The sequence below is a fragment of the Prionailurus viverrinus genome, chromosome A2 (genome assembly GCF_022837055.1).
Source record: "Prionailurus viverrinus isolate Anna chromosome A2, UM_Priviv_1.0, whole genome shotgun sequence".
NCBI classification, from domain to species: Eukaryota; Metazoa; Chordata; class Mammalia; order Carnivora; family Felidae; genus Prionailurus; species Prionailurus viverrinus.
Window position 1 is genome coordinate 869,885 of NC_062562.1, and position 142,859 is coordinate 1,012,743.

Consider the following 142,859-nt stretch of genomic DNA (forward strand, 5'->3'; position numbering starts at 1 on the left):
AACTTAAATGTTAGATCTGTATCCAACCCCAGTAAACCCAACAGCTCACTCTACCCTCTCCCCATGGAAGACAAAATCTTGCCTGTGAGAAGCCTGGGGTACAAACTGTCTTACTTTCAATAAAAAATTCAGTCCAGTAGGAAAATTCTAACAGATCAGAATTCATGCTGTTCCATATGCATTTTTTTCTTCTAAGGAAGCCAGGTCACCAGTGCTGTTATTAAAATAGTTCTTCCTCGGGGCGCCTGAGTGGCGCAGTCGGTTAAGCGTCCGACTTCAGCCAGGTCACGATCTCGCGGTCCGTGAGTTCGAGCCCCGCGTCAGGCTCTGGGCTGATGGCTCGGAGCCTGGAGCCTGTTTCCGATTCTGTGTCTCCCTCTCTCTCTGCCCCTCCCCCGTTCATGCTCTGTCTCTCTCTGTCCCAAAAATAAATAAAAACGTTAAAAAAAAATTTAAAAAATAGTTCTTCCTCAGAGGAGGTAGGGAAGCATCATTTGTATTGGAAAATGAGCTCAGGAAAGAAAAGCATTTAAGACTGAGGCATAGCTCTTGCTCTCTCTCTCAAAATCAAATAAACCTAAAAAAATAAAATATATTAACTTTATACCAAATTGTCAAACTCTATTTTTTCTAATAATTATCTGTAGAATTTTTTGTGTGTTTTCAATGTAAATCATCATATCACCTGCAAATAATACTTTTAATTTCTTCTTTTAAAGAACTTATGCCTGGGGGGTGCCTGGGTGGCTCAGTTGGTTGAGCGCCTGACTCTTGATTTCAGCTCAGGTCATAATCCCAGGGTCGTGGGATCGAGCCCTGAGTCAGGCTCCATCGTGAGCATGGAGCCTGCTTAAAATCCTCTTTCTCCCTCAGCCCTTCTTTCCCCATGCACGCATGCTCTCTCTTGGAGATAAAATTAAAAATTAAAAAAGAAGAGCTGTTCCTGTAATTTATTTTTCTTATTACATTATCCAGGGCTTTCAATGCCCCATTAGATAGAAGTAATTATAGCGAACATCATGGTATTATTCTTTATTTTATTTTATTGAAATATAATAGGCATGTAACATTGTATTTGTCTCGAGCGGGCGACATAATGATTTTATATATGTAGATATTGCGAAATCACTACAATAAGTCTAGTTAACATCCATCCCCATACTTAGAGTGGAGATTACTTTAAGTTTCTTCCAGCGAAGCACCCCTCACTATCTCACAGGGGAGTGTGTGCTGTCCCTTTGTTTGGGGCTGCGAACGGTACAGACTGTGGAATCTTTCACCTCTTCAGCCATCATGTCCACCACCAGGTTCCTCCGAGTCCAGCCACTTCACTGTCGTTCCCTTCGCACCTGGCAGACTTTCAGCGGCTTCCCTCAGCAGCCAGCGGGAGAAAGGAAGAAGGTTGAGGCCCAGGAAACCACCTGCAGCTCCTCCTGGGCACCCGCCGGAAGCGGCTGTGAGGCCCAGGGGGCGGGGACTTCTGCCGTTTCCGGCCCCGCCCGCGCGTCTCTTCCGGGAAACCGGCAGGCGCCACTTCCACCACAGGAGGGAGGTTTGGCCAGCACTGGGACACTCGGCAAAGGTCGGAACTGTCAGCTGCCTCTGGGAACAGCTGGTCTGCAGGGGGTGCTGTGCCTGTTGGGGGAAACCCGAGGGGCAGATCAAAGCCTTGGAGGGCCGTCTTTCTTCGAGCTGAGTTTCCTGCGGGTGTGCCCCAGAAAGTGAGTGACCGGGCGCACGGAGGGGCGGACCCCGCAGACCTGGCCTGGAGCCTGGGGATGATTTGGGAGCCAAAGAGCCTGTGGTTCCGGGTGTGGACTGCGCATGTGCGGCCCTGAGTCTAGTAGCGCTGTGACTGCGCATGTGCATGTCTGTGATGGAGGGTTGAAGGGGCGAGAAGGTGGAGTGCGCCTGGCCACGTGCTGCTGAGCTGCCGGTGCTGCAGAGCCGGCTTCTCCCGCGAGGGGTGTGGGCCACCGTCTCGGCTTTCACTGCCCGTTTTCTACTCCCTCTCACCTCGCTGCAACGTGGTGCTGCTCCAGGGAAATATTTACAGGATGGAGACAGATGCGGATCCCTTAGTGAACTCTTTCAGCCAAAAGTACAGAACTGGGTTTGGGGTGGGGTTTTGAAAGCAGGGGATTCCTGCCCTCGAGGGCCCCGCTTGACAAAACTAGGTCCGCCCTTGTTTCGAACCAATAGTTCTTTCAGAACTCAGATTCCCAGGACCCTGTAGAGCAAATGCCCTGTCCCTTCTGATGTGGGGCCGTGGAGTGGACAGTTAAGAAATAATTCTCGAGGGGGGCGCCTGGGTGGCGCAGTCGGTTAAGCGTCCGACTTCAGCCAGGTCACGATCTTGCGGTCCGTGAGTTCGAGCCCCGCGTCGGGCTCTGTGCTGACTGCTCAGAGCCTGGAGCCTGTTTCCGATTCTGTGTCTCCCTCTCTCTCTGCCCCTCCCCCGTTCATGGTCTGTCTCTCTCTCTCCCAAAAAAAAAAAAAAAAAAAAAAAAAAAAAAACCACAAAAAAACAAAAAAACAAAAAAAAAACGTTGAAAAAAAAAGAAATAATTCTCAAGACCTTTTTGGTGCAAAAAGGTGCTTTTATTATGGCACAGGGACCCGTGGGCAGGAAGAGCTCCGCTGGGATTGTGAGGAGTGACTGATGATATACTTTTTAGTTAGTGGAGGTTAGGGATGGCCTAAGTGCCCGAGGAATTCGGAAGCAAGCCTTCCAGGACCTTGAGGGGCTAGCTGCTGTTGAGGTTATCTACTGTCGTCTCATAAAACATCAGTCGTGAGATACTTCCGATGTATCAGTGAGCCATATGTTTGAATGATGATTGTTAACGCATATCTGGGGGGCAGCTTATGATTATCAGAGTGACGTCACACTAACCAGAGCAAAGCTGTAGTGGCAAAACATTAAAAGGATTCCTTGAGGGAGCTGCAGGAGTGTGACAATCGGTATGCCTCATGAATCCTGCCTGGAGACAACTAGCTGAACAGCAGCAAAATCCGGCCGTTGCTCCTTTTTCTCCCATCCCCTTCCCTCTGGCATCCGGGAGCTAAGGGCAGGCATGTGCCAGGAGGGTGTCACCTAATTTCTGAGTGGATTCCAAGAAAGGCGTGATGGCTCAAGACTCCCTCTTATCTGTATCTGCCATTCTCTGTAACATCATTGAGGAGGTGGAGAGAGTTGTTTTGTTTACCTAAAAATCAAGGTGCTGGTATGGGTTTCTGTTGTTGGCTCAGGCATATGCGAAACAGTAAAATGCAGTCTTTTGCGTGTAGTTCTGTGAGTTTTCAGCAATGTATACAGTGGCACCAATATCATAATACAGACTAATATCTCACTCCCAAATAATCACTAGCGCTGCCCATTTGTAGTCAAGCCCTTCCCCATCCTTACACTCTGATCTGTTCTACATTCTAAAACCATACCTTTTGGGGCGCCTGGGTGGCTCAGTCGGTTGAGCGTCCGACTTTCGGCTCAGGTCATGATCTCACAGTTCGTGGGTTCGAGCCCCGCATCAGGCTCTGTGCTGACCTCTTGCTCAGAGCCTGGAGCCTGCTTCAGATTCTGTGTCTCCCTCTCTCTGTGCCCCTCCCCTGCTCACGCTTTGTCTCACTCTGTTTCTCAGAAATAAATAAAATGTAAAAACAAATTTAAAAAAATAAATAATAAAACCATACCTTTTTTTTTTTTAACGTTTATTTATTTTTGAGACAGAGAGAGACAGAGCATGAATGGGGGAGGGTCAGAGAGAGAGGGAGACACAGAATCTGAAACAGGCTCCAGGCTCTGAGCGGTCAGCACAGAGCCCGACGCGGGGCTTGAACTCACAGACCGCGAGATCATGACCTGAGCCGAAGTCGGCTGCTTAACTGACTGAGCCACCCAGGCGCCCCAACCATACCTTTATTGAAAAAGCCATGTAATGAACTCAGACATCGTAGCATTTTGAGTCAGATGTATTTGATGTCATATTTGTAAAACTGAGCAATTGTACTTGCCTTTCAGTGGTGGTCTGAGTTTTGGATTTCTACTGTGCCTAGTATAGGTCATAGAACACATAAAATCTTCAAAACTGAGATTTCATTGATTATAAGTTACATGAGCTGATGTCAAACCATGCTCCCTGTGCTCAATTTTCTTCTTTGGAGTTTGGTTGAGAGGGGGGAGGGGGATCAAATAAGGTAACGATGGTCAAATTACGTTGAAATATCTGCACTATTACAAAATATTGATGTTGGGAAAAGTAGACACAGATGTTACTTCATTTGCTGTTTAATTAAGCAAAGAGGTACTGCATTTTTTCTTTGCCCTAACATACTGGAGGACTAATATATGGAAGTATCTGTGAAAAACTTTATGCGACATTAAAACAAAATTTTCCACCTCTTTCTTTTTTTAATGTTTATTTATTAGCGTTTATTCATTTTTTTTGAAATTTATTGTCAAATTGGTTTCCATACAAACGTTTATTCGTTTTTGAGAGACAGAGAGAGACAGAGTGTGATCAGGGGAGGGGCAGAGAGAGAGGGAGACAAGGAATCTGATGCGGGCTCCAGGCTCCGAGCTGTCAGCACAGAACCCAACGTGGGACTCGAACTCATGAACTGCAAGATCATGACCTGTGCCAAAGTTGGAGGCTTAACTGACTGAGTCACTCAGGTGCCCCTTAATGTTTATTTATTTAGAGAGAGAGTGTGATCAGGGGAAGGGCGGGGTGGGGGAGAGAGAATCCCATCCAGGCTCTGTGCTGTCAGTGCAGAGCCCGATGCGGAGCTTGATCCCACTGAGCAGATCCGGGACTCCATCCCATGAACCTTGAGATCGGGCCTGAACTGAAACCAAGAGTCAGATACTTAACTGACTGAGCCACCCAGGCAACCCTCTATTTCTTTCCGTACAAGGGCATTAAAATTTTCCATGTTTGAGAATGCTAAATATATATTCTTTCATACTAAGTTGGAAAATACTCAAAAAGACACACTATGTTTGCAGCTCACCTTCATTTTTCCTACAAAAAATCCCCTCACCATCCACAGTTCTTCTTGTTGCACCTAAAGGATCACCAAAGCTTGCATAGATATCATAAGAAAGGGCATATGCTGGGGTAAGACTGTGCAGGTGATCTTACCCCTTTTCCAACTAGGGATGACTCTATGATTTCCAGGATACAAGTTCTGTTATGTAGACTGTAATCGCTTCAAAAGGATTATGATTCTTTACAGTTCTTTCAGGAGGATTATCAATAGCCACATTCTGTAGCCCGGATACATGTGGACTCTGGTGACAGAAAGTCTTTCCAACTTATAAATATATCACATGACCTAAACCTAAATGGTTTTAACCATTGCAAAAATAAAGCTGAACTATGAGTCGGGTTTTATGTTTATAGAGAATCATTACTCTGTCAACTCCATGAATGCAGGACTGTGTATCACACACACTATTTACAAACACCCTGGAGCAGTTCCTTTAATAGTGTCTACATAAGACACACTAGAAGATGGAAATACACATTAATGAACAACATCCTCACTCACTGATACCCTTGCTCTCAAAAGAAAAAATAGACTACACCCTTTTGCTTTCCCTGGTATCTCCCTTGTCCTGGATTGTTCTTTCCGCCAAGACCCACATTTCCACCTTTTATGCCAATTGCTTCTTTGTACATAAAATTCTTTACCTGCAAGGCAAAACAAGAGTGTTCTGTAGCCATGGCGTTACACAGGATAATAATAGAATTGTGCAAATCACAAAAGTAATGAAATATCCCTAGTCTGGCTAATAAAACTGACTTCTCCTTCTTTACAAGGTAATTTTAGCCCTATTCTCTTTTTTCTGCCTTCTAGATAAGACTACTGGAATTCTAAATCGTACAATTACACTCATTTCCTGTATCAAAATTCCCCAAGAGCATTCTCAGACTTGATGATTCACTTGAAGGACCAAACATGTTGCAGAACCTCGCCGATATCGACGATCTCAGTTTCTTCATGCTACGATCATCCATTACATGGATGGCGTCCTATTAGCTTTACTCGAACGACACGATTCACACGCACTCTTTTTAGCAGCTCAAGCAACCCGCTTAGAGTATGGCCTCGTTCTGGCTCGAGCATGAGGACCTTCACTTAACTGCCCTTTGTTTGCAGACTCATCTTTTTGCGACTCCGGCCATACTCCCTTCAACACAAACAGGATTCGGAAGAACCATTATACCATGGTTTATGGCAAAAAGGATAGACTGAAATAAGCAAAGGGAAATAGCACATAGGGTGAAGTCTGGGAGAAATCAATGCGGATCTCCAGTTGACCTCCCTCACCAGTCACATACACGGCACTCCCAGCAGTGATGTGTGACACCACGTGTGAAGTGTTGACAGTTAGAGCTCACCTAAGCCTTCTTCTCCAGGGGGGCAGTCATGGAGCCATGCAACATCCACATAACTGAGCTTAGCTACCCAGCCTCCAGCTCCCTTCCTCAGAGGTCAAACTTGTAACAGCCTCGTCTGTGGCCTTATGCACACAAAAGCAAGCACTCACCATAAGTCACACTGTTAGCATAAACTACCCAGTGAAACTGATACGGTGTGGTCCAAGGACGCAGACATACAGAACACTTATTGGTCAGAATATTTCAAGGACTCAAAATTTATCTCCCAGGAGCTGGTCAAGGACCAGTGCTTTCTTCAAGAAGTGCAGAATTTGAGCAACCGAAGCCTACTGAATTAACATCCTACTGTACTCTTCTTGACCATATCCAACCCAGTAAAAAACCGGCTCCTTTGATGCCTCCCCCAGATCACCCGAAATAAATCCAGTTCCTGTAGGTCCTTTCTATGCAGTTTCTGAGATGTTCCAGTCTTCCTCATGCTGACCAGTCACCCCATCGTAGGAAGTCCACAAATCTAATTTTGTTCAACTGCATGTGTATTTCTCATGTGTTCTGGCTGGCGGGTATTGACTTGGCCAATGTATAAGTGTGTATCCTTACAAGTGGATAAGCAGTTAAAAAAATTTTTTTTAATGTTTATTTATTTCTGAGACAGAGAGAGACAGAGCATGCGTGGGGGAGGGGCAGAGAGAGAGAGGGAGACACAGAACCTGAAGCAGGTTCCAGGCTCTGAGCTGTCAGCACAGAGCCTGATGTTGGGCTCGAACTCACAAACTGTGAGATCATGACCTGAGGCGAAGTTGGTCCCTCAACCAACGGAGCCACCCAGGCACCCCTGGATAAGCAGTTTTAAAGGGGAAACTGCTGGGGCGCCTGGGTGGCTCCGTCGGTTGAGCATCCGATTTGGGCTCAGGTCATGATCTTGTGGTCGGTGAGTTCAAGCCCCCCGTCAGGCTCTGCGCTAACAGCTCAGAGCCTGTTTCAGATTCTGTGTCTCTCTGTCTCCCTCTGTCTCTCTGTCTCTCTCCCTCTCTGTCAAAAATAAATAAATATAAAAAATTTAAAAAAATAATAAAGGGGAAACTGCTTAACATTATAAGAATAAGAAAATTCACATTAAATTCTGAGGCCAAAACATATGTTCAAAAAGACAAAATTACAGTATTGTTTTGATAATCCATAATCGCATTGGAATATTTTATTTTATTTAAAAAATTTTTATTGTTTTATTATTTTTGAGAGAGAGAGAGACTGAGAGCAGGCAGGGAAGGGGCAGAGAGAGAGGGAGACACAGAATCAGAAGCAGGCTCCAGGCTTTGAGCTTTCAGGACAGAGCCCGATGCGGGGCTTGAACTCACAGACTATGAGATCATGACCTGAGCTGTAGTCGGCCGCCCAACCGACTGAGCCACCCAGGCGCCCCTGTATTGGAATATTTTAACATATCCTTTCAGTACATGAAAAATAAAGTTAAGTTTTAAGTATACAGAAAATATGAAACCAGTTTTTCTAGGATTTTTCCAAAAATTATGTACCAAAAAATTGTTTGACAAAACACAAATTCAGGAGAGGGCGGGGATGGGGAAAAACAGGAAAAGAAAAAGCACAAATTAGTTTGCAAACATAAAAATTGTAATAATTGAACACATATTAAGTTTATCATTTAGAGATTGCATTCATCTCTAACAGAAAACTCCCACAATCTGCTTCATGTATTTACAAGGTACCTATTTCTCATGTAGAATTGTCCAGAAACAAAAAGTACGGGGTAAATGCAACAACTCAATAGAGCAACTGGGAAAAAAAAAAGTCCTGTGTGTTTTCTGACCTAATTGTAAATTTCAGAAGTTCCTGTGGAGTCAGGTACACAGGGCCACTGGACATATTATAGGAAGATGTTTAGTACACAAATTCAACCTAACATAAATATGGTAAAATCAGAGAAATGAGGGAGTGTCAGAAAAGATCACCAACTAAAAGAGCACAAATCAGTGGCCTGGGTGGATGTGTGGGAGCTCACAGGAAAATCTAAATGGTGGATATGTGAGAATGGAAGTCGATCCATCACGGGAGAGCTATGGGAGATGCCTGAATGGCACCAACTCTGATGGAATGAAGCCAAATAACTGATGTTTGGTTTACAGACACTCTTGATCAATGGGCCCAGAAGGCAGGAGACTCTGTTGGGACTTGGTGTCCGCTGGGGCGTCTGGGTGGCTCAGTCAGTTAAGTGACTTCAGCTCAGGTCATGATCTCACGTTTTGTGGGTTTGAGCCCCACGTCGGGCTCTGTGCTGACAGCTTGGAGCCTGGAGCCTGCTTCGGATTCTGTGTCTCCCTCTTTCTCTGCCTCTCCCCTGCTCGTGCTCTGTCTCTCTGTCTCTCTCTCTCTCAAAAATAAACCTGAAAGAAAGAAAGAAAGAAAGAAAGAAAGAAAGAAAGAAAGAAGAAAAGATATCTATGACTTACAGAAATGTGATAAATATTCCTTTGTGAACAATGTGAAGCATTTAACTTTTCTCTCTACCTGAACCCTCCGGAATTCAGAAAAATCTCAGTGAGTATTCCTTCTTTGTGGAAATTATGATTGTTTGCATAAGTTCAATGAGAATCTGTTCTCCTTGTAACAAGACACCATTGGACACATTGGTTATTTCACCAAAGATTTGACAGGAATGTCGGATTTGAGACAGACCTGCAAAGACCCAGAACTAACCAGACAGCTTGAAGGAATTAAGGTGGACTTTGTGGAGCCAATCAACCCCCCTGGAAATACTGGCCCAATGCCTGGCTGACAGAGTTCCCAGCAGCCTTCCCAGGTGAGTAAAGGATATCGCTTCCTGGCAGGTGCAGGAACCTCAGGATATTTGGGGGACCTCAAAAAGAGGGATACACCCAAATCTACAGGTATTTGGCTTGGCTTCTGGCCTAGAGAGGCTTCTAAAAGTTCAATCTAGGTTCCTCATAAAAAGTTCCAGCAAAGTATATTTTAAAAGATGTGTATGATCAATCGCTACTCTTGCTGAGCTTATGTAAATAATTAAAGCAAATTGATTAAAGTTGGACGTGTTTTTCAAATGCGTTAGTCTTGATTTGGCTACCTTTGATAAAAACGAGGGTGATTATATGGGGCGCCTGGGTGGCTCAGTCGGTTAGACTTCCGACTTCAGCTCAGGTCATGATCTCACGGCTTGTGAGTTCGAGCCCTGCATCGGGCTCTGTGCTGACATCTCAGAGCCTGGAGCTGGCTTCGGATTCTGTGTCTCCTCTCTCTGCGCCTCCCCTGCTCACGTTCTCTCTCTCTCTCTCTCTCTCTGCTAAAAATGAATAAATGTTTACTTTTTTTTTAACATTTATTTATTTTTGAGACAGAGAGAGACAGAGCACGAGCAGGGGAGGGGCAGAGAGAGAGGGAGACACAGAATGTGAAGCAGGTTCCAGGCTCCCAGCTGTCAGCACAGAGCGCGACGCGGGGCTCGAACTCACAGACCACGAGATCATGACCTGAGCCGAAGTCGGATGCTCAACCGACTGAGCCACCCAAGCGCCCCATGAATAAATGTTTTAAAAAAATGAGGGTGATTATAGAGGAAATGTGTTTCCATAACATGTCTTTGTAAGTATTAGACTTTAAGCATTGAGACTCAAGAAAATTGAATTACTATTTTGCCAAAAGTGTTTCTCAGAATGAGAATTGCCCCAAAACAATAGGGTTAAGCCTCTTTGAGTTACTATGCGGAAAGGCTTTTCTCACTGTGACTCGATCAGTAGAGGAAAACTATTATGCTCTGTGAAGTTATTCACTTCAGGTTAATTCATAACTTTGTAAATGAACAAGCAGGCCATCTCCTCCCTAAACCTGATCTGACAGTTACCAGCAACCTACCCCATATAAATGCAGGAGACATGCTTTATTTAAAGTATTGGAAGTCCCTTTTTTTTTTTTCTTAATGTTTTTTTAATTTTTTATTTTATTTTATTTTTTTATTTTTGAGACAGAGAGAGACAGAGCATGAGCAGGGAAGGGGCAGAGAGAGAGGGAGACACAGAAATGGAAGCAGGCTCCAGGCTCTGAGCCATCAGCACAGAGCCCGATGCGGGGCTCGAACTCACAGACCGTGAGATCATGACCTGAGCTGCAGTCGGACGCTCAACCGACTGAGCCACCCAGGTGCCCCTTGGAAGTCCTTTAAATGGGAAGTCCTGCCTGGGGGGCTCAGTTGTTGAGGGTCCTGATGAGGGAAACCAAGCCAAGAAAAATGTGGTTTAAATGAAATTCCCATCGGTAGATGTCAGAGGCCTGCAGGGTGTAACGCTCCCCAACACGTTGATAGCTGCCCTAATGCCTCAGTGTTTATACTTCCTTAAAAACTAAAAGCAACCTTATCTTGACAATAGCTAAATCTTCAGGGTCCTGTGAGACCCTGCTTTCAGCATCCAGAAATTCCTTGGTGACTTACAACCCCCGCCCTCCACAAATTTGAAAGTATATAATCAGTCACCCCTCACAACCCCAGTGCAGCTCTTTCTGCCCACGGGTCCTAGTCCCTGTGCTTTACTAAAACCACCCTTAGCACCAAAGACATCTCAAGAATTCTTTCTGGGTCGTTTGTTCATGAACCCCACTCCAGATTTCATCAGTAGATTTTATCTACTAAGCTCACTCCTGTCTTTCAGCTCAGGTCATGCTCCCAGGGTCGTGGGACCAAGCCCTGTGTAGGGCTCTGTGCTGAGTCTGGAGCCTGCTTGGGATTCTCTCTCTCCCTCTGCCCCTCTCCCCAGCTCTCTTTCTCTCTCTCTAAAATATAAGTCAATAAAACGTAGCTTCTTTCGCTGTGCAAAAGCTTTAAAAAAAAAAAAAAAGATTGGGAGTCTAATACAGCAGGAGATTTACTTCCAAAATGGAAGGGCCCCTCCTGGGTCACATCATGTGCTGTGACATTCCTCATGGGCTCATATATCAAGGATTAGACCAGTACGTCCCTCACAGGCATCCAGTGTGCCTGCTAACATGCCTTTTTATTCCTGTGAACTTGTGGAAGATCCATGGCACCAAGATGCCTTCACTGCCGTAAGTTCAAGCTGACAGATGGTCCTGTCTGCGGAAGGAGACTCCCATATGTTATCAACTCTAGCCACAGCTGCCCCTGCCTTTGGTAAGTCCTACACATACGTGCCCACCTGACCAACGTTGACCCATAGGTAGGGACCTCGCTGCCCCCCTATTTAGCCGAGAAGTTACCGAACGCCTTCCGCTTTTAGCAACCTTATAGATTGAAGGGTCAACACTGTTTAGAGGGGAGTGGTGAGGAAAGCAAAGGCAAGAGAAATGTAGATAAAATTAAGTGTCCTTACAACGTGCAGCCCATTGACAGATACTTGAGACAGGCAGAATAGGACATTCCTCCGGGAACTGACAGCTGCCTTATGGTTAATGCTTTGCGAGAGGCAAAAGGCAGCCTTAGCTTGACATGAGCCAGACCTCCAAGATCCTGTCAGTCTTCTTTAACATGTGAAAACGCCTTCGGAAACTTCCTTTATCTCTACCCTCCCCTCCACCAAGATATGTGGTGGCAACCATCCTTGAAACATAGGCCCCCGGATGCACATCTGAAGGGTCTCGGGATTAATGTTTTACTAGACAGTAGTCAGTAATCTTCTCTTACGAGCAGCTAGCCCCTCAAGGTCCTGGAAGCCTTGCTTCCAAATTCCTTTGAGACTTCTGCTATTCCTAACCCCAACTAACCAAAAAGTATGTAACCAGTCGCTGCTCACAATCCCAGCGCAGCTCTTTTCGACCACGGGTCCTGCCCCCTGTGCTTCAGTAAAAACACCTTTTTGCGGTGAAAATGTCTCAAGAATTCTTTCCTGACTTTTTGCTCTCAGACCCCACATCACATCAGTTTAATACTTACGGCTCTTTTCATAAGATTTCTCTGGTGTTTTTCATTCAGTTCAATATTAACTGGGGTGAGATGTACAGAGAGTCATGAGTCCCTCTGCGAAAGTAGCCACCAGGGCGTATTTGATCCTTATCAGAACAAGGCAGACTATAGGTCAGCCTTCTGGTGAACATTTTTCTGATTCTGTCCTTCATCATTTTCTCCCTGACCAATCTTCGGTCCTTAAATCTTTAAGGTTGTTGAAAGGTGAAGTGCTCACCTTCTGTAACTTCTTCAAACTGACAGGTGGCGAGAGGAAGAGGAAGGAGGGAGGAGGGGAGGGAAAAGGGGGGGGAGGGGAGGGAGTGGGTGGGGGGAGGTGTTCCTACCTATGGACTGAAATTGGTCACTATGTGTCCCAACAAGTCACTATTACAGAAAGCCATTGCTGTAGAGTCCAGATTAGACACAGTAATAAGGATCAAGGAGTCAGGAACTGCGATTGTGAATCTCGACCATAGGAGAAAACACAGAGAAAGAGACAACATATTAGGATTGACATTATGATAAAAATAGGAAGTGTGATAAGAAGATGCTTTGGTGGGGGACCATAATCCACCCCGTCCAGGAATGTAACCAATGGTTAACAGACTATGTAGGGTCCTTAAGAGCACCCATTGAATTATTTATGTCACTATCCTGTTACATTTTTGTTATAATCTGGAGTGCAAATGCAACGTTCTGCTGAAAAATGCCCCATGTTCCTCCTTGTGTTCTGTTAAGACATCTACTGTCTTTCTATTTTATAGAATTGCTTTACGCGTTCGGGTGATGTTAGTGTTTAATAGGGTTGTGCTATTTTGAGGGTCATTTAAGGCCTTAATTGTGTATTTATCAAGGGCCCCCGTGAGCCATACGACCTCTTCCAGACCTCCTGATGAAAGAAACATTGGTGTCAGATGGTCATACCTTTGGAACAGGGAGCTTGTCCATCGTTGTTATGAGCCCATCTGTGGCTTGGCATATTCAGTTAAAATTCTGATAGTTTGATGATGATAAGACAAAGGCCTCTTAGGACCTGCAGAGTCCCAAGTAACATTTACCACGGGCCAGAAAGAAACATTCTTTTCAGGGATAGAAATATTCCTCTATGTGCTGGTGTTGGGGTGATGTATTATACTGGCTATGTATTGATACAAATAATGCTAATCTGTACCCTGTAATGGAGAAACCCACCAGGCTCAGCATCACGTTGTGCACATTGTAAAAAAAAAGAGTTGGCATCTAGGTACCGTGTGTACATCTGCTAAAACTTTGGATACTTTAGCAGAGTCATCTGGGATAAATACACAACATTTAGTCTCAACGTTAGCATGATAGCTTTTTTCTTTGACTCGCAGCCAGGATTAGGTTTTGGAGGGCCACTTTTTGAATCTGTGGGCGACTGCAGGTTGGGCCTGGTTAAAGGTGGCCACCGTATGCTTGGCTAAAGCTTCTACTTGTAATGTTACATCACAGAGGCAGCTCCCAGAACAAATAGGGCTAAAACAATTAAGAAGCCCCCTCTGCCCGATGTCTGGTCTTAACAATATCCTAATTACAAGGAATCATTGGCAAGTGGGAGATGAGTTGTCCCAGGAGATAAGGGCGTCCCCAAGTGTATTGTCCAATCCAGTCATAAGGAGAGTGGGGCCATCCATTAACTCCATAAGTCCATAGTTAATCCCCATGGAGTGGTTTACGCTCTGACTTTTAAGGAGCGGTTTTGACATCCCAGCCGCATAGAATTGATCGAGGTGAGAGCTGAGTTATATAGTTGTTGGGGAGTTCATCCCATTGTCCAGTTGGTTAAATAATCATATGCCTTTGGGTCCTTTTATTATCCCCACAGAGTAACAAGCAGGAAGATTGCGTACATATGAACAAGTATGGCAGTCCCTCTGAAGTTCGCCTCAAGTTGTGTAGCTTAGGCAAATGTTTAAAGACAATTGAAAACTAGAATCTAACATCCGGAAGGATGTGTTGTTGAAAAATAATTTTTCTGTCACAATTCACCCTTATTCCCAGGGATAGCCAAATCAAAACGAATTCGTTTATGAAACAAGTCCAGTTTTAACAAACTTGACCTAATTACTTACAAAAGCTCAGCAAGAATAGTGATTGTTCATATAGATCCTTTATTTTTTGTCTTGTTTTTTTAAATGTTTATCTATTTTTTTTTAATTTAAATTCAAGTTAGTTAGCCTGCAGTGTAGACTTGGCTTCAGGAGTAGGACCCAGTGATTCAGCTCTTACATATGACGCCCAGTGCTCATCCCAAATGAACCCTCCTTAATGCCCCTTACCCATTTAGCCCATCCCCCACACTCCTCCCTCCAGCAACCTCAGTTTGTTCTCTGTATTTAAGAGTCTCTTATGGTTTTCCTCTCTCCCTGTTTTTATCTTATTTTTTCTTCCCTTCCCCTCTGTTCAGCTGTTGTGTTTCTCAAATTCCACATATGAGTGAAATCATATGATCTCTGTCTTTCTCTGATTTATTTTGCTTAGCCTAATGCCGTTCAGTTCCATCCACGTTGTTGCAAATGGCAAGATTTCATTCTTCTTCATCGCTGAGTAGTATTCCAGTGTGTGTGTGTGTGTGTGTGTGTGTGTGCGCACCCACACACCACGTCTTCTTTGTCCATTTATCAGTCAATGGATGTTTGGGCTGTTTCCATAGTTTGGCTACTGTTGATATCTATTTGAGAGAGAGAGAGAGAGAGAGAGAGAGAGAGAGCACAGCAGGGGAGGGGCAGAGAGAGAGACAGAGGATCCAAAGCAGTCTCTTTGCTGACCGCAGAGAGCCAGACGTGGGGCTCAAACTCACAAACTCACAAACTGAGAACAGATTCTTACTGAACTTATGCAAGTAATTATAATTGCCATGAAAGCAAAAATACTCGCTGAGTTTCTGAATTCTGGATGGTTCCGGGAGGGAGAAAAGCGAAATGATTCAGTATGTTCAAAAAGGGATATTTTATCATTTCCCTCATTTTATTGGGTCCTAGGTCATTTGTTTTTGTTCTGTTTGAATGCTGCTTTTTCTGTTAATTCTGGAAATTCTTATTCAGCTTGGTTTTATGATTTTAAAGATAGCAAAACCTAAGTTTGTCAACTTTTTATGAATATCGTTGACGATGAAACACGTTTTGTGAGGATTTCAGAACAAGAACTAACATGATTTACCAAAGAAAAGAAAACGGGGCAAAACAACCCACCAACTCAGAAATGGCCATGGTCAAAGATCTGATAGGAGAGCTCATTATAATGCCAATGTCAAGGAAAATCTGGTTATTTCCATGACACACGATATCTCAATAATTCAAGTAATGAGTTTCCACCAGGACATAGTAAAACTTGAGGAATTTCATATGTTTTCTAGAATAGTTACAGCATCTGCCCATTCAGTACGACATAAGGCTTATCACTGGCTTGACAGGGCTTTCCAATTAGCATACAAAATAGACAAGACTAATTAACTTTCCCATTTAAATCTTGGAAAGTTTGTTAGAAACCTCAGGAAATTTTATTTTCTAATTTTTTAAATGTTCTTTTATTTTTGAAGGAAAGAGACACAGAGTGTGAGGGAGGGAGGGGCAGACGGAGAGGGAGACACAGAATCCGAGGCAGGCTCCAGGCTCTGAGCTGTCAGCACAGAGCCCCAGGTAGGGCTGGAACCCACGAACCACGAGATCATGACCTGAGCTGAAGTCAGACGCTTAACCGACGGAGCCACTCAGCCGCCCCAGAAACCTCAGAAAATTTTAAGGCACAAGCCTGAAATAGGGTTCCATATCATAATAAATTTAATATTTATGTTTAACCAAGGTGGCAGTAGGGTTCTGCAGGAAGCCATATAATTGTTGGCAAAACTTAGCTGCTTTAACATTGAGAAGTTTTTAACTTTGTTAAGTAATCAAACACCTGATAAAGACAAAACTTAGAAGCTTTCGTTTTCTGGGCAGATAGAAGAGAAAAAAAAAAATAACAACCTTTGTTTGTACTTTCTTATCAAGAGTGGACCAACAATCCAAGAAAACTTTGTCGTTTTAACAGAGAGAAAAGCTGAATTTCAATTTTATACCAGTATACTTTTATTTTTTTTAATTAAAAATTTTTTTGAGGGGGGGCCACCTGGCTGGCTCAGTCGGTTAACTGTCCATCTTTGGCTCAGGTCATGATCTCACGGTCCATGGGTTCGAGCCCCGCATCGGCCTTGTGCTGACAGCTTGGAGCCTGTTTCGGATTCTGTGTCTCCCTCTCTCTCTCTGCCCCTCACTCATGCTCTGTTTCTCTCTGCCTCTTAAAAATAAATAAACATTATTTTTAATGTGAGTGTGAGGAGAGGAGAGGCAGAGAGAGAGGGGAGACACAGAATCCGAAACAGGCTCCAGGCTCTGAGCTGTCAGCACAGAGCGCGACCTGGGGCTCAAACCCACACACTAGGAGATCATGACTTGACCAAAGTCAGCCGCTTAACTGACTGAGCCGCCCAGGCGCCCCTAACTCTCTGGTTTTTCTAGGTCACGGTGCCTTCCGTTCTCAGGAAGTAGGCCCCAAGTCATGTTCTTGTCTAGCCTGACCACAATCCACATCCTGGATGAGCTCGGGACAGAGCCCCTTGAAAACCTGTCACCTCCTGCTCTACCCTGCCCAGGATCCACCCCTTCCCCCACCCTCCACGGTGGACACAGCTACAACCTTCTCATGCCCTACAAAACCCTTAAAAGGCCCAGCCTGCCAGGAACCAGGGCCGACATTTCTCTAGATGTCTGGTCCCTCTCCTCCCTTGGAGACAGAATCAGCTCCATCCCGCTTGTGGCTCTGCTCTCTCTGCACATCCTCACTGCCTGTGTCACCGGCCAACCCCACACGGCTAGCATGGCCTTCTATGTTTCAAAGTCCTTTAGGACCACGTTCAGACAGTGATCTCAAATAAATTTCTTTCCAGTGTGAAATGTCCACTTGAAATTTTTTTTTAATGTTTATTTTTGAGAGAGAGAGAGAGAGACAGCAAGGGAGGGTCAGAGAGAGAGGGAGACACAGAATCCAAAGCAGGCTCCAGGCTCTGAGCGGTCAGCACAGAGCCCGACATGGGGCTCGAACCCATGAAGCGGTGAGATCATGACCTGAGCCGAAGTCGGACGCTCAGCTGACTGAGCCACCTAGGTACCCTGTAAAATTTTTTAAGTACATGTCATATCTGTGGTTGTTTGAAGAGTTCCGGCTTCTGGGCCTGGGTTCTGTTAAAAATAAGACCACAAGTCCAAAATGGAATCACTTGCTAAGCTCCTTGTCACCAGACCAAGAGTTAACTTAACTGCAGTTTCGGCCTCTCCCAGAAATGGAATCTTAAACCAGTCAATCAGGAACGACCTGGTCAGCACTAGTGAGGTCGCCGGGCTGCTAGACCCCTGCCCTCCCGGAAGGAAAGGTGACCTCCCACCATCCGTCCACTTTTTGTCTAATAGAACTTCCTGTCCCCACTCCTCCTGCCTGTGAGCCTTTCATTTTGTGCAGCTCCTCCGAGCTCCCTTGTATCCGCGAGATGGCATGCTGCCCGATTCATGAATCATTGAATAAAGCCAACAAAGATCTTTAAAATGAATTCAGTTGAGTTTTGCTTTTTAAACAGTTCCAACTTCCCGTGAGCACCAAGCTCTCAGGAAGCTGTGGGTTTCCTGATTTAAAGTGCACGTATGTCCAAAAAAACAAAAAACAGAAAACAAAAACTTGGATGTGTCATAAGGACGAACTTGACTTAAGTAGGAACAAAATGAGCCCAGAAGTCTGCAAAGGTCTCGAATCAGACAGAAAGGGGCTTTTCTTTTCCAGGTAGGAAGGGGAAAGTGCACTGATGGGGACAGACCGGAGGACAGCAGGACCAGCGGGGTGGGGACAGGGCAGGGCGCCCTGTGGTCAACTTGTTCTCAGGAGAAACAGACCAGGAGCTGGTTCTCAGTCCCGGTGTTTGCTCAGTCCTGGGGGTGGCCCAAACTTTGGGGCCTGAATGGAGAGAACCTGACAACCAAGGGGCAAGAAATGAGATGTGGGGAACCCTTGGTCAAACCCCAGACGCTGCGGAGGGCAGGGCTGGGCCTCAGGGTGTCCAAGGTCACATGTCAAAACAGCTGGGTCACTGTTGAGTGTCTTTGTTCCTAGAGGAAGGACACAGAGCCACCAGGACCTCGTCCCCAGGCTGACCCCCAACCCCTGAAGTCTCCAGACCCTCCTGTCCCGTCCATGCCTGTCCCCTCTTGTCCCAGCTCTGGACAAGGGGCGCTCCGCAGGGACACTGAGTCAGGACTTCTGGTCCAGGAGGGGAATGTAAGTGGTTTCTGCCTCTGCGTCCTCGGCAGCAGGGTCCGGTTGCAGGAAGGCGGCCGGGCAGGGGAGGCTGGGGCCAGAACCCGAGTTCACGTGGGCTCAGCCATGTGCCTATCACGCAGGACCCACGAAGCACTCTCCAGTCAAGTTGGCCAGGCATGGAGAGCCAGGAGCCCTGACCAAACCCAGTGCCAGTGCTGGGGCGCTGCCCAGTGGGCAGATGTGGGGGCACCTTCCGAAGCTCTGTTGGGTCACAGGTCCTGGGAGGGGAGTGCAGATCGTTCAGGGTGTGGGGAGCTATAGCATCATCCAAGGGGAGGTCTCCTAGCCTCGTGGACGTGGCTCTGTGCACCTGTCCTTGGGGCCCCAGGTGTCGCCACCATGTTACCCTCAACTGGTAGGACCAGGGAGACTGGGAGGGGCTGGTTCCCACTTGAGCGGGCTGGACATGGCCACAGCCTGGGTCTCCCAGGACTGTAGGGGTCCCCACCACAGTTTATGCCCCTGGCTGTGGGCTGGGGTCCCGGTATCCTGTCCATCCCCTCTTTCCACAGGGGTCTGCACTCCAGTCCTTGGCCGGGTGGCATCTGAGGGAGGACCAAGGGCAGCAGGCACTGCCGGGAGAGGCTTGGGGGAGCCGTGGAAAGACCTGCCATAACTGAGGCTGGAGGGAAGGGAGGGAGACTCAGGAGACAGACCAATGTAAAGCCCTTTTGGTCTGAGGCTGACCCTTAACCGAAAAGTCATCAGGTCATAAGAAGAGTCACATGATCTGACTCATGAGAAACCACAAGACCCTGCTCCCTCCAGCAGTAAAAGCCACAAAGGCTGGACATGCTGAAAATTGCCCGCTGTGGGTAGTTCCACAACCTTAAGACAAAGGAAAAACTCACCTCAATGATGAACCCAGAGTTAACGAGTAAGTCCTTTTCTGTACGGTTAGCTAATTAAAATAAAATGAAATAAAACAAACTTATAAAACCTTTGGTTAGAGGCAAGGGAGGGTTGTCTTCTGGGTCATCTGGGAGGAGAGGCCATCATTGTGTGAAGGATCTCCTTTCTTACTTCTATCCTTAGTGAATCTTTGTCCCTTTCCTTAAATGGCTTGCCCTTGAATTTCTTGTGCATAAGCCAAGATCCCTCTCAGGGTCTTGCTGCTCTGCCATCATAACTGAACCCACGACCTTTTCGCCACTGGCAGCAAAGCTGATCACGGAGTCTTGGATCATGCAGCCAGGACCCCTGTTTTTAAGAGCCAAGCTGCCCGATAGGAAGCTGGCTCAAGTCTGTCTCCCACAACTGACAGTAGAGTCAATCTTTGTGCATCAAAGGACACTATCAAGGGAGTGAAAAGACACCCGCAAAAATGGGAGAACATTTTTACATCACTTATGCGATAAGACTTTATTAACTGGAATACACAGACGGCCCTTATATCTGCAACACAGAGCGTGAAAAAACCTGGTTAAAAGTGAGCAAAACCTTGAACAGCCATTTCTCTCAAGATGACGCACAAATGTCTAATAGACACATGAAACGATCCTCCCATCAGGACGATGCGAGTCAGAACCACGATGAGATGCCACTTCCCACTCACGAGGATGGCTAGGAGCCAGAATCCAGAAAGAAGCGGCGGCCAGGATGTGGAGAAAGCGGAACCCTGTGCTTGGCTGGTGGGAGTGTCAGGGCAGCTGACGTGGAAAACGTTTGGTGGTTCCTCAAGAAGTGAAACACAGAACGGCAGTGTGACCCAAGTGTTCCAGGCCTACGTAAACGGAAACAGACACTCAGATGTGTGCACACGAATGCCAGGTGCAAAACTGTGCAGGCCCCGCAAAAGAGGGAAACACCCCAAGTGTCCCCCAGTGCGTGGATGGATAAACAGGGTGCGGCATAGACACAGGACGGACGGTGATTCAGCCCCAGAGAGGAATGAAGGACAGACACATCATGCACGTGAACGTATGGTGACAGTGTTATACCACGTGGAAGACACCAGCCACACCAGGCCACGTGGTGTGAGTCACTTACATTAAATAGGCAGAGTGGGCAAATCCGCAGAGACACGAAGTATTTCAACAGTGCCCAGGAGGCATGATTTCCTGGCTATTGTGGCCTTTAAATTTGTTTAGGAAAATGGAGATATAAGTCGCATACCATGGGACTCACACATGTTTATTTATTTTGAGAGAGGGAGCAGGGGTAGGGGCAGGGAGAGATGGGGACAGATCTGAAACGGACAATATACTGACAGCAGTAAGCCCAATACTGGGCTCCAACTCACTAACCAGGAGCTCGTGACCTGAGCTGAAGTCCTTGGCTCAAGCGACTGAGTTGCCCAGGTGCTCCTGTGCTCACACGTTTAAGAGTAAAACTCTCTTCTTCTCTTCCCTCCCCTCCCCTCCCCTCCCCTCCCCTTGCCTGTTCCCAGAGCTGTCCCACATCAACATTCCACATCCACAGGGACTGATTACAAACTGGATCTGCCGTGACTTTCCTTGCAGAATATAGCGCACACCTGAGTATTGTAACGTGTCACGCCTGTGGCTGTGCCCAGCTGGGCACACAGGTAATGAAGCCACGTCCCCCTGGGGCTGAGGACCCAGGGCTTGTTTGGTCGACTTGAGGCCAGAGAGGTAGGGGTGGGGCCGGAGGGCGGGGCCTTGCGGTGTCCAAGGGTCAGGTCAAAATCTCGGGGGAACGTGGCTTCCTTACGGTGACGTCACCGGTCAGTGAGCAGTTCCACAACGCAGGGGACAGGTGCACCGTTATGCCGTATGGGCCACGGACTGAAGGGTCACCGGGCCCTTCTATTCTGTCACATCCGGATCCGACGCCGCGTAAGGGAGGCTCCGCGGGGAAACTGAGTCAGATCCTCAGACAGAAGGAGGAGGAAGGAGACAGGCGGCTCAGTCCGCCCGGAGCGCGTTCTACTGAGAGCCCACCTCGGGCCGGGGGATCGGACACGTGTGTACCGCCAGCCTGTCACTCAGGGGCAGGGGGCGGGCCTGGGAGGGGGAGGAAAGCAGCCGCAGGACCAATATCCAATCAGATTCGGGGAGAGTTATCTTCGGAACCCATCCAATCAGGTCGCAGGGACTGAAGGATCGCCCAATCAGGGCCCGGGACCTGTACACCACCCAATCAGGCCCGAGCGAGAGCCCGGTGGGTGTGGCTCTCCGCCGGGGCGGCTGGCGCAGTCGGATCCTGCGCTGCCACGGTCGTGGGGGTGCGCGGCATAGGAGGTCACCCCGAGGGCGCGGAGCGGGGACCCCGAGATGGTGAGTGCGCGGGCCGGAGGGGCGGATGGGACCAGCCGGAACTAGGTGGAAGCGGCCGCGGCGGGGTGTCCCCGTCCCCAGGGGTCCGCACCTGGGTCCTGGGCGGATGGAACTGGGAAGGGAGGCTGGGGGAGGGCAGGGGGGAGGCCTGGGATTCGGGGAGCGTGTGCGACGACCTGACTAAGCAGGAGTTTGCTCCTCGGTGGGGGACAGTAGAGACGGTCCGGGTGAGTTGTCTCGTAAAGGAAACTATTTGCAGCCATAAGGAGGCCGCAGGGAATAGCTTCCGAAGCCGCGACTCCCCAGCAGGGAAGAGGGTTTTTCTTTTATGGAGGGTGAGGATGAATATTCAGAAAGGGGAGCTTTGTCGGGGGCGGTCTAGGCGGGCGTGAGGTTGCTCGGGCCGAGCTGGAAGACGTGCCCAGAAAGCACGCGTGCAGTGTGACGGTCACGGAGCCAGAGCTGCTCCCGGGGGCTGAGACTTGGACGTTGGAATCCAGCGGAGGTAAGTGTGGGACGTGGGGCCGGGGCTGAGCGCGCGCTGAGGGAGCAGGTGCACGCGCATGGGGTCCTGGGCTGCGATCTCGGGTAAGAAATGCAGGGTTTTCTCACTTTGGAAACCGCGCGGAGAGTTCCACGGGTTTGGCTGTTTCCTGGCCTGGTGCAGACACCCGCTGTTCCCTTCAAGTCGTAAATGGCTGAGATTGGTTTTCTGTTTTTCCATTTCTTTGTGATTCTGACCCGGACCAGGAAGTTCTGCAAGGGGTGTACTGGGCAATTAGAGCCGGAGAGGCGTAGATCACGGAATGGAGCTGGGGTCCTAAAACGATTGCTTTTCTGGGCACCCCCTAAACCCGCTGAGCTTCCAGGGGGACCCACGGTGGACCTGTCACCCAACCAACCTGAGTTCTCTGCTTGGTGAGTCAGAAACTGCTCCACACTGAGCAGTCCCAGGAAGAAAACTTTATTAGCAGCAGATACAGAGATCAGTAGATCACAGGAAATAACTTCCAAAGCCCTGACTCCCCGGAGGGAGGGTGGATGGGCTCTTCTGGTTTAGGGCTGGATGGATATTTCCATGGGGAAGCCTCCTTGTCCTGTGTGGGGTGGGAGGAGGGGTGATGGAGGTGGGCCTTAGGGCCGCAGGCCTGTCTCCAGGAAGTAAGTCATGTACAGGAGGCTGTGCTCCTCCCCCAGTGGAGACTTCAGTGTGATAATGAGGTAAAGGTAATTGGTGGTCATTCCAGAGGTCCCTCCAGGTCCCTCTGCACAGACAGGAATCCTGGGGCTTCTCAAACTGGTTGGGGAGGTTGGGGCTCTGGAGGTCTGGTGAGGGCAGTCGATCTGCGATCTGCTCCAGGGGCAGGTTCCTGTCATTTGCCTGAGTTAAAGAGGACAGCTGGAAAGGACAGCTTAGGGAAACGTGGGGCAAAGGTCTATGAGTACAACCACATGGGCTTGGGGTCTAGCTGGTGACAGACCTGAGAGATGACCTCAAATCTGCACCTGGCTGAGGACAGTTTATTACAATCGGTTCCAACAGGGACCTGCTCCCATCTCAGGGACCCTCCAGTGAAACAGAACCCGGCTTGGCTGTTCTGCGAGAGGGGGATGGGCAGGAAGGCCCAGTGTCAGGATCTGGCCCCTGTGGTGGAGGAAGGCCTCATTGGCTCACGTCCCCAGGGCCTTGTTCCTCAGCTCAGTGGATGCTCAGCGTGTGGGCCACCTGCAGTTCAGGGGCCTGTGGGGAGCACAGCGGCCTGGGCAAAGTTTGGGTAGGAAAGGGGAGGTCATGGACAGTTGGTCAAACCAGTGTCAAAAGAAAAATCCAAGTTGAGTAAGGAGAGTCCTGTACTGAGAAGAATGACTGCAAAGAAGGGGGAGGGGACTGTTGCATTAGTGGTGGGGGCTGTGCAGGGAGGCAGGGGGCTGTTGCACTAGGGACACGGGCTGTCCAGGGGGGCGGGGAGGGGCTATTGCATTAGGTGCAGGGGCTGAGAACAGAGTGGGGGGCAGTTGCATTAGGGGCAGGGGCTGTGCAGGGGGAAGGGAAGGCTGTTGCGTTAGGATCAGGGGCCATGCAGGGCATGGGGGGGCTGTTGCACTAGGGGCGGGGGCTGTGCAGGGGTGTAGGAGGACTGTTGCATTAGGGGCAGGGGCTGTGCAGGGGGAAGGGGGAGCAGTTGCATTAGGGGCAGAGGGGCAGGGGAGGCTGTCGCATTAGGGGCAGGGGACGTGCAGGGGAGCGGGGGAGGCAGTTGCATTAGGGGCAGGGGCTGTGCAGGGGGGAGGAGGACTATAGTATCAGGGGCAGGGGCCATGCAGGGGATCGGGGGGCAGTTGCATTTGGGGCAGGGGTTACATCGACACTGTGAGCCTAAGACCTGCGAGTGTCTCAAGAGTCGTGTAGAAGCGAGGAGAGGAGGAAAGAAACCAGGCATGAGCAGGTGTGGTGCTGACGTTGGGGTTCCCTGAGGCCAGCCTGACCCCTGTCCCCCAGGAGGGGCTGTGTGTGGCTCAGGCTGAGAGCAAGCCCACGTTCAGGGGTCTGGAGGAAGGAGAGAAGCCAAAGCAAAGCGGGACCAGCCAGCATTTTGTGCCCCCTGGTCACGGGGACAAGCAGCTGAGCTGATCGCGGATGAGGCACGAAGTGTGGGTGTGGGGGGTCTGCGCGTGGCCCTGTCGTGGGTGAGCCAGGGGGACTTCCTGTCAGTCTTCTCTCTCTCTCTTTTTATATTTATTTTATTTATTTTGAGGCAGAGGGTGTGAGCAGGGGGAGGGGCGGAGAGACAGGGACAGAGAATCCCAAGCAGGCTCTGAACCCTCAGCTCAGAGCCCGATGTGGGGCTCGAACCCACGAACCATGACGTCACCACCCTAACCAAAATCAAGACTCACATGATTTAACACTTAACCAACTGAACCACCCAGGAGCACAGGGCTCAGGTAGGCGTCTGCAGGTCACCTGTCACCTGTGAGCAGCGCTGTCCCTGTCCAGCTCAGCACGGATGGCTCTGTCCTCCGCCAGCCACGCGTTGAGCAGGTGTAAAATGCCCGAGTTCTTTCTGCCTCCTTTCTTCCCCTTCAGGGCAGAGGGTGGTAAGTGTGTCAGGTCGTTCCTGTCCCTGCTGACCCGGGTTACTGGGGGCTTTATCCAGAGAGCGTCCCCTGGGGAAAAGTGTCTCAGGACAGAACTGTCCTTCTCCATGAGGGTTGGGGGGGGGGTGTCTGCAGGGGGCTCCACACCTTCATGCCAGGTGGGTGGAGTCATGGATCAGGGGATTCATCCCAGGCACCTGGGTTGCTCAGTTGGTTGAGCAGCTGACTTCCCCTCAGGTCGTGATCTCCGGGTTTGTGAGGTCAAGGCCAGGCTTCACATCCAGCTCAATTCTGTCAGACTGTCAGTGGAGAATCCCTTTTCTCTCCCCCTCTCTCTGCCCCTTCCCTGCTTGTGCTGTCCCAAAAATATAAAAAAAAAAAAAAAAGATTCATCCAAATGCTAGCGACGGTTCCATGCAGGGTCCAGGGTTGTAAAACTGTGATCCTGATCTGTCTCACATATTGCATATTAGTTTTATGTTAGTAGGAAACGCGGGTGCAGAGTCTGAACCACACATCAGTGCTGGGTCCTGTCCCTTCTGGCTTCCTGTTTTCTAGTTCGCGGGTGTGACATGGGGTCTCCTGGACGTCGCACGTTGGTTTATCTGATTCCTCCAGGGCTGAGCCTTTCTCACGTGTGGGTTTCCTCTTCCGTGGAAGCATTTCCAGCGTGTTGTCTCCTGTATCTCACGGGTCTGCTTCCTGATGATCTGTTTCCTTCACGTCCTGGGGACATTTGTCTGTTTCATTTCTACGTGTTGTGTTTTGTCCAGGTCAGGGTGTGTCACTTCTCTGTGCTGTCTGCGTGGATGGACCCTTCACGTTGTTAGTAGACTTGTCCTTCCCTGTCTCTTCCTGTGTAGACGACCGTCTTTTGTTCTGTGGGAAAACTCCTCCATCGCTCAGGTCTAATCACACGTGCTGGAACTTTTCTGTCCGTGTGTTCCTCTTGTTTCCAGTTAAATCCACCAGACTCGGTTATTGTCCGTGAATCTGATGATCCCTTTTACCCCTTAGATAACCATCCTTCCCTGGCCCCATGTGTCCAAGTGTCCCCATCTCTGCTGATGCCCTGTGGCACCCGCTGAGCGTGTACCCACTTGCTAGAGTCAGGGGCGCCTGTCTCTGCATTTCTTTGTCAATCAGGCTGTTCATCCGTCTGTCTGTTACTGCCTCGTGTTCTAGTTACTGGTAAGTTGTAAGTTGAAACTGTCACTGACTTTACCCCCAACACTGAGTTTGTTCCGGAACAGCAGGGAATTAGTTCTGAACGTGTAAGATACACAGGACCACAGGCAGTTACTAGAACAGAGGAGAGGGACGCTCTCCTAGAGAGGCCAGGAGGGGCCGGGATGCGGAAGAACCTAGAGCTGGAAGCACAGGGGCTCCCCACTGGCAGGGCGGGGGTGGGGCGGCGGCGTCCCAGCTGAGGCAGGCTGGGCTTGCAGGGCGCTGGGCTTGCGGCTGGGGCCCCCGGGGAGGACGGGGCAGGACGCGAGGGCGCCCCCTGCCGGCCCCCCACTCCGTCCCTAAGGAGCTTTCCGTGTGCGAATCTCTCCATGTCCTCCGTTTGACCTCCGTGTTTCCTCAGAAGCATCTGGGAGTGAGAGGCGGGTTTGCTGTATTTAGTGGATTTGTCCCTCAGCGCCAGGAAGGACGTCTCCCGCTTGGCGTGTCTCGTGTTGGAGGGAACGAGCAGAGCCGTGGAGACCAGTCGAGGCCACACCTGAGTGACAGGGACGGTTCGGAGGGAGATGCCGTCAGACACTTGTCATCTAGGCCGTGTGCATCAGCAGCGTCAGCCTTGCAGAGCGTGTACTTGCATGAATCACACGATTCCCCGGCAATAAAATGCGAAAGAAAAGTAACATAACCCTATGGATTGTTCTAATCCGGGACCCCGGGTCTGAAGGCAGCCCACCGAAATGTTTGTTGGCACTTATGCCAGCCCCGGGGAGAAAGTTCTCCCTGTGGAGGCAGACCCGGAGTCCCGTTTGCCTCCTGGAAGTCCCCTCCCCGCCTGGGCCACCGTGAGGGCAGATGGTGGATCCCACGGACCCAGAGGGAGAGAACGAACCCAGGGCATGTGGGAGGAGACAGTGCCGGGGGGGGGGGGGGGGGTGGACACAAAGCTTAGTGGTGAAGTTTCTGAAAAAGTAGCAAAACTTGAAAGATGTTTTAAAAAGTGTTCTCAAAAGTGCAGTTTGGAACCACGTGTTACCCAGAAATGCAGCCTGTAAGGTTGTGAATGGAGAGACCATGAATTTGGGTAATAGGACAGCATCAGTTAATAGTTCGGATGAGGAAAGACTTTTGTGAATTTAGAGCCTTCTAACACGTGAGAAAAGGCAAGTGACCGGTTCATTTGTCTCGGGATCCTGATGAGGCCTTTCCTGAAAGACCAGAACCCCACGAAGAGAGTTCCATGAAGCAGAGAAGAAGCAACAGTGAGAAAAAGGGCCCCAAGCCAGGGCCGGACGTCTCGGGAAGGCTGTGGCACAGATGTCGTCTGCTGCCGTTCGGGAAACCTTTCCCGTCACGTCACCATGTGGTGTGCAGGGCAGTCAGGGTTTGCCGTGTGTCTACACGTGCCACATGCATCCAGGGTCTGTGCCCTGGAGTGCGGTGACCCAGGGGCTGGCGGGCAGATGGTGACGGGGGGCCTTTCCAGGGAGGCCGGAGAGAACCAGGAGGGGTCTCGTCAGTAGACGAAATCTCCGGAGTTGGAAGGTGGGAGGCCTCAGGGTCTTCCTCCCCCAGGAGGGCACTGTGAACGTGGCCCTCCCACGGCATGGTTATTTTGATAAGAAGCTATTAATTTTTTCCAATACTAACGTATACACCTTTTTGTCACCGAGAGTCAAAGGAGCGAGGGCCAGTGCCTTGGCCGTGCTGTGATTTCTCGGGGTGGGAGTCGGGGGGTGGGGGGGCTCTGGAAGGGGGTGTGAGATGGAAAAGGACCAACCCCAGTGCTTTTGGACACGGTGTTTGGGACACAGGGTGTCCCTTGAGTAGCAGTAGTGCCTTCAGTGAGCCCACCTGAGCCCGAGGATCCTAGGTGTTACGCAGAGCGAAGGTTTAAGACGGGCCGAACAGAACAGCACCTGGCTGGTAAACTGGGCTCCCGGATCCCTGTGAGGTTTGCGAGGTGTTCCCCAGGTGGGGACGCCCTTTGCTCAGAGCACTGCAGCCACAGGACAGGCCCTGGGCTGTCGACAGGAGAAGGCTTCCACCAGTGAGATAACCTATGAACCGTGACTAACACATACTCCTATTCAGAGAGAGGGGGCTGCGTGAAATCCATTCACGCAAACGGGTTTCCCTGGGTTGTAACCGGACAGGTGGGACCAGCGAGGTTGTCACATTTTTTTTGTGGCTTCAGTCCTTCTCCACGAGTACTTCTCGAACACTCTCCTGTTGTTGGAGGCCGCCGCTCTACTGTGTGTTCAGTGGTGAGTAGTGAATATTGTAGAATCGCTCCTAGGGCCAGACTGTTCTTTGGCCCAAACCGGAGTTCTCCCCTTTTTTTGAAGTAACAGTTAGACTTCTAATAAAGTGTTTCCATTTCTGGGGCGCCTTTTGGGGACACCTCTGGTCAGTTTTGCGAAATTATTTTTTAGGAGAACGTCCCTTTGAAGTAGAACAGAAGTTTGCCTATTGGTTTCCTTGAGCTGGCTTCCATGTTTTGCGTTGAAGACATGTCAGAGATCAAGAGGGAACTTGGGGCAGAGCCCCTGTGGTCCTTAGGGCCGAGATGTTGGCAATGAGGAGGGGTTGGGAAGGGCTGGGAGGAGGGCTCCCACACCTGGAGCATTCAGGCTGCTGATAACCTTCTCTCACATGTCCCGCCTGTTTGCAATCGTAGTGCGAACTGTAGGTGTTTGGTTTTTAGGAGGCTTCAGATGCCGTAGGTGAGAATTAAGAATTTTGGCTGTCTTTCCTCCATGTGGGGTGTGAGTCCGCTTGTTTGCCAAAATAACTAAAATGCAGTGGACGTGGAGTCCCATTCCATCTTGGGCCTTTTAAGTAAAAAGCAGGATCCCAGTTCAGCCCATTAAATGCTGCCTGGGTAGATTTCACGTGTGAAGAAAGACCTGAAGTTATGTTGAAGACAAGCTGGAGTCTGTTACAACAGCCACGTACAGGTTGATCAGGCTCTTGTGTGGAAATCTAGATTTTGTTTTAACTCACAATCTTAGGAAAAGCTACTGTAATTGCTCGGTGGGGATTTCCAGTGAGTGTCATAAGCATCTTTCCAGAAGTGGGCATCTGTGTCTCGCGGGTTAGTTTCATCCCATGTGTGGCCTGGGCCTCAGCAACACGCATGTGGACTAATTGATCTAAATCTGGGACACCCTGTTGGTGTGTCCCAGTTGAATAGCTGTGTTGTGTTCTTCAGCGAGCTTATGGGGGTTCTAGGCATTTCTGGAAACTTCTGCCTTAGTCCAGGGAACATGAGAAATGTGGGGTTTTAGATCTTGAGAAGCCTTCCCTTTAAAGAGGCCTGGTTAACAGGCTGAGGTAAGGAGGGATCATGGGCAGGTTCAGAAGAAAAGGGGAGGTTCAGAGCTTGTTGAGGAAAGTGGTTGGAGGCAGGTCCCGGGTGTAGAGTAGCCGCTGGGTGTCTGCAGCAGTGAAGTTGGGGTGGGAGAAAAAGACACTTCGGAAGCCATTTGTCGTATTTCAGTTGTTTGCCTCCGTTCATTTGAAATAGTCTTTTGCAAAGAGGTACACTTAGATCCTGAAAATATTTGCAAGTCTTGAGGTACCGAATAAAATCTGTATCACACTCAATGTTCTGAAGTCATGACTTCCTAATTTAATTTTCAATAAAACAAGTTTGGGGAGATCGAAAGTTCCCCATAAAGGCCATTGTAATTTTAAATGACATTTGGTTCAGTTGTTCATTTTTTAGAAATGCACATGAGGACGCACCATGGCTTTTTAAACGTAAGACCGGTCAGGGTCCCGGGTGGGAGCCCCCCCTCCCTGCGCTTTGATTGGAATGCCCGAGGTTGCGACCCCCCCCACAAGAGACCACCAGAGTCATAAGCCAAAGCCAAGCGGCAAGGGTCGTTTACTGCAGGTTCGAACCTGGACCTCCGCTCACTCGTTGCCGGTGACGCTAAGAGGCCCCGAGTGAGGTTTTTACAGCCTTTTTATAGACAGGTACGAACAAGTTAGGGGGAAGTTAGGGATTCTTCGCGGTCACCCCAAGCAGTTGTACAGAAGCAGAACAAGCTGCTTAAGCAAGCGGGTTGAAGCTAAGGTTGTTTTTCACAGACCAGGATGACTAGGCAAACAGTTTGCCCAGGTCTCTCGTTTCTCCCCTTTCTCAAGTACCTGAGGAACCAAGGGGAAGGGGAAAATATGTTAAGCAAGCAGGTTTACAGAAGCGAGACATGCCGGTTAGTTCACGTATAGTCACTTATTCTATTACATACCAGACCACATTTAGGAAGTTGCGCAACTTACTCTATTACATAGCGGGTTACATTCAGGAAAGGTTTCACAATGCTCGTAGCAAACGGCAAGCAAAACAGACTTCTCAGCAATTGTATTTCTTATCAACGATCCATAATAAGCAGAAAAGAGAAGTTAGCTTTAAACTAAGGCAGGGCTGTCATTTGGATTTAAAGCTGTTCTTTTCATGATGTCTGGAATCCATTTCAGGGTGGTTTTCTCTAGACCAGAATAAAATGTATAAACACTAGTCTCTACAGGAGTAGCCTCTTTACAGAAGAAATCAGACCAAGGGCTAGCACATTTCCAACAGGTACGGTTCTAAGAGGTACAGTCCAGTTCTGAAAAGTAGTCGGAACAAGAGCCAAATGAGCTCTCTCAGAAAGGACAAGCCCCTAAGACAGGTCCCCAATAAACCCCGGAGAGCACAGACACAGGACAGCGCAGACCCGGGGAGCGGGGCTCTGATCCTGGCACAAAACTTACCCTCCACTTCAGGGTCCGCGAGAAAGCAGTGCAGTGGGCTCTGTGGGACTTTGCTCGCCAGCCCGGAGTGGTTGGGGTCTTTTGTGGGTCCACCAGTGATCAAGTAACTGTTAACCTTAAAACCAGATATTTTTCCAGGAAAAAAAAATGGGTTTATCTGGGACTAGCAGAGAATTGTAATCTGGGACACATATGCCACAGCAAAACCACAGGCAAATCTGGAGGAAAAAAGGGGAGGACTATAGGGAGGGCTACTGTTTTCTAGAGGAGAGGGGGCATTGGGAGGAGCTGTGCAAACAAGAAGTCCCTTGGAGCAAACTGGGGGGGGGGGGTTCTACGTTCAGGGGCTTCTCATTGGCTGGGCTATGACCATCTCTCATTGGGTGATCCATGACTGCCTCTCATTGGCTGGGCTGCTACTATCCTGCATTGGCAGGGCTGTGCCCGTCTCTCATTGGTTGGGTTGTGGCTCTCACTGGCTGAGCCCTGGCTCTCTCTCATTGGCTGGGCTGCTGGGCTGTGACCGTCTCTCATTGGCTGGGCTGTTGCCACCCCAGGAAATCATCTTCCTTCCTCCTGCATGAGCAGTGATGCGTTACGGGTGTGCAGGTGCGTCTCTCCGTCTTGTGTCTGCCCTTGGCCCTGAGCGGCAGTTTCGGGAGCTTCCCCTGTGGACTCCTGACTGCACTTCAGTCGTGTCGCCTTTACTCAGCCTGGAAGAGGTGCCCGGCTTCTGGATGGTTTTCATCGCTGGCGATCGGGAGTCGTGCCGCGGGGAGCAGAGCGCGAGCGCACGCGTGTGTGTGATGGCGCTCGTCCTCCCGGGTCTGGGGCAGGTGGATACGAGGAGCGGACCTGCCGTGTGGGGTGGGAACGCCACGTTGCTCATGTTGGGGGTCCACCAGACTCTTCCAAAGCGGCCTCCCCCGCTTACATCCGCAGCAGGATAAATGAAGGAGAATGCGCCCTGCTCACGTCCTCGCCGGCGCTTCCTGGGGCGTCTTTATAGCCAGTGTGGTGGGTGCGAAGGGGCCTCTGCTGGTAGTTCGAGGTGCGTGTCCCGCGTGACGAATGTCTAGCATCTTTTCATCGACCCGCTGACCATTTGCATATGTTCTTTGGAGAAGTGTCTGGGTGCGCAAATGTTAGGCGTGGACTTTTCCCCGCCGCCCCTTTTCGGGATGAGGAAGTTCCCTTCTGTTCCTAGTTGGCTGAGTATTTTTGTCAAGACAGGGTGGTGGGTTCAAGGAGATACCTTTTCTGTGTGTAAGTGATCATGGGGTTTTTGTTTCTCTTCTGTTCATGAAGTTTATGACTGCTATTTTGCTTGGTGAGCCAACCATTTTATTCCCAGATAAATCCCACTTGGTCACGTTGTAGAATCCATTTTATATATGACTGGTTTTGGTATCACCATAAACTGGCCTCATAGAGTAGGTTGGAAGTGTCTGTGCACAATTAAATTTTGTGGATGGATTCCAGATGATTGGTGACATCGAGCATCATTTCATGTGCTTTTTGGCCATTTGTGTATCTTCCTGGGGAAATGTGTACTCGCATTCTTTGTCTGTTATTTGGTTGTATTATTTGTCTTTATACTTTTTTATTGTTGTTACATGAGTTTTTAAAAACCTGTTTAGATCACAAACCTCGTATCAGCTGTGTGACTAGCAAACCCATGTTGCAGCCCCAGACGAAGGGGTGTTGCCTTTGTTGTAGCTGATGTAGCTGGGGTTCTGTGTCCTTAGATTTTGGGAACATGTCTTTTGTTTAAACAACTTTTGATAATTTTATGATAATTGTTTGCTCTTTATTTCAATGATATGGTGGCTTCTTGTATTGCTCCAAAGATATTACGTATGGGGGTTCTGATGTTTGGGGGACCCAGCAGTGTGGGTTGTGTAAGAATTCACCCAACGCAGCACAAAGGAGATAGAGGTTTATTGAATGCACCATGAGGGAGCAGAGGGCCACCAGGAAGTGGTTTGGGGCTAGACTTATAGGGCAGAGTGAGGGAGTGTGGGAACATATGGAAATTCCCCTTTTTATGGTAACTGTGCCTGGTTATAAGTAGGCCATTGGATAGTTGGGGCCTGTGGCCATTTCGAGGTGGGTCACTTCATGAGCCTATTTTTTATGCATCTGTGTGTTCACCGTGGGCCCTTTTGCCTAACTCAGTTTTCCATTGGTGAAGCCTGTTATCTAAATGTGGCCCTGACATCCCCCTGACAGGTGGACAATACAAATCTTTGGCATTAGGGCAGGGGTGTCACCTTCAGTAGCTTCTTCCTGCTGAATGAGGGCGTAGAGATGTCCCTGGTGGGTCAACATTCAGCAGGAAGAGAAGCTGAAATAAAAGACCTTTAATAGTTGACCAAAATCTTCCTACAGTCCAGGAGTTTAACCAGTTATTAAAGGAGAGGGAGGGATCCTTTCAAGCACCAACATGAGTACCCATATCTTTTAGCAATCCTGTTACATTATTGTAATCTGGAGCATATATTTAACACTCTTTTAAAACGATTTTTTTGGGCGGGTTGGGTTGCCTGGGTGGCTCAGTCTGTTAAGCATCCGACTTTGGCTCAGATCATAATCTCACAGTTCATGGGTTTGAACCGCACATCAGGCTCTGTGCTGAGAGCTCAGAGCCTGGAGCCTGCTTTGGGTTCTGCGTCTCCCTCTCTGCCCCTCCCCTGCTTATTTCTTTTCGAGAGAGAGAGTGCACGCGGCAGTAGAAGGTCAAGGAGAGTGGAAGACGGGGGATCCAAAGTGAGCTCTGCGCTGACAGCAGAGATCCCGATGTGGGGCCCAGGAGATGTGACCTGAGCAGAAGTCAGACTCTTAACCAACTGAGCCACTCAGCCGCCCCAACACTGTTTTAATGAAAGTATACGTTACTCCTTGAGCTGCAGCAGGATTTTCAGGGCTGTTTGGTTTTGCAGGACCACCTCAATTTCTGGGTGAGCGTGTGTTGGGGTTGGTTAAAGGTGACGTCTGTGTGCTTGGTTAAAGCATCTACTTGCAATTTTACATTGATAGAGGCAACTCCTGTGACAGAATGTCTAAGGGGTAAAACCATCAAGAAGGCTTCTTTGCCTGATGTCCAGCCTTAATGACATTCTTTTTAAACAAAATTTTTTTACTGTTTATTTTTGAGAGAGAGAGAGAGAGAGAATGTGAGCAGGGGAGGGGCAGAGAGAGAGAGGGAGACACAGAATCCGAAGCAGGCTCCAGGCTCTGAGCTGTCAGCACAGAGCTTGACGTGGGGCTTGAACACACGAACTGTGAGATCAGGACCTGAGTCGAGGTCAGATGCTTAACCGACTGAGCCACCCAGGTGCCCCTAGCCTTAATGATATTCTAATGATGAGGAATTGCTGGCAAGTGGGAGGTGACTTGTCCTGGTAGATAAGGGCATCCCTAAGTGCATCATGCAGTCATATCATAAGGAAAGAATGGCTACCCATTATTTCCAGAAGTCTACGGCCAATCCCATGGAGAAGGGGAAATTCGGGATTTTGTGGAGTGATGTTTGGCCTCCCAGCCACACAGAATTGGTCAAGGTGATAGTTGAGTTATGAAAATGTTGGAGAGTTCCTCCCATTTTTTTGGCTGTTCAGATGATCGTATGTCCATGAGGTCTTGTTATCATCCTCACAGTAACAAGCATGATGAGTCTTTATACATGAGCTTTTGCCAGTTTCTCTGAACCTCACCTCAAGTTGTCCAGCATCAGTTTTCAAGACTTTAGGAAAAAGGGTGGTTGTTGTTTTTAATGACTTAAGTCAAGAGGATGGAAGGTTGGAAACCTTAGTTTGGAGAACTCTAGCTAAATATTTGATGAAACCAGAAAAATTCAGGACCTAGTCTGGTTTATAAGAAATAGTATTAAAATCTAATATCTACAAAGATGTGTTATTGAAACATTATTTTTTATTCTCTCTGAAATCACCCTTATTTCCAGAGATAGTCAAATCAAGACTAACAAACATGGCCTAATTATTCACAGAAGCTCAGGAAGAATGTGTTGGTGGGGCGCCTGGGTGGCTCAGTCGGTTAAGCATTCGACTTTGGCTCAGGTCATGATCTCACAGCTTGTGGGTTTGAACCCTGCGTTGGGCTCTGTGCTGACACCTCAGAGCCTGGATCCTGTTTCGGATTCTGTGTCTTCCTCTCTCTCTGCCTCTCCCCTGCTTGTGTTCGGTCTCTCTTGCTCTCAAAAATAAGTAAAATATAAAATAATAATAATAATGATAAAAAGAATAGTGATTGGTCATAGGAGTTTTTTTTTAACGACTTGCTTTGCTTGAAATGTTTATAAATAATCTCTAGATTGAATTTTTAACAACCTCTCAAGGCCAGAAGCCAAGTCAAATACTAGCTGTCAGACTTGTCTACAATCCCTGTAGATTCAGGTGAATACCTATTCTTGAGGCCCTGAATAAATCCTGAGGTTACCTGCACCTGCCAGGAATTGACTTTGTCTACTCACCTGGTAAGGCTGCTGGGAACTCTGGCAGCAAGGGATCAGGCCAGCATTCCTAAGGGGCTTGATTGGCTGCATAAAGTCAACCTTAGTTCTTTAAAGCTGCCTGGTAGTATCTGTTGTCTTACCATGTCTCTCTGAAATATGACATTTCAGTCGAAGCGTCGGTAGGATAACCAGCGTTTCCCATGGTGTCCTGTTGCAAGAAGAAGAGAGGCTCATTGAACTTACACAAACGCTTATCCTTGACAGGAAAAGAAAGAATACTCACTGAGAGTTTCGGAATCCTGTGGCATTTAGGTAGGGAAAAAAGGGAAATGTTTCCATTTGTCCACAAGGGAATACTCCATCACATTTCTGTAAGTCCTAGGTATTTCAAGAGAAAACTTCCTCAATTTGTTAGAGCAAACACTACAGAACCAGCAGTATTTCAAATAAGAGTTACAAAAACTATAAGCATCTTTAATTCATTTAGTCCTATGTTAATTAATTCCTGTTTGTGTGAATGCAACTTTCCCATTAGTTCTGGAAATTCTTACCCAGTTCAGTTTTATGATGTAAAGATATCAAATACCTGTATTTACAAAAAAAAATCCTTTTCATGAATCTCCTTGAAGACAAAACTCATTTGGCAAGAGCATCAGAACAATAAATATAAATGACAAAAAAACAAAACAACATAGAAATGGCCATGACTCATGATCTGATATGTGACTTCAGTGTAATATAGCTGACAAGGAAATCTGCTCATTTCTTTGACACCTAGTATTTTATTAATTAGAATGTCAAGTGATGATGTTATATGAGAACATATTTAAACTTTATGGATTTTATGTAATTTCAAAACAGCTGTAGTATACACTCAAATGATACAATCTAAGGTTTATTACTATTTGTTTGACCCTGCTTTCCAAGTAACTTAACATACCAAATATGCAAACCTAATTAGTCAAAAAAGACTTCGTTTACAATTTCTAAACTTGGGAAAGTGTGTTGGAATCCTCAGAAATTTTTATTTTTATTTATTTTAAATGTTTATTTACTTTTGATACAGAGACAGACAGATCATTACTGGGGGAAGGGCAGAGAGAGAGACACACACACAGAATCTGAAACAGGCTCCATGCTCCAAGCCATCAGCACAGAGCCCGATGTGGGGCTCGAACTCACAAATCGTAAGATCATGACCTGAGCCGAAGTTGGATGCTTAACTGACTGAGCTACTCAGGCACCCCTTGAACTCTCAGAAATTTTTAAAGCACATGTCTAAATAGAATTACAGATCTTACACATTTTGAGAAGTTTTAACTTTAAGTAGTCAAAGACCTGGTGAAAGCAAAACATAGAAACTTTGGTTTTGGGGGCAGATAAGGAAAGGAAGAAGACTTTTGTTTACATCGTCTTGATCAAGACCAGACCAACAATCCAAGAAAGCTTTGTCCCAGCGAGAAAAGTGCATGTTTACTATTGAAGCAGTATCCTTTTAAAATCAATTTATTTCAGGGGCGCCTGGGTGGCGCAGTCGGTTAAGCGTCCGACTTCAGCCAGGTCACGATCTCGTGGTCCGGGAGTTCGAGCCCCGCGTCAGGCTCTGGGCTGATGGCTCAGAGCCTGGAGCCTGTTTCCGATTCTGTCTCTCCCTCTATCTCTGCCCCTCCCCCGTTCATGCTCTGTCTCTCTCTGTCCCAAAAATAAATAAACGTTGAAAAAGAAATTTAATAAAATCAATTTATTTCAATATTAGTTCATCCTAAGCACACATACATAAAATGACTTTCTAAAGCTGTCCCTTCACAGACTTGTCTGCAACATTCTTTTGCACTCAGAGTTTGTCCTGAGATTTTTTTCTCTAAATAACCAGTCTCATTTTAGGAGAAAATTACTTTCTTTCACCTTAACAAAATGTATTCCCATCCCTCATATCTCCTACTCTCTTAGATACAGACTTGCTTTCCCCATTCCGGTCAGTCTCAGTTACATTTAGAAGAATTGTACCTCTTAGAAACCTTAGTCTCCAGTGAAAACCAATTGAGAACTGTCTATACACCAGGATTCTTTAGATGACAAATTTATGGACGCATTTCATAGTTTTTAGGAACATGCCTTTTTCATAGCACAGTCTTTAAATGAGTCACAATGTATGTTTTCCAACAGATGCAGGTATCTTTAGTTTCTCTGCAATAAGAAGCCAAAAGCAGATGAAACTTATTTTTGCTAATTAACATGTTGGTATTTTATCTTATTGAGAAAAGACTTAGATGCCCAGTGAATTAAACCGAATTTATCATTGAACTTAGCAAAATTTCAAAGTTTCAGGTTATGAAAGATTTTGAAAGCTATCTTAAAAATTACCCATGAGAACTTTCTGAGACAAAGTTAACCATGATTTTAAGTCATCATTTATTTACAAACTGCAACAGAGCTTATTTGACCTTTAGTATAAAAGTTTTATATGTAATAAATATGTATGGATAACTCTAAAATCATGTCTTTTCATTACATCAGCAACCTTAAATTAGCTTTAATATCAAATGTATTCTGGGGCAGCTGGGTGGCTTAGTAGGTTAAGTGTCTGACTTTGGCTCAGGTCATGATCTTATGGTTCATGACTTCGAGCCCTGCCGTCGGGCTCTGTGCTGACCGCTCAGAGCCTGGAGCCTGCTTTGGATTCTGTGTCTCCCTCTCTCTTTGCCCCTCTCCTGCTCATGCTCTGTATCTCTCTCTCTCTCAAAAATAAACAAACATTAAAAATTAAAAAAAAATCAAATACGTTGCATCTGCGTCCACTAGGAGTCAATTTGTTGCCCACTGTTGTTGTTGTTGTTGTTGTTTTTTAACCTGGGATACCTATGGGAAAAATCTAAAGTTGGCCATTTAAGTCCAGTAGAGCCCCTGTTCCTCTAGAGGCAGGGGAAAGCCAATGGGTGGAATAAAAGAGAGGTCATCTAGAATGTCTGAAGGGTCAGATGGGCCATGTGTCTGAGGAAGACACATTCTGCAGTTTTTGTAGAGGTTGGGATTTGGGGACAGTGCCATGAATATGAAGGCTTGCATGTATGGGACCTGTGAGCATTTGGAGGAGTTCTGGCAAAAGACTTCAAGTTGCATAGTGGGGCCATATGTCTTGATCTGGGAGTTTGTATGAGGCCAGGACACATGACATGAAAGATGAGATGATTTTTCTCAGGTCTTGGGGTTCATGTTTTATCCACTTTTTAAAAATACAGCCCAAAGGCGAGTATAGGAATAGAGGACTTTGTCCCATACTGGGAAAGATCTGCTGCTGATTCCCAAAGGGTTGTCCCACCAAGGGGAATGAGGCTGTGACTTGTGGTTGAGATTTCAGTCAGGGTGTGCACTGTCCTGAAGAAGGACTGGGCCTTATGTCCTTATGTGGGGCACCTGACTTTACTGGGGGCATGCGATCAAGGAGAGTGTCACAACAAATAGCAATAGAAATCTGTGCTGGGGTGTACCCTGCTCTAGGGAGAGACACACACCCGGTGGCCAACCTGGGTCAAAAAAAAAGGGGGAGGACTCAGCACTGAGACCTGTAGGAATGTGTTTCCCTATAGATCAAGATGGCAGCTGGATACATGGAAACAAAGGAATTAAGGAAAGGGTCTGAAAGAATAAGCCTGCTGAGACTCCACCAGCATTAGGAAAGGGTCCCAGCTGAGTCTGTAACGTGTGGATTCACCCGGCTTGGGCTGCTGTTGCCAACTACACCACATATTGGGAGCAGACCTTGGGGGACAGAGTGAGAAAGCAGAGGAAAGGGGCCCTTCACCCTCATAGACATGGGCAGTCCAACCTATTCACTCTCACACCTTCAGACAGAGTGTGGAGCCACCCTGGCCTCTTTGTTTGAGGAGTACTAGGAGAGGAGAGAGGATCGCTCTGAAGGCAAGAGGGGAAATCCCTCAGCCTGTTGGGCAAGGGGTGCCCCATAGACGCCCCCTGGGACTTGGGATCCTCACCAAGGAGGAACCTCAGGTGGAGGTTGTCAGCTGCCCAGAAAACACTAGAGTCAGTCTACCAAGGGAAATTCCCAGGAAATTCCTAGGAAATCCCAGGAGAGGCTGAGTACAGCAGAGGGTCCCTGTGAAGGCCATCAAATGTGGGGCGACCCGATCACGGGGGAGGCCCGCAGCTCGGGGTGAGAGAATTCCCCCAAGGCAGAACAGAGGAGATAGAAGTTTACTGAATACCCTGCGAGGGAGCAGCGGGCAGGATGGCAAAGGAGAGACCGTCTGCCGGGAGGCGGGGCTACAGTTACGGGGTCACGAGGGAGCATGGGAACATTTGGAATGCTCCCTGTGTGGGACCTGTGCCCGGTTGTAAGTCGCAGGGGTTAGTTAGGGCCTGTGGCCATTTCGAGGCAGGTCACTCAGGAGCCCGTGTGCATTCAGCTGTGTGCTCACTGCGCCCTTTGCTGCGTATCTTTCCATCGCTCAGGCCTGTTGCTAAAAACGGTCCATACACTGTGATTCTTCCTCCTGTGTTAACATGAGCGGTGGCTGTGTCCCCATCAATCCCTCAGGGACTCTTCCTTCTGGTGCCCTTTTCCTTGAATTCTGGGCCCTGGGTTAAAAGTTTGAGCGGCCCTGCTGACTTCCACGTTTCTTAAGGCCCCGGACTCGTCTTACACATCAGGTGTGCCAGGCGCCTGGGCCCTGGCCTGTGTCGGTGCCCAGAGCCCACCTAATCCGGGGAAAGGGTCGTGTCTGCCTCTGTCGGAAGAGAGGGGACTCCAGCAGGCTTCTTGCCCTTGTTCCTTCCAGGGCGAGAGCTGCTCCCATCAAGCAGCACTGGAATCTAAGTGTCCACACCATCCTGACATTCTGGTTCCAGTTCTTGGAGCTGATGACGAGGCATAATCGTCTTAGAGCCAGCCAAGCGTGTGTCCTCCGGTCTGTGTGTTGTCTGAGTGAATATTTCACTTTTCAGTCTGTACAGTACTGATCTGCTCAGATCTGTCTCAGTGTAAATATCTCAGTAAATTGGGTGTGTGTAAGTCCAGGTCAGCTGTTGTCCTCACCCTCTGTTGTGACTCAGGGGTCCTAGGAATGGAGTCAGCTCCCTGCCTGTCACCCACACCCTTCATTCTCTAACCCACACCCTTCATTCTCCCACACACGTGGGTGCAGATGGCGCTTTGCAGCAATAGAGTGTGTGGTATGTTTCAGGCCTCTGTGGTCTTTGAGGATGTGGCTGTGAACTTCACCCCGGAAGAGTGGGCTTTGCTGAATCGTGGTCAGAGGAAGCTCTACAGAGATGTGATGCTGGAGACCTGCAGGAACCTGTCTGCTGTGGGTAAGGATGGCTCCATACCTTCACTGGTCTTTTCAGGAGGAAGAAGAATAAGTCAAATTTGCAAATGATATGAAACAATACATAGAATGTCCTTAACACTTCACCAAATACTATTAGAACTAATACATGAATTTAGAAGACTTGCAGAACACAAAATTAACATTCCAAAATCTGTTGCACTTCCGTATCTACTATCAAAATAGCAGAGAAATGTAGAAAACAAACCCATGTTAAATTACCTCAAAAACCATAAAATACTATGTTAAATGTAACTAAGGAAGTTTAAAGATATTTACTCTAGGAGGTATAAACATTTAGTGAAAGAAATTGAAGGGGCGTCTGGGTGGCTCAGTTGGTTAAGTGTCAAGTTTGGCTCAGGTCATGATCTCACGGTCTGTGGGTTCGAGCCCCGCGTTGGGCTCTGTGCTGACAGCTCACAGCCTGGAGCCTGCTTCACATTCTATGTCTTCTTCTCACTCTGCCCCTCCCCCACTCATTCTCTCTCTTTCTCTCTCTCTTTCAAAAATAAATATTAAGAAATTTTTTTAAAAAATAAATTGAAGGGGCACTTCAGTGGCTCAGTTGGTTGGGCATCCGACTTTGGCTCAGCCATGATCTCATGGTCTGTGAGTTTGAGCCCTGCGTTGGGCTCTGTGCTGACAGCTCAGAGCCTGGAGCCTGTTTTGGATTCTGTGTTTCCCTCTCTTTGCCCCTCCCCCACTCATGCTCTGTCTCTGTCTTTCTCTTTCAAAAAAAAGTAAATAAACATTTAAAAATACTAAAAAAAAAAAAAAAGGAAATTGAAGATGACACAATAAAAAAAGGTATACCATTGTCCTGGATTATAAGAACTAATATTATTGAAAATGCCCATACTATGAAAAGTGTTATACATATTCAATGCAATCCCCATCAATATACAGATAGTATTTTTGAAAGAACTAGAGCAAGAAATTTTAAAATTTTTATGAAAACAGAAAAGATTCCAAATAAAGCAATTTTGAGAAAACATACCAAAGCTGAAGATACAACAGTCTCAGATTTCAAACTATACTAAGCAAAACAGTGTAGTACTGGGACAAAAATAGACACATAGATCAAGGCAACAGAATAGAGAGTCCAGAAATAAACCCATGCTTCTATGGCCGGATTATGTACAAAGAAGGAGCTGAAAATACACAATGGGGTTAAGACTGTCTCTTCAATAAGTGGTGTTGGGAAAATGAGACAGCTACCTGCAAAGAGGTGAAACTGGGCCAGCTTCATACCCCTTACCTGAAAGGAAACTCAGTATGGATTAAACACCTCGGTGTAGGACTTGAACCCATACACGTCTTAAGACTAAACGGAGGCACTGAACTCATGGACATCAGCCTTAGCATTATTTTTGTGGAATCATCCCTTCAGGTAAGGGAAACAAAAGGAAAAATAAAAAATTGAAAGGGGAACATAGCAAACACAACAGACATTTTCCCACAGAAAATAATAGAGGTGGCCTCTTGGCACATGAAAAGCTGCTCAGTATCACTAATCCTCAGGGAAGTGCACATCGAAACCACAATGAGCTGTCCCCTCACAGCAGCCGGAATGGCTAGTGTCAACAAGACAGGAAATACGAGTGTTGGTGAGGATGTGGAGAAAAGGAAACTCCTCGTCGGTGGGATTTAAATAGGTGCAACCAGCTTGGCAAACAGTTTGGAATTTCCACAATAAAATGGAACACAACAGTACCATGTAGTCCATAATTCCGCTTCTGGGTAGTTCACCAAAGAAAAAAAGCCAGCACGATAAGACATGTGCACCCCCTGGTTCACCAGACTGTTACTCGCTGTACTCAACATAGGGAAGCAATGCAGGTGTCCTTCAACAGATGAATGGATGATGAAGATGTGGTATCTACATAGAAGGGACTATCCCTCAGTAATACAAAAGGGACAAATTTGTGATGTTTGTGACAACGTGGATGGACCTAGAGAGTATTATACCAAGTAAATAAGTCCTACAGAGAGACCAACAAAACACGTTACTTATATGTGGAATCTAAATGACAAAATGAACAAACAACAGAAAATAGGGACAGTCTTAAAACTCTAGGGAACAAATTGGTGTTTGTGAGATTGGAATGGGATTGAGAGACAGGTGAAATCATGGAGGGGATTGAGAAGAACAGATTTGCACTTGTTGAATAAATAAGTTACCAGAAGGAAAAGTAGAGCATAGGGAATATGGTCAATAATTTTGTAGTTTTGTATAGTGACAGCAATTACACTTCTTATGGTGAGCATTTTGTAATGTATGTAATTGTCAAATCACCGTATTGTACATCTGACACTAATATATAGGTCAGTATGCTTTTAGTAAAAGAATGATTAAATGAATGAGTTAATAAATGAATAAATAATAAAAAGCCACCCAATTATCGGTCATCAATGACCCTGAAGACTAAAGTTAGTGCCTATCTTCCAGATTGCTTGTTGTCCTTCAAATCCTCCCTCCTGCTGAGCTCTTCTCAGGGGCAGGCCAGCAGCCACACACATCACCTGACCTCTAATGGCAGCTGGGGCAGTGTAGGAAGGCTTCACCAAAGGCCTATGTGCCTTCAGAACTGATCAACCCTTGGTTGGACCAGGTTCCAGACAAGGGATTGGCATTTGGACCCATCCCCTAGAAACATGACTCTGTTTTTGAGAAGGGTGATATTTGTCATTGACCCGGCTTTCCTGTTGGACTTTTCATCCATCATACCCCATGTGGCCAGTCTTTCTGTCTCCTATAGAGGTAGGGTGTGGATGTGTGTATCTTGCCCAGTTCCTTCCTACTTGGCTCTTCTGATAATTCTTAACTCCACATTAGTGTCCATCTAGTTTGAAGTATTTCTGAATGAACGGGCTGCCATTTCAGACACTTTCTCTATTACTGCCAAAGTCTCGAGTCACAAGGGTCCTCGGAATTTTTTGGTCACATGACCATTCTTCCTCATGAAGTTCATTTACATTTCTGGATCAGTATATAAATAGAGATACATGGTCTGTTTTCTTACCTTACATATCAGATCATTTCCGAGAAATTCAATTAGACTCCCATTTCTTGTAGTTTCTCCCAGTCAAGGTAAAATGAGTGGGTCAGAGACTGAGCGGAATTCTTTGCAGAACGAGCCTCTGAGTGAAAATACTGATGTTTACAAAAATTTTTCCTGTTCTGTGTTTGTAGAGAAGCAGAAATTTCACAGCAGTGGAAATTTGACCCGAATGCAGGAAGGGCTTTTGAGGTGAGTGACACTTGTAAGGGAGGAAGGGGGGGATGTCGGCGATTGTGAGACTAGCCTGAAATTAGAGAACAGTTGCAAACCTAGCGCAACAATCATGTAGTCAAAATTTTCACAAGACAAACCTTTATAAATGCATTCTACCTATTGATCATCTGAAAAACAATTCAGTTGGAAAAAATGGTCAGGGAAAAGCATATGTAAGAAGCCCTGAATGTTATGACTCTATTTGAGTCCTCAGGGAGAACAGGAAGCTTGTTCCACTTTGGAACCTTGCACACAGTGCTAAAAACATATTCATTGAGAATATCCATCATGTAACCCAGTAATGATTAACAAACATCAATAGATCATTAGGTAATAAAGAGATCACTTATAATCATTATTCCCTAACCATGTACCTTCCTATTTTGAACAGAAGTCCTTTGGTGGAGAGTGTCTGTGAACGTATTGAAGGAGATCCATGTGGAGAAACCCTGAACCCGATTACAAGTCTTACTGTGCATGAGGGCTGTCCCACTGGAGGCAAATCCTGTGAATGCGCTAAGTGTAGGGAAGCCCTCACAGATGGTTTTTTTCTAGGGACTCTGGGAAGATCTCACCCAGGACTCACATCTAGTCCCTGTGAGGAATGTGGGCCGGCCTGTAGCTCTGTCTCAAGCCTCAGCACTCAGGTGGGTGCAGACTTTGTAGAGAAACCCTATGAAGGTCAGGACACCGGGAGAGCATCAGAGACATACACAAAGAGTCTGAGTAGTAAAAAATCTCTAGAGTGCAAGAAATGTGGAAAAGCTTTCACTTGCATTTCTTCTTTTCAGGGTCATGTGCAAAATGACTGTGTACAGAGAGCCCATGCATGTGACGTGTGTGGGAAAGCCTTTATGTGTCACTCTGATCTTACACATCACGTGAGAACTCATACTGGGGAGAGAACCTATCAATGTCAGGAGTGTGGGAAAGCCTTCCAGTGTAAGTCAGGCCTGCAGAAACATGTGAGGACTCACACTCCAGAGAAACTCTATAAATATCAGCCCTGTAGGAAATCCTTCCCTGGCCAGCAGTCCTTTCTAGTACCTAGGAGAAGACACACAGGGGACAGACACTTGGAATGTAAGGAGTGTGGGAAAACTTTCAAGAAGCATCTACAGTTTGAACGTCACATGACCACACACAATGTAATGAAACCCTATGAATGTCGGGAGTGTGGCAAAACCTTCAAGCATCACCCAGACCTGCGAGTACATATGAGGACACACACTGGGGAAAGACCCTATGAATGTAAGGAATGTGGGAAATCTTTCCGAAAGTATGAACATGTTAAACGTCACATGACCACTCACAGTACTGTGAAACCCTATGAATGTAAGCAATGTGGCAGAGCCTTCCGGGACCACACAGACCTGCGAGTGCATATGAGGACACACACTGGGGAAAGACCATATGAATGTCAACAATGTGGGAAAGCCTTCAGATATCTTGGGAATCTGCGAGAGCACGTGACAATACACACGGGGGAGAGACCCTATGAATGTCAGGAGTGTGGGAAAGCCTTCAGGTATAACTCATGCCTGCGAGAACATGTGAGGAAACACACGGGGGAGAGACCCTATAAATGTCAGCACTGTGGGAAAGCCTTCATTCGACACCACACCCTCGTACTACATACTGCGAGAAGACACTCAGTGGGCGGACACTTGGAATGTAAGGAGTGTGGGGAAACTTTCAGGAAGCATCAACCTTTTGAACATCACATGACCACACACAATGTAGTGAAACCCTATGAATGTCAGGAGTGTGGGAAAGCCTTCCGGTATCACAGAGACCTACGAATACATGCGTGGACACACACTGGGGAAAAACCCTGTAAATGTCAGCACTGTGGGAAAGCCTTCACATCTCCCTCAAACCTGGGAGCACACATGAGGACACATGCTGAGGAGAGACCTTTTGAGTGTATAGAGTGTGGGAAAGCTTTCCGTCAGCTGCAAAATTTTGAAAGTCATTTGAGAACACACAGCACCATTAAATCCTATGAATGTAAGAAGTGTGGGAAGGTGTACAAGTTCTCCTCCTCTCTTCGAGCGCATATGAAGAAACACCCTGGGGAGAGACCTTGACAGATCACCGCTTCCTTCAAGAACACGTGAGGCTGCACAGTGGACACTAAGCCTCTGTATGTAAGGACTCTGGTAAGACCTTCCAGTGTCTCGTAGACCTGGGCAGAAGAACCTTATGAATGATCGCTCTGTGGGAAAGCCTTCAGTTGTCCCTCTTCCCTTCGAGAACACACGTGCAAGCACAGTAATGTGAAACATTACACACTTAAGCACCATGGAAAAGCCTGTCCGGGAATCTGTGAGCAAAGCCACACTGTAGGAAAGCATTTATTTTTCCTTCAAATATTTTTTTATGTTTATTTTTGAGACAGAGACAGAGCGTGAGCAGGGGAGGGGGCTGAGAGAGAGGGAAACAGAATCTGAGGTAGGCTCCAGGCTCTGAGCTGTCAGCATAGAGCCAGATGTGGGGCTTGAATTCATGAACCGTGAGATCGTGATTGAGCCAAAGTCAGATGCTCAAATGACTGAGCCACCCAGGCATCCCTCCTTTCAAATCTTCTTGAAAATGCGAGTCAGTACAACGGAGATGATCCTGAATGCACACAATTTTGGGAAAACTTCAGGTATAGAACTTCATGTATTTTGTTCATGAAAATTCAGGCAGGAGAGAAATCTTTTCATTGTTGGGAATATGGCTTTGACTTTCCAGGTGCCTCTTCCTTGACTGGGATCCCAAGTGTATGAATTCCTAGTTCATCTCACTGATATGAACACTGATGGTTTTAAGTGGCCTTCTTTGTCCTCTATATCTGTACAACCTAGATGTTACCTCAGACTTGAAGTAATCACATGGTTTTGTACAACATGTCTCTTTCCCATTATAATGTCTTTTGGACCTAGAGGTGATAAAAATGTGTCTATTGTTGGTGTGTACTTAACACCTTTATATACTTTTACAAAAAAAGTCTTGAATTATATGCATTCCGAAATGTTCTTCATAAGTTTTCATGATGTTAGACCCCTCATTGTTGAAAGTTCTTTTCTGTCCTCTGTTACGGATACTGGAATTTCCTGATTCTGTGTCTACTCGTCTTTTCAGTCTTTGTTATTAAAAGTTATATTTTCACATCAATTTTCTCATTTTCTTCAATTTTTAAAAAATTCAAAAATGTTTATTTTTGAGATCAGGTGAGAGAGAGAGCACACAAGCGGGGGAGAGGCAGAGAGAGAGAGAAGGATACACGGAATCTGAAGTAGGCTTCAGCCTCCGAGCTGTCAGCACAGAGTCCAACGCGGGGCTTGAACTTACAAACCTCAAGATCATGACTTGGACACTTAAGCCACTGAGTCACCTGGGCACCCCTTTTTCTTCAATTTTTAAAGTTCAAGGGGCGCCTGGGTGGCGCAGTCGGTTAAGCGTCCGACTTCAGCCAGGTCACGATCTCGCGGTCCGTGAGTTCGAGCCCCGCGTCGGGCTCTGGGCTGATGGCTCAGAGCCTGGAGCCTGTTTCCGATTCTGTGTCTCCCTCTCTCTCTGCCCCTCCCCCGTTCATGCTCTGTCTCTCTCAGTCCCAAAAATAAATAAACGTTGGAAAAAAAAAATAATGTTCTGATATTGGTTTATCTTTCTGGCACTAGTTCTTAGATTGATTTTGTTCCAAATTATGACCTAGAAGAACATCCCTTGTGCAGTTATTTCTTGAGAGTGGATTGCAAGGCCTGGGAAAGTGAATGGGGTAAATGCTGAAACATCAGCGATGTTCTGGGCTCAAGGCTGTCCACCGATAGCCCTGTGAGATCCAGAGTCCCATGATCTCCCAGGAGCCAGTTCGGGAACAGACCCACTGTAGTCGTCTGGCAGTCTTCAAAACCGCACATCTTCCCTACGTGCTTTCATGTAAATACCGGATGTGTGTGTGGTCTATGTCCGGAGGCTCTTTGTGTTTTCCTCCCGTGCTTTGACATTCTTTGATGTTTATTCCTGGCGAACAGGAAATAAAGACTATGCAGTTTGCTCCTGGTGCTGTTTTGCTGGCAGAGAGAGCCCTGCATGTCCACTCTGACTAAGTGAGAACTTTTTCTTCAGTGCGCGGGGACATCCCTTTGGACCATGACTCAGGTTTGCCTGCTTATTTCCGAAAGCAGTGATTGTGGTGGAAATACCAGTGGGGTGCTTTCCTCTGGCCCCCAGGGGGTGTCTGGAAAGACCAGTACCCTTGATATCAGCCAGATCAGTCGACCAAAATATGGTATTTGGTAAATTCTGGACATAGGAGCCCCTGCGGTTTTATCCTTAATAGAGGTAAGGAAAAAAACCAAGAACAAAAACAAAAAAACCCTTGCTGTTTCCGTAATGTTCCACAGTTCTGAGGTACCCCAAAGTCATTCCAACTATGGGGCGAAATGCATGTGGTTTTACCCTTGACTATGATATTTGGTCATGTAATGGTATGTAACATCCTATGGGGCTGGACAGTCAAAGGGAAAAGTATTGCCACCTTGGTACCTTTAAAAGGATTTGCAGGGCACTTGGCTGACTCGGTCAGTAGAGCATGTAATTCTTAGTCTTGGACTTGTGGGTTTTTGCCCCACACTGGGTGTAGAGGTAATGTAAAAAAATAATAAAATGGAATTCAAAAAAAAAAAAAAAAGGATTTGCAAAAGCATACCCAACCTAATATTTACTGTTTTCCTCCTTTAAAAAAAAAAAAACACATCAGTAAACTATGAAAAATCTTTATTGTTTAGAGGAGTGGCATGTAAAATGCCATGGGGAGTCAAAAGGGGACGGGTCAGCATTAAGCTGTCATGAGTTTTCTTTGGATCCAAATGTGGTCTGAAGAATTTGCTCTCAGTGGCAGTGCATGCCAGTAGCCAATAGGGCTTAAGAACAACAGAGCTTGGAGGGATAAAGATGTTATTTATTGCTGAGACGTCTTGGACAGACATCCGTTATCATCCATTAGGTTCTGCCAAGTGAAAGAGGCACTACAGGAAACTGTATAGGGGATTCTGAGCACCTGAGCCTTCTGTTCTTAGGATGGGCCTGATGCCCTGAAGAGCCTCTTTATTTGTAGTATATTGTCTCATTCCATTCTGCCAGGAGGGTTTGAAAAATACAATTTTATATTCATAGCAGCTACACTGCGATTCTGCCAATATCAGTTGAGGATGCTTCCCAGAAAGACGATGGTAGGTGATCCAGTTGAAAGAAATGGTTAGCGTCCCCAGATTCCACCCTAGTGCCTCAGAGATAGAGCTGATAAAATGTGTTCAAGGGTCATTTGATCTCCCTGGTTGGTTAATCTGATTACTACTGTCAAAGTTTAGAATTATGTCTCCCTTTTGGAGGAAAGAAATTCTGTCATGATCCTGTTCTAAGAAATCTCTGCCTAACACGTGAATAGAGGAGGAAGAAAGGAGAAAAAGACGGTGAGTTTCTCGCAAATGTCCTGGACAAAAGGAATAGGCTCACAGACAGGAATTTTTTCAGATTTTTTTTAGACACCCCACCCCCCCAAAAAAAAAATACTGGAACTATATTAATCCTTCCAGGCAGGGGCTGCATTACAGCAGGGGTTTGGGGACCAAGAGTGTACTTCTGGTGTCAACAAGGACAGAGATTCATTCCCAATGTGCAGGTGGTTCCACAAGCTGATTAAGACGGACAGCTGGGAAGAGCCCCTGTGGTTCCCTGGAGCCCTGTCACTGGGAATGAGGAGGATGTCCGAAAGACCAGGTGGAGGGATGCAGGTGGATGGAGTGCTTACATTTGAAGATTTCTTCCAAAATCCTGGCTCTTTGTAATAATACCAGAAGCTACACTTTTTAAAATTTTTGTGTGGAGAGATTTCATATGCTGTCAGTAAAAAGTGAGACTTTTCTTATTTTATTTTTAAATTTATATCCAAGCTAGTTAGCATATAGTGCAATAATGGTTTCAGGAATAGAATCCAGTGATTCATCCCCTACATATAATACCCAGTGCTCATCCCAACAGGTGTCCTCCTTAATGCCCCTTGCCCATTTAGCCCACTCCCCCTCCCACAACCCTCTCCAGCAACCCTCAGTTTGTTCTCTATATTTAAGAGTCTTTTATGTTTTTCCCCCTCCCTCTTTTTATATTATTTTTGCTTCCCTTCCCCTATGTTCATCTGTTTAGTATCTTAAATTCCACATATGAGTGAAGTCATACGATATTTCTCTTTCTCTGTCTGACTGATTTTGCTTAGCATAACAGCCTGTAGTTCCATCTATGTTGTTCCAAATGGCAAGATTTCATTCTTTTTGACTGCTGAGTAATCTCCATTGTATGTATGTATGTATGTATGTATGTATGTATACGTGTGTGTATATGCACACACCACATCTTCTTTATCCATTCATCTGTTGATGGACACTTGGGCTCTTTCCATATTTTGGCTATTGTTGATAGCTCTGCTATAAACATTGGGGTGAATATGTCCCTTTGAAACAGCACACCTGTAGCCTTTGGATAAATACCTAGTAGTGAAATTGCTGGGTTATAGGGTAGTTCTATTTTTAATTTTTTGAGGAACCTCCATACTGTTTTCCAGAGTGGCTGCACCAGTGTGCATTCCCAACAGCAGTACAAAAGAGTTCCCATTTCCCCACATCCTTGACAACATCTGTTGTTGCCTGAGTTGTTAATGTTAGCCATTCTGACAGGTTTAAGGTGGTATCTCATTGTGGTTTTGATTTGTGTTTGTATTGATTTGATTTGTATTTCTGTGATGTTGAGCATTTTTTCATGCTCAACTTTGATAAGTTCTTTATAGATTTTGGATACTAACCTTTTATCTGATATGTCATTTGAAAATGTCTTCTCCCATTCCATTAGTTATCTTTTAGTTTTGCTGATTGTTTCCAAGTTTTTATCTTGATGAGGTCCCAATAGTTCATTTTTGGTTTAGTTTCCCTTGCTTCTGGAGACATATTGACTAAGAAATTGCTGTGGTTGAAGTCAAAGAGGTTTTTGCCTCATTTTCTCCTCAAGGATTTTGATGGCTTCCTGTCTTACATTTAGGTCTTTCATCCATGTTGAGTTTATTTTTGTGTGTGGTGTAAGAAAGTGGTCCAGGTTCATTCTACTGCATGTCGCTGCCCAGTTTTCCCAGCACCACTTGCTGAAGAGACTGTCTTTATTCCATTGGATATTCTTTCCTGCTTTGTCAAAGATTAGTTGGCCATATGTTTGTGGGTCCATTTCTGGGTTCTCTACTCTGTTCCATTGATCTGAGTGTCTGTTCTTGTGCCAGTACCATACTGTCTTGATGATTACAGCTTTGTAATACATCCTGAAGTCTGGGGTTGTGATGCCTCCAGCTTTGGTTTTCTTTTTCAGGATTGCTTTGGCTATTTGGGGTCTTTTCTGGTTCCATGCAAAGTTTAGGATTGTTTGTTCTAGCTCTGTGAAGAATGCTGGTGTTATTTTGATAGGGATTGCATTGAACATGTAGATTGCTTTGGGTAGTATCAACATTTTAACATTATTTGTTCTGTCCATGAGCATGGAACATTTTTCCATTTTTTGTGTCTTCTTCAATTTCTTTCATAAGTTTCTAAAGTTTTCAGTGTATAGATTTTTCACCTCTTTGATTAGGTTTATTCCTAGGTATTTTATGTGTTTTGGTGCAATTTTAAATTGAGATCAATTCCTTGATTTCTCTTTCTGTTACTTCATCATTGGTGTATAGAAATGCAACTGATTTCTGTGCATTGACTTTATATCCTGCGCCTTTGCCGAATTCATGGATCAGTTCTAGCACTTTTTTGGTGGAATCTTTTGGGTTTTCCATATAGAGAATCATATCATCTGCAAAGAGTGAAAGTATGTCTTCCTCCTGGCCGATTTGGATGACTTTTGTTCCTTTGTGTCGTCTGATTGCTGAGGCTAGGACTTCCAATGCTATATTGAATAACAGTGGCGAGAGTGGACATCCCTGTCGTGTTCCTGACATTAGGGGGAAAGCTCTCAGTTTTTCCCCATTGAGGATGATATTAGCAGTGGGTCTCTCATGTATGGCTTTTATGGTCTTGAGGTATGATCCTTCTATCCCTGCTTTCTTGAGGGTTTTTATCAGGAAAGGATGCTGTATTTTGTCAATGCTTTCTCTGCATTTGTTGAGAGGATCATGTAGTTCTTGTCCTTTCTTTTATTAATGTGATGTACTGCATTGATTTGTGGATATCGAACCAGCCCCGCATTCCAGGTATAAATCCCACTTGATCATGGTGAATAATTCTTTTAATGTATTGTTGGATCCATTTGGCTAGTATCTTGTTGAGAATTTTTGCATCCGTGTTCATCAATGAAATTAGTCTGTAGCTCTCCTTTTTAGGGGGTCTTTGTCTAGTTCTGGAATGAAGGTAATGCTGGCCTCATAGAATGAGTTTGGAAGTTTTCCTTCCATTTCTGTTTTTTGGAACAGCTTCAACAGAATAGGTGTTAACTCTTTAAATGTTTAGTAGAGTTCCCCTGAAAAGCCATCTGGCCCAGAACTCTGTCTTTTTGGGAGAATTTTTTTTTTTTTAGTGTTTGTTTATTTTTGAGAGAGACAGACAGAGAGAGAGAGAGAGAGAGAGAGAGAGAGAGAGAGATGAATGGGGGAGGGGCAGAGAAAGAGAGGGAGACACAAAATCTGAAACAGGTTCCAGGTTTTTAGCTGTCAGCACAGAGCCCAACACAGGGTTTGAACTCGGGAATGGTGAGATCATGACCTAGGCTGAAGTCAGATGCTTAACCAACTGAGCCACCCAGGTGCTCCTAGAGATTTTTGATTATTAATTCAATTTCTTTACTGGTTTTGGGTCTGTTCAAATTTTCTATTTCTTCCTGTTTCAGTTTTTTTTTTTTTTTAAATTTTTTTTTTCAACGTTTATTTATTTTGGGGACAGAGAGAGACAGAGCATGAACGGGGGAGGGGCAGAGAGAGAGGGAGACACAGAATCGGAAACAGGCTCCAGGCTCCGAGCCATCAGCCCAGAGCCCGACGCGGGGCTCGAACTCCCGGACCGCGAGATCGTGACCTGGCTGAAGTCGGACGCTTAACCGACTGCGCCACCCAGGCGCCCCCTGTTTCAGTTTTGGTAGTTATATGTTTCTAGGAATTTGTCCATTTCTTCCAGATTGCCCATTTTATTGGCATCTAATTGCTCATAATATTCATTTATTATTTGTATTTCTGCAGTGTTGGTTGTGATCTCTCTTTCATTTGTGTTTTTATTTATTTGGGTCTTTCCTTTTTCTTTATGATCAATCTGGCTAGGGGTTTATCAATTTTGTTAATTCTTTCAAAGGACCAGCTCCTGGTTGCATTGATCTGTTCTACTGTTTGTTTGCTTGCCTGTTTTATTTTAATAGCATTGATTTCCACTATAATATTTATTATGTCCCATCTTCTGCTGGTTTTGAACTTTATTTGCTGTTCTTTTTCAAGCTCTTTAAGGTGTAAGGTTAGGTTGTGTATCTAAGACCTTTATTCCTTCTTTAGGAATGCCTGAATTGCTATATACTTCCCTTTTATGATCGCCTTTGCTGCATCCCAGAGGTTTGGGGCTGTGGTATTATCATTTCCATTGACTTCCATGTACTTTTTAATTTCCTCTTTAACTTCATGGTTAGCCTATTCATTCTTTAGTAGTATGTTCTTCAGTTTCCAAGTATTTGTTGTCTTTCCATTTTTTTTCTTGTAGTTGATTTCAAGTTTCATAGCTCTATGGTCTGAAAATATGCATGGTATGATCTCAGTCTTTTTGTACATTTTGAGGGCTGATTTGTGTTCCAGTATGTGATCTGTTCTGGAGAATGTTCCATGTGCACTTGAGAAGAATGTGTATTCTGCTGCTTTAGGATGAAAAGTTCTGAATATATCTGTTAAGTCCATCTGGTCCAGTGTGTCATTCAAAGCCATTGTTTCCTTGTTGAGTTTCTGCTTAGATGCTCTGTCCATTGTTGTAAATGCGGTGTTAAAGTCCCCTACTATTATGGTATTATCGTCAATGCGTTTCTTTATGTTTGTGGTAAATTGATTTATATATTTGGGCGCACCACGTTAGGGGCCTAAATGTTCACAATTGTTAGATCTTGGTGGATGGACCCCCTAATTATGATATAATGCCCTTCTTAATCTCTTGTTACACTTTAATTTTAAAATCTAGATTGTCTGGGGCACCTGCATGGCTCAGTAGGTTGGGCGTCCAACTTCAGCTCAGGTCATGATCTCACACTTCGTGGGTTCAAGCCCCGTGTCAGGCTCTGTGCTGGCAGCTCGGAGCCTGGAGCCTGCTTCCGATTCTGGTGCTCTCTCTCGCTACCCCTCCCCGACTTGTGCTCTGTCTCTCAAAAGTGAATAAATGTTAATAAATAAATAAATAAAATCCAGATTGTCTGATACAATTGTGGCTACTCCAGCTTTCTTTTGGCAACCTTTAGCATGATAGATGGTTCTCCACCCCCTTACTTTCAATCTGAAGGTGTCTTTAGGTCTAAAATGGGTCTCTTATAAGCAGCATATAGATGGATCTTGTTTTCTTATCCATTCTGTTTAGCTATGTCTTTTGATTGGAACTTTTAGTCCATTGACATTTAGAGTGAGTACTGAAAGATAGGTATGTATTGCCATTGTATTGCCTGTAGAGTTGGAGTTTCTGATGGTGTTCTCTGGGCCTTTCTAGTCTTTGTTGCTTTTGGTGTTTTTGTTTTGTTTTGTCTTTTCTCCCCTCAGAGAGTCCCTGTTAAAATTTCCTGCAGGGCTGGTTTAGTGGTCAGGAGCTTTTTTAGTTTTTGTTTCTCTGGGAAACTCTTTATGTCTCCTCTATTTTGAATAACAGCCTTGCTGGAGAAAGAATTCTTGACTGAACATTTTTCTGATTCAGCACATTGAATATATCCTGCCACTTCTTTCTGGCCTGCCAGGTTTCTGTGGCTAGGTGTGTTGCGAACCTGATCTGTCTTTCCTTATAGGTTAAGGACTTTTTTCCCTTGCTGCTTTCATAATTCTTTCCCTGTCTGCATATTTTGTTAATTTGACTATGATATGCCTTGTTGATGGTCAGTTTTTGTTGAATCTAATGGGAATTCTCTGTGCTTCCTGGATTTTGATGTCTGTCTTCCCCCAGGTTAGGAAAGTTTTCCACTATGATTTGCTCACACAAAACTTTGACCCCTTTTTCTTTCTCTTCTTCTTCTGGGATCTCTATGATTTGGACGTTACTCCTTTTTAATGAGTCACTGAGTTCTCTAATTCTTATATCATGCTCTTTTGCCTTAGTTTCCCTCTTGTTTTTTGCTTCATTCTCCATGTTTGTCTTCTATATTGCTGATTTGCTGCTCTGCTTCATCCGTCCTTGCTGCTTTGGGAACCATTGAGATTGCATCTCAATTATAGCATTTTTAATTTTGTCCTGACTATATTTTACTTCTTTTATCTCCGCAGAAAGGTATTCTATTTTTTTTTCACCCCAAGCTAGTATTATTATCGTGGCTCTAAATTCTAGTTCAAACATCTTACTTATATCTGTGTTAAGTCCTTGGCTGTCATTTCTTCCTGTTCTTTCTTTTGGAGTGAATTCCTTGATTTTGTCATTTTAGAGGAAGAAAAATAATAAATAAAAAATTAAATTAAAAATTAAAAACAACACAAAAAAGTCAAGTAAAGGAAGCTAGGTTCTTTTTATACATTTTTTTTTTCAACGTTTATTTTTTTTTATTTTTGGGACAGAGAGAGACAGAGCATGAACAGGGGAGGGGCAGAGAGAGAGGGAGACACAGAATCGGAAACAGGCTCCAGGCTCCGAGCCATCAGCCCAGAGCCTGATGCGGGGCTCGAACTCACGGACCGCGAGATCGTGACCTGGCTGAAGTCGGACGCTTAACCGACTGCGCCACCCAGGCGCCCCAAGGAAGCTAGGTTCTAAGTGTGTTTTGATCTGGTTGTTGAAAGAGCTTGATAGAATATAGAAAAAAAAGGAAAGAAAAAAGAAAACTTTAAAAATTTTAAAAGGATGTATACAGTAAAATAAAATAAAATTAAGAAAGTAAAACAGACTAAAAATTTACAAAAAAAATAAAAATAGAAAAATCTTCCTTCATAAAAATGGAAAGTAAAAATAATTTTTTTCTCTTTCTGTTCAAGAATAAGAAAAGAAAAAAATGAATAGATGGACCAGCAATCAGAATGAAATCTGAATGAAATTACATTGGTTTCCCTAGAAGTCAAACTATGAAGCATTTTATAGTCTGTACACTAAGCAGGCAGAGAGACTTGTGGTGATCCTCTAGGGCTTGGTTGGTGTAGTTGGACCGGGCTTGGTGTAATGGCTCTGTACTCCACTAGGTGGTGCTGCTTAGCTTACTGGGGGTGGATTGGTGTGTCACATGTATGAGTGTATGTGCATGCTCAGAAGAGGTGAAAATGGTGTCACCCAGCTTCCCAGTCTCTAGGATCAGAACTCTGCTCTCGCCGACTAGCAACCAAGCATCCCTCCTTTGTCTCCAGCTTCCATCCACTCACCGCTTCTACACTGTCCGCAACCAAGCCTTCAGCCTGCCAAGCAGCACCTCCCTCCCGAATTTTATCTCAGATGGGGCTGTGTTTCCAAATCCCTCACTTCTGAGGGCCCTGAGGCTTGAACCTGCTCTGACCCTCTGGGGAGGGTATCTTTGAGTAATGGCTGGGTGCCAGCCTACCCCCAGGAATGTTCACATGACTGTGCTGCTGTAGATGCTCAGAGACTGTGGCTGGTGCCAGTCCGCCCCAGAAAAATTTAGCATTATCATGTAGCAGCAGTGGTTCGGGGACTATGGTAAATCAAAACATACATCTGACGCCACGTTTCACTGCTCCCTCATGCCCCCTAACGTCCTTGTTCCAATACCAGCAAACATGGCTGAAATATGGGGCCTGCTGAGATCTTTGCCTGTGAGGAAGCTGCATGGCCTCTACCATATATCCTCCTGGCAGGGGACCTGCCTTTCCCCATATGGTCCGAGGACCCCCAGGACCTGAGAACAAAGGAGAGGATGCTCTTTTATAGGCAAAGGAGGAGTAGGGAGAGGGGAGGAGCTCTTATACAGAAAAAGTCCATTTGAGCAAACTGCAGTTTGAAGATGGTGGCTTCTCATTGAATGAGCTGTCACCATCTCTCATTGGCGGAGCTGTGACTGTCTCATTGGGGTGTGACAGCCTCTCATTGGCTAGACTGTTGCTGGGCAGGGGAAAGTTTTCTCAATGGGGTAAGGGCAGTAAAGTCTTTTCCTGTTGAGTCTGCAGGTGGCCAGGGGTTGAACAAGGAGCATCTCCGGCTGGCCTCCTGCCTTTATTTTATTTCCCTTTTGTGTTCTCACAAAACTTACACCTTTTGACGTTTTGCTTTCTGCTGTGATTTTCTTTAACTCCTTTACAACTACCACTTTTTATTTATAAAAATGACGTTGTCACTCCTAATCTTGAAAACCTCAATATTGCTTATGAAATGGTCTTTGACAAAGAACACCAGGAGTCTTGGCCTTGCAGGTTAAGATTGTGGGATGGGGAGCCAGACACGCATCTTCCCTACTTGTCTGTCAACAACTAGAACAGTGTCGTTGGTGAGGTGAGTCTTAGTTGTGGTGGGAATGAGTTCTTACGCGGAGCTCCAGGCATAACTGCGTTGAGGACACTATTAATTTCTGGAAATGCTGTTCCCAATGTGTGTTTTCCAAATAGCTCTTTGATGCTTACATGAAAATCAGTATCAGAATGGAAACATGTCCTTATTTCCTTACTTGTTCTTACTAGGAATAATGCTATTTGTGTTCAACAGGAGGTTTCTTCCTGTGATGGGTGGGTAATTGGTTGGTAATGTTTCACCCATCGATGTATCCTTGTATTAATTCTAGTGGAGGAAAAATGGGCTATGCCTTTCTCTTTTCCTTCAAACCACTGATACTTCTGTTGATCTGCCCCCAATTGACATAAATCAGTTTCTATTGCTGTGTCAGATGGCCTCCAGGGATGCTTCTCTGGCCCCAGGCATGGTCGTAGTCCGGTTGTATCTCAGGTTGGGTTTCATTCTGAGATGGTGTGTAAGGGGAGCCGCAGTCCCACTGGGATGTGGGGAAGGAAACAGTAAAGGAAATGTACAGGAATGTGGTAGCATAAATGGAAAATAGAGATACCTGTACACTGTGCAGTCTGCAGAGAGGAATGCTTATGTCTTATCATTCCAACCAGGGTCAGAATGGGCTTTCCTGTCTACTGTCCTCAGTTCACCAAAATGACCTTGTCATGGGATGAAAACACACTGACCTAACAATATGGAAAGTGTGGATCACAACAACATTGCAATTTCTGCACTGGTGGGAAAGAGTCTGTATGTGACATTTGATGTGGGATTCTTGCTTGTTCATAGAAAAACCATGAAATCCCTGATTTTAAACATTGTCTAAAAAGAGTTCACAATTGCAAATACTCAGAGGATGTTTTGTTTGTGAATTTATGTTCCTTTTCTTTGCAGTGCCCTTCTGATTCTGAGTCTGCAGTTTTGCAGGACAACCACTGAGTACATGTTTAGAGGCCTTGAAGGTGCACCTGTTCTGTGGCCATTAAAGGTTGCCCAGTCTTGGCAATGACAGGAGGGGGCACAGGAAGGCCCAGGACAACAGACAACCTTATCCTCAGGTCTGAGATGGACAGTCAGTGCGTAGAGATGGGGTGACTGTGGGAGGCACCAAGGGAACGAGCCTAAATGGGCAGCTGGGAAGCAGTGAGTGTGAGGACATGTGGGCAAGTGTCTGCAGTGCCTGGATCAACATGGAATATAATTGTGTGCTTTGAGCAAACATTGCCTTGCTTTGAGCCGGCTGTGTGGCACATAAGAGGGGGCTCAACTTTTAGCACCTGATACCGAGTATAGAGTCTGGGAAAGAAAGGATAAATTTGAATCATAATCCTGAGTTGTTTGTTTTGTTGTTGTTGTTCCTATGCTTGGTGCCCTCTAAAAATTCACCTAGATTTATAGGCCTCAGTTTACTCATACAAGGAGAGGGGAAAAAAAGTATAGCATTTTAGCAACTAGATTTATACGTGCTGACAGGGTTCCCTTAAGGAGGACATTTAACACACTGCCGGATATGAGTAAGCAGCACGTCCGTGTTCACACAGTCAGTGAGGCAGTCATAGCCTCAGACACGGAAGCCGGCCTGGCGCTCGGTACTGGGCTGTGACATTCACTGAGCAGAAACCATTTCACCCGCCTGTCCTCGGACGAGGCACTCCCTTGTCTGTGATGCGTCAAGGCACATGAAGACCACGATATGGTCATGTGTGTAAAGAGGCTAAAAAATAGAGTCCAGTCCATACAGCTCCCCACATATTCCCTGCTTCTTGCTGATGTGCCTGCTGCCTCTTTTCTTTTTTTAAATTTTTAAAAAATGTTTATTTTGTTTTTGAGAGAGAGAGACAGAGCATGAGCAGGGGAGGGGCAGAGAGATGGGTAGACACAGAATCCGAAGCAGGCTCCAGGCTCTGAGCTGTCAGCACAGATCCCGACACGGGGCTCGAACTCATGAACCAGGAGATCATGACCTGAGCCAAAGTAGGATGCTTAACTGACTGAACCACCCAGGCGCCCCATGCTGCCTCTTTATTCATAGTTTGAGCTGCACCGCATCCCGCCTGCTTTCTAGACAAGAAGTGTGAAGATCTCCAATCACAAACTTACCTGTACCTCCTGACGGCATCTAGTCCAGAATAAAGGAGCCCTTCCCACACGCCCCCATCATCTGTCACACGTCTGCATGCGTCATGTCAGAACACGTCCTCACGCGGTACATGTCACACTGTGTCCCTCACACCGACACCTCCGCCCACCTTCATGAGTTGTGGTCATCCAATGTCCCGATCCACTGTGATCCTCTCTGCCGACAGGTGTGGTCCTGGTGGTCTTTGAGTGGAGGGCATTGATGAAGTCATTGCCTTAGTCTTAGTAATGTGTTACAATCACGGTAATGACAAAGATCGTAAGTATATAAGAATTTAAAATATCGACCCAAAAGAAAAAATCCCTAAAATCCTGTGCAGCTGGTACCATGACTAAGAATGCATGAAAATATTAACCAAGAATTGTCCTAAATGAGAAATAGCAAGGCTGACTTGACACTACATAAGTGCAAAGGGATATTTTGATAAAATCTCTCAGCCAATGAAAAGTTAAAGAGAATTACATTCGTTAGTATACAGGTGGTTTTTAAAAACGATTGACAAGTTTTCTTCCGGGCAACATGCATACAAACTTGTGTTTGACTAAACAAATGCACGCAGTTTTTAATCACAATATAAAACGTGAACACTTGCTGAATTCTTGGCTTCAACTCCCAAGTAAGAGAAATCTCCCACATCCCACTTGAGCTATGCAGAAGGTGCTCGTTTCTCACACGGAAGGATAGAACAGTGCAGACACTCAACAGGGCAGTAGAGGGTCAGAGTCCCATGTGGTTTTTAGCTGCACCATTATATCTGTTGTCCTGGAATCAAGATGCCTGGTCTTCCACAATCACTGAGAGAATGGGTGCTTGCTATACAAATGATATGTTACACAAATCATTTGCTATACAAATGATACGTTACACATACTCAAGACTGTCATGAAGAAAAGGGGAGTCAAAGCACCAGAGAAATTCAAGAAGCATGACAGTTTAAATCAGTAGCTCAGGAGACACAGTGGGGCTGGGTGGAAAACTCAAAGCTGTGGCTTTCTGACCATGGCATCTGATCCGTATTTGGGGGGGGTCATAGAGACATGAGTGGAAGGCAAGACTGCTAAGAAAATAGGAGGGGAAAAGGTTCGTGTTTGGTTTGGTACATGCTTGATTGACAGGCTGCTAGTTAGAAACTTGGGCTGCAGGCTGTTGGCAAATAAGCCCCTATGCATTTGTCCATCTGTATGGTGACCCCAACACTAGACTAGGGCATCTTCACCTCTACTTTCAATACTCAGACCACCAGTGAGTTGTCACCTAGAACCACGAATATGGGGATTCTGGGAAAAGTGGCTATCAGCCTTATCCACAATGAAATAATTCAGCAGAACCATAATTATCTACGTAATTTTATTGACCTTTCACAGTCGCATGGAAAAATGGAGTACAGTGAAGGGACAAAAGGAAAAGGTATATGGAGATCATGTATTTCTTACAAATACATATAGTCTGAAATATATATGTACATACAGTCTGAAACATATATGTATATTTTAGAGGGATATCTCTATATGTGGTTGGAAGGACTAGGAAAACAAAACAGTAAAGTAATGATTTCACGTAACACTGGAAGTTGATACCTAAATTCATGACAAGGTATATGCAGTACAAACACACACATACTCTGGGTTCAGTATTGTACCCCCACATTTCCTGTCTACGTGGAACCTCAAAATACAGCCTTATCTAGAAATAAGGTGTTTGTACATTTAAGGAAGATGAGGCCACACTGGATTAGGGTAGGTCTTGACCCAGTGATGGGTGTCCTTATAAAATTGGGAAATTGGGACACAGAGGCCTGCACTGAAGACAGGGCTTGACCATGTGAGACAGAAGCAGGGATTGGCATGATGTGTCTACCCGCCGAGGAATGCAAGTGTTCTTTGGCAACCCCTGGAAGCTGGGAGGGAGGCCTGGGACACAGTCTCCTTCAGAACTTTCAGAAGGAACCAACCTTGCGGACAACTTGATCTCAGGCTTCCAGCCACCTCAATTTTCTGTCCACAAATATCTGTCCTCTCAGCCGCCCAGTGTGTAGCACTGTGTTACAGCAGCCCCAGGAGAAGAATGCATTCCGAAGGAGGGAAGGGACCCCGGATATCCAAGGGACAGCTGGAAGCCGCTGTGTCTACAGCAGAGTGAGAGGGGAAGAGGCACAGGAGATGTGAGAGGAGAGGATGGGGTGGGTCACATGTGCCACTCAGCCAAGAAGACTGACTTTGGTGGTGGGTGGTGTGGACCCTCAAGATGAACTGATAGGGCAGCCTCACTGGACCCATTACCATGACAACAGACAGCAAGATGGTGATGTCGTCCAAGGTGGTGGATCACTCTGGGTGGATCATAGCAGTGGCAATGATGTGGAGGTTGGAGTGCAGACAGAATTAGAGTTGGAGCCATGAGAATTTCGCAGTTTGCAGGTGGGCTGAGAGAGATTCCAGGAAATGTTCCCACGATGTCAATACTTCGCCAATAGTTGGATGGTTTTAGTAGAATTTCATCAATACTATAACCAAGTTTTTCTTGGAACTTCACAAATCCCACTTCAGAATTTTATACATAAGAACAATTGTTCAATCATGGACATGCTTTTCTATATAATGAGGTAGAGGGAATTACCCAAAAACGAGCAATCATCAAGAACTTGTATGTTGGAAGTATAATGCTGAAGATATGGATGCATAGAAGTATTTTCACATAGGAATCAAAGATCATCACTTAAAACAGAAACACCTTCATGGCCTTGCACATTAGACAAGTGTCCAGGGACATGTGTGTTATCAGAGCATCTCAGTTCCAGGCCTTGGGAACAGCTGTGCTGAGAATCCCCAGCCCTGAAGGGGCCTGTCCTGGATAATTCGAGAGTGAAAGAAACTCAGGGAGAAATCTTCATGAACTCGCATTCGGTAAGGTTTCTTAACTGACTGGATAATCACAGGGAACACAAGAAAAAGTAGGTTAAATAAGGCTTCAGCAAGATGAAAATCTTTTGTGCATCAAAGGTCAATATCAAGAGATTGAAAGGACATAAAATGGGAGAACAACCTTGTAAATCACATCCATGATAAGATTTTATCATTCAGAATACACAAAGAGGTCTTAAGTGAATAACAACAACGTGGCCCAGTCAGTGAGCAAAACCTTGAAGAGACATTTCTCTTAAGATGACGCACAAATGTCTAATAGACACATGAAACGATCCTCCCATCAGGACGATGCGAGTCAGAACCACGATGAGATGCCACTTCCCACTCACGAGGACGGCTAGGAGCCAGAATCCAGAAAGAAGCGGCGGCCAGGATGTGGAGAAAGCGGAACCCTGTGCTTGGCTGGTGGGAGTGTCAGGGCAGCTGACGTGGAAAACGTTTGGTGGTTCCTCAAGAAGTGAAACACAGAACGGCAGTGTGACCCAAGTGTTCCAGGCCTACGTAAAGTGAAACAGACACTCAGATGTGTGCACACGAGTGCCAGGTGCAAAACTGTGCGTTCCCCGCAAAAGAGGGAAGTGTCCCAAGTGTCCCCGGTGTGTGGATGGATGAACCGGGTGCGGCATAGACACAGGACGGACAGTGATTCAGCCCCAGAGAGGAATGAAGGACAGACACATCATGCACGTGAACGTATGGTGACAGTGTTATACCACGTGGAAGACACCAGCCACACAGGCCACATGGTGCGAGTCACTTACATTAAATAGGCAGAGTGGGCAAATCCGCAGAGACGCGAAGTATTTCAACAGTGCCCAGGAGGCATGATTTCCTGGCTATTGTGGCCTTTAAATTTGTTTAGGAAAATGGAGATATAAGTCGCATACCATAGGGCTCACACTTGTAAGACTAAAACTCAGCGTTCTTTTTATTTTGTGTGTTCCCAGAGCTGTCCCACATCAACACACCACCTGAAGAAGGGTGTGGAGCTTTTACATTCCACATTCACAGGGACGGATTATAAAACGGATCTGCGTGACTTTCCTTGCAGAATGTAATGCGCACCTGATCATTGCAAATGTGTGTCTGGGGCGGTGCCTGGCTGGGGCCGCGGGGTCCCACATCCCTTGGTGGCTGAGGCCTCAGGGCACTTTTGATTGACCTGAGGCCTGAGACGTGGAGGTTGGTTGAGAGGTCGGGGCCTCACGATTTCAAAGGGCCAGGTTAAAACTCAAGGAGGCCAATCATCCCTTAGGTGAGGCCACAGACCAGTGACCTTTCTTCTCTCTTATTTTTTATTTTTTTTAATGTTCTTTTATTTTTGAGAGACAGAGGCAGAGCACAAGCGGGGGGGAGGGGCAGAGAGAGAGGGAGTCACCGAATCTGAAGCAAGCTGCAGGCTCTGAGCCACCCAGGCACCCCTTCAGTGAGCTGTTCTTAAACACAGGGGACAAGTGCATCGTCACCCCGTGTCGACCACGAACACAGGGTCACCAGGCCATTCTGTTCTTTCGCGTCCCAATTCGACCCTGGACTAGGGAGTCTCCGCAGAGAAATTGAGTCGGATTCCCTGAACAGAATAGGAGGAGGCAGGCTGCTCAGCTCGCCCCGAGCTCTTTCAGCTGAGAGCCCACCTCCTGGCGGGCGGATCGGACACGCGTGTACCGCCAGCCTGTCACTCAGGGGGGGAAAAGGCGGGACCTGGGGGTATCTGCCCAATTTTCGGCCACCCAGGACTACCCTCCAATCAGAACGGGAAGGGCCGAAGGCTGTCCTATCCACGGTGAGTAAGCGAGGTGGCTTGGTAACGTCCAATCGGGTTCTGGGGGATTATCTTCGGAACCCATCCAATCAGGTCGCAGGGACTGAAGGATCGCCCAATCAGGGCCCGGGACCTGTACACCACCCAATCAGACCCGAGCGAGAGCCTGGTGGGTGTGGCTCTCAGCCAGGGCGGCTGGCGCAGTAGGATCCTGCGCTGCCACGGTTGCGGGTGTGCGCGGCTTAGGAGGACGCCCCGAGGGTGCGGAGCGGGGACCCCGAGATGGTGAGTGCGCGGGCCGGAGGGGCGGATGTGACCAGCCGGAACTAGGTGGAAGCGCCGCGGCGGGGTGTCCCCCTCCCTAGGGTTGGCACCTGGGTCCTGGGCGGATGGAACTGGGAAGGAAGGCTGGGGGAGGGCAGGGGGGAGGGCAGGGGGAGGCCTGGGATTCGGGGAGCGTGTGCGACGACCTGACTAAGCAGGAGTTTTGCTCCTCGGTGGGGGACAGTAGAGACGGTCCGGGTGAGTTGTCTCATAAAGGAAACTGTTTGCAGCCGTAAAGAGGCCGCAGGGAATAGCTTCCGAAGCCGCGACTCCCCAGCAGGGAAGAGGGTTTTTCTTTTTTGGAGGGTGAGGATGAATATTCAGAAAGGGGAGCTTTGTCGGGGGCGGTCTAGGCGGGCGTGAGGTTGCTCGGGCCGAGCTGGAAGACGTGCCCAGAAAGCACGCGTGCAGTGTGACGGTCACGGAGCCAGAGCTGCTCCCGGGGGCTGAGACTTGGACGTTGGAATCCAGCGGAGGTAAGTGTGGGACGTGGGGCCGGGGCTGAGCGCGCGCTGAGGGAGCAGGTGCACGCGCATGGGGTCCTGGGCTGCGATCTCGGGTAGGAAATGCAGGGTTTTCTCACTTGGGAAACGGCGCGGAGAGTTTCACGGGTTTGGCTGTTTCCTGGCCTGGTGCAGACTGTCAGTCTTTGCTTCCACGCTGTTCCCTTCAAGTCGTAAATGGCTGAGATTGGTTTTCTGTTTTTCCATTCCTTTGTGATTGTGACCCGGACCAGGAAGTTCTGCAAGGGGTGTGCTGGGCAATTAGAGCCGGAGAGGCGTAGATCACGGAATGGAGCTGGGGTCCTAAAACGATTCCTTTTCTGGGCACCCCCTAAACCCGCTGAACTTAAGGGGGACCCAAGGTGGACCTGTCACCCAACCAACCTGAGTTCTCTGCTTGGTGAGTCAGAAACTGCTCCACACTGAGCAGTCTCAGGAAGAAAACTTTATTAGTAGCAGATACAGAGATCAGTAGATCACAGGAGATAACTTCCAAAGCCCTGACTCCCCGGAGGGAGGGTGGATGGGCTCTTCGGTTTAGGGCTGGGATGGGTATTTCCATGGGGAAGTCTCATCACCCTGAGTGGGGCAGGCAGGAGGAGTGCTGGGGGTGGGCCTTAGGGCAGCAGGCCTGTCCCCAGTGTGTGTGTCATGTACAGGAGGCTTTGCTCCTTCTTGGGTAGAGACTTTAGTGTGATAATGAGGTAAAGGTAATTGCTGATCATTCCAGATGTCCCCCAGGTCCATCTGCACAGGCGGGAATCAGAGGCTCCTCAAACTGGTCGGGGAGGTTGGGGCCCTGGAGGTCTGGTGAGGGCAGGTCAGTCTGCTCCAGGGGCGGGTTCCTGTCCTTTGCCTGAGTTAAAAGGACAGCTGGAAAGGACAGCTTAGGGAAACGTGGGACAAGGGTCTGTGAATACAAGCACGTCGGCTTGAGGTCTAGCTGGTGACCGACTTGGGAGATGACCTCAAATCTGCGCCTGGCTGAGGACAGTTTATTACAATCGGTTCCAACAGGGACCAGCTCCCATCTCAGGGACCCTCCAGTGAAACAGAGCCGGCTTGGCTGTTCTGCAGGAGGGGGATGGGCAGGAAGGCCCAGTGTCAGGATCCAACCCCTGCAGTGCAGGAAGGCCTCAGTGGCTCAGGTCCCCAGGGCCTCGTTCTTCAGCTCAGTGGATGCTCGGCATGTGGGCCTCCCACACTTCAAGGGAGGACAGTGGCCTGGGTAAAGTTTGGGTGGGAAAGGGGCAGTGGTGGACAGTTGGTCAAACCAGTGTCAAATGAAGATTCCCAATTGAGTAAGGAGAGTCCTTATTGAGGAGAATGATTGCAAAGGGGTGGGGGGGAGAGGGGACTGTTGCACTAGGGGCAGGGGCCTTGCAGGGGGGCAGGGGCTACATCAACAGGGAGGACACTGTGAGCAAAAGGCATCTGAGTGACTCGAGTCGTGTAACAGGAAGGAGAGGAGGAAAGAGACCAGGCAAGTGCAGGTGTGGTGCTGACGTGGGGGTTCCCTGAGGCCAGCCTGTCCCCTGTCCCCCAGGAGGGGCTGTGTGTGGCTCAGGCTGAGAGCAAGCCCACATTCAGGGGTCTGGAGGAAGGAGAGAAGCCAAAGCAAAGCGGGACCAGCCAGCATTTTGTGCCCCTTGGTCACGGGGACAAGCAGCTGAGCTGATCGCAGATGAGGCACGAAGTGTGGGTGTGGGGGGTCTGCGCGTGGCCCTGTCGTGGGTGAGCCAGGGGGACTTCCTGTCAGTCTTCTGCTCTGACGGGGGAGGGGCCCTCGTGCGGCCTGCTGTTTTCCAGACCCCGACAGGGTGGGGGAGGGAGTGCCTTTCCCTCCCACTGAGGTTTTCCTGGGAGCACAGGGCTCAGGTAGGCGTCTGCATGTCACCTGGGAGCAGGACCTGTCACCCTGTCCAGCTCAGCACGGATGGCTCTGTCCTCCGCCAGCCGCGCGTTGAGCAGGTGTAAAATGCCCGAGTTCTTTCTGCCTCCTTTCTTCCCCTTCAGGGCAGAGGGTGGTAAGTGTGTCAGGTCGTTCCTGTCCCTGCTGACCCGGGTTACTGGGGCTTTATCCAGAGAGCGTCCCCTGGGGAAAAGTGTCTCCGGACAGAACTGTCCTTCTCCATGAGGGTTGGGGGGGGGTCTGCAGGGGGCTCCACACCTTCATGCCAGGTGGGTGGAGTCACGGATCAGAGGATTCATCCAAATGCTGGTGACGGTTCCACGCAGGGTCCAGAGGTGGAAAACTGTCTTCCTGATCTGTCCCCTGGGAATTGCCGGTGTCAGAGATGCACACAAATTCTGTGAACTGAGACGGGTTCAATTCTAACGGTACCAGGTCCCTGTTCTCTGAAAGGGATAAACAGCTTCCATTCTTGTGAAACCACACAGGGGCCCTGGCGCCGCCCCTCCCACTGTGGCCTTGACCTCAGGGTGGAAGCCGTGATGCTGCACCTGGTTGTCCACACAGCAGCTTGGGTTCCCCGTGTCATTCGGATGACCCGGGTTGCTGGAAGCTGGGGCCTCCTCTGGGCTGGGGACCGGCCACCCCCAAAGCTGGGCCTGGTGGGAGGCGAGGGAAGGTGTGGTGGGGTCTCGCTCACCTGCAGGTGGCCTCCAGCCCCCGGGATCAGTGGGGACCAGTGGGGAAGGGGCTGGGGCCGCCCTGGGGTGTCTCCTGAGGACCGGTGTTGGCATCGTCCAAGGGGTTGTGGGGTTAAGTGGGATCTGTGGAAACAGGAAGTCTGTGCAGGTCAGACTGAGGGAAGGCTCCTCGGGGTCAAGTGCCATTGGAAGGGTCACGAACACAGAGCGTGTAGGGTTCAGATCCTAAACTGGGAGGGTTTCCTCTCTGGTGAGAATTGTGGCCCCAGAGGAGGGGGTGCAGGGCGTGTGGAGCTCAGAGTCCAGTCCCCAGGGGTCTCTGGTCCCCTCCTTCCATCCCAGAGGACCGGTGTCAGCAGGGAGAGCTTGGCGCTCATGGGGGGACTGGGTGTCACCCTCTGCACTGGGGTGTCATGTGTGGTGTGGGCGCCGTGGGTGACCAATCTGAGCGGCTCGTGCTCTGGTGCTCGGCCCGTTGTTCCTGGAGAGGCTCTCGCTGCCCTGGGAATCCAGTGTGGGTGACATTTAGGACTTTTGTCCCTTGGCCATACCTCTTTGTGCTGGCAGCTTTCCGTGTCGTCACCCCCCAGCAGGCGTCACTCGACCTGATCTCTGTTGCGGTGCGAGAGAGGAATGTCAGCAGTGCCACCGGTGATGTGGCTGCCCAGGGCTCGTCTGTGTCTCTCGGGCGGGTGCTTGCGGCTCAGTGTGTCCGGTGAAGCCCTCCGTCCTGGGATGGTGGGTCGTGGGGTCTCCAGTTCATGTTTTCCTTTTGTGGGCTTTGCTGCTGCTGGCAGTGTGGTCTTGTCTCCAGGGTAAGTGCCTCGTAAGTCCTTTGCTCTGGGGGGACATTGCATGTTGTAGCTTGTAAGTTACATGTTAGCAGGAAACAGGGTGCGGAGTGTGAACCATGTGTCGGTTTTGGGTCCCGTCACTGGCGACTTCATGGCGTCCAGCTTGAGTGTGTGACACGGGGTCTCCTGGACGTCACACGTTGGTTTATCTGATTCCTCCAGGGCTGAGCATTTCTCACGTGTGGGTTTCCTCTTCCGTGGAAGCATTTCCAGCGTGTTGTCTCCTGTATCTCACATGCCTTCTTCCTGATGTTCTGTTTCCTTCACGTCGTGGGGACATTCAAGCTGTTTCATTTCTACGTGTTGTGTTTTCTCCACGTCAGGGTGTATCCTTTCTCTGGGTTGTCTGCGTGGATGCACCCTTCGCGTTGTTAGTAGACTTGTCCTTCCCTGTCTCTTCCTGTGTAGACGACCGTCTTTTGTTCTGTGGGAAAACTCCTCCATCGCTCAGGTCTGATCACACGTGCTGGAACTTTCTGTCCGTGTGTTCCTCTTGTTTCCAGTTAAATCCACCAGACTCGGTTATTGTCCGTGAATCTGATGATCCCTTTTACCCTTTAGAAAACCAGTCTTCCCTGGCCCCGTGTGTCCTGGTGTCCCTGTCTCTGCCACCGCCCTGCGGCACTTGCCGTGTGGACATCCACTTGCCTAAATCAGGGGTGACTGATGTCTCTCTCCCCTTAACTATATCCTCATTATGGGAATCGATGGCAAGTGGGAGATACTTGTCCTGGGAGATAAGAGCACCCCCAAGTGCATCCTCCAGTCCGAGATAAGGAATGTGATCCCATCCGTTATTTCCACAAGTCCGTATTAAGCATATGGAGTGGGGTACGCTGTGGTTTAAGGAGCGATTTTGAGATCCCAGTCACACAGGATTGGTCAAGGTGATAGTTGAGTCATGCAGTTGTTGGGGAGTCCTTCCCGTTTTCCAGCTGATGACAAAATCCTGTGTCCATGGGGTCCTGTCATTATCCCTCTAGAGACACAAGCATGGAGATTGTGTCTACATGAGCTGTATGGTGGTTTCTCTGAAGCTGACCTCAAGTTGTTCAGGATCGGTTTTCAGGACTTGAGGAAAACGGGCAGATTGGTTTTTAATGACTTTAACTCAAGAGAATGCGTGATGGGAACCCTAGTTTGGAGAACAGTAGCCAGAAATTTGAGGAAACCAGACGAATTCAGGACCTAGTCTGGTTTCTAAGAAATAGTATCAAAGTCTAATACCTACAAAAATGTGTTACTGAAACATAATTTTTTTCTCTCTGCTTTCACTCTTATTTCCAGAGATAGCCAAATCAAGAACAATTCATTTGTAAAACAAGTCCAGTTTGTTTTCTTTTTTTTTTTTTTTCAACGTTTATTTATTTTTGGGACAGAGAGAGACAGAGCATGAACGGGGGAGGGGCAGAGAGAGAGGGAGACACAGAATCGGAAACAGGCTCCAGGCTCCGAGCCATCAGCCCAGAGCCTGACGCGGGGCTCGAACTCACGGACCGTGAGATCGTGACCTGGCTGAAGTCGGACGCTTAACCGACTGCGCCACCCAGGCGCCCCAAACAAGTCCAGTTTTAACACAATGGCCTACTTACTTACAAAATCTCAGCAAATGCAGTGATTGACCATATAAGTTTTCCAAAAACTTGCTTTGCTCAAAATTTTCATAAGGAATCTCTAGATTGAACTTCATTAGCCCCTCAAGGCCAGAAGACAAGCCAAATATTTGTCACCAGACTTGTCTGGAAGACCTGTAGATTTATGTGATTTCTTCTTCTCAAGGTCCCCAAACCATCCTGAGGTTTCCGGCACCTGCCAGGAGTTGACTTGACTCACCTGGTAAGGCTGCTGGGAACTCTGTCAGCAAGGCATCAGGCCAGTATTTCCAGGGGGGTTGATTGGCTCCACAAAGTCCACCTTAATTCCTTCAAGCTGTCTGGTTATTTCTGGGTCTTTGCAGGTGTGTCTCAAATCCGACATTCCTGTCAAATCTTTGGTGAAATAACCAATGTGTCCAATGGTGTCTTGTTACAAGGAGAACAGATTCTCATTGTACTTAAGCAAAAAGGAGGGGAGGGCTCACCACTCAGATGTGTAGGAATGTGTTTGCTTGTAGATCAAGATGGCAGCTGCATACATGGGAACTAAGGAGTTAAGGGGGGAATCTGACAGAAGCAAGGCTGGTGAGACTCAGCCAGCATCAGGAAAGGGTCCCAGCTGAGTCCTTCACATGTGCGGATTCACCACGGCCGAGCTGCCATTGCCATATTTGCCACTCATTGGGAATAGACCTTGGGAACAGAGTGGAGAGGAGAGGAAAGGGGTCATTCACCCGTACAGACCCGAATGGTCTGACCTTGTTCACCCTCAGACCCATAGACCATACCAGGGACCCCTTGACCCAAAAGAGAACTTTGGCTGCCTGGTGAGGAGTATGGTTACACCTGCCAAAGGGCAAAAAGAAAGGAGAAGGAGTCAAGGATCCCCCCTGAAGGGCAAGAGGGGAAATCCCTCATCCTGTTGGGCAAGGGGTGCCCCATAGACGCCCCCTGGGACTTGGGATCCTCACCAAGGAGGAACCTCTCAGGTGGAGGTTGTCAGCTGCCCAGAGAACACTAGAGTCAGGCCACCAAGGGAAACTCCCAAGAAATTCCTAGGAAATCCCAGGAGAGGCCGAGTATAGCAGAGGGTCCCTGTGAAGGCCATCAAATGTGGGGTGACCTGATCAGGGGGAGGCCCGCAGCTCAGGGGGTGAGAGAATTCCCCCCAAGGCAGAACAGAGGAGATGGGAGTTTGCCGAATACCCTGCAAGGGAGCAGCAGGCAGGATGGCAAAGGAGAGACCGTCTGCCGGGAGGCGGGGCTACAGTTATGGGGTCATGAGGGAGCATGGGAACCTTTGGAATGCTCCCTGTGTGGGACCTGTGCCCGGTTGTAAGTCGCAGGGGTTAGTTAGGGCCTGTGGCCATTTCGAGGCAGGTCACTCAGGAGCCCGTGTGCATTCAGCTGTGTGCTCACTGCGCCCTTTGTTGCGTATCTTTCCATCGCTCAGGCCTGTTGCTAAAAACGGTCCATACACTGTGATTCTTCCTCCTGTGTTAACATGAGCGGTGGCTGTGTCCCCATCAATCCCTCAGGGACTCTTCCTTCTGGTGCCCTTTTCCTTGAATTCTGGGCCCTGGGTTAAAAGTTTGAGCGGCCCTGCTGACTTCCACGTTTCTTAAGGCCCCGGACTCGTCTTACACATCAGGTGTGCCAGGCGCCTGGGCCCTGGCCTGTGTCCGTGCCCAGAGCCCAACTAATCTGGAGAAAGGGTCGTGTCTGCCTGTCGGAAGAGAGGGGACGCCACCAGGCTTCTTGCCCTTGTTCCTTCCAGGGCGAGAGCTGCTCCCATCAAGCAGCCCTGGAATCTGAGTGTCCACAGCATCCTGACATTCTGGTTCCAGTTCTTCGAGCTGATGAGGCATAATCCTCTTAGAGCCAGCCAAGCGTGTGTCCTCCGGTCTGTGTGTTGTCCGAGTGAATATTTCAGTTTTCGGTCTGTACAGTACTGGTCTGCTCAGATATGTCTCAGTGTAAATAACCCAGTAAATTGGGTGTGTGTAAGTCTATGTCAGCTGTTGTCCTCACCCTCTGTTGTGACTCAGGGGTCCTAGGAATGGAGTCAGCTCCCTGCCCGTCACCCTTTATTCTCCCACACATGTGGGTGTAGATGGAGCTTTGCAGCAATAGAGTGTGTGGTATGTTTCAGGCCTCTGTGGTCTTTGAGGATGTGGCTGTGAACTTCACCCCGGAAGAGTCGGCTTTGCTGGATTGACGTCAGAGGAAGCTCTACAGAGATGTGATGCTGAAGATCTGCAGGAATCTGTCCTCCGTGGGTAAGGATGGCTCCATACCTTCACTGGTCTCTTCAGGAGGAGGGAGAAAAGGTCAATATTTGCAAATCATATGAGACTGCACCTAGAATATCCTTCAGGCTTCACTAATTAGTATTAGAAGTAATAAATGAATGTAGAAAAGTTGCAGAACACAAATTAATATCGCAAAATCTGTGCATTTCTATATTTACTACCCACGTTGCTGAGAAATTAAGAAAACAAACCCATGTTCAATTAGTTCAAAGACAATGGAATACCATGTTAAAAGTAACCAAGGATGTTGAAACATCTTACCCTGGCAGGTATAAAACATTTAATGAAAGACATCGAAGGTGACATTGTCACGGATCGTATGGACTAATTTCTTTGAAAACGCCCATACTATAAAAAGCCCTCTACGTATTGAGTGCAATCTCTATCAATATACTAATAGTATTTTTCAAAGAACTACATCAAGATACTCTAAAATTTGTGTAAGAACAGAAAAGATTCCCAACAAACAAAGCCATTTTGAGAAAGCAAAAAACAGTCCTACATTTCAAACTATAGTAAACAAAACCATATAGTCCTGGCAACAAAAACAGACACAGAGCTCAAGGCAACAGAATAGAGAGTCCAGAAGTCAACCCATGTGTATATGGCCAGATTGTCTACAAAGAAGGAGCTGAGAATATACAGTGGGGAAAAGACTCTCTCTCCAGTAAGTGGTGTTGGGAAAATGAGACAGCTCCCTGCAAGATGAAATTGGAAAATCTTCGTACCTCTTACCTGAAAGGAAACTCAGTATGGATTAAACACCTCAGGATAGGACTTGAACCCATACATGTCTTAGGACAAAACAGAGGCGCTGAACTCATGGACGTCAGTCTTAGCAATATTTTTGTGGAGTTATCCCTTCAGGTAAGGGAAACAAAAGGGAAAGTAAAAAACGGGAACAGGGACATAACAGACATTTTCCCACAGAAAATACAGAGATGGGCACTTAACGCATGAAAAGCTGCTCAATGTCACTAATCATCAGGGAAATGCACATCACAACCACAATGAGCTGTCCCCTCACAGAAGCCAGAATGGCTAGTATCAGAAAGATAAGAAATAACAAGTGATGTTGAAGGTGCGGAGAAAAAAAATCTCGTTGTTGGGATTTAAATTGGTGCAGCCACCTTGGAAAACAGTATGGAGTTACCACAAAAAACTAAACACAAGTACCATATGTCCATAATTCTACTTCTGGGTGGGTAAACTTACAAAAAAAACTAACATAAAAAGATATGTGCACTGTCACATTCCCTGTGGCATCAGTCACAATACTTAAGCTATGGAAGCAACCCAGGAGTCCATCAACAGGTGAACGGATAGTGAAGATGTGGTGTCTACATACAAGAGGTATTACTCAGCCATTTGTGACAACACGGTTGGACCTACAGGATATTATTCCAAGTAAATAAGTCAGAAAGGCAAACGTTGTATTTTCCTCATGTGTGGAATCGAAACAGCACGATGAATGAACAAACAAACAACGAGAAATAGAAACAGACTTAAAACTATAGAGATTAAATTGGTGTTTGTGAGATTGGAAGGGGTTGGAGGAACATGTGAAATAGGTAAAGGGGATTGAAAAGTACAGAGTTGGGTTTATTCAGTAAAGAGGTCATGGGAATGCAGAGTCCTGCACAGGGAATATGGGCAGTAATATTGTAGTAGTTTTGTTCAGTGACAGATGGTAATTCCAATTATCGTGGTGAGGATTTTGTAATGACTGTAATTGTCCAAGCACTAGGCTGTACAATATTACAGATCAATGGATTTCCACTAAAAACGCCCCACACTTATCATCATTAATGAGCCTGAAGACTAAAGTAAGAGCCCATCTTCCAGATTGCTTGTGGTCCTTCAAATCCTCCCTGGTGAGAGCTCTTCTCAGGGGCAGGACAACAGCCACACACACACCATCTAATCTCCTAGCGGCAGCTGGGGCAGCGCAGACAGGCTCCACCAAGGGCCTCTGTGCCTTCAGAACAGACCAGTGTTCCTCTGGTTGACCAAGTTCTGGAGAAGGAAAAGCATTTGGACCCAGCCATTAGAAAGGTGACTCAGCCTTTGCTTGAGAAGATGATGTCTGTCATGCACCTGGCTTCCCCGTTGGACTTTTCATCCACCCTCACCCTCGTGGTGAGCCTTTTGTGTTCCTCTTGTAGAGGTAGGTGTGGACGTGTGTGTTTTGCCCAATTCCTTCCTACTTTGCTTGTCTGATACTTATCTCCACTTTATGTCTATTTTTTTTTAAGATTATTTATTTACGTTGAGAGAAAGAGTGTGTGGAAGGAGCAGAGAGAGAATCCCAAGCAGGCCCCACACTGTCAGTGCAGAGCCCACACAGGGCTGGAGCGCGTGAACCATGAGGTCATGACTAGAGCTGAAGTCGGCTGCTTGACCCACAGTTTCCAGTGGTCAGGCGCCCCAGTCTCCATCTGTTTGGAAGTATTTGTGAGTGAATGGGCCGCCGTTATGTACCCTTTTCCTATTACTGCCAAAGTCCCAAATCACTAGGGTCTTCCGAAGTTTTCTTTGGTCACGTGTCCATTCTTTCTGATGACCTTCATCTACGTTTCGGGATCAGTGTATGAATAGAAATCAGCATATGGTCTGTGTTCTTCCCTTACACACCAGGTCATTTCCAAAGAAATTAAATTAGGCTCCCAATTCTTGTAGTTTCTCCCAGTAAAGGTAAAACGTGTGTATCAAAGACTCCGTGGAAGACTTTGCAGAATAGGCTATTGAGTGAAGAGGAAACAGGAATATTTACAGTAAACGATTCCTGTTCTGCTTTTGGAGAAAACCAGAAGTTTCATAGTGGTGGAGCTGAAACCCAAACCCAGGAAGGGTGTGTGAGGTGAGTGACAGTTGTACAGGAGGAATGTGTGGATCCGGAGAGATTGTGAGACTACCTTGAAACTTAAGAACAGCAATAACCCAGCTCAACAATCGTATAGTCAGATTTGCACAGGACAATGTTTTTATAAATGCATTCTAGGTATTGACCATCTGAAAAACAATTCAGTTGGAAATAATGGTCAGGAAAAACTATATGTAAGAAACCCAGAAAGTTATGACTGTTATTAATGCCAAAGCATTAATCTTGTTCCACGTTGTAACCATACAGACAGTGCCACAAACGAACCCATTCATTGAAAATGGACATTATGTAGTCCAATAATAATTAACAAGCATCGATAGATCATTTGTTAATAAAGAGATCACTTATGATCATTATTCCCTGACAGTGTGCCTTCCTATTTTGAACAGAAGTCTTTTGGTGGAGAGTGTGAACGTTTTGAATGAAGGAGATCAACGTAGAGAAACCCTGAACCCGATTACAAGTCTTAACTGTGCATGAGGGCTGTCCTACTGCAGGCAAATCATGCACTAAGTGTAGAGAAGCCTTCGCAGATGGTTCCTTCCTAGAGAAGACGTGAAGATCTCACCCAGGGCTCAAACGTAGTCCCTGTGAGGAATGTGGGCTGGGCTGTAGCTCCGTCTCCAGCCTCAGCACTCACGTGGATGTAGACCTTGTAGAGAGATCCTATGAAGGTCAGGATGCTGGGAGAGCATCTGACACAAACACGAAGAGTCTCAGTAGTGAAAAATCTCTAGAGTGCAAGAAATGTGGAAAAGCTTTCGCTTGCGTGTCTTCCTTTTAGGGTCATGTGTCAGTTCACTGTGGACAGAAAGTCCATGAGTGTGATGTTTGTGGGAAAACCTTTATGTATCACTGCTACCTTACACGTTATGTGAGAACTCACACTGGGGAGAGACTCCTATCAGTGTTAAGAGTGTGGGAGCGCCTTCAGGTATAAGTCAAGCCTGAGAAAACATGTGAGAACACACGCTCAGGAGAAACACTATGAACGACCACACTGTGGGAAAGTCTTCACTTGTCTCTCTTCCTTTCGAGGACACACATGCAAGCACAGTGACATGAAACCTTATGAACTTAAGCACCATGGAAAAGCCTTCAGGTATCCCAGGAATCTTTGAGCACAGACATGCTGTGGGAAAGCATTTATTCTCCCTTAAAATCTTCTTTATTTTTCTTCTTTTCTCTTAAAATCTTAATTAAAATGTGAGCCAATACATTGGAGATGATCCCGAATGCACACAATTTTGGGCAAACTCCAGGTACAGAACTTCATGTATTTTGTTCATGAAAATTCAGGTGGGACAAAAATCTGTTCATTGTTGGGAATATGGCTTTGAGTTTCCAGGTGCCTTTTCCTTAATAGGGCTCCCACATGTATGGATTCCTAGTTCGTGTCACTGATATGAACACTGATGGTTTTAAGTGTCCTTTGTCCTCTACGTCTGTAGGATGTAGATGTTGTTATCTCAGACTTGAAGTAATCATATGGTTATATAAAAATATCTGTTTTCCATTACAATGTCTCTTGGACCCTGGGGTGATAAGAAAGTGTCTGTTGAGGGGAGGTGTACATGCAACTTTATATAATTTTAGAGAAAAATTTCGTGAATTATACATTCCAGAATATGGCTACTATCTGATCATGACACCAGACTTGTCTTATTGAAAGTTTATTTCTGGGGGCTCCTGGGTGGCACAGTCGGTTAAGCGTCCGACTTCAGCCAGGTCACGATCTCGCGGTCCATGAGTTCGAGCCCCGCGTCGGGCCCTGGGCTGATGGCTCAGAGCCTGGAGCCTGTTTCCGATTCTGTGTCTCCCTCTCTCTCTGCCCCTCCCCCGTTCATGCTCTGTCTCTCTCTGTCCCAAAAATAAATAAACGTGGGAAAAAAAAATTTAAAAAAAAGAAAGTTCATTTCTCTTCGCTGTTGCGGATACTGGAATTTGCCAATTCTGTGTGTACTTTCCGTCTTTATTATTGAAAGATACATTTCCAGTTCAGTTATCTCTCTATTTAACGGATATTTGTTAAAATCCCAATATTGGTTAATGTGTTCGGGCACTGATTCTTGGTATCTTTGGTCAGTTTTGTTCCCAATTATGACCTGGAAGAACATCCCTTTGGACCATCCCTTTGGATCAGATTTGCCTGTTTTTTTTTTTTTTTTCCATGAACAGTGATTGTGGTGGAAATACAGTGGGGTGCTTTCGTCTGGCCCCCAGGAGGTAAAGTCTGGAAAGACCAGTACCCTTAATATCAGATCAGTCGGTCAAAATATGGTATCTTGTAAATTTTGGACACAGGAGCCTTTTCCATTTTATCCCCCCACTGGAGATAAAAACACCTCATTATTTCCATAATATTCCACAGTTCCTAGGTACCCCAAGGCATTCAAACTATGGGAGTAAATGGTTTTGGTTTTACCCTTCACTAAGGTATATGGCCAAGTAAGCATATGCAACTGTCCTGTTGGGTTGGATGTCACAGGGAAAAGTATTGTTTCCTCAGTACTTTCAAGAGGATTTACAGGGCATTTGGCAGGCTCATTCAGTGGAGCGTGCAACTTTTGGTTTTGGACTTTTGGATTTTGACTCCACTCTGGGTGTACAGATAACGTTAAAACCAATGATAATAAAATAAAATCTTTAAAGAAAATAAGGATTTGGAATAGCACACCCAAGCTAATATTTACCACTTTGATCTTTTTAAAAAGACTCATCAGGAAACTATGCAAAATCTTTACTGTTTAGAGGAGTGGCATGTAAATTGCCATGGAGAGTCAAAAGGGGATGAGTCAGGATTAAGCAGTCATGAGGGGTTTTCTTTGGATCCAAATGAGGTCTGGCTCCACGATCAAGTGCCCTAAGCATTGGTCCTGAGTTTGAGCAAACTGCAGATTTTTGAGGCTTTATGTCCCTCTAAAGCCAAAAGTGGCAACAGGGACATGATGTCTTCCACTGGGGGGAAGCAGACAATGAAACTACCTGCGTACTGTAACTAAGTAGAGATGCGGAAGACTCTCTCTTCCAGATCAGCTTTAGTGGTCTGTGAAACGACAGGAAGACCGTCAGTCCCTGGGGCACGACTGTCCAGTGTATTTCTGTGCCTCCAAGAGAGAACAAAACCTCGCTGCACTGGTAGCTACACTCGTGGGAGTATAAACTAGGACAGCTGACGTGGAAAAAAGTTTGGTGGTTCCTCAAGAAGTGAAACACAGAACGGCAGTGTGACCCAAGTGTTCCAGGCCTACGTAAACTGAAACAGACACTCAGATGTGTGCACACGAATGCCAGGTGCAAAACTGTGCGTTCCCCCAAAAGAGGGAAACGTCCCAAGTGTCCCCGGTGTGTGGATGGATGAACCGGGTGCGGCATAGACACAGGACGGACGGTGATTCAGCCCCAGAGAGGAATGAAGGACAGACACATCATGCACGTGAACGTATGGTGACAGTGTTATACCACGTGGAAGACACCAGCCACACCAGGCCACGTGGTGTGAGTCACTTACATTAAATAGGCAGAGTGGGCAAATCCGCAGAGACGCGAAGTATTTCAACAGTGCCCAGGAGGCATGATTTCCTGGCTATCGTGGCCTTTAAATTTGCTTAGGAAAATGGAGATATAAGTCGCATACCATGGGACTCACACATGTTTTTAAATGTTTATTTATTTTGAGAGAGGGAGCAGGGGTAGGGGCAGGGAGAGATGGGGACAGGACAATATACTGACAGCAGTAAGCACAATATTGGGCTCCAACTCACTAACCAGGAGCTCATGACCTGAGCTGAAGTCCTTGGCTCAAGCGACTGAGTTGCCCAGGTGCTCCTGTGCTCACACTTTTAAGAGTAAAACTCAGTGTTCCCCCTCCCCTCCCCTCCCCTCCCCTCCCCTCCTCTCCCCTCCCCTCTCCTCCCCTTGCGTGTTCCCAGAGCTGTCCCACATCAACACACCACCTGAAGAAGGATGTGGAGCTTTTACATTCCACGTTCACAGGGACTGATTACAAACTGGATCTGCCGTGACTTTCCTTGCAGAATATAACGCACACCTGAGTGTTGTAACGTGTCACGCCTGTGGCTGTGCCCGGCTGGGACGGCGGGACCCCACGTCGCATGGTGGCTGAAGACACAGGGCGCTTTTGATTGGCCTGAGGACTGAGAAGTGGAGGTTGGGTCAGAGGGTGGGCACTCACGGTGTCAAATGTCAGCTCCAGACACAGGTGGACCTGGCTCCCGTGCGATGAGGTCACCGGTCAGTGAGCTGTTCTTAAACGTAGTGACCACGTGTAGACCACGGGCCCTTCTGTTCTGTCACGTCCCGATCCCACGCCGGACAAGGGAGTATCCACAGAGAAACTGCGGGGAATGCGCGACAGAAAAGGAGGAGGCAGGCAGGAGACCCCGCCCAGAGCACATTGGACTGAGAGCCCACCTCCCGGCCGGAGGATGAGCCACGTGTGTGCCTCCAGCCTGTCACTCAAAGTGGAGAAGGCGGGGCCTGGGCGTTCAGCCCAATCTGTGACCGCAGAGGTGGTGTCAGGATTATCTTCCAATCAGAACGTGAAGGCCCCAGACTGTCCTCTCACGGGGCGGAAGCGCGGTAGGTAATGTCCAATCTGGTTCGGGGTGGTGTCTTCGGGACAGCATCCAATCAGGTCGCAGGGATTGAAGCAACGTCCAATCAGGGCCCGGGCCGTGTAAGCTACCCTACCAGGCCCGAGTGAGAGTCCGGGGGGTGTGGCTCTCAGCCGGAGCTGTTGGCGCCCTTGGATCTGGTGCTGCCCCAGGCGCGGCTGTGGGCGTCGGAGGTGGAAGCTCCGAGGGCGCGGAGCAGGGCCCCAAGATGGTGAGTGCGCGGGCCGGCGGGGCGGATGGGACCAGCCGGACCTAGGTGGAAGCGGCCGCGGCGGGGTGTCCTCATCCCCAGGGGTCCGCACCTGGGTCCTGGGCGGTTGGAACGGAGAAGGGAGGCTGGGGGAGGGCAGGGGGGAGGCCTGGGATTCGGGGAGCGTGTGCGACGACCTGACTAAGCAGGAGTTTTGCTCCTCGGTGGAGGACAGGTAGAGACTGTCGGGTGAGTTGTCTCATAAAGGAAACTTTGCAGCCGTAAAGAGGCCGCAGGGAATAGCTTCCGAAGCCGCGACTCCCCAGCAGGGAAGAGGGTTTTTCTTTTATGGAGGGTGAGGATGAATATTCAGAAAGGGGAGCTCTAGGGGGCAGTCTAGGCGGGCGTGAGGTTGCTCGGACCGAGCTGGAAGACGTGCCCAGAAAGCACGCGTGCAGTGTGACGGTCACGGAGCCAGAGCTGCTCGCGGGGGCTGAGACTTGGACGTTGGAATCCAGCGGAGGTAAGTGTGGGACGTGGGGCCGGGGCTGAGCGCGCGCTGAGGGAGCAGGTGCACGCGCATGGGGTCCTGGGCTGCGATCTCGGGTAAGAAATGCAGGGTTTTCTCGCTTTGGAAACGGCGCGGAGAGTTTCACGGGTTTGGCTGTTTCCTGGCCTGGTGCAGACTGTCAGTCTTTGCTTCCACGCTGTTCCCTTCAAGTCGTAAATGGCTGAGATTGCTTTTCTGTTTTTCCATTCCTTTGTGATTGTGACCCGGACCAGGAAGTTCTGCAAGGGCTGTGCTGGGCAATTAGAGCCTGAGAGTCGTAGATCACGGAATGGAGCTGGGGTCCTAAAACGATTGCTTTTCTGGGCACCCCCTAAACCCGCTGAGCTTCCAGGGGGACCCAAGGTGGACCTGTCACCCAACCAACCTGAGTTCTCTGCTTGGTGAGTCAGAAACTGTTCCACACTGAGCAGTCCCAGGAAGAAAACTTTATTAGCAGCAGATACAGAGATCAGTAGATCACAGGAAATAACTTCCAAAGCCCTGACTCCCCGGAGGGAGGGTGGATGGGCTCTTCTGGTTTAGGGCTGGGATGGGTATTTCCACGGGGAAGTCTCGTCACCCTGAGTGGGGCAGGCAGGAGGAGTGCTGGGGGTAGGCCTTAGGGCAGCAGGCCTGTCCCCAGTGTGTGTGTCATGTACAGGAGGCTTTGCTCCTTCTTGGGTAGAGACTTTAGTGTGATAATGAGGTAAAGGTAATTGCTGATCATTCCAGATGTCCCCCAGGTCCATCTGCACAGGCGGGAATCAGAGGCTCCTCAAACTGGTCGGGGAGGTTGGGGCCCTGGAGGTCTGGTGAGGGCAGGTCAGTCTGCTCCAGGGGCGGGTTCCTGTCCTTTGCCTGAGTTAAAAGGACAGCTGGAAAGGACAGCTTAGGGAAACGTGGGGCAAAGTTCTGTGAATACAGGCACGTCGGCTTGAGGTTTAGCTGGTGGCCGACTTGGGAGATGACCTCAAATCTGCGCCTGGCTGAGGACAGTTTATTACAATCAATTCCAACAGGGACCTGCTCCCATCTCAGGGACCCTCCAGTGAAACAGAGCCGGCTTGGTTGTTCTGTGAGAGGGGGATGGGCAGGAAGACCTAGTGTCAGGATCCAGCCCCTGGGGTGGAGGAAGGCCTCAGGTCCCCAGGTGGCTCAGGTCCCCAGGGCCTTGTTCCTCAGCTCAGTGGATGCTCAGAGTGTGGGTCACCTGCAGTCGGGCCTGTGGGGAGGACAGTGGCCTGGGTAAAGTTTGCATAGGAAAGGGGCAGTGGTGGACAGTTGGTCAAACCAGTGTCAATTCTGTCAAAAATCCGAAGTGAGTAAGGAGAGTCCTGTATCGAGAAGAATGATTGCAAAGTGCGGAGCAGGGGCACCGTTGCACTTCAGGCTGGGGCCATGCCAGGGGCGGGGCACTTTTGCACTAGATGCAGGAGCCATGGGGGGGGAGGGTGCAGCTGTTACATTAGAGGCAGGGGCTACAGGGGGGAGGGGGCTGTTGCATTAGGGGCAAGGGCTGTGGAGGAGGCGGGGGGGCTACATCGACAAGGAGGACACTGAGCATAAGACTTGCGAGTGTCTCAAGTTGTGTAAGTTGTCTGCGAGTTGTGTACAAGGGAGGAGAAGAGGAAAGAAACCAGGCATGTGCAGGTCCGTGGTGCTGACGTTGGGGTTCCCTGAGGCCAGCCTGTCCCCCTGTCCCCAGGAGGGGCTGTGTGTGGCTCAGGCTAAGATCAAGCCCACGTTCAGGGGTCTGGAGGAAGGAGAGAAGCCAAAGCAAAGCGGGACCAGCCAGCATTTTGTGCCCCTTGGTCACGGGGACAAGCAGCTGAGCTGATCGCAGATGAGGCACGAAGTGTGGGTGTGGGGGGTCTGCGCGTGGCCCTGTCGTGGGTGAGCCAGGGGGACTTCCTGTCAGTCTTCTGCTCTGACGGGGGAGGGGCCCTCGTGCAGCCTGCTGTTTTCCAGACCCCGACAGGGTGGGGGAGGGAGTGCCTTTCCCTCCCACTGAGGTTTTCCTGGGAGCACAGGGCTCAGGTAGGCGTCTGCATGTCACCTGGGAGCAGGACCTGTCACCCTGTCCAGCTCAGCACGGATGGCTCTGTCCTCCGCCAGCCGCGCGTTGAGCAGGTGTAAAATGCCCGAGTTCTTTCTGCCTCCTTTCTTCCCCTTCAGGGCAGAGGATGGTAAGTGTGTCAGGTCGTTCCTGTCCCTGCTGACCCGGGTTACTGGGGGCTTTATCCAGAGAGCGTCCCCTGGGGAAAAGTGTCTCAGGACAGAACTGTCCTTCTCCATGAGGGTTGGGGGGGATCTGCAGGGGGCTCCACACCTTCATGCCAGGTGGGTGGAGTCACGGATCAGAGGATTCATCCAAATGCTGGTGACGGTTCCACGCAGGGTCCAGAGGTGGAAAACTGGCTTCCTGATCTGTCCCCTGGGAATTGCCGGTGTCAGAGACGCACACAAATTCTGTGAACTGAGACGGGTTCAATTCTAACGGTACCAGGTCCCTGTTCTCTGAAAGGGATAAACAGCTTCCATTCTTGTGAAACCACACAGGTGCCCTAGAGCTGCCCCTCCCACTGTGGCCTTGACCTCAGGGTGGAAGCTGTGATGCTGCACCTGGTTGTCCACACAGCAGCTTGGGGTCCCCGTGTCATTCGGATGACCCAGGTTGCTGGAAGCTGGGGCCTCCTCTGGGCTGGGGACTGGCCACCCCCAAAGCTGGGCCTGGTGGGAGGCAAGGGAAGGTGTGGTGGGGTCTCGCTTGCCTGCAGGTGGCCCCCGGGACCAGTGCGGAAGGGGCTGTGGCCGCCCAGAGAGGACGCCGGGCCCCAAGAAGGGGATGCTGGTACAGCTGTGCTGGGAACGATCTGGGGCCGCCCTGGGATGTCTCCTGAGGACCGGTGTTGGCATCGTCCAAGGGGTTGTGGGGTTAAGTGGGATCTGTGGAAACAGGAAGATGTGCAGGTCAGACTCAGGGAAGGCTCCTCGGGGTCAAGTGCCATTGGAAGGGTCATGAACACAGCGTGTAGGGGTCAGATGCTAAACTGGGAGGGTTTCCTCCCTGGTTAGAATTGGAGCCCTGGAGTAGGGGGTGCAGGGTGTGCAGATCTCCAGGGTTGGGTCCCCTGGGGTCTCCGGGTCCCCTCCTTCCTTCCTGGAGGACTGGTGTCAGCAGGGAGAGCTCAGCTCCCGTGTGGGGATTGGGCGTGACCCTCTGCATCGGGGTGTCCTGTGCGGTGTGGGCACCGCGGGTGACCGATGTGAGCGGCTCCTGCTCTGCTGCTCGGCCCGTTGTTCCTGGAGAGGCTCTCGCTGCCCCGGGAGTCCAGTGTGGGTGACACTTAGGACTTTTGTCCTTTGGCCATACCTCTTTGTGCTGGCAGCTTTCCGTGTCGTCACCCCCCAGCAGGCGTCACTCGACCTGATCTCTGTTGCGGTGCGAGAGGGGAATATCAGCAGTGCCACCGGTGATGTGGCTGCCGTGTGGCTGCCCAGGGCTCATCTGTGTCGCTCAGGCGGGTATTTGCGGCTGGGGCCTCCCAGTGAACCCCTCCGTCCTGGGATGGTGGGGCGTGGGGGTCTCCAGTTCATGTTTTCCTTTTGTGGGCTCTGCTGTTGCCGTCAGTGTGGTCCTGTCTTCAGGGTAAATGCCTCATAAGTCCTTCTGCGCTGGGGGGACATTGCATATTGTAGCTTGTAAGTTACACGTTAGCAGGAAACGGGGTGCAGAGTATGAACCACTCGACAGTGCTTCTGGTTGGTATCACCTGGGTGGTGAACTAGGTTCCCAGCCTGGCTGGTAAACTTTTAAGCACCTGGCTGGTAAACTGGGTTCCCCGATCCCTGTGAGGTTTGAGAGGCGTTCCCCAGGTAGGGATATCGTTCTCTCACAGTCTGAAGCCATAGGGAAACACTGGGCTTCTGTCCAGTGAGATAACATATAAACCATGGCTAAACTGTATTCATGTTTACGAGAGAGGGAGCTGTGTGACATCCATTTGTGCGAGCCAGCTTCCCTGGGGTTGTCCTTGGACCGGTGGAACCTGCGAGGTTGTCACTTTGGTGACTTTATTAGTATTTCTCCGCTCATAGTCGTTATCGAACACTATTAGGTTGTTGGAGGCCACTGCTCTAATGTCCGTCCACTGGTGAGTAGTGCATATTATAGTGTCTCTGGATATTGCTGGACTGGTATTTGTCCAACCAGAGTTCTCTTTTTACTAAAGTCACAATTACTAGATTTCCATCAATGCTTTTACATTTCTGGGGAACATTTTTGGACACCTCTGTTCAGTTTCTCTATGTTATTATTTGGGAGAACATCCCTTTGAACTATGACATGAGTTTGCCTTGGTTTCCTAGAGCTGTGTTTCCTTTTTTGTGTTGAAGAATTATCAGCCAAATGGTTTCTTTTGGTCTCCAAGGAGTCAGATCTGGAGCCAGGACCCTTTGCAATGCCAGAGAGGTCAGTTCAAGTGGGGCATCCAATGAACTTGGGACAAAGGAGCCATTTTTAATTGATCCCCATGTGGGTAAGGACATCTTGTCTCCATAGTAGTCCAAGGTCATGAGCTCCCTTACAGGCATGGCGACTGTCCCTATGAACATGTGTGAACGTGTTTTACCCTTGGCGAAGGTACAAGGCCAGAGGAAGGGCCGGTTGTTCAGCATGTCGAGCCGAAGTAGCCCAAAGGTAAAGTGCTGCTCAGTGACCTCAAGGGACTTGCAGTCACATCCCCAGCACGATATTTGCCATTTTCAATTTGTAAGTAAGAGTCGTCAGTAAAGCATGGAACCTGTGCGTCAGTGAGAGGCGCTCCCTGTTGGCACGGGGAGTCGGAAGGTGCCGTGTCCGTGCTAAGCAGTCACAAGGGGTTTCATGTGGGTCCAGGATCAGGCGCCCTACATATCGATCCTGAGTTTGAGCAACCTGCAATATTTCTTCAGAGACATTTTGTCCTTTCAAGGCCAAAAGGTGTAACAGGTGGATTCGGGCTTCCTGGGAAGAGGTCTGAGAAGGGGAGCAGAGACCGAAACCATCTACATGTCATCAGAGAGCAGAGCCTTCAGCAATTTTCCATCATCCAGACCAGCTTTGGAGATTCAAGCAAAGCAAGAAAGCCTGTGCCTCCCTGGGCGTGAGTGCCCTGGCGTGTTTCTGTTCCTTTCAAATGCAAGCAGAGTTAACTGCGTTCATCCTCACAAACTGCGATACGAAAAATGCAGTGTGCAGTTTCATTTCCTTGAAAATTTGCTCTCAGTGGGAAGGGATGTCAGCGTGTGGGAGTTGGGAACAGCAGGTGCCAGTGATCACCGTGTCCTGGACGGTCCTCTGGCGTCTGGGCACCGGGTTTTCTCACAGGTAAAAGAGGGGTATTACACGGACGGGTGCAGGTATGCTGGGATCATAAGCCTCAGGCTGGTAATCTTTTATGGGCGTGATGCCTTTAAGGGCTTCTTTATTTACAGGAAATTTATTACATACGACAGCACTTTGAGGGATTTATTTGAATCTTCATAGGAGGTACACTGTGGGTTCTGCCAATATTAGTTGGGGATTTTGCTCAGAAAGAGGATGGCAGGTGATCCAGCCGAGACAAATGATTAGTGTCCCCAGATGCCACTCTAGTGCGTCAGAGATGAAGTAGATAAAAGATGTCCAAAGGGCATTTCGTCCCCTGGTTAGGTATTTTGAGTACCTTCGTCCAGTTCTAGAATTACTTTCCCTTTGTGGGAGATTGAAATTCCAGCGTGATCCCTTCTGAGGATCCGTGCAGTGAATGACTAGAGGTGGAGGAACTAACGTGAAAATGGTGTGTCTGTCACACGGGACTAGACACAAGGGGGCGGGTTCAGAGGCAGGAACCTGTGCAGGTTCATTAGCGACCCCACTGTTGGAGCCCCGTGAGCTCTCTGCGGCGGGACCTGCTTCACAGTGTAGGTCCCGTGTCAGGCGGCACAGAGAGAGTCCCTCCCCTTCTGGAGAGTGGTTTCTCCAAGCTGATCAAGAGGGAATTTGGGTCCTTAGAGCCCAGCCGTTGGGCATGAGGAGGGCTTGGGAGGGGCCGGGAGGAGGGCTCCCACCTGGAGCATTCAGGCTGCTGAGAACCTTCCCTCACATGTCCTGGATGTTGGCAATAATAGTGCAAACTAGGAGGTATTTGGTGGTTTTTTTTTTAAATGTTTGTTTATTTTTAGAGACACAAAGTGTGAGTGGGGGAGGGGCAGAGAGAGAGGGAGACACAGAACCCGAAGCAGGCTCCAGGCTCTGAGCTGTCAGCACAGAGCCCACCATGGGGCTCAAACCAACGAACTGTGAGATCATGACGTGAGCCGAAGTCGGATGCTCAACCAACCGAGCCACCCAGGCGCTCCTTATAGAAGCCTTCAGTTGTTCGTGGTGCAAATTAAGAATTTTAGCTGTCTTTCCTTCATGTGGGCTGTGAGTGGCCTAGTTTGTCAAAATAATTAAATATGCAGGGGATGAGATTTCCCAGCCCATCCTGGTCCTTTTAACTAAAAAGAAAGATTCCAGTCCAGCCCATTAAATGCTGCCTGATGGATTCCACATGTGAAGAAAGACCAGAAGTTACATTGAAGATAGGCTGAAGTCCATTGTAATAGCTATGTACAGGTTCATCAGGCTTTTGTGTGGAAACCTGGATTTTGTTTTAATTCACAGTCCTAGGAAAAGCTACTGTAATTGCTTGGTGGGAATTTTCAGACATTTGGCATCTTTTCAGAAGTTGGGCCTCTCTCTCCCTCTCTTTGGTTAGTTTCATCCCATGTGTGGCCTGGGCCTCAGCAACATGCATGTGGACTAGTTGATCTAAATCTGGGAAACCATGTTGGTAAGTTGAATAGCCATGTCATGTTCTTCCGCGAGCTTATGGGGGGTCCTGGGCACTTTTGGAAACTTCTGCCTTAGTCCAGGGAACATGAGAAACATGGGCTTTTAGATCTTGAGAAGCCTTCCCTTTAAAGAGGCCTGGTTAACAGGCTGAGGTAAGGAGGGATCATGGGCAGGTTCAGAAGAAAAGGGAAGTTCAGAGCTTGTTGAGGAAAGTGGTTGGAGGCAGGTCCCAGGTCTAGAGTAGCTGCCGGATGTCTGCAGACAGGGAAGCCTGGACGGGAGAAAAAGACACTTTGGAAGCCATTTGTCGTTATTTCAGTTGTTTGCCTCCGTTCATTTGAAATAGTCTTTTGCAAAGAGGGACACTTAGATCCTGAAAATATTTGCAAGTCTTGAGGTACCGAATAAAATATGTATCAAATTCAGTTTGCTGGATTCATGACTTCCTAATTTCTTTTTTTTTTTCTTTTCTATTCTTTTCTCTCATTCTTTCTTTTCTTCTTTCCTTCCTTCCTTCTTAATTTTTAAATTTTTTTCTAACCGTATTCAATAAAACATGTTTGGGGAGATTGAAAGTTCCCCATAAAGGCCCTTGTAGTTCTAAATTGTATATGGCTCAGTTGCTCATTTTGTTAGAAATGCACGAGGATGCACCATGGTTTTTAAATAAGATTGGCCAGGGTTCCATTTGAGGGCCCCCTCCATGCGCTTTGATAACTGGAATCCATTTCTTGGTAGTTTTCTGTAGACCAGAATAAAAATTTATGAACACTAGTCTCTACAGGAGTAGCCTTGTTCCAGAAGAAATCAGACCAAGGGCCAACGCATTTCCAACAGGCACGATTCCAAGAGGAACAGTCCAGTTTTGGAAAGTAGTCGGAACAAAAATGAGTTCTCCGAGAAAGGACAAGCCCCTAACACAGGTTCTGAATAAACCCTGGAGAGTGCACACACAGGAGAGCGCAGACCCAGGGAGCGGGGCTCTGATCTCAGCACAAAACAACCTCCACTTAAGGGTCCACAAGAAAGCAGAGCAGTGGGCTCCGTGGGTACCTGCACCTGTTTGCTCGCCAGCCTGGAGTGGTTGGGGTCTCCTCTGGGTCCCCTGGTGATCACCAAGTAACGTTAACTTAAAAATGAAACCGGCAGTTATTTTTCCAGGAAAAAAATGAGAATAGCAGAGAATTGGGATTTGGGACAGGTAAGCCCCAGCAATACCACAGGCAAGTCTGGAGAAGAAAGGGAGGAACAAAGGGAGGAACGCTTTTTCCTAGAGGAGAGGGGACATTGGGAGGGGCTGTGCCAAACCGGAAAGCCATTGGAGCAAACTGGGTGTTCCACGTGTAGTGGCTTCTCATTGGCTGAACTGTGGCTCTCTTTCATTGGCCGAGGCATGACTGTCTCTCATTGGCTGGGCTGCGACCATCCCTCATTGGCTGGGTTGTGACTGTCTCTCATTGGCTGGGCTGTGGCTCTCACTGGCTGAGCTCTGGTTCTCTCGCATGGGCTGGACTGTGACTGGCTCTCATTGGCTGGCCTATGATTGTCTCTCATTGGCTGAGCTGTTGCCACCGGAGGAAATAATCTTTCCTCCTGCATGAACAGTGATGCATTATGGGTGTGCAGGTGCGTCTCTCCGTGTTGTGTCTGCCCTTGGCCCTGAGCGGCAGGTTGGGGAGCTTCCCCTGTGGACTCCTGACTGCACTTCAGTCGTGTCGCCTTTACTCAGCCTGGAAGAGGTGCCCGGCTTCTGGGTGGTTTTCATCGCTGGCGATCGGGAGTCGTGCCGCGGAGAGCAGAGCGCGTGCGCACGCGTGTGTGTGATGGCGCTCGTCCTCCCGGGTCTGGGGCAGGTGGATACGAGGAGCCGACCTGCCGTGTGGGGTGGGAACTCCACGTTGCTCATGTTGGGGGTCCACCAGACTCTTCCAAAGCGGCCGCCCCCGCTTACATTCGCAGCAGGATAAATGAAGGAGAATGCGCCCCGCTCACGTCCTCGGCCGGCGCTTCCTGGGGCGTCTTTATAGCCAGTGTGGTGGGTGCGAAGGGGCCTCTGCTGGTAGTTCGAGGTGTGTGTCCCTCGTGACGAATGTCTAGCATCTTTTCATCGACCCACTGGTCATTTGCATATGTTCTTTGGAGAAGTGTCTGGGTGCGCAAATGTTAGGCGTGGACTTTTCCCCGCCGCCCCTTTTCCGGGATGAGGAAGTTCCCTTCTGTTCCTAGTTGGCTGAGTATTTTTGTCAAGAGAGGGTGGTGGGTTCAAGGAGATACCTTTTCTGTGTGTAAGTGATCATGGGGTTTTTGTTCTCTTCTGTTCATGAAGTTTATGACTGCTATTTTGCTTGGTGAGCCAACCATTTTATTCCCAGATAAATCTCACTTGGTCACATTGTAGAATCCATTTTATTACTATTTTTAAATTTTTTTTAAACATTCATTTTTTGAGATTGAGAGAGACAGAGCATGATCGGGGGAGGCAGAGAGAGAGGGGAGAGAGAGGGAGACACAGAATCAGAAGCAGGCTCCAGTCTCGGAGCTGTCAGCACGGGGCCTGACGCAGGGCTGGAACTCACAGACTTGAGAGATCATGACCTGAGCCGAAGTCAGACATTCAACCAACTGAGCCACCCAGGCACCCCTGTAGAATCCATTTCATATAGGATTAATTTTGGTGTCAGGATAAACTGGCCACATGGGGTAGATTGGAAGTGTCTGTGCATGGTTGCATTTTGCATATGGATCCCTGATGTGTGGTGACGTTGAGCTCATTTCATGTGCTTTTTGGCCACTTCTGTATCTTCCTAGGGAAACGTGCATTCACATTTTTTTGTCCATTATTTAGTTGTATTATTTGTCTTTATAATGTAACCTATAATATAATCTTTTTTATTGTTGTTATACAAGTTTTGAAAAACCTGTGTAGGTTACAAGCCTCGTATCAGATGTGACTAGCAAACCCACGCTGCAGCCCCAGATGAAATGGTGTTGCCTTCATTGTAGCTGATGTAGCTGGGATTCTGTGTGCTTAGGTTGTGGAAACATGTCTTTTATTTAAGTAATTCCTGATGATTTTCTCATAATTGTTTGCTTTTTCCTTCAGTGATGTGGTGTCCTCATATTGCTCCAAAGATACTATGTGTAGGGTGTTCAGATTGGTTGGGGAGGGAGGGTGGGCAGCATAGGCTGTGAAAGAATTCACCCACAGCAGAATTTACCCAACAAAGGAGTTAGAAGTCCTTTGAATGCACTGTAGGGGAGCTGCAGGCCACCAGGTGGTGGTGACGAGCTATGGTCATAGGGCAGAGTGAAGGAGTGTAGGGACACATGGAAATTCGCCCTTTTTGTGGTAACTGTGCCCGGTTGTAAGTAGACCATTGGAGAGTTGGGGCCTGTGGCTATCTAGAGGCGGGTCACTTCATGAGCCTGTTTTTTATCCATCTGTGTGGTGACTGTGGGCCCTTTTGCCTAACTCAGGTTTCCATTGGTGAAGCCTGTTGTCTAAATGTGGCCCTGACATCCCCCTGACAGGTGGAAAATGACAAATCTTTGGCGTTAGGACAGGGGTGTCACCTTCAGTAGCTTCTTCCTGCTGAATGAGGGCATAGAGATGTCCCTGGTATGTCAACATTCAGCAGGAAAATAAGCCTGAAGAAAAGACCTTTGATAGTTGACCATGATCTTCCTCCAGTCCAGGAGTTTCGCCAGTCATTAAAGGAGAGGGAGGGATCCTTTCAAGCACCGACATGAGGATTTGTATCTGTCAGCGCTCCTGTTATGTTATTGGGGTAATCTGGAGCGCATACATGGCACTCTGTTTTAATGAAAGCATAGGTTCCTTTTTGAGCTGCTGCAGGATATCAGGCCATTGGGTATTGGAGGGTCACCTTCTCCGTTTGTGGGTGACTGTGTGTTGGGCTTGGTTAAAGATGGCTGTTGTATGCCTGGCTAAAACCTCTATTTGTAATTTTAAATCCATAGAGGTTTTCCAGGAGAAATATGGTTACAGGAGAGGACCATTAATAAGCCTTCAATGCCTGATGTCTAACCTTAACAATATCCTAATTATGAGGAATTGCTGGCAAATGGGAGCTACCTCTCCCTGGAGATAAGGACGTCCCAACCTGCACCATGCAATCCAATGTAAGGAAAATGAGGACATCCCTTATTTCTGTAAGTCCATAGTTAATCACGTGGAGTGGGATATGCTCAAGCATTTAAGGAGTGAATTTCTTATCACAGCCATGCAGAATTGGTCAAGGTGACAGTTGAGTCATGCAGTTGTTGGGGAGTCCTTCCCATTTTCCAGCTGTTCAAATAATGCTGTGTCCCTGGGGTTCTGTTCTTATCCAAACAGAGTAACAAGCATGACGATTCTCTGTACATGAGTTATTGTGGCAGTCTCTCTGAAGTTCACGTCAAGTTGTCTAGCGTTGGTATTCAGAATTTTAATAAAAACAGCAGTTTTAACTTTTAATGATTTTAAGTTATGAGAAGGGAAGATATGAAACCTTAGTTTGGAGAGCTCTAGCCAGATATTTGAGGAAACCAGAAGAATTCAAAACCTAGTCTGGTTTATAAGAAATAGTACCAAAAACCCAGTATCTACAAAGATGTTGTTTTGAAAACATAATTATTTTCTCTCTGCATTCACTCTTATCTCTAGAGATAGCCAAATCAAGACTGATTTGTTTGTAAAACAGGTCCAGTTTTAACAAAATGGCCTAGTTATTTACAAACGCTCAGCAAGAACAGTGATTGGCCATATAGGTTTTTTAAAAAGCTTGCTTTGCTCAAAATTTTCATAAGGAATCTCTAGATCGAACTTTTTAAAAAAACTTTATTTATTTAAATGTTTATTTTTGAGACAAAGAGAGACAGAGCATGAACAAGGGAGGATCAGAGAGAGAGGGGGAGACTTAGAATCCGAAGCAGGCTCCAGGCTCTGAGCTGTCAGCACAGACACTGACACGGGGCTTGAACTCACGGACCATGAGATCATGACCTGAGCCGAAGTTGGACGCTTAACCGACTGAGCCACCCAGGCGCCCCTCTAGAGACTGAAGTTTTAATAGCCCCTCGAGGCCAGAAGACAAGCCAAATATTTGTCATCAGACTTGTCTGCAGGACCTGTAGATTTATGTGATTTCTTCTTCTCAAGGTCCCCAAACTATCCTGAGGTTTCTGGCACCTGCCAGGAGTTGACTTGACTCACCTGGTAAGGCTGCTGGGAACTCTGTCAGCAAGGCATCAGGCCAGTATTTCCAGGGGGGTTGATTGGCTCCACAAAGTCCACCTTAATTCCTTCAAGCTGTCTGGTTATTTCTGGGTCTTTGCAGGTGTGTCTCAAATCCGACATTCCTGTCAAATCTTTGGTGAAATAACCAATGTGTCCAATGGTGTCTTGTTACAAGGAGAACAGATTCTCATTGTACTTAAGCAAAAAGGAGGGGAGGACTCAGCACTCAGATGTGTAGGAATGTGTTTGCTTGTAGATCAAGATGGCAGTTGCATACATGGGAACTAAGGAGTTAAGGGGGGAATCTGACAGAAGCAAGGCTGCCGAGACTCAGTCAGCATCAGGAAAGGGTCCCAGCTGAGTCCTTCACATGTGCGGATTCACCACGGCCGAGCTGCCATTGCCACCTGTGCCACTCGTTGGGAATAGACCTTGGGAACAGAGTGGAGAGGAGGGGAAAGGGGTCATTTGTCCATACAGGCCCGAATGGTCTGACCTTGTTCACCCTCAGACCCATAGACCATACCAGGGACCCCTTGGATAGAGAACTTTGGCTGCCTGGTGAGGAGTATGGTTACACCTGCCAAAGGGCAAAAAGAAAGGAGAAGGAGTCAAGGAACCCCCCTGAAGGGCAAGAGGGGAAATCCCTCATCCTGTTGGGCAAGGGGTGCCCCATAGACGCCCCCTGGGACTTGGGATCCTCACCAAGGAGGAACCTCTCAGGTGGAGGTTGTCAGCTGCCCAGAGAACACTAGAGTCAGGCCACCAAGGGAAACCCCCCAGAAATTCCTAGGAAATCCCAGGAGAGGCCGAGTATAGCAGAGGGTCCCTGTGAAGGCCATCAAATGTGGGGTGACCTGATCAGGGGGAGGCCCGCAGCTCAGGGGGTGAGAGAATTCCCCCCAAGGCAGAACAGAGGAGATGGGAGTTTGCCGAATACCCTGCAAGGGAGCAGCAGGCAGGATGGCAAAGGAGAGACTGTCTGCCGGGAGGCGGGGCTACAGTTATGGGGTCATGAAGGAGCATGGGAACCTTTGGAATGCTCCCTGTGTGGGACCTGTGCCCGGTTGTAAGTCGCAGGGGTTAGTTAGGGCCTGTGGCCATTTTGAGGCAGGTCACTCAGGAGCCCGTGTGCATTCAGCTGTGTGCTCACTGCGCCCTTTGCTGCATATCTTTCCATCACTCAGGCCTGTTGCCTAAAAACGGTCCATACACTGTGATTCTTCCTCCTGTGTTAACGTGAGCGGTGGCTGTGTCCCCATCAATCCCTCAGGGACTCTTCCTTCTGGTGCCCTTTTCCTTGAATTCTGGGCCCTGGGTTAAATGTTTGAGCGGCCCTGCTAACTTCCACGTTTCTTAAGGCCCCGGACTCGTCTTACAAACCAGGTGTGCCAGGCACCCGGGCCCTGGCCTGTGTCCGTGCCCAGAGCCCACCTAATCTGGGAAAAGGGTCGTGTCTGCCTCTGTCGGAAGAGAGGGGACGCCACCAGGCTTCTTGCCCTTGTTCCTTCCAGGGCGAGAGCTGCTCACATCAAGCAGCACTGGAATCTGAGTGTCCACACCATTCTGACATTCTGGTTCCAGTTCTTGGAGCTGATGAGGCATAATCGTCTTAGAGCCAGCCAAGCGCGTGTCCTCCGGTCTGTGTGTTGTCCGAGTGAATATTTCACTTTTCAGTCTGTACAGTACTGGTCTGCTCAGATCTGTCTCAGTGTAAATAACCCTGTAAATTGGGTGTGTGTAAGTCTATGTCAGCTGTTGTCCTCACCCTCTGTTGTGACTCAGGGGTCCTAGGAATGGAGTCAGCTCCCTGCCCGTCACCCTTTATTCTCCCACACATGTGGGTGTAGATGGAGCTTTGCAGCAATAGAATGTGTGGTATGTTTCAGGCCTCTGTGGTCTTTGAGGATGTGGCTGTGAACTTCACCCCGGAAGAGTGGGCTTTGCTGAATCGTAGTCAGAGGAAGCTCTACAGAGATGTGATGCTGGAGACCTGCAGGAACCTGTCTGCTGTGGGTAAGGATGGCTCCATACCTTCACTAGTCATTTAGGGAAGAAATGTTTCTTACAATTGGCTATTCTTACTGGGCCGGAGGAATGGGAATACATTGGAAGAAGGACAGAGTTGGTCCAAGCATTCATGAAACCTATCTGGAGTCATATAGCTTTTCCACAAAAGCATAGTTTTATGTGTTAAATTGGTTGTTTATTACCCTGTTTTTTAAGTTTATTTATTTTGAGAGGGAGAGAGAGTGTGTGTAGACACTACTCATGAGAGTGGGGGACGGGGAGAGAGAGAATCCCAAGGAGGCTTCGCACTGTCAGCACAGAGCACAATGTGGACTTGATCTCACGAACCGTGAGATCATGACCTGAGCTGAAACCCAGAGTTGGGTGCTTAACCAACGGAGCAAGCCACCAGGCACTCCAAGGCCACTAGTTTTAAGACCAAGAAATGTTGCCGACTTGCTACATGCCAGCACAGGGAGGAGACAAACAAATATGTTATAAAGGAAACAACAGGACAAAACCACTGAAAATGAGCTACATGATACGGAGATAAGAGACCTACCAGAGACAGAATTCAAAGTCATGGTCCTGCAGATCCTCACCAGTCTTGAGAGAAGAATATAGAAACACAGACCTTCAACAAGAAGATAGAAACTATAAACAAAAACCAGTCACAGCTCAGAGTTTCCATAACTGGCCTGAAAAACACCAGATGGAATCTGCAGGAGGTAAGAGGATGTTAAACACAGATCAGTCATCTGGAAGATGCACTGGTGAGAAGCCACCAGGATGAACAGCAAAAGAACAATACTGACAAATAAGTGAGGACAGGTTCCGGGACCTCTGTCACTCCTGGGCTGCTTGGTTCTTGTCCTGGATGCACCAAAGAATCGGAGACCTGTACCAGAATGGGGAGCTGGGGTGGCTTGAGTAGATATGCGTAGTCATTGAGCTTTCCATTAGAGAAAAGGGGCCACTGCTGGAGTAAGAGGGGCAGTGGCCCCACGATGCTCTCCTTTGAAGCCTGCTTCGTGTACGTGTAAATTTGCCTTTGGTTGACATTTTGACTGGCAAAATGGTGGTTGGAGAATATTTGGGCTTCTGTGCCTGTGCCTGCTCATGATTCATTCTGTTAGAATTGTACAGATTTACATATTGTCTGTTTATGAGTTTTTGCTATTTATGAGTTTTATGAGCTTTTGCTGTAACCTTAAGAGTAAGTTGCCCTCTTTCTGCACATGGCTCAGCTCTTGAAAGTCCCAATGTGGCTTTTTGGTTTTGAATTTTTTTTTTAGAGAGAGAGAGTATGCAAGCAGAGGATGGGGCAGAGGGAGGGGGAGAGAGAGAGAGAGGGAATTCTCAGGCTACACGCTAAGCACGGAGTCCAAAGCAGGGCCTGATCCCATGGCCCCGGTATCACGACTTGAGCCAAAATCAAGAGTCAGATGCTAAACAGACTGAGCCACTGAGGCTCCCTCATACACACGCCTTACACACACCTCCCTCATACACACCTTTGTGGCTTTTGAGCCAGCTCGGTGGCTAGGCCTTTCCTGTTTTGTTAGCCCTTAGAGGTGGCTCTGTAGGTGTGGCTGTTAGCTCCACCCCCCCGCCACGCCCCACGTAGGGGTGGCTCTGAGGTTGTGGCCAGATCTGTTTTATCCCTCCTCACTCATGTCTAACTAACTGCCCCATACTATACCATGTCAGGGGTAATAACATTTTATTAGAGAAGTCTAAGGAGGGGAAGAGAGAGAAAGGGGCAGAAACTTAATAGAAAAAACAAAAGCTGAGAATTTCCCTAATCAGGAGATAGGAACAGATATCCAGATCCAGGAAGGACAGCAAGCCTAAACAGGATGAACCAAAGGACGTTCACGCCAAGACTTATAATAAAACGGGAAAAAACTTAAAACTAAGGAGATAAGGTCTAAGAAGAAAGAGAAAAGCAAACTGTAAACTCTAAGGGAAATTTCGTAAGGCTGTCAGCTGATTTTTTTAGCAGAAACATGGCAAGTCAGTGGGGAGTGCCATAATACTTTCGAAGGGCCAAAAGGAAATAACTATGACCAAGGATATTCTACCAGGCAAAGTTGATCATTCAGAATTGAAAGAGACAGAGCTTCCCAGAGAAAAATAATTAAAGATGTTCATCACCATTAACCCAGCTTTACAAGAAATCTCAAAGGACTTCTTTTAAGTGGAACAGAAAAGGCCAAAAGTAGAAACATGAAAAGTATGAAAGGAAAAACAAAATTGCTGGCAGAGGGGCACCTGGGCAGCTTAGTCAGTTAAGCATCCAATTTCAGCTCAGGTCATATTCTCACAGTTCCTGGGTCCAAGCCCCATGTCAGGCTTTGTGCTGACCACTCAGAGCCTGGAGCCTGCTTTGGGTTCTGTGTCTCCCTCTCTCTCTGCCCCTCCTCTGCTCACACTCTGTCTCTCTCTCTCAAAATAAATAAACGTTAAAAAAAATATTTTTAATTCCTGGTAGAAGCAAATGTGTGGCTTATAAGGATAGTAAATCAATCACAGAATTAGTATGAAGGTAAAACTCAAAAGTAGTAAACTCAAAAGTTGTATCTTGAGGTTACTCAAGGGATACACAAGAAAAGATGTGAAATATGTGGTTCCTGGCTGGCTCAGTGGGTAGAGTGTGTGACTCTTCATCTCAGAGTCATAAGTTCAAGCCCCATATTCATTGGTGTGAACCCTTGGGGAAAAAAAGACATGAAGTATGACATCATACCCATAAAATGTGGGGGAGTATAAATGTGTTTTAGAATGTGTTCAAATAAGCAATTATTAATGTAATACATACTGCTGTATGCACAAGATATTACATATGAACCTCATGGTGACCATAAACCAAAACCCTATAATCCATGCACAGAAAATAGTGAAAGGTACACAAGCAAAACATTAGGGAAAGTTGTCAGATCACACAAGGAGAGAGCATGAGTAGAAAGGAACAGAGAAGAACTATGAAAGCACTTAGAAAACATTGAATGAAATAGCAAGAAGTACATGCCTCTCAATAGTTACTTTCAGTGTAGGTGGACTGAAGGCTCCAATCAAAAGATCTACAGTGACTGAATGAATAAGAAGAAAAGACCCATGTATATTCTGCCTGCAAGGGAGTCACTGTCACCCAGTGGACACAGACTGAAAGTCAAGCAGATGGAAATAGATTTTCCATGCAAATGGAAGTGGGGAAAAAAGCAGAGGTAGAAATACTTCTATGTTGGGGCGCCTGGGCGGCGCAGTCGGTTAAGCGTCCGACTTCAGCCAGGTCACGATCTCGCGGTCCGTGAGTTCGAGCCCCGCGTCAGGCTCTGGGCTGATGGCTCGGAGCCTGGAGCCTGTTTCCGATTCTGTGTCTCCCTCTCTCTCTGCCCCTCCCCCGTTCATGCTCTGTCTCTCTCTGTCCCAAAAATAAATAAACGTTGAAAAAAAAATTAAAAAAAAAAAAAAAGAAATACTTCTATGAGATAAAGCAGACTTCAAAACAAAGACTGTAGTAGACAAAGGCCATGACACGATGACAAACAGATCAATCCAACAGGGGGCGTATAACAATTGCATATATCTATGCATCTGACAGGGACACCTCAATATATAAAGCAAACATTACTAAATACAAAGGCAGAAGATGACAGTAGTACAGTAATTGTGAGAGAATTTAACACTCCATTTATGTGAATGCATAGAACGTCTAGACTAATAATCAGTAAGGAAAGAATGGATTTCAGTGACACATCAGACCAGATGGACTTAATAGATGTATACAGGACAGTCCATCCCAAACAGTGGAATACACATTCTTTTCAAGTCTGCATGGAACATTCTGCAGGATAGACCATAGGTTAGGCCCAAAATTTTACAAGTTGCAGTAAATTTAAGAAGACTGAAACCATACCAAGCATGTTTTCCATGCATAGCAGTATGAAAGTACAAGTCAAGTACAAGAAAACAGAAGGAAGCTCCAACGCATGGAGCCTAACAGAATGTTACTAAACAACAAAGAAATTAAAGTGAAGTTGTTAAATACCTCCAGGTATTCACTGAATGAATGCAGTGATGGAAGATTTTTGGCATGTGTAGCATAAGCAGTTTGAAGAGGGAAGTGTATAGTGACACAAGCCTACATCAGGAAACAAGAAAAATCTCAGACATTCTACCATTGCACCTAGAGTAACTAGAAAAAGAACAAGCAAAGCCCAAATCGTAGCGAACAGAGCAGAAATAAATGAAATGGAGATTTAAAAATAGATCAATTGCAAGAAGAGCTGGTTCTTTGAAAAGATAAAATTGACAATATCTGGTGAAAGTAATCAAGAAGACAAGAGAGAAGGCTCAAAATTAGAAATGAAACTAGAAAGAAAACTTGCAATCAACACCACAGAAATACAATGGATTGAAATAGATTAGCATGAGAAATTGTTTGCCAACAAACTGCACAAGCTAGAAGAAATAGACAAGTTTTTGGAAACTGTAATCTGCCAAGGCTAGATCAAGACGTAATAGAAAATGTAAATACATCCATTACAAGAAACAAAATTGAATTACTAGTGAAACAACTCCTAGGAAAAAATCCAGAACCATCCAGATGGCCTCACAGGTACATTCTGCCAAACATATAAAGAAGAGTTATACCTATCCTACTCAAACTATTCTCAAAAATAGAGGCGGAAAGAATACTTGCAAGTTCATTCCATAAGGCCAGCATTACCCTGATACCAAAACCAGACAAAGTCACTACAAAGAGAAAAAAAGTTACACAGGAATATCCCTGTTGAACACAGATGTCAAATATAAAACAAAATGTTAGCAAACTGAATTCAAAATATATTCAAAGGAGCATTCACCACAATCAAATGGGATTTATTCCATGGATGCAAGGATTTAACATAAGCATATCCATCAACATATGATACACCACACTAATGAGATAAATTATTAAAAAGCATGTGATCATCTCCATAGATGTAGAAAATCTTTGGACAAAATTGAACCTCCATTCCTCATAAAAACTCTCAAAAAGTGTGTATACAGGGAATATACCTCAACAGAATATAGGCCACATATGACAAACCCATAGCTACCATACTCAGTGGTCAAGAGCCAAAAGTTTTTCCTCTATGATCAGGAACAAAACACGATGTCCACTCTCACCACTTTGATTTAACATAGTACTGGAAGTCCTAACCAAACAAGTCAGACAAGATTAAGAAATATGCAAACTGTTAAGGAAGATGAAAATATGGTCAATATTTGCAGATGATTTGAAACTATTCATAGAAAATCCTTGAAACTTCACCAAGTACTATTAGAACTAGAATCATTGAAAGATACAAAAGTAATAATACCTAAGTCTGTTGTTTTTCTATAATAACAAAATGGCAGAAAGAGGAATTAAGAAAGCAATCTCATGTTCAGTCCCTTCAAAAACAAGAAAATATAGTGAATAAATGTACTTAATGAAGTTGAAAGGCCTGTACTCTGAAAGTATAAGACATTTAATGAATGAATTGAAAATGACACAGTAAGTGGAAAGATATACCATTGTCATGGATTGTAAGGGTTAATATTGTTAAAAATGTCCATACTATGAAAAGCACTCTACATATTCAATGCAATCCCTATTGACACACTAATAATATTTTTCAAAGAACTAGAGCAAAAATTCTAAAATTTTTATTGAAACAGTAAAGATTCCAAATAACTAAAGCAATGCTGAGAAAGAAAGCATTCCAAAGCTGAAGATACAACAGTCCCAGATTTCAAACTATACTACAAAACTATACGAAACAAAACAGTATCGTACTGGCACAAAAAGAGACCTATAGATCAAGAGAACAGAAGAGAGTTCAGAAATAAACCCATGCTTATATGGTCAAATCATCCACAAAAAAAAGGATCTGATTATATACAATGGGAAAAAGACTATCTCTTCAATAAATGGTGTTAGAAAAATGAGACAGCTACCTGCAAAAATAAGGCTCGACCACCTTACATCATCTCACACAAAAGTAAACTCAATATGGATTAGATACTTATGTGTAAGACTTGAACCCACATACCTCTTAAGACAAAACAGAGGAGATAAACTCATGGACATCATCAGCCTTGGCAATATTTTTGTGGAATTCTCCCTTCAGGTAAGGGAAACAAAAGGAAAAATAAAAAATGGGATGAGGAACATAACAGACATTTTCCTAAAGGAGATATAGAGTTGGCCACTTAGCACATGAAAAGCTGCTCAATAACACTTATCCTCAGAGAAATGCAAATCAAAACCACAATGAGCTGTCACCTTAAAGCAGCCAGAATGGCTACCTTCAAAAAACACAGGATATAACAAGTATTGGTGAGGATGTGGAGAAAAGGAAACTCATCATTGTTGGTGGGATTTAAATTGGTACAGCCACGTTGGAAAACAGTATGGAGCTTCCACAAAAAGCTAAACATAAGTACCATATGGTCCATAATTGCATTTCTGGGTAGTTCACCAAAGAAAAAACCAGGACAGTAAGATACATGCACCCCCACATTCTTTGTGGCATTAGTCACTATTCTCAAGATAGGGAAACAATACAGGTGTCCATCAACAGATGAATGGATAGTGAAGATGTGGTATCTACATACAAGGGACTATCACTCAGCAATATGAAATGGATGAAGTCTTGCAATTTGTGACAACTTGGATGGATCTAGAGGGTATTATTCCAAGTAAATAAGACAGAAAGACGAACACTGTCTTTTATATGTGAAATCTAAAGAACATAATGAACGAACAAACAGCAGAAAATAAGGATAGACTTAGAACTATAGAGAATAAAATGGTGTTTGTGAGATTGGAAGGGGATGGAGAGACAGGTGAAATCATGGAGGGGATTGAGAAGAACAGATTTGCACTTATTGAATAAATAAGGAAGGAAGGAAAAGTAGAGCACAGAGAATATAGTCAATTTTATAGTAGTTTTGTATAGTGACAGTAATTACACTTATTATGGTGAGCACTTTTTTTATTTTTATTTTTATTTTTTTATTTTTTTTTTTAATTTTTTTTTTTCAACGTTTATTTACTTTTGGGACAGAGAGAGACAGAGCATGAACGGGGGAGGGGCAGAGAGAGAGGGAGACACAGAATCGGAAACAGGCTCCAGTCTCTGAGCCATCAGCCCAGAGCCCGACGCGGGGCTCGAACTCACGGACCGCGAGATCGTGACCTGGCTGAAGTCGGTCGCTTAACCGACTGCGACACCCAGGCGCCCCGAGCACTTTTTAATGTATATAATTGTCCAACCACTATGTTGTACAACTGACAATAGTGTAGATCAATATGCTTCCACTAAAAACAAAACAAAACACAGGTATCCATTAGCAATGACCTTGAAGACTATGAGTCCATCTTCCAAATTGCTTGATGCCCTTCAAATACTCCCCCCTGCTGAGCTGTTCTCCAGGGGCAGGGCAGTAGCCACACACACCACCCGACCTCCCGTTGGCAGCTGGGACAGTGCAGAAGGCTTCACCAAGGGCCTCTGTGCCTTCAGGACAGACCAGCAACCCTTGGGTGCACCAGGTGCCAGAGAAGGGAAAAGCATTTGGACACATCCATTAGAAAGGTGACTCAGTCTTTCTTTGAGAAGATGATGTTTGTCATTCACTTGGCTTCCCTGCCAGACTTTTCATCCATTCTCACCCTCAAAGTGAGCCTTTTGTGTTCCTCTTGTAGGGGTAGGGGTGGATGTGTGTATCTTGCCTAGTTAGTATCTGATAATAATCTGATAATACTTATCTCCACATTGGTCTCCATATATTTTGAAGTATTGCTGAGTAAAGAGGCTGCCATTTCATACACTCTTCTTCTTAATGGCAAAGTCCCAAACCACTAGGGTCCCCAGAATTTTTCTGTGGTCATGTGTCCATTCTTCCTGATGAACTTCCTTTACATTTTGGGATCGGTATCTGACTGGAAGTTGATGTAAGGTCTATTTCTTATCCTGAAACCTCAGACCATTCCCAAGAAATTAAATTATGCTACTAATTCTTGCAGGTTGTCGAAGTCAAGGTAACACAACTACATCAAGGCCTCAGTGGAGCATTTTGCTGAATGAGCCGCCGGGGGAAGACAAAACAGGAATATTTACAAGAAAAGATTCGTGTTCTGTTTTTGGAGAAAAGCAGACATTTTGTAGCAGAGGAGATCACCTGCAAACCCAGGAAGGGCATTCAAGGTGACTGACACTTGCATGGGAGGAACGGGGATGTTGGCGATTATGAGACTAGAAATTAAAGAACAGCTGTAAACCTAGCACAACAATTGTGTAGTCGGAATTTTCACAAGACAGAGTTTATTGTTTTTTAAAAAAATCTTTTGGGGCGCCGGGGTGGCGCAGTCGGTTAGGCGTCCAACTTCAGCCAGGTCACGATCTCGCGGTCCGTGAGCTCAAGCCCCGCATCAGGCTCTGGGCTGATGGCTCGGAGCCTGGAGCCTGTTTCCGATTCTGTGTCTCCCTCTCTCTCTGCCCCTCCCCCGTTCATGCTCTGTCTCTCTCTGTCCCCCAAAAAATAAACGTTGAAAAAAAAATTTTTTTTTTTTTAAATTTTTTTTTAATGTTTATTTTTGAGAGAGAGAGAGACAAAGCATGAGTGGGGGAGGAACAGAGAGAGAGGGAGACACGAAATCCAAAGCAGGCTCCAGGCTCTGAGCTGTCAGCACAGCCCAACACGAGGCTCAAACCCACAAACTGTGGGATCGTGACCTGAGCTGAAGTCGGATGCTTAACCGACTGAGCCACCCAGGCGCCCCACAAGACAAAGTTTTTATAAATGCATTGTAGATATTGATCATCTATAAAACAATTCAGTTGGGAAGAATGATCAGGGAAAACTATATGTAAGAAGTCCAGAAAGTTATGACTTTGTTTGAGTCCTTAGCCAGAGCAGTAAGCTTGTACCACTTTGTAAGCATGGAGACAGTGCCACAAGCATACCCATTCATTGACAATGGCCATTAGGTAGTCCAATATTGATTAACAAACATCAATATATCATTAATTAATAAAGAGATCGCTTATAAGCATTATTCCCTAACCATGTGCCTTCTTATTGTGAACAGAAGTCCTTTGGTGGAAAGTGTCTGTGAACGTATTGAAGGAGATCCATGTGGAGAAACCCTGAACCTGATTACAAGTCTTACTGTGCATGAGGGTTATCCTACTAGAGGCAAATCCTGTCAACATGCTAAGCATAGAGAAGCCTTCGCAGATGGTTCCTTCCTTGGGAAGCCAAGAGGATCTCACCCAGGACTCAAACCTAGTCCTGGTGAGGAGTGTGGGCTAGCCTGCAGCTGCGTCGTGAGCCTTAGCGCTCACACGGACACAGACCTTATAGAGGAACCCTATGAAAGTCAGGACACTGGGAGAGTATCTAAGACATCGAAGAGGCTCAGTAGTAAAAAATCTCTAGAGTGCAAGAAATGTGGAAAAGCTTTCACTCGCACGTCTTCCTTTCAGGGTCATGTGCGAGGTGACTGTGGAAAGAGAGTCCATGCGTGTGACGTGTGTGGGAAAGTCTTCAGGTATAACTCAAGCCTGCAGACACATAAGAAAACACACACTGGGGAGAAGTCCTATGAATGTCAGCACTGTGGGAAAGCCCTCTCTGGTCGCAGTGCCCTTGTAAGGCATGTGAGAACACACACAGGGGACAGACCCTATGAATGTAAGGAATGTGGGAAATCTTTTTGGAATTGTGGACATTTTAATCGGCACATGACCATGCACAGTATGGTGAAACCCTGTGAATGTAAGCAGTGTGGCAGAGCCTTCCGGGATCAGACAGATCTGCGAATCCATATGAGGACACACACGGGGGAAAGACCCTTTGAATGTCAGCAATGTGGGAAAGCCTTCAGATATCTTGGAAATCTGCGAGAACATATGCGGACACACACGGGGGAGAGACCCTATGAATGTCAGGAGTGTGGGAAAACCTTCAGGTACAACTCAAGTCTGCAAGCTCATGTGAGGACACACACGGGGGAGAGACCCTATAAATGTCAACACTGTGGGAAAGCCTTCATTCGACACCACACCCTCGTACTACATATTATGAGAAGACACTCAGTGGGCGGACACTTGGAATGTAAGGAGTGTGGGGAAACTTTCAGGAAGCATCGACCTTTTGAACGTCACATGACCACACACAATGTAGTGAAACCCTATGAATGCGAGGAGTGTGGCAAAGCCTTCAGGTATCACAGAGACCTACAAATACACGCGCGGACACACACTGGGGAGAGACCCTATAAATGTCAGCACTGCGAGAAAGCCTTCACCTCCTCTGAGAACCTGCGAGTACACGTTAGGACACACACTAGAAAGTGACCCTATGAATGTCAGCAGTGTGGGAGGGCCCTCAAGTGTCCATCACACCTGGAAACACACATGTGGACACACACTGGGGAGAGACACCATGATTTTAAGGAGTGTGGACAAACTTTCCAGAAGCGTGAACATTTCAAACGTCACTCGAACACGCACAGTGCAATGAAACTCTGAATAAGCAGCGTGGCCTCCTGGGATCACACACATCTGCAGGTACATATGAGAACACACACTGGGGAAACTTCGTAAATGTCTGCTCTGTGGGAAAGCCTTCGTTTGTCTCTCTTCCCTTCAAGGACACACGGGCAAGCACAGTGACGTGAAACCCTATAAACTTCAGCACCGTGGAAAAGCCTTCAGGTATCCCAGGAATCTGTGAGCACAGACACACTGTGGGAAAGCATTTATTCTCCCTTAAAATTTTATTGGGAATGTGAGCCAACACACTGGAGATGATCCTGAACAAACAAGATTTTGGGAAAACATCAGGTATAGAACTTGATGTATTTTGTTCACAAAAATTCCGGCAGGACAGAAATCTTTTCATTGTTATGAATATGACTTTGTCTTTCAAAGTGCCTCTTCCTTAATGGGGATCCCAAACGGATGAATTCCTAGTTCATGTCACTGATATGAATGCTAATGGTTTTAAGTGGCCTTTCTCCTCTGCATCTGTACAACATAGATGTTGTTGTCTCAGATTTCAAGTAATCACACTGTTGTGCACAACATGTCTCCTTTGCATTAGTATATATCTTGGACCCAGGAGTGAGAAGAGAGTGTGTGTGTGTGTGTGTGGCAGTGTGTGTACCACTTTATATAATTATAGAAAAAGATTTCTTTAATTTCACCTTGCAGAATGTTTCTAGTATACGATCACACCACGTAGACTTCTATTGTTGAAAGCTCTGTTCTCTGTTGCAGATACTGGAATTTCCTGAGTCAGTACCTGCTCTTCTATTCAATCCTTATTATTAAAGGATATATTTTCACATCGGTTCTCTTTTTTTCTTTTTGTTATTTATTTGTTTTGAGAGAGCGGGGGAGGGGCAGAGAGAATTCCAAGCAGGCTCCACACTGTCCACATGCAACCCGATGCAGGGCTTGATGCCACGAATTGCAAGATCATGACCTGAGCGGAAGTCAAGAGTCAGATGTTTAACTGCCTGAGTCACCCAGGTGCCCCGAGTTCTCTCTTTTTATGGAATGGACAATTGGTAAACTTCCAATATTGTTTCTTTTTGGGGACTAATTTTTGGTGTCAGTCAATTTTGTGCCAAGTTGTGACTTCGAAGGACATCCCTTTGCACCATGACTCAGGTTTGCCCGTTTGTTTCCATGAGCAGTGATTGTGGTGGAAATCCTTATGAGGTGCTTTCCTCTGGCCCCCAGGACATAATACCTGGGGTGCCTAGTACCCCTAATATCAGCCAGATCAGCTGGCCAAAATATAGCATCTGATAAATTTTGGACATAGGAACCTCTTCAGTTTTATCCCCATTGGAGATAAAAACACCTCATTGTTTCCATAATATTCCAGAGTCCTGAGGTACCCCAAGTGTATATCAACTATCGGGCTAAATGTTTTTGGTTTTGCCCGTGGCTAAGGCATGTGGCCGAGTAGCAGTTTGTAACTCCTACTACTGGGCTGGATGTGAAAGGGAAAGCATTGCTGCCGTGGTACCGTTTAAAAAAGGTCTTGCAGGCTGGCTGGCTCAGTCAGTGGAGTGGGCAACTCTTGCACTTCGAGTTGTGGGTTCGATCCCCATACTGGCTGTCAAGATAGTTTTAAAAAATGATACCATGTTATTTAAAAAACAAAAAAGAGGGGCGCCTGGGTGGCGCAGTCGGTTAAGCGTCCAACTTCAGCCAGGTCACGATCTCACGGTCTGTGAGTTCGAGCCCCGCGTCGGGCTCTGGGCTGATGGCTCAGAGCCTGGAGCCTGTTTCCTATTCTGTGTCTCCCTCTCTCTCTGCCCCTCCCCCGTTCACGCTCTGTCTCTCTCTGTCCCAAAAATAAATAAAAACATTGAAAAAAAATTAAAAAAACAAAAAACAAAAAAGATTTCCGATAGCACACCCAAGCTAATATTTACCACTTTCATCCTATTTAAAAGACCTATCCGTAAACTATGAAAAGTCTTCATTGTTCAGAGGAGTGACGTGTAAAATGCCACCAATCAAAAGGAGACGTGTCAGCGATCCGCAGTCCTGAGGAGGTTTGTCTGGATCCGAATGTAGTCTCTTTCCTCAAGGCATTCGATGACTGGGATCTCCTAAAACTCCTAAAAACCACAGTTTCCCGCAAACTGGCTGGTTTCAAAAGGCCATGATCCAAAGGCCTGCACAGGTCCAGGTAGGAAGAGTCTGAGTCCGCACCGGAGTAGGACTGAAAGCACACTTCTAACGGGTGCGGTTTCTGACCCCAAAGTGAGGTTAATTTTAAGTGTCTATTATTTTACAAGCAAAAACGAGTTTATTGGGAATAGCAAGGAGTGCAAATCAGGACAGGCAAGAAATGGCCAATCCATGGGCAAGTTCAGAGAAGAAAGGAGAGGATGCTCTTTTACAGGAAATGGGGAGAGTTGGGAGGGGTTGTGGTAAAGAAAAAGTCCATTGGGACAAACTGGGGGTTTGAAGATGGTGCCTTCTCATTGGCTGGTCTATGACCACCTCTCAGTGGTGGAGCTGTGATGGTCTGTCATCAGCTGGGCTGTGAGTGTCCTGCTCAAAAGTATGGGAGGAGGAGCCAGACACATGCATCTTTCCTACTTGTCTGTGAACAGCTAGAAGAAACAGTGTTGTTGATGAGGTGAGTCTAGTGGTGGTGGGAATGAGTTCTTATATGGAGCTCCAGGCATAACTGCCTTGAGGAAACTGCTAATATCTGGAAATGCATCTTTCCAATGTTTGTTGTCCAAAATAGCTCTTAGATGTTTACTTGAAAATCGATACCAGAATGGAAACCTGTACTTCCTCCCTGCTAGAAATTGTGCTGAAAAGGATGTTTCTTCCCATGAAGGATGGGTAATTGATTGGTAATGCTTCACTCAGAGGTGTTTCCTTCCCGTGGAGGAAAAATGGGCCAGGCCTTTCCCTTTTCCTTCAGACCACTCATGCTTCTGTTGGTCCGCCCCCATTTGACACAGATCAGTTTCTATCTCTGTGTCACATGGCCTCCAGGGATGATGCCCTGGTCCTGGGCGTGGTGGGAGTCTGGTTGTATTTCGGGTGGAGTTGGGCTTCATGTCTGAGATGATGTGTGAGGTGAGCAGTCCCACTGGGGCTTGGGGAAGGAAATGGTAAAGGGAATGTTCAGGAATGTGGTAGTTGAAATGGAAAATCAAGATATCTGTACAGTGTTTGCAGAGAGGAATGCTTATGTCTAGTCATTCCAACCACTGTCAGAATGGGCCTTCTTCTCTGCTGTCCTCAGTTCACCAATCGATGTGACCACTGGTCACGTGGATACCACACACTAATAAGGCTCAGATATAGCTGTGCTGAACTAGAACAGCATGGAAGCTGTGGATCAGAACCTCGCTTCTGTTTCATCACCGGTGGAAAAGAGTTCAAGCTGGACGTATTCCATGGAACTCTCTTTTTCTTAGCAGACCCATGACATACATTGTCAAACTGGCTTATAAGTTGTTAGCCCTTCTGCATACCCAGTGGCAGTTTTCCTTCTGAAGCTGGAGTTCTATTCTTTGTAGTGCCTTCAGGTTCTGACTAAGTTTTGCTGGGATGCCCATTGATGTCTGTAGGCTGTGACTCTGCACGTGTTCTGTGTGCCTTTAGCGGCTAGCCAGTTCGTGTGACCAACCCAGGTGCACAGAAAGGCCCAGGATAATCGTGTATTATGATCACATCCTAGGACAGTCAGTGCATGTAAAGAGGGGGTGACACTGGGGAGCACCACGGGGGCGAGCGAGCAGAGCAAGAGGGTGGGCGGCCATGAGCACGAGGCCATGTGGGCAAGTGTCTGCAGTGCCTGGATCGGCATGGAACATCACTGTGTGCTCTGAGCCGACGGTGTGGGACATGAGGGAGGCTCATTATTTATGACCTGACAGTATAGAATCTGGGAAAGAAGGCTCAGTTTCAGTGACCATCCTGAGTGCTTCCTTTCTTCTTGTGTCCTCTGGAAAATCACCTGCATTTGTAGGCCTCAGGCAACTCAGACAAGGAGATAAAAAATATCTATCTTACAGATTTTGCTCAGGGGAAACTGGATTTATATATGTTGGTGGAGTTCCTTTATGGAAGGAACACACTGCCGGATATGCATAAGCAGCAGGTCAAGTGTTCACACAGTCAGCGACAATGGCAGTCATAGCCTCAGACACGGAAGCCCGCCCGGCACTCAGTACTGGGCTGTGACATTCTCTCACTGAGCAGAAACCATTCACCCACTGTCCTCAGACGAGGCACTTCCTTGTCTGTGATGTGTCGAGGCACATGAAGACCATGTTATGGTCATGTCTGTAAAAGGCTTGAAAATAGAGTCCAGTCCATAAAACTCACCAAATATTCCCTGCTTCTTGCTGATGTGCTGGCTGCCTCTTTATTCATAGTTTGAGCTGCACTGCATTCTTTTTTCTAGGTAAGAACTGTGTGGGCACCTGGGTGGTTCAGTCAGTTCAGCATCCAGGTCTTGATTTTGGCTGAGGACGTGATTTCATGGTTCATGAGATCGAGCCCCACGGTGGGCTCTCTGCTGATAGCATGGAGCCTGCTTGGGATTCTCTCTCTTCCTCTCTCTCTGCCCCTCCCCTGCTCTCTCTTTTTCTCTCTCAAAATATTGTTTTTTAATTTATTATTTTTGAGAGAGGGCAAGCAAGGGAGTGGCAGAGAGAGAGGGTGACAGAGAATTGGAAGCAGGCTCCATGCTGACAACAGAGAGCCAGCCCCATGTGGGGCTCAAACTGAAGATCCATGAGATCATAACCTGAGCCAAAGTGGGATGCTTAACCAACTGAGCCACCCAGGTGCACCAATAAATAAACATTTTCAAAAAATAAAAACAGATAAGAACTATGATAATTTTTCAATGATAAATTTACACGTACCTCCTGATGGTATCTGGATTAGACAGCACCCAGTCCAGAGTAAAGGAGAACATCCCACACACATCATCCATCACATGTCTGAATGTGACATGTCAGCACACGTCCTCACGCGGCTCATGTCACAGTGTGCCCCTCACACTGACACCTCTACCCTCCTTCATGAGTTGTGGTCATTTGATGCGCTAATCCAGGATGATCCTCTCTGACTACAGGTGTGGTCCTGGTGGTCTTTGGCTCGGGGCATCGACGAAGTCATTATCTTAGTCTTATTAATGTACTACAATCATGTTAATCACAAAAGTCTTAATAGATAAGAATTTTGAAAATTGATTCATAAGGAAAAAATTCATGAGGTCATATGTAGCTGGTACTATGACTAAGCATGTATGAGAATATGGACAAGAATTGTCTTAAATGAAAAACTGCAAGGCTGATTTGACAACCCATAAATGTAAACAGATAAAATATCATTTTTATATATAAGTCTCACCAGTGAAAAGTAAACAGGGTGTCATTTTGTTGCTATACAAGTTGTATTTAATTAAAATATCAGGGATATATATTTAGGAGGTTGGTGGGAATAGGAAAGTGGAAGACTAAAATAACAATTCCAGGTAACACTGGAAGTTGATAAATTCATGACAAGGTATATGCAGTACAAACACACACATACTCTGGGCTCAGTATTGTACACCCTAAATTTCATGTCCACATGGAACCTCAGAATACAACCTTCTCTAGAAATAAGTAGTTCAGGGGCACCTGGGTGGCTCAGTTGGTTCAGCATCCGACTTTGGCTCACGGTTCGTGGGTTCAAGCCCCCCATCGGGCTCTGTGCTGACAGCTCAGAGCCTGGGGCCTGCTTCAGATTCTGTGTTCCACCCCCCCTCTCTGCCCCACCCCTGCTTGTGCTCTGTCTTTCAAAAATGAATAAAAACATGAAAATTTTTTTTTTTTAAAGAAAAATAAGGTGTTTGCACATGTAAGGAAGATGAGGCCACACTGGATCAGGGTAGGTCTTGACCCAGTGATGGGTGTCCTTATGAAACTGGGAGATTTGGACACAGAGGCCTGCACTGAAGACAGGGCTTGACCATGTGAGACAGAAGCAGGGATTGGCATGATGTGTCTACCCGCCAAGGAATGCAAAGGGTTGTGGGCAACCCCCAGAAGCTGGGAGGGAGGCCTGGGACAGTTTGTCCTTCAGAGCCTCCAGAAGGAACCAACCTTGCAAGACATCTTGATCTCAGGCTTCCATCAGCCTCAGTTGTGACACCACAAATGTCTGTCTCATGCTGTGTTATGGCAGCCCCAGGAGACGAATGCATTCTGAAGGAGGGAGGGGACCTCGGATATCTGAAGGACACCAGAGGCCACTGTGCCCCCAGCAGAGTGAGGGGGGAGGAGGAACAGCAGATGTGAGAGGAGAGGATGGGGTGGGTTGCATGTGCTGGTCAGTCAAGAAGACGGACTTTGGTGGTGGGTGAGTTGATCAGGCATTCGCAGAGGATCCTTCTGTTACCATGACAACAGACAGTAGGATGGTGATTTCCCTCTTTTTTTTTTAATATATGAAATTTATCGTCAAATTGGTTTCCATACAACACCCAGTGCTCATCCCAAAAGATGCCCTCTTCAATGCCCATCACCTACCCTTCCCTCCCTCCCCCCCCCCCATCAACCCTCAGTTTGTTCTCAGTTTTTAACAGTCTCTTATGCTTTGGCTCTCTCCCACTCTAACCTCTTTTTTTTTTTTTTCCTTCCCCTCCCCCATGGGTTCCTGTTAAGTTTCTCAGGATCCACATAAGAGTGAAAACATATGGTATCTGTCTTTCTCTGTATGGCTTATTTCACTTAGCATCACACTCTCCAGTTCCATCCACGTTGCTACAAAGGGCCATATTTCATTCTTTCTCATTGCCACGTAGTACTCCATTGTGTATATAAACCATAATTTCTTTATCCATTCATCAGTTGATGGGCATTTAGGCTTTTTCCACAATTTGGCTATTGTTGAGAGTGCTGCTATAAACATTGGGGTACAAGTGCCCCTATGCCTCACTAATCCTGTATCCCTTGGGTAAATTCCTAGTAGTGCTACTGCTGGGTCATAGGGTAGGTCTATTTTTAATTTTTTGAGGAAGCTCCACACTGTTTTCCAGAGTGGCTGCACCAGTTTGCATTCCCACCAACAGTGCAAGAGGGTTCCCGTTTCTCCACATCCTCTCCAGCATCTATAGTCTTCTGATTTGTTCATTTTGGCCACTCTAACTGGCGTGAGGTGATATCTGAGTGTGGTTTTGATTTGTATTTCCCTGATGAGGAGTGACATTGAGCATCTTTTCATGTGCCTGTTGGCCATCCGGATGTCTTCTTTAGAGAAGTGTCTATTCATGTTTTCTGCCCATTTCTTCACTGGGTTATTTGTTTTTCGGGTGTGGAGTTTGGTGAGCTCTTTATAGATTTTGGATACTAGCCCTTTGTCCGATATGTCATTTGCAAATATCTTTTCCCATTCCGTTGGTTGCCTTTTAGTTTTGTTGGTTGTTTCCTTTGCTGTGCAGAAGCTTTTTATCTTCACGAGATCCTAATAGTTCATTTTTGCTTTTAATTCCGTTGCCTTTGGGGATGTGTCAAGTAAGAAATTGCTGCGACTGAGGTCAGAGAGGTCTTTTCCTGCTTTCTCCTCTAGTGTTTTGATGGTTTCCTGTCTCACATTCAGGTCCCTTAGGATGGCGATTTCTCAAGATGAGTTGATCAGGCACCCACAGAGTATCCTTCTGTTACCATGACAACAGACAGTAGGATGGTGATTTCAGCCAAGGTGGTGGATCACACTGGGTTGGTAGAATGGCTATGATGTGGAGGTTGAAGCCCAGAAAGTATCTGAAGTTAGAGCCATCAGAGTTTCCTGGCTTGTAGGTGGGCTGAGAAAGAGGTTCAAGGAAATCTTCCCATGTGTCAATACTTAACAAATAGTTGAATCATTTTAATAGAATTCCATCAGCATTATACCAAGTTTTTCTTGGAACTTCACAAATCCCACTTCAAAATTTTATACATAGGAACAATTGTTCAGACATGAATTTTTATAAAATGAGGTACAGGGACTTACCCCAAATTGAGCAGTCATCAAGAACTTGTATGTTGGAAGCATAATGATGAAGGTATGGATGTACAGATGTATATTTGCATGAGAATCAAAGATCATCACTTAAACCAGAAACTCCTTCATGGCCTATCGCGTTAATCAATGTCTAGGGATGTGTGTTATCAGGACCCCCAGTTGGGCACAGCCACAGGTGTGATGTGTTGCAATACTCAGGTGTGCATTGTGTTCTGCAAGGAAAGTCACAGCAGATCCTGTTTGTAATCAGTCCCTGTGAATGTGGAATGTAAAAGGCTCCATTTCCTTCTTCAGATGGTGCACTGAGAACACACCAAATAAAACAACACCTGAATTTTACTCTTAAAAGTGTGAGCACTACGGTATGTGACTTATATCTCAATTTTCAAAACAAATTTAAAGGCCACAATAGCCAGGAAATCATGCTTCCTGGGCACTGTTGAAATAATGTCGCAATGGATTTGCCCACTCTATTTAATGTAAGCGGACTCACACCATGTGGCCTGGTGTGGCTGGTGTCTTCCACGTGGTATATAACATTTTCACGATTGGTTCACGTGCATGATGTGTCCGTGCCTCATTCCTTTCTAGGGCTGAATCACCGTCCTGTGTATACACTGCACCGTGTTCATCCATCCACGCACTGGGGGACACTCGGGACGTTTCCCTCTGGTGGGTCCTGAATAGTTTTGCACCTGGCATTCGTGTGCACACATCCGAGAATCTGTTTCGGTTTGGGTAGGACTCAATACATGGGTCACATTATAATTCCGTGGTTAACTTCTTGAGAAACGATCAAGATTTTATCCACATCAGGTGCCCTAGTTTACATTCCCCTAGCCATGCACACCTGTGACTGTGTCTTGCTGGGATCGCAGGATCCCACGTCTCGTGGGGGCTGAGGACACAGGGCATGTTTGGTTGACCTGAGGCCAGAGAAGTGGGGCGGGGATGGAGAGTGGGGCCTCACGGTGTCAAAGGGTCAGGTCAAAACCCAGGAAGACCTTCTCTTCTGTTTAGTGACATCACCGGTCATTGAGCTGTTCTTAAATACAGGGGATCTGTGCACCGCCACCCCGTGTCCACCGCGGACTCAAGGGTCACCGGGCCCTTCTGTTCTGTCTCTTCCTGATCTGGCGCCGGACAAGGGAGGCTCCGCGGAGAAAGTGAGTCAGATTCTCGGGACAGAAGGAGGGTGCAGACGGGTCAACGGGCCAAGAGTGTATTCTGCTGGGAATCCGCCTGGGAGCTCACAGATCCGGAACAGGTGTATCACGAGCGGGACCCTCAGGGGGAAGGAGGCGGGGCCTGGGGGAGCTGTCCAATCTGAGGCCACAGGGGCCGCGTCAGGATTACTCTCCAATCAGACCGTGAAGGGCCGCAAGCCGTCCTATCACGGCGCGGGGGCCGCAATTATATCCCGGGAACCGTCCAATCAGGCCCGGGGGCGGGCGCGATCCCACCTGGTGGACGTGAACCCGCGTTCCCCGCGGGCTCGGGCTCCTCTGCGCGGGGCTGGCACCCGCCTGGGGCCGCAGTGCCGAGTGCAGGACGCCTGGAGAGCCCGGAGCGGAGCCGCCAGGGGGTGAGTCCGGCCCAAGTGAGACCCGGAGGGGCTCGTTCCCACCGGCAGGAACCCCTGGGAGGGGCCGCGGGCCCGGGTCTCCCAGACCCCGGGGGTCTGGACCCGACTTTCAGCCCTCGTCGGCGGGGCGGGGTTCCGGCGTTCTGTCCCCTCCCCGCGGGTTGGCTCTGGGGTCCCCTCCCGATTTTCTGCGGCGGGCCGCGAGGTGGAGTCCCGGCGTCCTGTCCCCTTCTCACGTGCTGGTTTCCGTGTTACCAGCTGAGTCCCTGGCTGGTGGAAGAAGGCCGGGACCACCACCCGTGGGGCGGTAAATCCTGGGAACTCATGATGGACCTAAGAGAGAAATTCAAATCCCAGCTTGTCTGAGGACACTTTAATTACAAAAAAACTCCAACAGGGACAATGTCCAGTCTCAGAGATCCTCCAGTGTCTCCAGTGAAACAGAACCGGGGCGTGGCTGTTCTTTAAGAGGGGGATGGGCAGGAAAGCCCAGTGTCAGGATCCGGCCACTGCGGTGGAGGAAGGCCTCGTTGGCTCATGTCCCCAGGGCCTTGTTCCTCAGCTGAGTGGATGCTCAGAGTGTGGGCCACCCGCAGTTCAGGGGCCTGTGGGGAGGACAGTGGCCTGGGTAAAGTTTGGGTAGGAAACGCGCGGTGGTGGACAGTTGGTTAAACCAGTGTCAAATGAAGATTGCCAACTGAGTAAGGAGAGTCCTGTACTGAGGAGAATGATTGCAAAGGGGGGGGGGGGGGGACTATTGCACTAGAGGCAGGGGCCTTGCAGGGGGACGGGGAGGGGGGTGGCTTTTCCATTGGGGACAATGGCTGTGCAGGGGGGCAGGGGTCTGCAGGGGATCGGGGGGCAGTTGCATTTGGGGCAGGGGCTACATCGACACTGTGAGCTTAAGACCTGCGAGTGTCTCAAGAGTCGTGTAGAAGGGAGGAGAGGAGGAAAGAAACCAGGCGTGAGCAGGTGTGGTGCTGACGTTGGGGTTCCCTGAGGCCAGCCTGTCCCCCTGTCCCCAGGAGGGGCTGTGTGTGTCTCAGGCTGAGAGCAAGCCCACGTTCAGGGGTCTGGAGGAAGGAGAGAAGCCAAAGCAAAGCGGGACCAGCCAGCATTTTGTGCCCCCTGGTCACAGGGACAAGCAGCTGAGCTGATCACAGATGAGGCACGAAGTGTGGGTGTGGGGGGTCTGCGCGTGGCCCTGTCGTGGGTGAGCCAGGGGGACTTCCTGTCAGTCTTCTCTCTCTCTCTTTTTATATTTATTTTATTTATTTTGAGGCAGAGGGTGTGAGCAGAGGGAGGGGCGGAGAGACAGGGACAGAGAATCCCAAGCAGGCTCTGAACCCTCAGCTCAGAGCCCGATGTGGGGCTCGAACCCACGAACCATGACGTCACCACCCTAACCAAAATCAAGACTCACATGATTTAACACTTAACCAACTGAGGCACCCAGGAACACAGGGCTCAGGTAGGCGTCTGCATGTCTTCTGTGAGCAGGACCTGTCACCCTGTCCAGCTCAGCACGGATGGCTCTGTCCTCCGCCAGCCTCGCGTTGAGCAGGTGTAAAATGCCCGAGTTCTTTCTGCCTCCTTTCTTCCCCTTCAGGGCAGAGGGTGGTAAGTGTGTCAGGTCGTTCCTGTCCCTGCTGACCCGGGTTACTGGGGCTTTATCCAGAGAGCGTCCCCTGGGGAAAAGTGTCTCAGGACAGAACTGTCCTTCCATCAGGGTTGGGGGTCCACGCCTTCATGCTGCTGTGGTGACTCCAGTGTTCACAAGCACTTAAGACCTTTGTGCCGCATTTGCAGGTGTATGATTTTTTCTCTTGTAGTGTGTGGGTGTGCTGTCCCTGGGGACTGCTGTTTTCCTTTCTTTGCAGCTCTACCTCTGTTCTCATCACCAAGCAGTGTATGGCTTGATTTTGCCCCTGTTGAACTTGCAATAAGGGAGTAATCCTAGAATAGTCTTTGATGTCACAGGAGTGTGCGGTTTCACAGCCCTGCTCTGTCTCACTTGGGCAGGTTTCCTGGAGAAGGGAGGTTCCTGGAGAAACTTAGTTACCTGAAGGAAGGAGGATGCCGGTGCATCCCCTGGCCAGGAGCCATCCTGCTGGGAGCTGACCTCTGGGTAGGTGGGTCAAACACGTGTGTACCGCCAGCCTATCAGGGAGCAGGAGGTGGGACCTAGCAGATCTGCCCAATTCTGGGACACAGGGGTGGTGCCAGGATCACCTTCCAATCAGAACGTGAAGGGGCTGCAGGCCGTCCTATCACGGGGTGGGAGCGGGTTTCTCAGAGCAGTGTCCAATCAGGTGTCAGGACCTGAAGCAATGCCCAATCAGGTCACAGGGGTGCATAACGCAGTGCAATTATATCATTGTGCTCAGAAACCATCCAATCAGGGTCGGGGGCAGGCGGGATCCTATGCTTTCCAAGGTGGCTCTTCCAGTGCAGCTGGGTCATAACCACATGCCTCCCTCTGCTCTAGGTGTGGTGTCCACATTCTTACCTGCCACAGTCCCAGAACCACCAGGAAGATGCTCTGAGAGCCTGGAGTGGGACTGAGAAAGGCTGAGTCATGGGCCCAGGTCTCCCAGATCCCAGGGGTGTGGCCCCGAGTTATAGCCATCTTCCCGAGTGGGGTTCCGGTGTCCCATACTGGTTTTGGGGTCACTGTCGGTCCTCACCTGACTCTCCGTCCTTGTCCGCGTGGTGGGGTGCAGAGGTGGTGGTCCCAGGACCCCCAACCCCAGTTGTTGGCAATGTAGGGGGGCAGAGGGTGAAGGGGCCCACCGCTGCTTTGGGGTTCGGGTTCGGGTCTGGGACGACCCCCCCACGGATCTGTCTTGTAACGACAGTTGTGTCCTGCACGGGCTGATAGTACTGCCTTCACACAGGCCTGAGGTTTGGGTAAACGGCCTTGTCTGCTGTTCTCTGGTGAAGAGTAAGTTTCTGTCCTTGAGGAAGTACCTCCAAGTGCTGTCCCATGTTGTTCTGGGGCTCATTGTGGGAGTGCCACCAGAGCAGGGTCTCAGGAAGGTCCTGGAAGAGCCGACACACACAGTTCCGCACCCTAAGGGGAAGTGGGTGTGGGAGTGATTAAAAATTCATAAAATCCTTAGGACTCTGAAAATTCAGTGAAGGAAGATGTGGTCAATTCTCATTAATTTAAGACTTGTTAGCATGAGGATACAGTTAAAGGTTAACTGCTTTGTGAAGGTGTGAACAGTTTCCGCTTCCATAAAACCACCCAGGTGCCCTAGACTGCCCCTCCCACCGTAGTCGTGACCGCAGAGTGGAAGCCATGAGGCTGCACCTGTTTGTCCACACTTTTAGGCATATATTTGCCCTGTAATATGTTGGGTCAGCATGACGTTGAAATAATTAAACGTTTCTTAGGATTAAGTGGCAAGAAAGACATCTTGTAGAGACCTCAACTTGAGCTGGAATCAGGTCTCTTCTGCCTGAAAGACGGGCCTGTGGAGCCTGTCTACCTGGACGGATTCCTTCTGCTTTCATCCGTCTGACCCAGTCTCTAGCTTCCTCTTCATTTTGAGGGATGTTTTCGCTGAGTATAGACATTGAGTTTGACAGATGATTTTGCCTTTAGCCTTTAAAATTATTATTTTTTGTTTATTTTTGAGAGACAGAGACAGAGTGAGAGTGGGGGTGGGGTGGGGTCAGAGAGAGGGAGACACAGAATTTGCAACAGCTCCAGGCTCTGAGCTGCCAGCACAGAGCCAGACATGGGGCTCCAACCCACGGATGGTGAGACCATGACCTGAGCCGAAGTCGGTGGCTCAACCAACTGAGCCACCCAGGCGCACCTGCTCTTAACATTTTAAATATGCCACTGCACTGTATTTGTGCTGCCATTAGTTCGAGTGAGAAATCAGTGTCAGCCTTGTTAACCTTCAAAATGAACTCTTAGTTATTTTACCAGCAAATAAATAAGTAAATAAATTTGGTAAATTGGTTTATTTACAGACAGTAGATAATTACAGTCTGGAACAAGCGATGGCAGAACCACACAAGTCCAGAGAACAAAGGAGACAAACAGTCTTCTAGTGGAATGTGAAGGTTGGGAGGGTTGCTGTGAACCAAGGGTGCATTGTAGGAAACTGGCAGTTGGACGCGTTGTGGCTGCTCACTGGCTGGGCTGGCAGAGGGTGAAAGCCTTTCTTCCTGCTCCTGGGGGAGTAAAGTATTAGCTAAGGTCCTACTGACTTGTAAGGCTTTTCTCTTTCTGTGGGATCTGCAATTAAGCACGAGTGGTAGTGGACAAGGGCTGCCTTGCTTTTCTCCTGAGTCCATTCTAAAGCACATTTCCATTTATTAATTTTCACACTTGCCCCTTTCAATCAAGCTCCATCCTCAAAAGCATTGCTCATCAAGAGTCAGTTTTTCCGTATTTAGTGTTTTTGTCTTTTGCCAAGAAGAACCTTTCCTACTTGTGTCTTATGTTTGGGGGAACGTACAGCGCAGTGGGAACCAGTTAAGGCCACATTTGAGACACAAGGAAGGTTGGGAGGGAGAAACTCTCAGGCACTTGCCAATTAAATATTCTATCTTCTGGAGGTGATAAGCTTTGGAGATTATCTCAAAGCATTGAGCCAACATCACATTATTGGGTATATCATTTATTTTTTTAATGTTTATTTTTGAGAGAGAGAGTGAGAGTGCATGAGGAGGGGAGGGGCAGAGGGAGAGGGAGACACAGAATCTGAAGCAGGCTCCAGGCTCTGAGCTGTCAGTCAGCACAGAGCCCACTGTGGGGCTCGAACTTGTGAACCACGGGATCATGACCTGAGCTGAAGTTGGACACTTAACCAACTGAATCACCCAGGTGCCCTCAGGTATATCATTTTCTTAAAATGTTTTGAGAGGCAATAAATAAATAAATAAACAAACAAATAAAATTAAAATATTATACAGTAAAGAAGTAACATGACAAATCCAAATTGTAAGATGAATCTAATCCGGGACCCCGAGTCTGAAGGCAGCTCACTGAAATGTTTATTGGCACTTATTCCAACCTCAGGGGGAAAGTTCTCCCTGTGGAGGCAGACCCACAGTCCTGTATGCCTCCTGGAAGTTCCCACCTGGGAGACCGTGAGGGCAGATAGTGGGCCCTGCAGAAGCACAGGGTGAGAACAAACCCAGGGCATGTGGGAGGAGACAGTGCGGGGGAGAACACAAAGCTTAGTGGTGAAGTTTTTGAAAAAAAAAATAGCAAAACTTGAAAGGTATTTTGAAATAGTATTTTTATCTCAAACTACTTGGAACCAAATGTGTTCTCAATAATACAGCCTGTAAGGTTGCAAATGAAGAGACCATGAACTTGGGTACGAATCCTAAGTCAGTTAATAGGTCAAGTGAAGGAAAGACTTGATTTTCTGAACTTTCTATCCCTTCTGAAAACTCATGGGATGCTCATGAGCCTGTTCCTGAAAGGCCAGAAGACCAAGAAAAGGGTTCCCCCTCCCTCAAGTGTTTTATAAATGCAGACAAGGGCAGGGCATCTCTTGGTGAAGAGAGAAGAAAACAACAGTGAGCGAAAGGACCCCAGATCAGGGCCAAACATCACAGGAAGGCTGTGGCACAGATGTGGTCTGCTGCTGTTCTGGGAAACCTTTACTGTCACATCACCACGTGGTGTGCAAGGCAGTCAGGGTTTGCTGTGTGTCTAGACATGTCACGTGCATCCAAGAGTCTGTGCCCTGGAGTGTGGTGACACAAGGGCTGGCGGGAAGATGCTGAGAGGGGCCTTTCCAGGGAGACTGGAGAGAACCAGGAGGTGTCTTGTCAGTAGGCGAAATCTTGGGGTTGCAAGGTGGGAGGATCCAGGTCTTCCTCTCTCTCCAGAAGGGTACCATGAAGATTGTTCTTCCAAAGCATGGTTATTTCAAATAGAAGTGACCAATCTTTTCCAATACTGAAGCATACCTCCCTTTTTCATTGAGGGTCAAAGTCAACAGGGACCAGTGCAATGGACGTGCTGTGATATCTCAGGGTGGGAGTCTAGGAGTTCTGGAGGGTGGATATGAGATTTAGGACTAACCACAGTGCTTTCGGACATGGTGTAGGGAGTGGGGGGATGTCTCTCCAGTTTGTCAATTGAGCATCAATAGTGCCATTAGTATGTTTAACTAAGCCTGAGGATTGTGGATGGTATGTGCAGGGAATGTTTTGTAAAACCAGCTTAACAGACTGGTTCACGGAAGCACCTGACTAGCAAAATGGGTTCACCAATCACTATGAAGTTTGAGAGGTGTTCCCCAGGTAAGGATAATGTTTTCTCACAGCACTGCAGCCACAGGACAAGCACTGGCTTGTCTGCAAGCAAAAGTTTCAGTCCAGTGAGAAAACATGTAAACCATGACTAAACTGTATTCATGTCCAGGAGAGAGGGAGCTGTGTGAAATCCATTTATGCAAACGTGTTTCCCTGGGTTGTACTTGGACAGGTGGGACCAGGGAGGTAGGCACTTTCTGTGGTTTTATTAATGTTTCCTTGCCAATATTAGTTCATGAACATTACCACTGTGTCATTAGGCCAGGGTTTAATGCATATACAGTGCTGAGTAGTGGGAATTGTTGAATCTCCAGTAGGGCCAGAGTGTTATTTGGTCCAAACCAATGTTCTCTCTTTTTACTGAATCAATAATTATTAGATTTTCAGTATTGTTTTTCCCTCTCTGAGGCCAATTATTGGGTATCCTTTGTTAATTTTTCCAAATTATCATTTGGGAGAACATCCCTTTGGACCAAGACAGATATTTGGCTTTTGGTTTCCTGGAGAGTAGTGCTTTTCATGGAAATATCAGTGAGGTGATTTCCTTTGGGCCACCATGGGGTTTAGCCTGGAGTGCCCGGGAACCTTAATAGGGCCCAAGCAGCTAGCAAAAGTATAGCATCTAATACATTTTGGACATAGGAGTCATTTTAATTTTATCCCCATTGGAGGTAAGGAAGCCACACAATTTGTACAATATTCCAAAAGTATGAACAACCCCAAAGGCATACTGACGATTGGTATAGTCTGTGGTTTTACCCTTAAAGTACAAGCTCAAATAAGGGAATATAACTCACCTGTTAGGCTGAAGTAGCCACAAGTAAGGGTGCTCCCTCAGTGATTTCAAAAATAAGTTGCAATAGCACACTCAACCCATTCAACATTATCATCCTTTAGGTAAAACCTGCAGTAAACCATCAAAACTATGCCTTAGTTAGTTTCCCATACACTGCAATGGGGAGTCAAAAGGTGATCTGTCAGCATTGCCAAATTAACTCAGTCTGGAGTGGATATGTCTTCCCTTTCCATCCTGGTCCTGTTAACCAGAAGAGTATGTTCCTGGTTCAGACGATTAGCAAACATGGAGTTAGTTAAATGCTACTTGGGCGGATTCCCCGTCTTAAAGGAAGAGCAGCATTTTCCTTGAGGACAACTTGGAGTTGAGTGTAATTGTCATCAACAGGTTCATTCATCAGGTGCTGTTTGCAATCCTAAACCCTGTTCCAGTCAGCAGGCTTAGGGAAAGCTACCACATTTGCCCGGTGGAGACTTTCATTGTGTGTTCTAGCATCTTGCCAGAAGTGAGAGGTCTGTTTCTCTAAATACCTTTCAAGGATTTCCTGGCAGACTGGCTTCATCCTCTGTGTGGCCTGACCCTCACCAACACTATGGGGACTAGTTGATATCAATCTGAGAAATCAGTTTGGGAAGTTTGAGTAAGTATGTTAAATTTGTCATCAAATCTACGGGGGTCTTCAGTCACTTTGGGAAACTCATTCACTCTGGCTCACAGTTCAGCTTTCATCCAGGGAAGAAACTGGGGTTTGTTTGGATCATCAGATTTAGTTTTAAAGGGGCAGGTTTTAACAGGTGCAGGAGAGGAAGGATTGGGGCAAGACTCAGAGGAACAGGGACTTTCAGCGGGAAGAGAGGAAGAGGGTGATGGAGGCAAATTTGCCTATTTTTTCTTTCGTTACTTGTGACTTCGATGTTACAGCTAAGAAGTCACTGCCACATCCAATGTCATGAAGGTTTTTTCCTATATTTCCTTCTAGGAGTTTTGTTGTTTTAGGGCTTACATGTAGGTTCTTGATCCATCTTGAGTTAATGTTTGGGTATGGTGTTAGGTAAAGGTTCCACTTTGTTTTTTTGCATGTAGATGTCCAGTTCCTTGGCACCATTTATTGAAATCACTGTCCTTTCCTCATTGAATGGTCTTAGCACACTTGTCAAAATCAGTTGACCATGTATGCAAGGATTTACTTCTGGGTTTTCTATTCTATCTGCTTGGTCTATATGTCTATCTTTATGCCCTTCCCACACTGTTTTGATTATAGTAGCTTTGTAGTTAACTCGTAAGCCAGGAAGAGGGAGACTTACAAATTTTGTTCCTTTTTGTCATAGACTCTAAGTCTAAAGTTCTCTTTTGGCCAGCAAAAGAGTGGGATGCAGGATGAAAAGCGAGAGATGGCTAATATCCAGGAAAAGACAAGAGCCCAGAATAAGGGTCCTTGCCCAGTTTTTATTAGGATCAGAAGACTTACAAACATGGCTATGGATATGCACAAAGAGACAATGAATCTGTGAACATTAACTTGTGGACATGAGGGAAAGGGGGTCTTGAGCATATTTGGGGTTAGGGGTTTGGGTTAATACAAAACAAAATATTGGTGCTGGGCAGGTGGGCAGGAGGTTGTTTACAGTGGACCTGAGGCACCACCTGTTTATCTTAGCTAGCCTAGGGGATGAGACAGGTAGGACAAATAACCTCAGGGTTAACAAGGCACCTTTCTTTTGTTAATCATCTCTGCTCTGGGCTGCTTCACCTGAAGTGCAGGTCTATAGCCCAATTTACCTGCTTATCTAATTTGGTCCTTCCTTCCTATGAAAGCAGCTTTCTGCTATACTACTAAATTGGGGGGCACTTTTTCCCTGAATACCTAATCTTGCTTACCTCATATACCTTTGTATTGGGGGTCTTTGCACCCCTCTCTATTCTGAGTGGGGGGATGTGCACCCCATCTCTAGGCTAGGTGCCTTTGCACCCCCTCTTTATTCTGAGGTGCCTTTGCACCTCCCTACTCTTGTTTACCCAAACCCAGGTTGTGAGTATCCTATGGCTTTGTATTTCTTTATGCCTTGTTAACCCATTGGTGTAAGCCCAGGGGATTCCTAAGCTTATTCCCCACACCTTTTGAAGACTGTTTTGACTATTTGAGGTTGCTGGAGATTCTTTATGAATATTAGCATGGGTGTTTCTATTTCTGCAAAGAAAAAGCCATTGGGATTTTGATAGGAATTGCATTGAATCTGTAGATTGCTTTGAGTAGTACTGACATTTTAAAAATACTCTTTTTTTTTTTTTTTGCGGGGGGTGGGGGGGTGGTGGCGCCTGGATGGCTCAATTAATTCAGCATCTGACTCTTGGTTTTGGCTCAGGTCATGATCTCACAGTTTTGTGAGTTTGAGTCCCATGTTGGGCTCTGTGCTGGTGGCATGGAGCCTGCTTGGGATTCTGTCTCCCTCTCTCTGCCCCTCCAAGTCACGCTATCTCTGTCTCTTCAAAATATATAAACTTAAAAAAAAAAACCTGTCTTTTTTTTTTTAAGTTTAATTTTGAGAGATCACACAGATGTGTGAATAGGGAGGGACAGAGAGGGAGAGGGAGAGAGAAATTCCAAGCACAGAGCCTGACACAGGACTCCATCTCACAAACCATGAGATCACGACCTGAGCTGAAATCAAGAGTGGGATGCTTAGCCAATTGAGCCATCTAGGTGCCCTTAAAAAATATTGTCTTTCTGGGAATGCAACCTGGTACAGCCACTCTGGAAAACAATATGGAGGTTCCTCAAAAAACTAAAAATAGAACTACCCTATGACCCAGCAATTGTACTACTAGGCATTTATCTAAGGGATACAGGTGTGCTGTTTTGAAGGGACACATGCACCCCCCCCCCATGTTTATAGCAGCACTATCAATAGCCAAAGTATGGAAAGAGCCCAAATGTCCATTGATGGTTGAATGGATAAAGAAGATGTGGTATATATATATACAATGGAGTATTACTCGGCAATCAAAAGAACAAAATCTTGCCATTTGCAACTATGTGGATGGAACTGGAGGGTATTATGCTAAGTGAAATGAGTCAGAGAAAGACAAAAATCACATGACTTCACTCATATGAGGACTTTAAGAGACAAAACAGATGAACATAAGGGAAGGGAAACAAAAATAATATGAAAACAGGGAGGGGGACAAAACAGAAGAGACTCTTAAATATGGAGAACAAACAGAGGGTTACTGGAGGGGTTGTGGGAGAGAGCATGGGCTAAATGGGTAAGGGGCATTAAGGAATCTACCCCTGAAATCATTGTTGCACTATATGCTAACTAATTTGGATGTAAATTTAAAAAAATAAAAAAAATAAAACAAGTTTAAAAATACAAAAATACTTAAAAAATTGTCTTTGAATCATGAATATATGATGTTTCCATTATTCATATCTTTAATTTCTTTCAGCAATGATTTGTAGTTTTATCTTATATGAGTCTTTTGCCTCGTTGGTTAATTCCTAAACACTTAATACTTTTTGATGATGTTTTAAATGGAATTGTATTTGTAATTTCCTTTTCAGATTTTTTATTTGATTTAGAAAAGAAACTTTTGTGTTTTTATCCTGATATTTTTCTAAGTTCATTTATTATTTCTAATGGTTTTGTGTGTGTGTGATTTTTAGAGTATTCTACACCTAAGCTGTACAGAGATCATCTTTATTCCTTTCCAAGTTGGATGTTTATTTCTTTTCCTTGCCTAATTGCTCTGGGTATAACTTCCAGTACTCCATTAAACAGGAGTGGTGAAATTCATTCTTATTCCTGATCTGAGGGCATAAGTTTTCAGTCTCTCACCACTGAGTGTGATGTTCTCTGGGGGGTTTTCTCATGAGGATTTTATTAAATGGAGGTGGTACCTTTCTACTCCTAGTCGATGGAATGTTAACATAAAAGGGTGTTGAATTTTGTTGCGTGCTGTTTCTGCATCAGTTTAAGATAATCCTTTGGATTTTTTCTCTTCATGTTTCTCATTAATGTGGCATATTGCATGGATCAATTTTTGTACGCCCAACCATTCTTACATTCCAGTGATAAGTCTCACTTCATCACAGTGTACAATCCTTCCAGTATGCTGCTGAGTTCTATCTGCTAGCATTTTGTTGGGGAGTTTTGCATACAAATTCATAAAGGATATTGGTTTGTAGTTTTGTTTCCTGGGGGGTGATGCTGGTCTCACAGAATAACTTGAGAAGTGTTCCTTCTCTCCTCTTCAATTTTTTGGAAAATTTTGATAAGGATTAGTATTCTTCTTCACGTGTTTGGTACAATACACCAGTGAAGCCTTCAGGTTCAGGACTTTTCTTTGGGAGAATTTTGACTACTGATTCAACCTCATTAGATTTCTATTTGGAATTTGTTTCCTCATGATTGATTCTCGGTACATTTTGTGTTTCTAGGAATTCCCCCATTCCATCTAGGTTGTCCAAGTTTTTGCTGTACGTTTCTTCATAGTATTCTCTTGTAGTCTTTCTTATTGCTTTTTTTAATGTTTTATTTTTTATTTTTGACACAGAGATAGAGCATGAGCAGGGAAGGGGCAGAGAAAGAGGGAGACACAGAATCCGAAGCAGCCTCCAGGTTTTGAGCTGTCAGCACAGAGCCTGACGCAGTGCTTGAACCCACAAACTGCGAGATCATGACCTGAGCCAAAGTCGGACGCTCAACCGACTGAGCCACCCAGGCGCCCCAGTCCTTTTTATTTCTGTAGATTCAGTAGCAATGTCCTGTCACTTCTGATCTTAGTAATTTGAGTCTTCTCTTTCTCAGTCTACCTAGCTAAAGGTTTGCCAATTTTGTTGATCTTCTCAACCAAGTTTTGGTTTCATTGATTTTCTCTATTTTCTTCTTCATTTATCTCTGCTCTAATGTTTATTATTTCCTTTCTTCCGCTAGGTTTGGATTTCGTCCCTCTTTCTTGATTTCTGAGGTTGTGAAGTCAGGTTGTTGATTTGAGGTCGTCCTTGTGTCTTAATGTAAGCATATGTACATACATTCTCTCTTAGCAATGTTTTTACTGCTCTCTGTATGTTTTGGTAAGTTTATCCTTTTCATTTCTCTCAAGAACTTTTTTTTTTAATGTTTATTTTTGAGAGGGACAGACAGAGCGTGCGTAGAGGAGGGGCATAGAGAGGGAGACAGAATCCAAAGCAGGCTTCAGGTTCTAAGCTGTCAGCACAGAGCCTGATGCAGGACTTGAACTCAAGAACTGCGAGATCATGACCTGAGCTGAAGTCCGATGCTCAGCCCACTGAGCCACACAGGCGCCCCTCTCTCAAGTACTTGTAAATTTCTCTTGTGATGCCGTCTTTGACCCATTTGAGCTATTTTTTAATGTTTATTTTTGAAAGACAGATTGTGAACAGGGGGGACAGAGAGAGAGAGAGGGAGACACAGAATCGGAAGCGGGCTCCAGGCTCCCCTGTCAGCACAAAGCCTGACGTGGGGCTCAAACTCACAAACTATGAGATTGTAACGTGAGCCAAAGTCAGACGTTTAACCGACTAAGCCACCCTGGTGCCCCAATTTGAGCTATTTTAAAGTATGGTAATTAACATTGCTGTGAGAGAAAAGGTGCCATTGCTGAAGAGAAACCATATGCTGTTGGGGTTGATGAGGGCAAAGGAAGTCCTCGTGCAGTTACAGTTACTGCACCCACCCATCCGCTTCTCTGTGTTTGAATAAAATGATAGCAATTTGAAATACTTGGAAGTAAAATCTAACTAAAATAATGAGAAAAGATAAATTAACCAAATGCTTCAAAGAGTATGCAAGTTCTACATGGAGAATAGCTGTCGTTGTCTTTATGCTCTCCTCTGTTTCTTGGTGTCTTACAAATAGGCTGGGGTACATAACAGAATAGCGGGTGATTGAAGGACACATGGGTGCATGTACCTTTGTGTTATCCTTGGCAGTCGTGACACTGTTGGATGTGACTGCGCATGTGTTGAGCTGATTGTGTGGCCGTGGGGATTGCTGTGGCTGAGGAGTGTGTGTCCTTGTGACATGGATTCTGCCACTGTTCCAGCCTGCACACCTCATGCCACAGAGACCTGCTCCCTAGTGGGTGCAGTTGTGCATCACTAATGATGCTTCTCAGCAGGAGGACACTTCGGTTCCTTATGGGAACACTGGAGCTCGAGGAGACCTCGGGACAGGCCCTGGAGAGAGAGAGACATGCTGCTGAGGCCCAAGGATTACGATTCCCCATAGGAAAGACTGGGCTGGGCTTTTGTTTCATGGCCACAGCATTCCCAAAGGATTGACAGGACTCAGCATCTAGTCACGGTCACTGCCAAGATCTCTCATAGGGAAAGGATACAGGGGCAGATTAGTGAGAGGAATAGGTCCATGGGCCCAAGTTTGGGAAGCAAGGCCCAAGCTTTTGGGTTCTCCCACTGGAGGCACACAGGGTGCACTTCATGAATTTTTTGTGACAGCTCATGTAAATTGTTGCCAGCCAGGGAGGCTCAGTACAGAAACAGTGCCAAGGTTTGTATCGGGGAACTGCTCACACAAGTACTGACTGCCTGTCACATGCCAACATTCCAGACTCCCAGAAGGAGGGCAGGAGTTCTGCTTGAACTACATTGCTTATACAAACAGTATAGACGTAGCCAACCTTTCAAAGGACAGCAGTCAGGCCTGCTGTGTTAACTCTTGTCTACAGTCCAGGCCTTTGGCCCTTGGTTTACAGCAAAATAGTTATCAGTGGGAACCATATGGCAGGATGAGACCATCTGCCAGTGCTGATCTCTGTTACGATGTTTAAGGATAGTGGACTTTGGGAAAAAGAAAGGCTTTTCTTAGCCAGCTGGATTCCTCCTCAAACTTCTGTATCCACCTTTTTGGCTGGCCTATCAATTCAGACACAACACAACTCTGCCCAGTAACTGGAAGTTGACCTGAATGTCTCCCACAGCTCAGGCAGTGTCAGCACATGTGACACACACAGGAAGTACAGTCCCAAAGGAGGCAGAGAGGGCACAGCTGTCAGGGTGTCCTGAGCACACATTGGTGCATCAGGCAGTTCAGGCTCAGAGGTCCCTGTGTGGCTTCTAATGTGTCCCCTTCTGCCCCTAGAGTTCTCTGTCCTGTCCAGATAATTTAGTTCAGTCCTTGACTTTAGAAGGACTGCCTCACTCCCAGATGGCTTGCCTGCCCTGACCCCCTGCTTCATTCGCCTGGACAGTGTCTCCAGGTGCTCCATATGGGAATAACAGAGCCAGGCAGTGCCAGCCAGACTCACATGGGTCAGCCCAGCCATCTGCGCTCAGACACTCACAGCACTTTAGAAAGGTGGCGTGAGGTTTCCTTCAGGAAGGATTTTGAGAAACAAAGTTGACATTGGCCTCTGCCTTCCCCATCACCTCACTAGACACCAGACTTGTGTCCCACTTAGCCATTATAACATGACATTTTAAAACCAGCCCCTCCTCTCATCCAGACCTTTCCCGTGGAAGAGGCGTGGAGAAGAGGAATAACATTTCCATGGAAAACATTTTGATACAACTTACTCAGACACATCCCGTTTAAAAGTTGTTCAGGACGAGATGCTAAGTTTTCAAAAATGAATTTGCACAACCTCCCACTCATTTTGTCCTGATGATTTATCCAGCAAGCAGCCCAGAAGAGAGGAGTATGTTTCTGGAGACCACCACCTTAGTAGGGGGTGCATACCAGGAGGAAGGGCAAAGGAGGTGGGTCAGGCTTCCAGAAAGCAGATGAGAGTTGTGACATCAGAGCCTGATGTCAGGGGTGGACAGAGAGGCCACTGTCCCTGTGTTGTGCCCTCCCCAAACGAACAGCTTTTGGTAGGAATCACAAGTTAGCAGTACAGTCGGTCTGTGTATCAGATGATCGCTGCAAACATTTATGTCTGTTTTTACCATCCACGCGTCGATCCAGAAGCAAGAGCACAAAACAGAAAGCCTGCGACCTCCCCCTCCTTTTTTTAATCATTACAAATTTACTCAGGCCCCGAGCAGTAAATTCAGCATTTATAGTGTTGGCATTAGGGCTGCCAAGCAAGATCATGGGCTAGAATGCAGGAGAGGCTAGGGGAGTGGTACGCCAAGGCAAGAGCTTTTACAAACGCAGCTTGCAACTCTGAGTTCACACCCACACTGGAAAGACCCTGATCTGTAATACCCATTTCCAAAGTCTGAGTGCACATCAGGTGGCCTAAAACTTTTAACCGTCAAGATTTTAAGCTTGAAGCATGCCCCTACCTTTATTTTCATGCGACGTCATTCATGTAAACTCCACAAATTCACAGCTGTAAGTATTTCTTCCCAATATTTACAAGTACTTCCAAAAGTTCCTGAAACACTTCATTCACAATTTATTCAGTGTGTTTGTATGAATTAATGACGAGCTCCTCACTGCAACTGTTACTGCCCATAGAGAAAATATACATCACACCCCATGCATTTCCTGTTATCTGACTTGCCACAGTTTGCTTTCCCGAAAGGTCCCTATTTCCTTATAAACCACACCTTTGCCATGTTGACAATCTCTCTTTTCTCACAAAAATACAAGACCAGGAGTGTTAACACTTGTTTGTGTCATGCCTCTACATCCAGGGCCTAGGCTGTCCTGGTTAGCTTTAAACCTAACTGTATACATTTTGAGACTAAAATGCTGGGTATATGAGGGCTGCTCAGAAAATAGCATCAAGGTGCGACTGGGTGGCTCAGTCGGTTAAGCATCGGATTCTTGGTTTCGACTTGGGTCATGATCTCAAGATTTGTGGGTTTGAGCCCTGCATCAGGCTCCACACTGACAGCACAGGGCCTGCTTGGGAGTCTCTCTCTCTCTCTCTCTCTCTCTGTCTCTCCCCGACTTGCATGCACACACTTGCTCTCAAATAAAAACTTAAAAAAAATCAAATCATACCAGAAAGAAAAGTCCTTGAATTTGTACAAACCTAGTAACCCTGACAGAATAAGTGTTGCCTAAGTTGGTAATTAGTTGATTTCACAGTCCATAATCGCAATGGGATGTTTTAATATATCCCCAGAGTGAAAAGTAAAAAAGAACATTTCTTAGTATCCATGTTGGGGGATCACATGGAAATGCTGACAGCCTGAGAATGAAAGTCAAGTGCTCGCTGTCTGTTTTGAGAGTACTCTTGATTAAAAGGGGCAGGAATCACTACAGTAGTCTAGAAGTCAGTGTCCAGTCTGCTTTTTGTATGTCTCATGCATATTTGACAGTTAATGAATTTGAACCGAGAAGTCTGTGGGGAAGACATTTAGGGAAATATTCCCAGACTTACCCACATTTCTGTAATGAAATCCAGTATAACCATCTCCAACTCCATCTATACATTTCATTATGTCACAGGTCTCTATTCTTAATTCAAAACTTACTGTCCAGGTCACGCAGAGAAGTAAGGAAAAGAGAAAATTGCAGGAGATAAAGATTTCTCTTTGTAGAGTTTTGCATACTTACCAAATTTTGCATCAAACAAGACTATTTTAGTAAGATAAATACAGAAGTGATATCCACTATGTGCCATACTAGAAGAGTAAGAAAATTGCTAAAGTTCTGTTGTTCTAATGATACAGAAAAACTATGGTTTTGTTCATCTCAGCCTGTCAGTAGCCATGCTATTGGCTAGGAATGCCTGGGGGCACTCCCCTGAGCCATACTACTTGCGGTGAGCCTCTACAGACATGTCCCATCCAGAGCTGTGTTGTGACTGGACTGTTCCTTGTGGTTCTTCATATGACTGTAAGATGCACCTCACCAATGGCCATCATGGAACTTACAAGAACTAGGTTTAATACAAGTCCTGGAGAGTACATAGCACACCTGGGCCACATAGCAAGGTTGTGAGTACAGAGAGCATGCACACCGGGTGTTCTACATACGTTGGGGTCAAGGGTGGAGGGTGGTTCCCTACCTGTTGGTTCTATTGGCAGCTGTATTATACAACCAGCAAGGTTTATTCTAGATGGAGCTTTGAAGTGGATGTACTGTCAGGCACTTACCTACAATACAGAAGAGTTAAGTTTTCTGTAACATTTAAAAAAAAGCACCTTTCTGTAACATTAAAAGGGCACTTGAAATTACTATGGTTCAAATAAACTACAAAGAAAGAAAAACGGGAAAATCAGGGGAACACTATTCAAACATATGCACTCTAGCTGAAAGACTTGGAGAGTTATTTCTTACATGAACATTTTTTTTTGTGAAAGAACTGGAAATTCACTATTTAGGGGTCCATTTTTTTAAGTTTATTTATTTTGAGAGAGAGAGCAGGGGAGGGGCAGAGACAGAGAGAGGGAAACAGAGAATCCCAAGCAGGCTCCATGCACAGAGCCCAACACAGGGCTTGAACCTACAAACTGTGAGATCATGACCTGAGCTGAAGTTAAGAGTTAGACACTCAATTGACTGAACCACCCAGGCACTCGTAGGGGTCCATTTTTAATTTTAATTTTTTTAATGTTTATTTATTATTTTTGAGAGAGAGAGAGAGAGAGAGAGAGAGAGAGAATGAATGAATGAATGAATAGGGGAGGGGCAGAGAGAGAGGGAAACACAGAATCGGAAGCAGGCTCCAGGCTCTGAGCCATCAGCCCAGAGCCCGATGCAGGGCTCGAAGTCACGGACTGCCAGATCGTGACCTGAGCTGAAGTCAGACGCTTAATCAACTGAGCCACCCAGGCGCCCCAGGGGTCCATTTTTTAAATGAGGTAATGACAAACACAATACCATATTTATATCTTCTATATTTCTTTCCTGGCATGAATTTGCTGGAGTATTATATATAAATCAGTGCAAGGTTTTCCAACATTACTTACAATTATGGAACTCCCCTCTAAAAAGTATGACTTAACAAATTTTTCAAATATTCCATGCCTTTCTGGAGCTACTACCCAGTGTGCATCCTCACATAGTTTCGAAAGGATGAGGGCCACTTGAAGGCTTTCCCACACTGTTTACATGTGGGGTGTCTCTCCCGTGTGCATCCTCAAGTGCTTCTGTAAGGATGAGGACCAGCTGAAGGCTTTCCCACATGTGTACATTCATAAGGCTTCTCTCTGGTGTAGGTCCGCACGTGGCCTTGGAAGGATTTGGAAGAAGTGAAGGCTCGCTCACAATTTTTACGTTTATACAGTTTCTCTTCAGTGTGAATTCTTACATGTTCTCAAAAGGTTGAGGGCCAACTGAAGGCTTTCCCACACTGTTTGCACTCGTAAGGTTTCTCTCCAGTGTGGGTTCTCACATGCCCCTGGAAGGACTTGGGGGGACTGAACAATTTCTCACAGTGCCCACAGTTAAACAGCTTCTCCCCAATTTGCACTCTCACATGTATATGGAAGGTTTAGGGCCGAAAGCTTTCCTACACTCCTTACACTCATAGGGCTTCTCTCTAGTGTGAGTCTTTTAGTGTCTTTGAAAAGACTGGGGATAACTGAAGGGTTTTCCACATTGTTTACACTTACAGGGCTTCTTCCCAGTGTGTGTTATCACGTGTCTTCAGAAGGTTGAAGGATAACTGAAGGCTTTCCCACATTCCTTACACTTATATGGCTTCTCCCATGAGTATGAGTTCTCATGTGTCTGGTAAGACTGGTGATCTCTGGGACGGCTGTACCGCAATGCTTGCATTTATAGGTTTTCTCCCCTGTGTGACTCCTTATATGTTGAGAGAGGGAGTAGGGATGCCAGAAACTTTTCCCACATGACTTACATTCACAAGGCTTCTCTCCAGTGTGTGTTATCATGTGTCTTGGAAAGACTGAAGGATAAATAAAGACTTTTCCACATTCCTTACATTTATATGGCTTTTCTCCTATGTGCATTTGCACATGCCCAGTAAAACTTGAGAACTGACTGAAGGCTTGCCTGCACCACTTGCATTCATAGGTTTCCCCCTGAAGTGTGTATCTTCCTATGTTGAGTGAGGGAGTAAGAATGGTAAAAGTCTCTTCCACATAATTTGCATTCATACGGCTTCAGTGTGTGTTATCATGTGTCTTTGAAAGATTGAGGGATAAATGAAGGCTTTCCCACATTCCCTGCACTTATATGGCTTCTCCCCAGTGTGAGTTCTCATGTGTCTAGTGAGACTGGAGAATTCATGGAAGGTTTTCCCACACTGCTTGCATTCATTGTTTTCCTCTGTAGTGTGAATCCTGATATGCTGAGTGACGGAGCAGAAATAAAGAAAGGTTTTACCACGTAATTTACACCCATAGAGTTTCTCTCCAGTGTGAGTTCTCAGGCTTGTGGGACAAATGAAGGCCTGCTTGCACTCCTGACATGGATATGGTTTTTGCCCACAGTGAGATCTGACATGCCTCTTAAGGGAAGAAAGATGTATGAAGCCATTTCCACACTTGGTGCATTCATAGAGTTTTACTCCAGTAGAAATATTCTTGCGGGAATTAAGATGGGGACAGTGGCTGCACGTGTCTCTGTGTGGATTTCCTTCATTGCTTTCACAGAATCTGTCACAGGATTTCTGTTAAAAGTCAGAAGTACATTATCAATGTTATGTTTATTAGTGATTTGTTATTAGCAACTAGTAAGTATTATAACTAGATGACTAACTTCATTTTAGTATACAGGAAGTTTTTCTACCCTCTGTGGATTGTCTTAGAGTTCATTAAATGCCCTGGAAGTGACCTCAGCATGTTCACTGTTCATTACTATTTGTTATGTATGGGGTCTTCCTAGAATCATTCCTAACTGAATTATGCTTCAAACATTCAAGGTCTCAGTCAAGTTTTTGAAAACTTTCTTAAAATTCTAAATAAATAGATTTGGAGCTGGATTTTTTTTTTTTTAAAGTTCATGACCTACTAAAATTCTGTCCTGGGATTGCGACTTTTTTATCTTGTGAACGCAACTCACCTCAGATGTCTTGCATGGTTTCCATGCTGATCTTCAATGCTATGGTCTTCCCAATTTTTTCTAAAACGTAGGCACAAGAATTATTTCTTGTGAATTTCACTATTTTCTGTTCATTAGATATTTTTTTTCTCAAGTGCATCCTGTGGAACCAACCCACTGGCTTTAAACAGTGTCTTGTAATCAGAAACAAAAAGGTGAATGAACACATGAGAGGAAGAAGGCACTTCTGAGCAAAGAAAGACTTTGATGACTTTAGTGCTTTCAAAACTTCATCAATGGTAGGCAAAAGGGGTCAACATAGTACACTAGTAATGACTGTCACAAGGTTTCCAAGAAGAAACCTCTCTGTGAACCAAAACAACACATGAAGCCAATACCCAGACTATTGAAACCAAAAGAGCTTCAGGGCTTCTAAACCAAAACAAAAATAAAACCTCAGTTGTTTTTTGTTGTTGTTGTTGTTGTTGTTGTTTTGGAAAAGACTCAAGTTTTTATTCCAAACTCATTGCTCTTTTTTTTCTAAATATGTGTATTTATTTATTTTTCAATATATGAAGTTTATTGTCAAATTGGTTTCCATACAACACCCAGTGCTCATCCCAAAAGGTGCCCTCCTCAATACCCATCCCCCACCCTCCCCTCCCTCCCACCCCCCATCAACCCTCAGTTTGTTCTCAGTTTTGAAGAGTCTCTTATGCTTTGGCTCTCTCCCACTCTAACCTCTTTTTTTTTTTCCTTCCCCTCCCCCATGGGTTTCTGTTAAGTTTCTCAGGATCCACATAAGAGTGAAACCATATGGTATCTGTCTTTCTCTGTATGGCTTCTTTCACTTAGCATAACACTCTCCAGTTCCATCCAGGTTGCTACAAAAGGCCCTATTTCATTCTTTCTCATTGCCACGTGGTACTCGATTGTGTATATAAACCACAATTTCTTTATCCATTCATCAGTTGATGGACATTTAGGCTCTTTCCACAATTTGGCTATTGTTGAGAATGCTGCTATAAACATTGGGGTACAAGTGCCCCTATGCATCAGTACTGTATCCCTTGGGTAAATTCCTAGCAGTGCTATTGCTGGGTCATAGGGTGGGTCTATTTTTAATTTTCTGAGGAACCTCCACACTGATAAAACCTCAGTTTAATGAATACATTTCCACTACCATGGAGACATTATTAGATTCTAGGTCTGTGATGGCTGTGACCACATCTGTCTTATTTACCAGTGTATTCCTTTTCCACATTTCAAACCTAGGAAAAGCACAGATGAGAGATATTTGTTGGCCTGAAGCCATCCTTACCCACTGAGACCAGCATCACATCTCTGTAGAGGTTCTTCTGCACAGAATCCAGCAAAGACCACTCCTCCAAGGTGAAGTCCACAGCCACATCCTCAAAGACCACTGAGTCCTGACATATACAAGTGTGTGGAGGAAGAAGGGTAAGTCTGAAAGCACTGGGGAACTAAATCGATTCATAGAAGGTTCAAAACGGAACTTCTGGTCTCACAATATGTGACCTGACTGCTCATAGGCTTTCTTGAACCACTAAGGAATCAACCTTAACTCTACATTTATTATGACCACTCTTGTCTTACTCCTTTCTATCATTAGGCCCCAGACAGATATGCCATGCATATGAAATAAATACTTCTGTTGGAAATACTACTTTTGTTGCAGTAAAAGGGTAACAGAGTTCAATTATCCAAACCTATTTAAATAATCCTTTAGGACTCATTAAACTGAGTTCTAAAGCACATTCTTTAGGACTAGCCCTTGACCAGCTCCTGGGAGGAAACATGCAAACCCTTGAAATACAATGGTAACTCTGTGCATATAGGTGGGGCCTTGGGCCGTGGCAGAGCTCATGCTAACAATATGATTTTTTATTTTTTTTAATTTACATCCAAGTTAGTTAGCATATAATGCAACAGTAATTTCAGGAGTAGATTCCTTACTGCCCTTTATCCATTTAGCCCATCCCCCACCCTCAACCCCTCCATTAATGCTCTGTTCTCCATATTTAAGAGTCTCTTATGTTTTGTCCCCCTCCCTGTTTTTATATTATTTTTGCTTCCCTTCCCTTATGTTCACCTGCTTTGTATCTTAAATTGCACATATGAGTGAAGTCCTATGATTATTTGTCTTTCTCTGACTAATTACAGTTAGCATAATACCCACTAGTTCCATTCACATAGTTGCAAATGGCAAGATTTTTTTTTTTGATTGTCGAGTAATACTCCATTGTGTGTGTGTGTGTGTGTGTGTGTGTGTGTGTGTGTGTGTGTATATATATATATATATATATATACACATACCACATCTTCTTTATCCATTCATCTGTCGATGGCCATTTGGGCTCTTTCCATACTTTGGCTGTTGATAATGCTGCTATAAACATTGGGGTGCATGTGCCCCTTCGAAACAGCACACCTGTATCCCTTGGATAAATACCTAGCAGTGCAATTGCTAGCTCATAGGGTAGTTCTATTTTTAATTTTTTGAGGAACCCCCATACTGTTTTCCAGAGTGGCTGTTTCCCACCAGCAGTGCAAAAGTGTGCATCCTTGCCAACATCTGTGTTGCCTGAGTTGTTAATGTTAGCCATTCTGACAAGTGTGAGTTAGGTTCTCATTGTGGTTTATATTTCCCTGTTGATGAGTGATGTTGAGCATTTTTTCATGTGTCGGCCATCTGGATGTCTTCTTTGGAAAAGTGTCTACTCATATCTTTTGCCCATTTCTTCCCTGGATTTTTTTGGGGGTGTTGAGTTTGATAAGTTCTTTTTTTTTTAATTTTTTTTTCAACGTTTTTTATTTATTTTTGGGACAGAGAGAGACAGAGCATGAACAGGGGAGGGGCAGAGAGAGAGGGAGACACAGAATCGGAAACAGGCTCCAGGCTCTGAGCCATCAGCCCAGAGCCCGACGCGGGGCTCGAACTCACGGACCGCGAGATCGTGACCTGGCTGAAGTCGGACGCTTAACCGACTGCGCCACCCAGGCGCCCCAAGTTTGATAAGTTCTTTATAGATTTTTGATACCCTTTATCTGATATGTCATTTGCAAATATCTTCTCCCATTCTGTCAGTTGCCTTTTAGTTTTGCTGTTTCCTTCGCTGTGCAGAAGCTTTTTATTTTGATGAGGTCCCAGTAGTTCATTTTTGCTTTTGTTTCCCTTGCCTCCGGAGACATGTTGAATAAGAAGGTGCTGCAGCCAAGGTCAAAGAGGTTTTTCCCTGCTTTCTCCTCGAGGATTTTGATGGCTTCCTGTCTTCCATTTAGGTCTTTCATCCATTTTGAGTTTCTTTTTGTGTAGGGTGTAAGAAAGTGGTCCAGGTTCATTTTTCTGCTCATCGCTGCCCAGTTTTCCCAGCACCACTTGCTGAAGAGACTTTCCATTGGATATTCTTTCCTGCTTTGTCTTCTCTATTCTTGATCTACGTGTCTGTTCTTGTGCCCATACCATACTGTCTTGATGATTACAGCTTTGTAATACAGCTTGAAGTCCAGGATTGTGATGCCTTCTGCTTTGATTTTTTTTTTTTTCCAAGATTGCTTTGGCTATTTGAGAACTTTTCTGGTTCCATACAAATTTTAGGATTGTTTGTTCTAGCTCTGTGAAGAATGCTGGTGTTATTTTGATAGGGATTGCATTGAAGATTTTTCCATTTTTTGGTGTCTTCAATTTCTTTCATAAGCTTTCTATACTTTTCAGTGTATAGATTTTTTACCTCTTTGGTTGGATTTATTCTTAGGTATTTTATGGGTTTTGGTGCAGTTATAAATGGGATCGATTCCTTGATTTCTCTTGGTGTATAGGAATGCAACAGATTTCTGTGCATTGATTTTATATCCTGCAACGTTGCTGAATTCATGGATCAGTTCTAGCAGTTTTTTGGTGGAATCTTTTCGGTTTTCCATATAGAGTATCATGTCATCTGCAAAGAGTAAAAGTCTGACCTCCTCCTGGCCGATTTCGATGCCTTTTATTTCTTTGTGTTGTCTGATTGCAGAGGCTAAGACTTCCAATACTATGTTGAATAACAGTGGCAAGAGTGGACATCCCTGTCGTGTTCCTGACCTTAGGGGGAAAGCTCTCAGTTTTTCCCCCATTGAGGATGATATTAGCATTGGGTCGTTCATATATGGCCTTTATGATCTTGAGGTATGATCCTTCTGTCCCTACTTTTTGAGGGTTTTTATCAAGAAAGCATGCTGTATTTTGTTAAATGCTTTCTCTGCATCTACTGAGAGGATCGTGTGGTTCTTGTCCTTTCTTTTATTGATGTGATTAATCACATTGATTGTTTTGTGGATATTGAACCAGCCCTGCATCCCAGGTCTAAATCCCAGCTGGTCATGTGTGGGAGATGTAGGAGAAAAACATCAAAGGAAAAGACTTCAAACGAAAGGCTGGAGCAGGTGCAAGGCCTTAGGACATGTTTTCACAGCTGAACGTGGCTGCTGCTCTTAAGGAATGCCTTGAGGCATTAGCATTGTCCAGGGCCGGATCCTCCTTCACTCCCGACCCTTCCTGACTTCATAAAGAACAATTATCTAGAAATTCAACCTTGAAAAACAAAACCATTAAGTTGATTAATACACTTGCTGAGCTGACTTTATGCACGTAGCCTTTAGCAATTTCCCTACTAAAAGGGGGCTTCATTCTGGAGTCGGGGCCTCATTCCAACTCGAGTATGAGGACCTTCACTTAACTGCATTTTGCTTGCAGACTCTTCTTTTGCGACTCCAGCCATACTCTCTGCAACATCTGGTGTAGTCGGCAGGATACAGTGCGGCAAACAGTTTTCGAGACTACTTTTGGTTTACAGTCGCGAAGGACCAAAGTGGAGCGGTAGGACAGGTAAATCTCAGCTTTGGGATAGTGAAGTTACAGGAAACTCCCAATCTCATGATTAAGAGGCTTACTCTAAATTATTCTGTACTTTATTAGAGTTCAGGAGTCAAAGTAAAAAGGGGAACTTTTGATGAGCTCTGGTAGTTGGTTAGAAAACACTGCTATTGATTTACCCCTTCTGGAAAAAATCTTTTAAACCTTAAACAATGGAGATTGATTATGAAAATGCTTAGATGCACTCATCAAAATGGAGATACCATTTCCTTACAAGTCTGGTCTTTATGCTCCTTAATTGAGATGGCTTTACAGCCTTTACATCTGACACAGAACAAAATATAGGTTCACCTAAATGAAAACTCATCCGGAAGAAGGAGACGAGTCGGATTTTACATCCAATAGTTTTGAGGATGAGTCTCCTTCTGAGGGAATCAAGGCTGTAGCACCTGAGGAAAATACTTTACCAGGATGGCCTCCGCCACCACCCACAAATGATAATTTGGAGGCTATTGCCCCCCCCCCCTTATAATAAAGGACACCCCCCTCTCCTTTACCTGAGGATACAAAAATTCCTACTCATATTAAACAAAAAACTGCCTGTCCAGTTACTTTCAATACTTTTTATTTTTTTTTATTAAATTTTTTTTTCAACGTTTTATTTTATTTTTGGGACAGAGAGAGAGAGACAGAGCATGAACGGGGGAGGGGCAGAGAGAGAGAGGGAGACACAGAATCGGAAGCAGGCTCCAGGCTCCGAGCCATCAGCCCAGAGCCCGACGCGGGGCTCGAACTCACGGACCGCGAGATCGTGACCTGAGTTGAAGTCGGACGCTTAACCGACTGAGCCACCCAGGCGCCCCGGGATGGGCCCTTTTAAATCTAATACGGAATGCTCTGGTTGTGGGAAAATCAGCCATAGGAAGAAAGACTGTCAAAAAATGAAGGACAAATTTATGATAATAGTACCAGTACTAATAATCTACCCATATCGATACCTCCAACTGCTTTATGCCCTCATTGTGAAAAAGGACATCGTCGGGCCAATCAGCGCCATTCCAAATATCACACAGATGGGGCATTCTCTTTAATCTTCTAATATTGATCAAAATCAGGGAAACTTCTCACGGGGCCTAGCTCAGGGCCTAACAAACAAAATGAGCCTTTATCCAGTCAGCAATGGGTCTCAACACCGCAACACCGACGGGTCACAGACCTCTGTCATGCAACAACTGGGAGTGCTGCCTTCGATCTCCCTGCTATTCACCCAGTTGTTTCATAGCCATCTTTAGGTGTTGTTAAAGTTAGAACAGGGGTTTATGGGCCTTTGGAAAAAGACACAGTAGGCCTTATTTTTACACGGAGTAGTCTTCCACTCAAAGGTATTCATGTATATCTGGTGTTATTGACCGTGATTATGAAAATGAAATTCAAGTTATGATATCGACCGATAACCCTTATACTATTCAACCAGGGGATAAAATTGCTCAGTTACTTATTCTTCCTTATGTAGGGGGCCAAAGCAATCCTGTTCTTCAAAATGGAGGTTTTGGTAGTACTGGCAAACAACCATATTGGCAAACTTTTTTGAAAGATCCTCACCCCGAAACACATCTTAAAATTAATAATACATCTTTTATAGGATTAGTGGACACTGGAGCTGACATAACCATCATATCTGAAAAGTTATGGCCTTCATCTTGGCCTGTCGACAACGTACCTGTAAGTTTTACAGGACTTGGCTCCTTAGGGCGAATAAAAAGAAGCCAACAAATTATGAGATGTGAAGGACCCAAGGATCAATTCTTAAACCCTATGTGGCTAACATTGCCATTAATCTGTGGGGCAGAGACTTACTTCAACAATGGGGTGCATATATTAATATCCCGTCTATACTCAAAGTAAAAATAAAATGTGCGTCATGGGATATGATCCATTGAAGAGATTAGGTAAAAATCAACGGGCATTAAAACACCCCTTGATATTTTCCCCAAACATAAAACCGTAGGGCTAGGATATCCAAATTTACCCTAACGGCCACTGCCAGGGAACAAAAATATGCGCTGCCTTTAAATGGCTTATTGATGAGCCCATATGGATAGAGCAGTGGCCGCTTTTTCAAGAAAAAACTGGCAGCTTTAAAATCTTTAGTTTCCGAACAATTAGAAGCGGGACATATTGAACCCTCAACTAGTCCCTGGAATTCTCCAGGTTTTGTTATTTAAAAAAAAATCTGGGAAACGGAGAATGCTGAGTGATCTCTGAGCCATAAATAAAATCATACAGCAAACGGGGCTCTACAGCCTGGCCTTCTGACGCCTGTTGTTATCCCTCGAGATTGGAAAATTATAGTTAGTGATCTTAAGGATTGTTTCTTCTCCATTCCCTTAAGCCCTAAAGAATCTGAGCGATTTGCATTCTCCGTTCCTGTGGTTAATCATGAAGAGCCCATAAGCCGATTTCAATGGAAGGTTTTACCCCAAGGAATGTTAAATAGTCCCACTCTTTGTCAGCTCTTTGTTGCAGAACCTCTCCGATATTTACAGTCTCAGTTTCCTCATGCTAAGACCATCCATTACATGGATGGCATCCTATTAGCTTTACCCGAATGACATGATTTATATGCACTCTTTTTAGCAGCTCAGACAACCCTCTCAGAATATGGCCTTATTATTGCAGAAGACAAAATTCAGCTTGAAG

General features: G+C 46.5%; 2 protein-coding genes, 1 long non-coding RNA gene and 1 pseudogene across 17 annotated transcripts in view; 3 read left to right on the plus strand and 1 right to left on the minus strand.

The window, feature by feature from the left end:
• The first annotated feature begins 21,411 nt into the window (after positions 1-21,411).
• LOC125160469 (zinc finger protein 791-like) lies at positions 21,412-47,239 on the plus strand. Of its 6 annotated transcripts, XM_047849434.1 has the most exons (6): positions 21,412-21,621; positions 21,744-21,935; positions 40,659-40,785; positions 43,996-44,053; positions 44,469-44,724; positions 44,869-47,239. In XM_047849434.1, the coding sequence occupies exons 2-6, from the start codon at positions 21,933-21,935 to the stop codon at positions 46,165-46,167; spliced, it is 1,743 nt and encodes a 580-aa protein (XP_047705390.1). In that variant the 5' UTR covers positions 21,412-21,621; positions 21,744-21,932; the 3' UTR covers positions 46,168-47,239. The 6 variants fall into 6 exon arrangements, with proteins under 6 accessions (XP_047705390.1, XP_047705391.1, XP_047705393.1 ...); XM_047849433.1 differs by having other exon boundaries at positions 21,419-21,621; positions 44,469-47,239; XM_047849435.1 differs by lacking the exons at positions 40,659-40,785; positions 43,996-44,053; positions 44,469-44,724; positions 44,869-47,239 and adding exons at positions 22,686-22,853; positions 26,680-27,127.
• Positions 47,240-64,746: 17,507 nt separating this feature from the next.
• LOC125160329 (zinc finger protein 77-like) lies at positions 64,747-106,503 on the plus strand. Of its 10 annotated transcripts, none has more exons than XM_047849180.1 (5): positions 64,747-64,843; positions 72,600-72,726; positions 95,008-95,134; positions 103,191-103,371; positions 104,256-106,503. In XM_047849180.1, exons 3-5 carry the CDS (start codon positions 95,101-95,103, stop codon positions 105,523-105,525), a joined length of 1,485 nt encoding a protein of 494 aa, XP_047705136.1. In that variant the 5' UTR covers positions 64,747-64,843; positions 72,600-72,726; positions 95,008-95,100; the 3' UTR covers positions 105,526-106,503. The 10 variants fall into 10 exon arrangements, 9 of the variants coding, with proteins under 9 accessions (XP_047705136.1, XP_047705135.1, XP_047705138.1 ...); XM_047849182.1 differs by lacking the exons at positions 64,747-64,843; positions 72,600-72,726 and adding exons at positions 79,550-80,245; positions 81,254-81,421; XM_047849181.1 differs by lacking the exons at positions 64,747-64,843; positions 72,600-72,726 and adding exons at positions 80,261-80,491; positions 81,254-81,421.
• A 26,675-nt stretch (positions 106,504-133,178) lies between these two features.
• Positions 133,179-136,717, minus strand: LOC125160331 (zinc finger protein 555-like; annotated as a pseudogene).
• The window catches only part of LOC125160332 (uncharacterized), an 8,176-nt gene continuing 1,884 nt past the window's right edge, over positions 136,568-142,859 (plus strand). The window contains exons 1-2 of the long non-coding RNA XR_007150216.1: positions 136,568-136,747; positions 140,040-140,171. This is a non-coding gene — a long non-coding RNA (uncharacterized LOC125160332). The remainder of the gene's footprint in view (positions 136,748-140,039; positions 140,172-142,859) is intronic.

What these genes read in the sequence shown, in the direction of transcription:
- LOC125160329 (XM_047849177.1), top strand. An exon ending in CAGGAACCTGTCTGCTGTGG is followed by an intron (nt 95,135 to 103,190) that starts GTAAGGATGGCT and finishes TAATTCTTGCAG; the next exon opens with GTTGTCGAAGTCAAGGTAAC. An exon ending in ACCCAGGAAGGGCATTCAAG is followed by an intron (nt 103,372 to 104,255) that starts GTGACTGACACT and finishes TATTGTGAACAG; the next exon opens with AAGTCCTTTGGTGGAAAGTG.
- LOC125160469 (XM_047849433.1), top strand. An exon ending in CAGGAACCTGTCTGCTGTGG is followed by an intron (nt 40,786 to 43,995) that starts GTAAGGATGGCT and finishes CTGTGTTTGTAG; the next exon opens with AGAAGCAGAAATTTCACAGC. An exon ending in ATGCAGGAAGGGCTTTTGAG is followed by an intron (nt 44,054 to 44,468) that starts GTGAGTGACACT and finishes TATTTTGAACAG; the next exon opens with AAGTCCTTTGGTGGAGAGTG.